Raw genomic sequence first — 144,179 nt, forward strand, 5'->3', positions numbered from 1 at the left:
CCACCGTTAGCTAGATAGCTGCGCCAATGCAAGGGCTAGCCCGCTAGTTAGCTAGTTAGCCGTGTGCTAATGGGTTAGCAAGCTCACCTTGGGACCAGGGCTGGTGATGGAACAGGGCGGCTGAGCTCTAGGCGGGGCGGGAGATGGATGGCTGCTCTCCGGGGTGCGTGTCTCTCTCTCTCTCTGTACTCTGGCTCCGGTGTGACCGTGTGAATGTCTCTCTCAGTCTCTCTGGGGAAGCTCTCGGGGGTAGTCAGCTAGCTACAGGTACCGAGGCAGTCTGCTGCTAACACTACCACTGCTAGCCACCGTATCTACTGTCTAGCCCAGGATACGCTAGGTTTCCCTGCTCTATCCCACGCTAAGGTGACAGTCTACGATATGGTTACTAAACAGTTCTGGCGCTTTGTCTCTCCCACGGTGTCTAATATAGTTGCGTCTGTGACAGCGCGACCTACCTGTGATTGGTCCTCTAGCTGCACGAGCCCAGTGCAACATTCCAAGTACATCCCCAGGCATTTCCCACTACAGATCGTTTAGATCGTTTTGTACAACGTAAATGCCTAGTCCACAGATACACTGGTATTTTTGAAAACAGGGGTTTTCCTCCTTCGTTCTTAAGAAGAATCTTGTCCAAACAAGCGCTTATTTGTTTGTTTGTTTATTTTACTTATTAAAAAAAAACTCCGTCCAAATGAAAACGCAAAAACACATGCGCACAATGAATGCGCATGCCAAACCAACAGGTGGCGGTATAACCCTAACCTTTAAGCCATGTCGGCCAATCAGAAGCCTGAACAAAAGCAAACAGGAAGCCAAAAACTCTTGTTTTTCCTGTCCAGACGTCAACACTTGAAACCGGAGCTTCTGAAAATCTTCACCCTGGAAGGAGTGTCCCAAAAGGTCCGTTTTCGGCAACCTAAGGCGCAGTTTGCGTGTGGACGAAAGGCCAAAACGCAAAGAAAAAGCTACGTTTACAGAAACACCCGTGTACGTGTGGACTAGGCAAAATTGAGAAATTTTTCAAACAAAAGAAGAAAAAAAGGAACCCTCGAGCAAAAACGATCAAGGACAATTTTTGGGATTTTGAGATCTAAGGTAAGGTGTTTGTTTCCCTTCCAGCTCCTTTGAGTCATAGATAATAACAATAATTTTTACTGGGCACATTTGCTTTACAGAAACACTATCAGTTGAAAATCAAACTGGCAAATTATTGTTGAGACCCAGGAAGGTTCATGCAGAGATTACCAGAGCATTAGATGCATTACAGCGCCGTCAGGCTTTTACAGTTGGAGATGTTGTCCATGTGTTCCACAAATACCTCACAAGTGCTCTTATCTATCAAAGAATAATCTTTCTTTTTTTTCTGGGAGAGAAACAGCTTGCACCTATCTCTTAGTTTTTGAGTACTGAGTATTATAATTTCCCTATCTTTTTTTCTTCCCTTGGTTCCTATTCTTAGTTATGTTCTTGGGTATGACTGTATTACTACTCTACCCAAAGATGTTTAAACCATGCCAACCCAGAACTGAGCAGTGTTATATAGGAGAGGATGGATGTCAGTACTGGCTTACTCATAATAGCATGATGCTCTCTCGGCAGTATACGGTACGATGTGAAGTAGGGAATCCTTCCTCCCTTCCAGCGCATCCTGGTCACTGTCAACATGTCAGTTCTAATGGGATTGATTCAAGAACAAGTCCAAAGAACAGAAGATGTGTCTGTCTCTCTCTTTCTTAACCCTGTCTTTCCCTCATTTTCCCTCTTTTTTTCTCCATTCTTCATCCATTTCCTTTGCAGAATCTCTCTCTCTACACACACACACAGTACACTTGTAATGGTTGCTCCTCTCTGAGTGACTCAACGTCTCTCGCTTGTTGGCGTCACCCAATCTGGTCAGCTCTGACCTGCGATGGTAGATGTGCTCCTGCAGCACTAGATCAATAGCCATGTATCATTAACCCACATCCACAGTGTGTAAGGCGACAGGCTGAAGACCAGCCTAACACACACACATGCGCGCACACACACACACAAAACCTTCCTTTTCACCATCCCTCCCTTCTTTCTTTCATGTCTGGCCGCCTCCCCCTTTCTCCCCCCTATTAGGGTTGGGTTCATGTCCCCTACCTTTCTGCGCCATACACAGAGAAAGGGGCCGGGGATGAGGGGGGGGGGTGAGAAAATAGAGAAAGAGACAGAGGAGGGGGGGGGAGAGAAGGGATGGAGAGCGAAAACACGCTTTGAATACAAATAAGCTTTCTTTCTGACACACATAACGCGCACCCTCCCTCCCTTCCTCTTTCCCACACTCTCTCTCTCTCTCCCCCCTTCGATCGCTGTCTTTCTCACTCACATGCTGGATACACTCTCATTCTCTTACACACATGTTCTCACATGCTCTCCCATCCTCCCTGTATCCTCCGCAGCGCGCGTGTTGGAAAATAGGCAGGCTGCGGCTGGACGCACCTCCAGCCGCTTAATTCATAAGCCGTCGCCGGTCATCAGGAACGGGCAAATTAAAAAGGAGCAGCGAGTGCGTTTGTGCGTCCAAGTGTGCATGTGTCGGAAGGGTCAGCGACAAGAGACGCTCCTGCTGCCGTCGCTTCATCTGCGTGTCTGAGGAGCCACGCTTTCCCTCTTCACCGTGGACGAGGAGGGGGGGGCGGGGTGTGTGTGAGGAGCAGAGGAGAAGGGAGAAAAGAGAAGAGGGTCGGATAGGAGAGAGAGGACGTAGACCAGACAGCTGGGTGGAGATTTTCACACTACGTTCGCCTCATCTGATCTGACATGGCAACCGCATAGGAATCTGGTGCCACAGCAACTGGCGGCTCGGTGAAGAGGTATCTGAGGTAAAGGAAGACCGAATGGATGGATAATGGGTTTTATCCTCCTCTTCTCCTTTCATCTTGTCTCTCTCCCGCTCTCTGTCTTTCTGAGTCTTCTTCTCCTCTCTTCTCCTCTCTCGTTTCCTCCCCTTGTCTCTGCATGCTGGGGCTTACTGAGCAGGCTGCATGCCTGGGGTGCAGTTTTAACAGAGCAAATAGCATGTGTTAGTTCAGGGGCACCGTTTTGCATGCCTGCGTTCTAAGTGGGGTAACTGTAATGCCCTGATGTGCAAGGAGGATCGGGAACGGTGTGCTTTCCGTGTGTTTGAGCGTTATTTGAGTGTGTGTGTGTGTTTGTGTGTGTGTGTGTGTGTGTGTGTGTGTATTGTGGTGAGGGGGAGTGTCTCCGCCGTGTGCTGTGTGTTTCACGGTGGTATTCCCCAAACGGAAGCCCTAATTATCCAGTGTCGGGTAAATCCTATTATGGTTTTACCCTCCTTCTTTACTTTGCCCTATTAATAGTTAGCGGGATATCCCTATTCACACTAGATTGAGTGGGTTGTATTGTGTCTTGTTTGTACTGTGTGTGACTGGACTGGTGTGTTTGGGTGCTGGTGGCACCGGTGTTGTTGCATGTTGGGAGATGCTGAGAAGTCCTTGAGCTCTCGAAGCTCACCAGCATCAGCACCGATTCACTGCCTGGGTGAATGATACTGAGGATGAATCCCCGTGTGTGTGTGTGTGTGTGTGTTTTGCATGTACAGTGTATGTGTGAGTGAGATAATGGGATTAACATTTACCCAAAATGCTGGCTCTAACCTTGAATCAGCATGGGGTCTGGTTTGAAAGACATTTTTGTGACTTTGGCAAGGCAAAGACAGCTACACTACACACACACACACACACACACACACACACACACACACACACACACACACACACACACAGACGAATACACCAACACATGTGCATGCAAGCACATTGTCACAAAACATCCACGGCAACATGACAGGAATTTAAAGCCACCGTAATGTTTTATTGACATTGACAGGAAGGGTAGAAGCACTGGAGAAGTGGCCGGAAGGCCATTCACGGGTTGCTAGGACCAGCAGTATTTCCACCACAGCCCATTGTTCAAACCAGCTGGCTCAATCACTCCTTAGTAAGAAATACACTGCATTCTTTACTATGTGGGTTAGGGCTAAGTTATCTCAGTCTGTGTAACACAGAGAAATCGGGAGGGAGGGAGGCTAGCTGGATGATTTAGACGCTGCATTGCTCGTGCATCCTCTCTGATCTACTGCAAATGAGCGAGGATGTGGATCTGCACAGACTCAAGTTTGCCAAACCTCCTCATATATCATCTGCAGAAATTTGCTTTGCACGGCAGGCAGAAATAACCGTACATGAATAGCAAGTCTGATCCAGATTGCTGTGTCCAATTAGCCCTTTATTTGTGTGTGTGTGTGTGTGTGTGTGTGTGTGAGTGTGTTATCAAACTTTCTTCTCTGCCGTTTGAGTCCCTCTGCCTGTCCTCCATTTTGTATTATGTTCCCTCATGTTTGTATTCTGGCTGCTGAATTTTGCGTGTTCCTGTATATTAATGTTCTCTTTCGCTGTCTGTCTCCCTCATTTTAGTCTCCTCCATCCACCTGTCAAGCTATGCCCGTCAGTCTAGTGTCCATTCTCAAAAGCCAACCCATCCATACTTTTCTCATTGTACTTTATTTCCCCATCTATCTATCTATCTATCTATCTATCTATCTATCTATCTATCTATCTATCTATCTATCTATCTATCTATCTATCTATCTATCTATCTGTCTATCTGTCTGTCTGTCTGTCTGTCTGTCTGTCTGTCTGTCTGTCTGTCTGTCTGTCTGTCTGTCTGTCTGTCTGTCTGTCTGTCTGTCTGTCTGTCTGTCTGTCTATCTTGTTGGTCTGTTTGTCTGTCTTTCTGCCTGCCTGCCTGCCTGCTTGTCTGTCTGTCTGTCTTTTGATCGATCTATCTGTCTAGGTATTTTTTCCTCATTTCTCTTTCTCATTCTGTCTGTCTCCCTTTGTCTCTTGATCTGTTTCCCTCAACCTCCCTTTCTTACACCTGCTCTCTCTCTCTCTCTCTCTCTCTCTCTCTCTCTCTCTCTCTCTCTCTCTCTCTCTCTCTCTCTCTCTCTCTGCAGTGTGTCACTGTTGACAGGTAGACTTGGTTGACTGATGGATGGAAGGACTATTGGATTAGGCCCATTTTCACTTGAATCCCGCTAATCTTATTTGATCAAAACCAGCTGGACTTGACACCCAACACACACACACACACACACACACACACACACACACACACACACCCCTCACAAGTTCTCCCTGACAGCATCACTGACCCCGTGCCACTTTTTGTAACATCTGCTCCAACCCCTCAGTACAGCTGGGTTTCAAATGTCTGTGTACTGTGTACTTAAACTGTGTGTAACCAAGTTTCGGTCGGCCTAATCGAGTTGTGAAGCTGCTCCTCAAATCGGCACGCTGAAAGAGCTTCTTTTAACGAGAGATTTTTTTTTACCATAGCCACATCAACCAGATGTGTGCGGGACAGCCGAGAAAGCCGAATACATCCCCGTGGAGTGAAGTGAGTTATATTATTCTCCTTTTTCATCTTTTTCCTCCGCCTCCCTCTGATACTCCACTATCTCAGGGTAAATCATCCCTGACTGGGTGTCCCACTTAATAACTGTTACTCATCAGCGGGCTGCCTCCGCCTCATCACTGGCCACCCAAACGGGAGAAAGCTAGCTTTTTGCCAGCCGCATCGCTGAACAGAAGGATTTTGTCTCCAGGAGACCTGTAATAATAACCTGCACCACCTGCATGTAGCGTTCAACCACGGGCCCAGCCTGCCTCCTCACTTGGTGAGCTTAACACGATGTGTATCACTGTCCCTCGTCCTGTTGTGCAGAAGAAGAAAGAGGAAACAAACCCCCCCCCCCCCCCACACACACACATAGTTCTGCAAACTCTCTAAAAGCAGTGTTGGTCGGCACATAGCATTGTTTTGAGGGCCACTAAGAGCCTGCCTTCATGTCTTATTCATCCCTCAGGCCTATCCTCTCCATCGGTGTAGAAAGAATTAAGACGGAGGAGGCTCTCCAGCACAAAACACACACCACCAGAATAGAGGTCAATCACGGGATACTTGGGAAACAGAAACCCTCTTCTCTTATCTTCTCACACAAACAATATGTTAAATATATCTGTATTTTTAAATACAAAATGCGCAGCACTTCATGAATCTGGCCTCTGACTCACAAACCGTCATTTAGGCTGCGTCCGAAATCACATACTAGCATACCATTTAGTACACCAAAATAGTATGCGAGCTTTTTTAGTGCGTCTGAAACCATAATATGCATTGAATATATGCCAAAAATCCCAGGATGTCATACTACATCCAGAGAAATTTCGGAGTATGCCAACACTTGGACACTACGCTAGCGTGAGTATCCCACAGTGCATTGCGATACTTCACAACAATGAGCAACACTGACGAAGGGCGATACAAAACCCAACTGGCACAACGGTTTAAATTCGAGTATTAGTTTTTGCTACTGTACTAAGCAGAAAGAGGTTAAAAACATCGTTTAATTTTATGTCACCGCACCGGGAGAGGTTTGTGCACAGCGTATCATCATTAACCCGCAGAGAGCTGAAGGGAAGTGGCCTGGCTGCATTATAAAGTAATATGTTCAAACAGCTGTTGTACCTTTCGCTCACAAACTAATAGTATTCTGGAAGATGGTACACATATGCAGTATGTGATTTTGAATATTTTTCTCATGTAATGTAATACATACATTCTGGCCTGACATCCACAAATGGATAAAACAAAAATTTTCATCATTTCCGGCTTCTATCCCTAGAGACAATACATGATATATGGTATGATATTGCAAAACAAAAATGATGAGCTCGTTGTAATGTAATCCACAAGAATACAATCTTGAAATCATCCCCCAAATTTGTCTTCTTCCTTATACTTGAAAATTTTAACATTTCTGCAAGAAATAAAAGCGCAAAAATTATATGATAAGAAATTCCCCTGCCGAATTAGATAACTAACATAAAACTGCCTGCCGCCCGATGACTGCTGGGATAGGCTCCCGCATCCCCGCGACCCTGAGAACAGGATAAGCAGTTAAGACAATGGATGATAATTTATATATTTTATTATCCTATTTTGTCTTTGTTTTTTGTTATTTTGAAGTTATGTTGTTCAGAACTGATCATTTAAAGCACCTTTTCTGTTTACGTTTATGAATTTGGTTATGACTGTTTGCTAAGCTGTCGTTCCCTTTGGCAATCGCTTTGTAGTTTTCAAATACCTGTTAAACATCATTGTTGCCATATTTGTTCTTGTCAATAATAAAAAAAAGTATGTGACTTTGGATGCGAGACGTGTCTCACGTTTAGCCATACCATCCGTGTAGATTTGGAGAGGTGGGGTCAGTGCTGCAGCCCCTCCAGAACTATTTGTGAGTCTTTTTAAAAAATATGTTGTAAGATGTTAAGAGGTTTTTTTTCTGATTAACAATTAAGAATTCTCACTGGTAAGAAAATTGGCAAAAATTTTTGTTCTGTCTTTGCCTCTCCCTTGTATTCTACTTGGTATCACCCATGTTGTTTCATTTGCGGTAGGATTTCACAGACACCCCATTGAGGGGCAGGCAGGACGATCTCTCTCATCTTTAACGTGTTAAAAAAAAATCAACAGGTAAAAGTTTTGAAGTTTTTCTGATGTGTCGGCTGCTTATCTGGGTTGTCATAGCTCTGTTGTTGAATGCGTGCAGCTGTTTTTGCAACGTCAGTGTCAAGCATCCAATAATTTATAACGTTAGCAACTTAATATAAAATGTACAGTCAGGGGCGTCCGGGTAGCGTGCAGTCTATGCCGTTGCCTACCAACACAGGGATCCCGGTTCGAATCCTCGTGTTACCTCTGGCTTGGTCGGGCGTCCGTACAGACACAATTGGCTGTGTCTGCTGGTGGGAAGCCGGATGTGGGTATGTGTCCTGGTCACTGCACTAGCACCTCCTCTGGTTGGTCGCGGCACCTGTTTGGGGGGGGGGGACTCCTCACTGTCAGGTGAAACTCCTCACTCTCAGGTGAAAAGAAACGGCTGGTGACTCCACATGTATTGCAGGAGGCATGTGGTAGTCTGCAGCCCTCCCCGGATCAGCAGAGGGGGTGGAGCAGCGACCGGGAAGGCTCAGAAGAGTGGGGTAATTGGCTACAATTGGGGAGAAAAGGGGGGGGGTGCAGTCAGTGCTAAAACTAGGCCTACTTCGAGCTGCAAACTCAAGAGAATGACCCTGCAACTTCTGTTCACAACAGGTCACAAAACAGTTGCGTTTCGCATCACAACACTATTATTGTATTCTTAAAAAAAAGCCAAAATTATTGAGCACAACTTGAGAAATGGTCCTTTGGTGATCCAGGTGAGGTCCGTTGAGCTCCACAGCCCATGCTGAGCATCGGAGAGGACATTTATTGCAAAGATCAGTGGTCTCATTGGTGGTTATTCATGGCACGAGTTGCCAAATGCAGCAGCTGGGACCAGGCTATTTATACAGTTGGCAGTTAATATGAGAAATCTTGACATCCGCGTGCCCTTTCTTTGTTTAACGTTTGAAATTATAACGCTTAATATTCTGGAAGTACGGTGAGACGTGGATGCAAAGTAATAAAACAACCCAGAGTGTATGTGTCACAGCAAATGGGTTGCATTGCAGTCTAGCATCATACAGCAATGATGAAATATTTATTGCGGATTGATTTACTGTAATGCTTTACATGAGTTGAATTATGCACCAGCAGGCGGGGTTACAGCATATCTGTGTTAAATTGTACACGGCTCAGCAATGTATGCAGCCCCCAATACAACGGTAACCATCAAGAAAACAAAACCACATGGTATGTGGTTGTAGGTTGTGACACACTTTAACAGCCTTTTCTTAGATATCGTTGCTGTTTTGTGTAGGCTAATTGCTGGATGATGCATAGATTGACCAGATAACTAAAGTCCTCTCAATGACCGCTTCATGTGGCATGTGCTGCAGACATAGCCGACAGCTTTAAGCTGTATGGGTGCATGTACTGAAGGCCCGTGCATGAGTGTAGCATTTGAATATATGAATAGAAATGGTAATAAACCTCCCTACAGACACAATTGGCCGTGTCTGCAGGTGGGAAGCCGGATGTGGGTGTGTGGCCTGGTCGCTGCACTAGCGCCTCCTCTGGTCAGTTGGGCTGCCTGTTTGGAGGGAGGGGGAACTGGGGGGAATAGCGTGATCCTCCCATGCGCTACGTCCCCCTGGCGAAAGTCCTCACCGTCAGGTGAAAAGAAGCGGCTGGCGACTCCAAATGTGTCGGAGGAGGCATGTGGTAGTCTGCAGCCCTCCCCGGCTCGGCAGAGGGGTGGAGCAGCGACCGGGACTGCTCGGAAGAGTGGGGTAATTGGCCAGATACAATTGGGGAGAAAAGGGGGGGGGATCCAAAAAAAAAGAAAGAAATGGTAATAGAGTGATATTGACATCGAATAGCTTAAAAGGGACTGTGGTCATGCAGGAAGACCCGATGTCCAGGAGATTCTAAGGTCTCTGTTTCACTTCTTTGTCCCAACTGGGTTCCACTGGACCTCAGACTGTGGACTGGACCCCACGTTGAGTGGCAGAGCAGGACTAAAATTAAACTCTTTCCTTTGACAGGTATAAAGTGGACAGAGAACTGGACAGAGCGACGGAGAAAGAGAAGGGGAGAAGGATGGCAGCGGAGGAGAAGCCAGGCGTGAAGAGCAGCAGCTCCATCGTTCCCTGTTTCCTGTTTGTGGAGGTGAGTGGACCGATCCTTCGGCGCCAGTCAGGTGACAGATAAACTCTGCAACTCCAGTTTGATAAATACTGTGGTTGTAGAGCTTCACAGTCTTAAGTCTTCTTCAGCGCCATATTGTGATACCTCCATGCCCTACCCCCTACCAGAAAAAAGCTGTCACTTGTGTTGCTAACACCTGGGTAGCAAACAACACTGTGTGTATCTTAGTCACGGTGTTGTTTGAGCCATAGTGAGTCATTTCTAGTCGTCATCCATTTACACATATCTTTTACATGTAGGGCAATCAGAAAAGGGCTTAGCATTGTTTTTTGGAAGGGACCTCATAAATCCCCCTTGTGTTTGGGTCATATCTCTGTTGGCTATCTTCTGTTTCTCTAGCCAGTCGCGCTTACACCCATTTTATCTCTGCAAATCCTTGTACTGTCAGCAAAGAAAACCTCTGTGTGCCGCTGAGATTTATTTATCCCACCCACCTGTGTGTGTGTGTGTGTGTGTGTGTGTGTGTGTGTGTGTGTGTGTGTGTGTGTGTGTGCCCCCTCCATATAGTCACTTACTTAAAGGATAATTCCGTTTTTTAAAAACCTGAGTCTTATTTTCGTAGTTTTTGCCATCGCACACATTGGTTATGATGTCATTTTACTCACTGGCTTCTTTCTGGAGGTCTTGGACTTCAGACTAGATGGAAACCTATTTAACATCCGTAGGCTCCAAGCGGTCACAAAAATGACATCGGAGCACATCATTGAGTTACAGTACGCAGATGACTGTGCAGTTGTGGCCCACACACCCGAGGCACTACAAGCTACCCTTGCAGCTGCTACAAGGGCGTATGGTAGGCTGGGGCTCTCTATAAATGTGACAAAGACTGAAGTAGTATGCCAGTGGGCATCTACTCCTCCATCTCATTCACCAACCTTCAACATCTCCGACAAACCGCTTGCAACAGTGGAATCCTTCAAATACCTGGGCAGCTTTCTCTCTGATGACTGCAGCATCGACAGGGAGATGCAAAACCGGATTAAACAAGCGTCATCCTCTTTTGGCAGACTTAGGAGAAGGGTCTTTCAAAACAAAGACCTCAACCTCCACACCAAAATATCTGTCTACTTGGCAGTTGTCATCACGACTCTCCTCTACAGCTGTGAGGCGTGGACCCTGTACAGCCACCACCTCAGGATGCTTGAGGCCTTCCACATCAGATGCCTACAATGCATCCTGAGGATAACCTGGCGTGACCGAGTGCCCCATACTGAAATACTCCGCAAGACCAACTGCATCAGCATGGAGGCTACCGTCACCCAGCACCAACTTCGATGGCTCGGTCACGTCATCAGGATGCCAAAGGAGCGCTTACCGCGTAAAGTGCTGTATGGCCAGCTACATCTTGGCCGCCGCTTGGCAGGGGGCCAGAAAAAACGGTACAAAGACCAGCTGAAGACCATCATAAAGAAGTGCGGCCTGAACCCGAGCCAGCTGGAAGACACCGCCGCCCAACGCTCCATCTGGCGGCAGCTCTGTCAACAAGGGGTGCAAAACCTCGAGAAGGACCGCGGTGATCGACGGACCAGAAGACGTCTGAAGAGACATGAAGCCAGTACCACACCTACACCCCCAGTCAGTGATTTCACCTGTTCTGTCTGTGGCAGACATTGTGGATCGTGGATTGGGCTTTACAGCCATAAGAAGACTCACAAGTGACAGAGGCAGGATTGTCATCATCGGACACGACGGACAACCTAAAGCAAGCAAAGTGTGTGTGTGTGTGTGCCCCCTCCATATAGTCACTTACTTAAAGGATAATTCCGTTTTTTAAAAACCTGAGTCTTATTTTCGTAGTTTTTGCCATCGCACACATTGGTTATGATGTCATTTTACTCACTGGCTTCTTTCTGGAGGTCTTGGATACAGGACCACTTGCTGGATGGACATGGAATGTGAAGATCGGACATGTTGCAACAAGTCACTTTTAATGCGATTATCTATCCACATTTTTGGAAGTGAAAACGAAAGTAAAAGTTAAAACTTGTTACACGAAATGTCCAATATTATCTGTGGTGGATGGCACTGCTGAGCTACTTCCTGGTTTAACATGCAGGAAGGACCTTCCTATATTTGCTGTAGGTAGTAGTACTCATTGACTAACCTCCTGGCCAGAGCAATTGAAAAGTCATATAGGTAATAAGAACTCATGTACACAGTCTAGAGGTTATTTTGTTGCTGTAAAGATGTGCCCAGTGGTGGTCCCTTGTCCAGGATCTCCACAATGAAGCAGGGGAGTAAAATGATATTCTAACTGATATGCACAATGGCAAAAACTATTAACAAGACCCATGGGCGTCCGGGTAGCATGGCGGTCTATTCCGTTGCCCACCAACAAAGGGAGCTCCGGTTTGAATCCCCGTGTTACCTCCAGCTTAGTTGGGCGTCCTTACAGGCCGTGTCGACAGGTGGGAATCCGGATGTGGGTATGTGTCCTGGTCGCTGCACTAGCGCCTCCTCTGGTCGGTCCAGGTGCCTGTTCTGGGGGGGGGGCAGGGAATAGCGTGATGCTCCCACGCTCTACGTCCCCCTGTTGAACCGCCTCACTGTCAGGGGAAAAGAAGCAGCTGGCGACTCCACATGTATCGGAGGAGGCATGTGGTAGTCTGCAGCCCTCCGATCGGCAGAGGGGGTGGAGCAGTGACCGGGATGACTCGGAAGAGTGGGGCAATTGGCCAGATACAATTGGGGAGAAAAAGGGGGTGGGGGGAGGGTGGAATTTCCCCCAACCCCCCACCCCCAAAAAACAAGACCCAGGTTGTAAAAAAAAAAACAAAAAAAAAAACAGAACAATCCTTTGGCCCTCCTCTGGCTGCACGTCCTTATTCTCACATCGTTGGCATCCATCCTGCACTGGTAAATATTTCATGATGAGCGGTACAGTTTGGGAGAGCTCAGCAAACGTGCCCTGTCTTGCTGATATTCCTACTCTGCGTCACCGCCCCTGCTGTGTTTTAGCACTTGAGGCAGTTGAGCCCCTTTAGCCCTTTCTGGATTTGTGTACTACATGAGTCACTGAGGAGGCTGCGGGTGTCACGCAATTGTCCTGAAAAAGAAGTACTTGGGTAACATGCATGTATGCAGAATTGCATCCATAGACACATATGCGCTAATATACACATGCGCAGTGTAGCCGCCCCCTACGCACAGAACCAAGGGAGATCCTGCTGTTGGCGGCGTCCTCTGCTTTGTTCGTTGGAGCAGTGCATAACACAGAGCAGGCTGGAAGTCCCTCAGCCTTTACTAGGTTATGACTGAGGTGGGGAGAGGCAGGAATATTGAGTTAATTAGACCGCCTGTAATGTGAACAAAACAAGACAAACCGTCCCGTTGAGACTAAAAGCTCATTTGCTTAAAGTTAACAGACCCACGGCCTATCAACTCTAATGCCACCATCAAGGTTAATACATTCAGCGCATTCTCCTCTAGCAGACGTCATGAATGTGTTGGCGCCGCATCATTGCATTGCAGGTGTACTGCGATGGGATGCAGAAGTTGCATGTGTTGAATATAACCAGGCTTGGATTTACATTTGCATCGGCTGTGCATAGTATGCAAGATAAATTACGTGGTGTTTCAACCTGTTTTTTTTTTTGTTTTTTTTTTTCTTAGCTTACTTTTCCTAATGACACATATAGTATCAGTGAATTAAGGTTGCATTGAAAATGTATGTGAAGGTGTCCGTGCAGTGTGGCGGTCTATTCCGTTGCCTAGCAACACGGAGCTCTCCGGTTCGAATCCCCATGTTACCTCCAGCTTGGTCGGGTGTCCCTACAGACACAATTGGCTGTGTCTATGGGTGGGAAGCCGGATGTGGGTGTGTGGCCTGGTCGCTGCACTAGCGCCTCCTCTGGTCGATTGGGACACCTGATTTGGGGGAGGGGAGGGAGAACTGAGGGGAATAGCATGATCCTCCCATGTGCTACGTCCCCCTGGCGAAACTCCTCACTGTCAGGTGAAAAGAAGCGGCAGGTGACGCCACATGTATCGGAGGAGGCATGTGGTAGTCTGCAGCCCTCCCTGGATCGGCAGAGGGGGTGGAGCAGCGACCGGGAAGGCTCGGAAGAAAAAATAAATAAATAAAGTTTGTGAAATTGCTAATATGTGCACAGTTTCACCAAAAAGTAATGTTGTGACGTATGTGTTGGTTTCACCACTTGAGTCATATTTGTTGTTGTTTCATTGCCGAATTATAACTAACACCATAGAAGTTGGTTGACTCCTCACATCCTTGAGCCACTTGATTGAAACATATTACAAACTAAATGTATTGCAGATAGAGAATATTATTGATGCACGGTGTCAGTGGGAGGGTCTGATGCTAGCTAGCTAGCTAGCTAGCCTGCTGACCACCTTGGAAAAGCCTGCGCTCTCAACCCTCTAGTTTTTCTGTGTGGATAACAGCAGAGATACAAGTCTCAAAATGACCTGCCTCGCCCATATGAGCCGGTCTCTGAAGGCTTGGTCCCATCGGTCACAGTAATACGCTATAAAAGCTCTCCATTAGCTCAGTCTTCCATATGCCTCCCACACATCTGCCCCGAGCTCTCAGTTAATTCCCGCTGTGACCAAACAGTTGTGTGTGTGTGTGTGAGTGTGTGTGTGAGAAGGAGTGTGTACTCTGTGAGAGTGTGTGAACTGTGTGTTTGCGTGTATGTACTTGTTAGAGAGAGAGAGAGAGAGAGAGAGTGAGAGAGAGAGAAAGTGAGAAAGAGCGAGAGTTAATGTGTATTGGGTTGGAAGACCACAGCAAGCATTCAAGGCCAGGGAAAAGAGGCCAACAGCTGTTACCTGTGATCGATGGCAGTGGGTATGGCTTTCAAAATGTCGAGATGGCACTCCGAGTGTATCCACAGTGGACTTAACGAGAGAGAAACTGTTACAAATGTGGCTCTTGCACACTTCCGTGCCGTGGCACACATACTTCAAATACAGATCACCCAAAAAAACAACAACAAGAAAACGGGTTAGCCACTGAACTTATCTGTACAAAGTTAATCATTAAAACGAGATGTCTTTAAACAACAGCGTTTGGGAAATTGCAGCAGTTTAAATGTTAGTTGCATATATTGTGGAAAATTTGTCATATTTGAAAAAATTAATGGAGAACCAATTAGTTGCTGTATGGACAGTCTCTTCGAGGCCGATCTGGTCTCTGATCCCTTTATGAAGCTGTCAGCAGCAGCATTGCTGTCTTACGTTGTTGCCCTTTTTAATAGAGTCTGGTTTCCTATTAGGCAACAATGTTTTACGATGACAATGTTATCATCTTTTTTTTTTTTTAATCTGTAATACTTTTTTTAACTCTTTTCTCTTTTATTATCCTGGCATTTACCTTCTATCAAGCACTTGGACACGTTTTTGAACGAGCGTCAACTATCTCTCGGCTGCTGTAAAGCACACATCCCGTCCAAGAAAGCCATGAGTGCTGTGGTGATGATGATACAAAAGGTTGTGATGTAACTCAGTGCAGCTTTTCATCTTCTGCGTTGCCGTTTAAATCATTAAAGGTTTTCGGCGTACACGGCTGGGCTTTCCTCTAACGAGCGAGAACGGGTGTAATGTGGTCACGTCAGGTTCAGGAAGTCACAGCTCAGGCAGCGATGCGTTACCAGGAGTTGCAATAATTCATCGCGGTACATGGTGTCAAACAGTGAAGAGGCAACATTTTCAGTGCTTTGCAAATGGGTTGAGAGGTCGCTGGGGAGTAAAGCCAGCCAACGAAGAGGCGTAGCTATTGTTTTACACGGTTTAAGGCATGTTTTTAAAGGAATAGTAAATCCTTTTCTTTCTTCTTTTTACATTTTTTGCGCTGAAAGCAAATTGGTATCAGCCTAGCATGGTAGAACTTTCATGATAAATTAAAAAAAAAACAAGACACGTCAGCATGGTCGCTTTGCAGGGGAAAATCCATGCTTTTTCTTACTTGTGGTGGAAAATGCATCCTATGATCAACCTGCTGAATTGCCTACTTACTATGGGGGCATTAAAGATGGTGAGACCAATATAACGTCGACGACACAAGCAGGGCTGTGAGAAGCTGGGGAGGCGTTTTACTACAACACTGCCACTTTTACTCTAACCCACACCACCATCACTGTCCTCCACGTCTATGCCCCTTTTTTTACTCCTATCAAAATTTGAGTCAATGAAGACGGGCTAAATATGAGACGGCTAAAAATGAGTACTTAACTGTCACTAAACCGACACTATAAAAATTACTAAATTAACATAAATTAACTGTTCAGTACTTCTTTTTTGGGGGGATTTCCCCCTCCCCCACACTTTTTCTCCCCAATTGTAACCGGCCAATTACCCCACTTATCCGAGCCGTTCCAATTGCTGCTCCACCCCCTCTGCTGGAGCCGGGGAGGGCTGCAGACTACCACATGCCTCCTCTGATACATGTGGAGTCGCCAGCCGCTTCTTTTCACCTGACAGTGAGGAGTTTCTCCAGGGGGGTGTAGCGCATGGGAGGATCACGCTTTACCCCCCAGTTCCCCCTCCCCCCGAACAGGCGCCCCGACCGACCAGAGGAGGCGCTAGTGCAGCGACCGGGACACATATCCTCATCCGGCTTCCGACCCGCAGACACGGCCAATTGTGTCTGTAGAGACACCCGACCAAGCCGGAGGTAACAGGGGGATTCGAACCGATGATCCACGTGTTGGTAGGCAACGGAATAGACTGCTACGCTACCCGAATGCCTCAGTCCTCCACATTATAAGACTTACTAGATTAACGTAAATGAACTGTTCAGTACTTCTTTTGTAAATGCTCGATCTACTGCAGCCAAGTTCATTCACACAGAGAGCCATTTGTAGTAGTTTACGTTTAGCCTGCAAAAATCAGTAAAATGTGACGAAATCCTGAAAAGACCCAACTTGCCACCTTATAAATGACCTGAACAGAGACCCGTCAGTAGAATAGCACCTCTGCTGGTGTTTTTCCCACGGCGTGTGAGCAACTGCCGCCATGAGCTTATGCATGGCGAATTGTGGTCACTCACTCACTCATGGAGGACCTGAAAGGGACCTTTAGTAGGGATGTTTAGTAGGCCGCACATGCAACTGCTAGGACGCATGCACAACGGCAACTGCCGCTGTGGGCTATGCGTGGCAAATTTTTGATCGCTCATTCACTCATGGACGACCTGAAAGGGACGTCTATTGTTGCCCCCTTTCTCACTGAACACTGGCTTGCTGCACCTGCACATGCAGTACAGGTGCACTGTAGGTCTGGATGGTTTCGTGCTGGTTTTCTCTCTCTCAGGTTTTTGGCAGCAGGTTCATGCAATGTGTACAGGGTTCAGGCTTGTTGAGGCTCACCTGGTGAAGATTAATTCTTTAGAAAATCAAGCTAAAAAAAAAAAATCAAGCTCAGAAAATTACACATCCAGAAAAATAAAGGAAGAGGTGTTTTTTTTGGGCCGGGGGTTCCCCCGCTCGTCCCCCTTTGAACTTACCAATAAAGACTGGGAAATATTTGAACTCCTTTGGTTCTCCTTGCCCGCTATGTCATGTTGTGAATTCTGCCTTGGTGTTTGTATGTTTTGTTTTTGTGTGAGAGTTTTATTATACTGGCTGCAAACTAATTTCCCTGTAAGGGACAATAAAGATACTTTGACTTTGGGGGCCAACTGGACTAGAGGTTAGAGGGCTATGCACATACTCAGTAGAACTGGCGTTACATCCAGGTTAACTACTGTTCCTACATTGTATGTGTTCTGCCTTCTAACAGGCTTCGCTGTCAGTTTACACCTAAGGCAAAGGCCGTTGGGGGTGAATGTACTCCCAGGTGGGCCCAACTGACACTAATCAGGCACCAACCAAGACAACACCTCATACAGCAGCAGGTGTGTGTGGGTGTGTGTGTGTGCTTCCCCCTTTTTCTCCACAATTGTATCGGCCAATTACCCCACTCTTCCGAGTCATCCCAGTTGTTGCTCCACCCCCTCTGCCGATCCGGGGAGGGCTGCAGACTACCACATGCCTCCTTCGATACATGTGGCGTCGCCAGCCGCTTCTTTTCACCTGACAGTGAGGAGTTTTGCTAGGGGGACGTAGTGCGTGGGAGGATCACGCCATTCCCCCCAGTTCCCCCTCTCCCCCGAGCAGGCGCCCCGACCGATCAGAGGAGGCGCTAGTGCAGCGACCAGGACACATACCCACATCCGGCTTCCCACCCGCAGCAACAGCCAATTGTGTCTGTAGGGACACCCGACCAAGCCGTAGGTAACACGGGGATTCGATCCGGAGATCCCCGTGTTGGTAGGCAATGAAATGAACTGCTCTGCTACCCGGACACCCGAAGGAGGAGGTGTTGGATCTAAAAACATAAAAAGTAAAACACAACAGATAGTTGCATGCAAGAAAACTCCTGTTAGAAGGAAATAATGCATTAGTGACGTTTTTAGCTAGTAGCTATTTGTTAGCTTGACCGGCCAGCGGGACCAGCCCTACAACCACGAACGTCTGTCGCTCATCATGTTTCGAGTGATTGAGTGATCATGTTTGGAGTGACTGAGAGGACAAGTTACCCAACTGGGTGCTGGATCAGGTGACAATGACATCACTGAAGTTACACGATATAGATCCCTGCTCGTGGATACTACGCTAAGAACGGGATATGTTGCTCCTCCTTCCACACCTGGTTACACACTAACAGTCCAGCGTAGAGCAGAGCAGGAGAGAAAACAGCTCTCCATGTGCTGAGAGGCATGAGGGAGAGTGCACAGTTAAAGCACCCCAAATAACAACCACTCTGACAAAACACTCAGTACAGAGTGAGTCTTAGAAAACGAGCGCTGTCTGCAGAGAGAAACAGATAAAAGAGGAGGGGGAGTTGCACATAATTTAAATAACTTATAATTACAGTGAAATTGGGCAATGCGGTGACCCAGTGGTTAGCACTGTTGCCTGGGTTCGAACCCCAGGCCGTCCCAGGTCCTTTCTGTGTGGAGTTTGCATGTTCTCCCCGTGTCTGCGTGGGTTTCCTCCCACCATCAAACAGACGTGCATGTTAGGGTTAATACCCCTGACCAAGGCAATGGAAAGAAGAACTGGAGTCGGTCTCTGGGTGCCTCGCGGCGGCTGCCCGCAGCTCCTAGCTACACAGCTGGGATGGGTTAAATGCAGAGAGTGAATTTCATTGCATGTCTGTACAAATGACAAACTGTTTTCTATTCTAGTCTATAAATTAAGTTCTCTTTCAAATCAAACAGCCCAAGATATGAGTGGAAAGTATTGTTCTTGCAAATGCATTTATAGCCTTTTTTTATTATTATTTTTTTACTCGAACGTAGCTTAGCCGTGTCATGTGATATGCTACTTCAGTACATTTTACCAGCAAATATTACTACGAGCGACCACTACAGAAAATTGCAGATGAACATTTAATATCCAGGAATTCATGTTATAGACACCACCACTGACTATCCAGTAACAAATTGGCCACAGTTTCAAATACTGACCCTATACGGTCCAGCTATATATGAGGTTTTGACCTTGTCTTGTAGCTATGTGCTCAGACATGTTCAGCCAAGCAACTGTATGTTTTGGCGAGCAGCTTCTTGATGCTTAGACTCGATTGAGACATGTTGTTTCCTAGACAAGAAGTCAAAACTGCTTACACGCGAGTGTTTCTGATGCAGATTTTGCTAGATCGAATAGTATTGAATAGATACGTACAGCTTGATGAAAACGGCAAATATTGAATTAAAATGAATGTGATGAATTACAACAGAATCGTGTTTACCAAATTAAAAAAAATGCAACACAATTTAATCACATGATCAGCTTTTTCTTAATCTTAGCTGGTCCGTCATTCTCGTGGGTGTGAAAGTATGACCATTAAAGACTGGACATGCAGGCCTGTATTCAGGGTTTTATTAATTTATTAATTCGCATGATTAATTTGCGTCATTCAGTTATTTCCTTGGAATCACTCTGAAAGCTGGATGGAAAGGTAACTGGACGCAGTGCCAATTTAACAATCGAAGGAAGTAACCACGTTCCTGCATGCGGCAGCAAAATTCTTGGCAGCTCGTTTTCAGACAGTTTAACAGAGGCTGGGTTGAGGCAGCAGCTTGTCTTCATGGGAAGAAGGTGAGAATGGCTGTACTCATACGTGACTGGCAGCCGTTTGTGTTGCACCCATTTACACATTGCTGTTGGAACAAGCTTGAGAGTCAGATATGGGAGCAACGAAATCTCACCATGTGTTGTGTGTGTGATCAATAAAAATGACTGTGACTGGTGTCTGGGCAATGTAGCGGTCTATTCCGTTGTCTACCAACACAGGGATCAGCGGTTCGAATCCCTTTGTTACCTCTGGCTTGGTCGGGCGTCCCTACAGACACAATTGGCCGTGTCTGCGGGCGGGAAGCCAGATGTGGGTATGTGTCCTGGTCGCTGCACTAGCGCCTCCTCTGGTCAATCTGGGCGCCTGTTCGGGGGGAAAGGGGAACTGGGGGGAATAGCGTGATCCTCCCATGCACTACGCCCCCCTGGTGAGACTCATCACTATCAGGTGAACAGAAGCAGCTGGCGACTCCACATGTATCGGAGGAGTCGTGTGGTAGTCTGCAGCCCTCCCCGGCTCGGCAGAGGGGGTGGAGCAGCAACCAGGATGGCTCGGAAGAGTGGGGTAATTGGCCAAGTACAATTGGGGGGGGGGGCTGACTATGACTGGTCTACATGTGACAGATGTGGTGTAATCGGAGTCTCGGTGGTTGGAATCGGTGGAGAATGCACTCCTACAGGCAAAGCTCCTGAACCAAGTTGACTAGAGCATGATAATAGAGTAATACTTTATTGGTCCCTGCAGGTAGATTCTCCTTTTACTTGCCAGCCTCTATAAGGAGGTTGTAGCGTAGGGTAAGATACAAGGCAGTACTCCAGGAGGTGGTAGGGAGTCAGTGTCTTTGCTGAAGACAACTTCAATAGGGTGGATGCTTGCTGTCACTGGGGACTGAATCTAGGCCATCCATATTAAGGACTGTCTCTCCACTCACTAGGCCCCCCTGCTGCCCAAAAACTGAATAGTCAGTGCTGTGTTATTATTGCATGAATTGTGGTATCAGCGAGAGAGGTCCATTGAAACGGGGTTCGAAGATACACATCGTAGATGCATAGGGTGGTGGCTGCAGCCCAAAGATTAGAGAGGTGGGCGTGTAACCAACCAGATACGGGCTCTGGACCATCTGGAAGCATTTTGGTTGCAGAAGCAAATGAGTAATGATCACCTTAGCCTAAAATCACCCTGCTCAGTGACCAGCGGTAGAAGACTGGTTTTACATGGCTGTGGTGTATAAATGCATGTAACTGTATGAAAACAAGCAGAATGTGGTGAAAAAGAATGTGTGTGTGTTTGTGTGTGTGTGTGTGTGTGTGTGTGTGTGTGTGCACGTGTGACAGTGATTTATAACAAGCCCGAAGGACGCGGTCTTTTATTTAGACCCACATCTCATCAGCAGTTACCATGGAAACCAATCAGCCGTATTCAGTCTCCGTCTCCTCCTCTCATTCCTCTGACTCCCCTCATCCCGTGCACCTTCACCACCAGTCACAGCCTCCCGATGAGCACTCCTCACCCACAATCGTCACCTTTTTTATGTTTCTGATAACCACTGCATTTTCCTTCTCTCGTTTTCCGACCTCTCTCTGTTCCTGCTGCTGTTTTTTCCCCCCCTCACCACGTTCCCATTTTAAAGCGTTTCATTACCTTCCACAGGCACAAAGACATCCATTTCATCCCCAAGTGAGCTCTTGTTATCCTGTTGACAAAGAAGATCTCAGTATGTCCACGCAAAATCTTATATTCTATTTTCTGTACACCCTTTGCAGATATTGCTGTCCTCTCAGCCTGCAAACCGCAGTATACCGGGTAAACCAGATTTTGCCCAAGCCCATTTCATTGTGTATTTGGAGGGCTATACAGATCAGTTTACATCAGGATCACACGAAATCTGTAATGCATTTATCTTGCAGGGAATAGGGTAAAATATCAGACTGTAACAGAATAATGATGTGGTAACGACTGAGTAATAGATGAGTAAAATAGGGGTTTCCTATATCTCTAGTTTGCTTCCTTGTCATTATAACCTGCTGTTAAATATGAGCTACGTCAAACCCTCTGTGGGATAAATTCAGGCCAAACAGAAATATTTTGAGTCATTTTTGTCACAAGGATAAATAGTAATTAACCGATCGACTTGAATATAAAGTGAATTTTGGATGTGGTGCTATCTTTGCGAGGGTTTTGTTACTCAGCAGTTAAATGTAGCGAATTTTGGGGGGCAGCCCGGGAACCGCCACAGCCGGGATGCGAACCCGAGTCTCCCACTCCACGGGTAACAATGTTAACCAGTCGACCAAAGGGTCCGACCCGTTAGCCAAGGGCTAGCGGGTCTATTTGTCCCCACGCTTCAGCATATCAGCTCCCTCACGCTTCTGGGCGCACGCGCCTCCAATGGCCTCACGGTCTCCCCATCCCACTTCTGATTTCAATGTAGTGAATTCGGTGGGGGGAGGGGGGGGAGCCGGGAACTGCCACAGCCAGGATGCGAACCCGGATCTCCCACACCATGGGCGACAACATTAACCAGTCAACTAATGTTCACCTTATAATCAGCTAATTACTGTTTATTCCTTTGACACAACGGATTCATAATACTATTTATATATTAATATTTATATATTTATATTTAACAGCATATTATAATGACATCACATTGTTTTGACATGGCTTTAAAAAGTCTCACCCTACAATAGTATTTTTCTGTCAAATATTTTTTTTCCGTCAAACATTATATTTCAAATATAACAATTTAGCAAAATTATTTGCTTGCGCCATTAATTTATGATAATTTTCACTTACTAGCATCTTATTTTCTGCAGAAACTGAATGTGTTTTTTCGTTTTGAACTGGTACCCAAAAAGACAAATGAAGCTGCTGTCACAGTATCAGTTCTCAGAGATGACATTTATGAATGAATGTAGTATTTTTCCTAGGTCTCCATGTTGTATATTTCACATTGGTTATTCGTTCTGTTTTCCTTTACAGTCAAATGTTTGCGAATTCCTGGCATTAGAAATGTTATTTGAAGTTTTTACATCGCTTCGATGCTGGGATGTGGTATTTTTTTTTTTTTTTTCTATGAGATTACGTCTTAGTTTTGCTAGCCTGTCTGGCAGTTGCCTTCTCTGACATCGCTGCAAAGTCCCTTCTGCTAAACTCAGTGGATCAGAGAAAAGAGGATATTGAATTTTCTTGCCCTTGTCTGTGGAAGAAAAATATCGGCTTGCCTCTGATCCAGAAAGAAATATTGATATTCACTTGTAAATTTCAGATCTCCCGTATAAAGCAACGTTTACCGCAGCTTATCGACTGAGGCTTTACAGTGTCAGTCTTATTTCGGCTTGATACACTGACAAAACATTTCAGCAGACTTTACAAAGATCCAGGCAATGATGGAAAAATATCTGTACAATGCATCAGTGCATCTGAATGCGTCAGTGCACTCAATGCTGCATTGCAATTTAAGCCCATCTTCAGAAGAATGATGTAGCGGTAATGCTCTCGCTCGAAACGAATCAACAGAATGTACCTCAGACATCCATCTTCTTTACACCTACCCACTGAATCCTATTCACAGTAGCTGGGGGCTGGAGTCTGTCCCAACATGAATTGGGTGAAAGACAGGGAGACGTACTGGACAGGTCACCAATCCATCTTACACCAGGCCCGGATCTAGACTGCTCAGATTGGGGGGGGTTTAGAAATTTGGGGTGGGCACCTTTTCACACAGTGGGCTATACTACAGTGTTGAGCTGTTTTCCTAGTTTTAATGTACGACTGATGTGTCTGTTCTTAAACATTACCACTCTGCATACAGTTGCACTCAAAATTATTCAAAATCATCTGCATATGAGGGACCAGGTAAGATGTTAATAGAAAAGTATCAGAGGTGTGAGCACTAGCACTTAATTAGAATAATAATAATTACATTTATATAGCGCCGCTTTTTCTAGACACCCAAAGTGCTTCACATTGAAGGGGGAAACTCACTTCAGCCACTACTAATGTGAAGCACCCACCTGGGTGATGTATGGCAGCCATTTTGCACCAGAACACTCACCACACATCAGCTTGAGGTGGAGAGGGAGGAATCATTGAGCCAATTACATGGGGGGATGATTAGGTGGCCAGATGGTGAGAGCCAGGTTGGGAATTTTGCCAGGACACCGGGGAACCCCTTACTCTTTGCAATAAATGCCATGGGATGTTTAATGACCACAGTGAGTCAGGACCTCGGCTTAATGTCTCATCCAAAGGACGACATTTCCTACAGCAGTGTCCCCGTCACTGCACTGGGGTATTAGGATTTGATATTTGTTGGTTTTATTTGGGCTAGAGAGAGGACTGCTCCCTACTGGCCCACCAACACCACGTCCGGCAGCAACTCAGTTTTCCGGGGAGGTCTCTCATCCAAGTGCTAGCCAAGCCCATACCTGCTTAGCTTCTGTCACGTGACAGAGCCAGGGTACATGTTGGTATGGCTGCCAGCATAATTGAGCCTCAAAGTACTGACTTCTGGGCAGTGTTGAGGGTAGTAACGCATTACTAAAGTAATGTCTGTGAATGTTCTCATTCATCCAGGTCATGGTTATCCAAAGGAGTTGAATCAAGTGCAACTGGACTTGGTATATATCCGTGAAGACGTTTCACCTCTCATCCAAGAGGCTTCCTCAGTTCGTGCCTTTCTGACTAGACCAAGCTAGTCTGACTAGCTGGCCGATGTTTGGCCACGCATATCAATAGCTCCAATAACGACCGGCGCAGCCAAACATCGGTACACAAAAGAGCCACTCGTATCTATGGCTCTGTTAGCGACGGGCGTTGGTAAACATCAGAACGCAAAGAGCCATGGACATTGCTCTGACAACGACTCCAAAGAGGATTAATTCTGAGTCTCATCACCCGCCAGTCAGACTAGCTTGGTCTAGTCAGAAAGGCACGAACTGAGGAAGCCTCTTGGATGAGAGGCGAAACGTCTTCACAGATATATACCAAGTCCAGTTGCACTTGATTCAACTCCTTTGGATACTAAAGTAATGTTTTACAGTAATATATAACTTTAGTAGAGGAGAAGCAATATTACACATTTTTAGTAGGATTTCAGTAATATTATTGGTGTTATTCGTCCGTCGCAGTGATGAGGACTATCTAGTCATCATGTGATGGATGACTGATGAGTTGCCCAATGATTAAAGTGAGGAAGAGTTGCGCATCATCAACCCCACTCTCATCTGAGCCCACCTGCTACCAGTGGCAAGACTAGCGAGACGACTGTCCATGGAGATGGATGCAGATTTTTCCTCAGGGTTCCCGAAGCCTTTCCCATAGACGAGTATACCCGCAAGGCAGCGGAGGTTTTGAATCAGAGTTTTCCTTCTCCTAGATGAACTGCCTGCCAAGGCTAACGAGCTTCATCTACCCGGGTTTGAAATCAGAGTTGTCCTTCTCCTAGATTGGCTGCCAACCAAGGCTAACGAGTCCAGTCGACCCACCCGTTCATACTGCTGGGAACCAGGTCACCCCCCGCAGCAGACTCTGTAAAAAAACAGGAGGTACCACGAGAAGGTGCTGATGTGGACACATTTGCGTCAGAACGGCCACATGCTAAGGTCCTGATGGACCCGTGGTGATCACTACACCAGGAAGCGAGAGGCCACCACACCGCTTCGCATTCCTTTTAGCAAGTAGGACATCTGGCCCAATACTCGCCACCTCCCAGTAATATTATTATAGTTACTATGTCAAGTAACGCGTTACCACCCAAAATAGCCACACACTGATAGGGGGAAAATTATTAGCATCTTATACAGTTGGTGGTAACTGAAGTGCATTTATAAGGGGCATCACCCCCAGACTTTCCAGTGATCATGGCAGCATGAGCACAGTAGCCAGGTAATTATTGCATATAAAGATAAGTTGCTGCTATTTAACTGTAAGCAGGGTTTGAAAACTGCTGTCCAGTACAGCTACTATTCACAGAACTGATGTCGAAACAGCCACTTTTAAAATGTAGTCGCAGTCCAGCCATATACTAGGTTTTAGCCTAGTCCTGTTTACCTGCTACGCCAACTGCATCTGTGTTGTATGTGGTTGTGTGCCCGCCATGTTTTCTGAGGAGTTTTCTGAGGATATTTCAAGTAGAATATGTTTAGAAAATGGTTAACTTATATGACAAATGCTTTAACTGGTATTGAATTGTTTAACTAGATCATTTCATGGATAGACATTGAGTTTATTTATTTATTTATTTCCCCCTTTTTGCTCCCCAGTTGTATCTGGCCAATTACTGCACTCTTCCGAGCCGTCCGGGTCGCTGCTCCACCCCTCTGCCATACGGGGAGGGCTGCAGACTACCACATGCCTCCTCCGATACATGTGGAGTCACCAGCTGCTTCTTTCCACCTGACAGTGAGGAGTTTCGCCAGGGGGACGTAGCGCGTGGGAGTACCATGCTATTCCCCCCAGTTCGCCCTCCCCCCCGGACAGGCGCCCTGACTGACCAGCGGAGATGCTAGTACAGCGAACAAGACACATACCCATATCCGACTTCCCACCCGCAGACACGGCCAATTATGTCTGTAGGGACGCCTGACCAAGCCAGAGGTAACACGGGGATTCGAACTGGTGATCCCTGTATTGGTAGCCAACGGAATAGACTGCTACAGTACAATGGAGCTCAGCAGCTTCAGTTTATTATAATGAACGCGTTCTGCTGCAGTAGACGTGTCATGCAGCTTCCATGCCTGGTGTATTTAGGCTGTAAATTTTTTTTTTTTTTTTAAGAATTAATCCACACCACGCTGCTTCCACCAGTGCACCATCAGGAAAAAAAATATCCCCCTAAAGATTTCCTGTTGCCAAAAATCGATGGCCGAGATGGCTGCAGAGTCGGACTATATTTTGGAAATGGGTATACTCCCATTACTTTCAGTTCCTCAAAGAAAAGGACGAGAGCATAATTTATCAGACATTCTGGTGGCGTCCGGACACCTGTTGGCGTCCTTCTCATCATATTCTTCATATATTTTATAATTCCATTATAATGCTGTTATCCTCTTTCAGTGTTGTATTCTGTAAGTTGTGTAAACACAACATCAATTGCGCGTTGTCCGTCTTGGGAGAGAGATCCCTCCTCTGTTGCTGTCCCTGAGGTTTCTCCCTATTTTGTCTCCCTGTTAAAGGTTTTTTTTTTTAAGGGAGTTGTCCCTTATCCGATGCGAGGGTCTAAGGACAGACAGGCTGTTGTGTTGCTGTAAAACCCCCTGGGGCAGATTTGTCATTTGTGATATTGGGCTATACAAATAAAATGGACTTGACTTGACTTTGAGCCTTTGTCTGCCTGCCTGCCCATCCCAGTGTCCAAGGCCATTCGTTTGTTTAAATGGTCTTGGCTATTTAGTTGTTCTATATGAGTGGTTTTCAAAGTGTGAGGCCCGCTTCCCCTCGGGGGCGCCAAAGAGTTTCAGGGGAGGTAAGGAAAAAAAGCAGGGCAATACAAGAAAATGTCTGAACCCAGCAGAAATTTAAGTATGAAGATGTATATTTTAAAGTTGGGCTTTTCTTGGACCAGGCCTGCCGATGCTCCAGGCAATCCATGGTAGGGTTAGAAAGAGTGAACAATGTGTGTTTTTCCCAGAGCGTGTTGTAAACTTTACTTGACAGGTCAGGTTAAGCCCTTAAGCCTGGTGTCGGGAAGCAGCATTGCACACCAATGGGTTGTGTACATTTTCATGCTCTCCATTCTGTTTTGTTAAAAGGTGACAGATATGTGTTCGATGTTTTTTCTTTCTTTTTTTTACTTCAGAAACATGCCCAAATAGGTATTGACGTATATACTCATTCTTAACCACTTTTATTGATTTTTTATGTGGGAGATTGTATTAGGACTAAATGTTCAAAATAAAAATTTTCGCGGCATCTGGGTGGTGTGGCGGTCTATTCCGTTGGTTACCAGTGTGGGGATTGTGGGTTCATGTCCCTGTGTTGCCTCCATTTTGGTCGGGCGTCCCTGCAGACACGATTTGCCTTGTCTGTGGGTGGGAAGCCAGATGTGGGTATGTGTCCTGGTTGCTGCACTAGTGCCTCCTCTGGTCAGTCGGGGCGTCTGTTCGGGGGGGGGGGATAGCGTGATCCTCCCACACACTACGTCCCCCTGGTGAAACTCCTCACGGCCAGGTGAAAAGAAGCGGCTGGCAAGGAGACGTGGTAGTCTGCAGCCCTCCCCAGATCGGCAGAGGGGGCGGAGCAGCGACGGGGACGGCTCAGAAGAGTGGGGTAATTGGCTGGGTACAGCTGGGGAGAAAAAGGGGGAAAAATTCCACACAAAAAACCCCACACATTTTCAAGCCATTTATGGTTGCAACCCTTTATTCTAATACAGACTGGATTATTATTATTATGCCTTTTATTAAAATGGGGGAGGCTCTGGTGACTTGATGGTCTCAGAAGAGAGGCTCACGGTCTTACAATTTCAAAACCCCTGTTCTGTATCATCACACTATTGTTAATATAAACAGTTAGTATAAGCTGTTTCAGGTCTACAGCTTCATTAGGCTATACAATATTGCCCACAACTGGATTTGTAATGAACTGCAATAACTTGAGCTTCTGTGCTTTGATTACCCGCTACGAAACATTACCCTCTACCATTTTATAATGACTAGTCCTACTTCTGCTGTTATTTCGGTTAAGTAATGCAAAGGTATTGTAATATACCCACAACAGGTGGCCCACCCGCAGATACGGCCAATTGTGTCTGTACTCTGTAGGGATGCCCGACCAAGCCGGAGATAACGCGGGGATTCGACCCGGCGATCCCTGTGTACGCTACCCGGACACACAGCACACAGTTTAAAGGTTCACATTGTCAGAGGAGAATTTCTTGACTACAATGGCTTTTGCCAGGGGAATTTCATGTTGCAGACTATTGGTTGAGGCATCAGTATCAGTGAGAAGCCGGAGGGGGCCAGATCTAGAAAGGAATTCGACTGGGAAAGAAGACAATTTACAGCTGTCATCAGGCTAAGGTTTCGCTTTGAAAATCTGTTTTCCATTTCGCCGATAACTCTGTCCATAATGTTGGGAAGGGATCTCTTCGAGGATTGGCGGGGAGTGCTTAAAGAATCTTGAGTCAGTCTGACCAAAAATGGAGAGAACAATGCTGTTTGTAAGCTGTGTGGTCATGGTTCTCTTTCTCTTTGCAGCAGGGGGTTTATCTGTTGATATTTCGAAATGACCCCATGAACCATCTCTTTGGATATCTTTCAGTGCTTCTGTCGAAGCACTGACCCCCCCTCCTCCCCCCAGCATAACACATATCTTTAGACTGAACTTGCAACATAGAATTTACAGGCTCCAGGAAACTAAAAAATGTTTCAAGGAATTTTCCAACCTTAAAAAACTAATGCTTCCTCGTCTGTACTAGAAGCCCTGCTGCCTCTGTGCAAATAGCCATCATAGCCACACACTATCTTCAGAAACTTCAGACAAAATGTTCAGAATGGGCTCCTGATTCTCAACTAGGTATTGTGTTACATCATAGTGACTTGTCCACTGAATTTCACGTAACATTTTAAGTAAGGGGGTTATTATAATTCTGGGCTACATAATTATGGTGGAAGAAATAATGACATGACCGAGAAAGGTCAAAGAAGTTTTTTTGCACATGGCTCCTCGTGAACTGCATGCACCACTGCTAAATGCAGCTGATGGTGATAGCAGTGCACGTATGGAATGTGCCTACCAAGCTTCTCTTGCAACAATGCCTGCATCCACCCTTGATCCCACTCGTGACTGATGTCCCATCATAACATTGGTGGCTGATTATATTATCAGGAATGTAACCCTCAGTGGACAGGTATCTGATTATTTCTGTAGTTATATATTTCGCATGCAGTCTGGCCACAAGTCTTGGAATGGGGGTATTTGTCTCATCTGGTAGGCCATCCAGGGGAGAGGTGAACTCTGGACTTCGTCGGCCGCAGGTTTTGGTGGCCAACAATGCAGAGAGACGTTTCCTCCTTTGTGGCAGCCTGCATCACCTGTGCCCAGCAGAAGTCCGCCCGGCCTGCTTTGCCCGTTGCCTATCCTACGTCAGCCCTGGTCCCGAGTGTTGGTGGACTTCGTCACCGGCCTCCCTCGATCCGATGAGTCAATCATCCTAGTTGTCGTGGATCAGTTTTCCAAGGCGGCACAGTTCGTTGCTCTGGCCAAGCTCTCGTCTGCTCGGGAGACCGCAGCAGACCAGGAGGCTGAAGTGGGAGTTCCAGCAGCAGCCGACTATGTGAGGCGGTGTGCGCAGACCTGGAGGAGAGCTCGGGCTGCGCTGTTGCGTACCAGGTTCAAGTACTCTCAGCAGGCTAACCGACGGCGCCGGCCAGCGGTTCCCTTCCAGCCGGGGGATAAGGTGTTGTTGACGTCCAGGGACCACCCACTGCGGGTGGAGAATCGGAAGCTGTCTTCGTGGGTCCATTCGCCGTGGTGGCACAGGTTGATCCAGTTTCCTACCGGTTGCTATTGCCTGCTTCCATGTGTGTCCATCCAGTGTTCCATGTTTCTCTCCTGAAGCCTGTCTCCTCCCGTCCCACCCCACCTCCTCCTCACCTGATCGGTGGGCTGCCTGCCTATACAATTAGGAGGATTCTGGACTCCTGCTGGGTGCATCACTTAGTCCAGTATTTGATGGACTGGGAGGGCTATGGGCCGGGAGAACGGTGTTGGGTCCTGACGTGGGACATCTTGGGCCGGGCCATTGGTACGTCAGGTGCCGTCCCCGGGAGGGGGGTACGGACACGATTGCTGGCCAGAGGACCAGCAGCCAACAGGGGACATTCCCCTATCTGCCTGAAATCAGCCAGTATGAGTTGCACCTGTGCATTGGTTGGCCTGTGATGATGTGCCCCTGTGCTGGGGACTATTTAACTGTTTTTTTCAGACATTCTCTGTCGAGTCTTGGAGAGGCTTCACGTCGGTCTGTGGAAGCTCTTGGATTCTGAACCCTCAGCTGCCTCCTCTGTGTGAGAGTGTTTTGCTTAGTTTCGTATTTTATGTTTATTGAAGTTTGTATTATTGCTCGCCCTGTTTGGCAGTAGTCTTTTGTTGTTTTGTGTTTTGATGAGGTCCAGTAAAGAGACTTTGTACTTTTCCAACTGCCTCTTCTCTGGAATTGGGTCCAAATACACTGCGTTACATAATAAACCCGGGCCATTTTAATGGACGACCCCCCCCTTCTAAAGGGGACTAAATAAATGTTTCATTGCTGCCTCTTTTTTTTTTTGCCTCTTTTTCTGTCCACCCAAATCATTAGTGGTGGGACTTAATCGACGTCTTCCATCGAGGTTCTACAGCAGGAGAAGCGTAACAGTCGGTAGATGATTCCCTTCTTGGGCTCACTGACCCCTGAAAAAAAGCGAGCCAATGTATTGATTCATTATGATGGAATTAGCCATTATTGTAGTGTGAAAAGACTTGACAACTGACAAAAAATTATGAATTAATCCTACCATCTGTGGTGTTGGAAGACTTTGCATTGAGCATGCTGGTTGGAGAAGCATCCTGAGCTGGAGCTATCGGGCCAATGGCAGTGTCGAGCGCTGTTAAATCCTGGACCATTGTGGATGTCTTGTCCATTTCACTAGTGGTGCTGAGGGAGCCATCAACTCTATTTTAATCATGGGTGTTGGTATGGTCTCTATTCAGTTCAAACTAAGGAAGGAGATGAACCATGAATCAAATGTTACAAATGTACATTTTGGAGTATCCAGTATTGGTCCTCCATCCTTTCACGATTTTTGATTGTTTCTTACCTCTTTGGTGTTGACATCCAGAATGTCCTCGGCAGGAGATGCATCTGCTTTGAGGGCCTCAAACATTAAACGGACTTCAATCGCCATAATGTTGACAATTGCCGTCAGGAGCTTAGGACCTGCGAGGCTTAATTCCACAGTCAGATCCTGCGGTTTCGAACATTACCACGACCTTCCCCACTATCTCTAGGACCTTCTCATCCCGGTCCTTTTTGGGGAAACTGACCTTGTGGTCCTGGAGGTCAGGGAGCATATCCAGCACAGCCTTTGCGACCCCAATAGCCACATTGCTCAGCTTGTGTGAGGGCATGATGATTTCATCATTGTGCGGATGATCCCAGAGCTCCTGGAGCACTCTGGGAATAAGCTCTACTACAACATCCTTGTAACTAAGGAGCCTGGAGCTGGGCTGTTCTTGTTTCCTCTTCACTAGGAGCTCGATAACCTCCTCAATCAATCTGGAGAATGTAAGGATTACAGGTCAGTTCATCAGATCATCGTCAAGACCAGCTATTTCACCTCATTGTCTTAACTTTGTCTTTTTCTTGACATACTTACTGAGAAGTGCGGCTGTTGCTTTCAGGTGAAGCGAGCAACATGCGAGCCTCAAAATTGATGTCACCCAGTTTCAAGGCAGTGTTCAAGTCCCAGGTCTGAAAAAGAAACAGGAATAACATCAATATTAATATATTTTCACTGTATGGATTTAGTTTGATTGCATTAAGTCTTGAACTCTGTTTCATTGATACTAACTGATAATCTACTTACCATCATAAGTAAAGACAGCAGGTTGCTATCTTCCATGTCCAGCGCATACCTTACTTCCTCCGTTGGCTTCAAGTAAAAAGAACAGAAATCGTGTATTTCTGTTATTCTCACCTCAAATATAGCGACTTGACACAAACAATAGTTACTGACAGATGGTCCAGTAGACTGTATCTGTGTAGACTTCACTTACCTCACTTTGAAAGTGTTGTTTCCATACTCCACCAACCATTCTGCCATTACCTCGGTGAACCGGCACTTTCCTTTGGATGTGGAGGAGCAGAAATTTGGCCATTATCTTCCTCTGTGTGGATAGAGAAGAGATGAGAGGTGGTTTGAAAACATGGAAACAATTTACCAAAATTAATTTGATCTTTAAGTTTGTGCTGGGCCTGAAACAAGTATTGAACTTACCAATATGAGATAGTTGGATAGTTGTACATTTAGAGACGTTATATTCTTGTAACTTTCAATGACATTCTTAGATTGGAATTGTTTTATAGTATTGTGAAAAGAAAACTTGGTAGATGAAAGGGCAAAGATTTTTTTTTAAAATCAGCTGTTAGAGTATATCATGAATTATAGAAGGAAGAAATGGCAGCCTGGCAATAGTTGTAAGCACATGTGTAGATGTTCTGCCTTACCAAGTAAAGCCTGCAGCTTTATTTCCATGAAGGGTATATCGTGGTTCTGCACTGGGATCAGACTTGTTCTTGGTCCTGCCTCCGGGCAGCTTTGACTTCAGGAGAAGCTCAACACTGAAGTGGCGCATCAGCAGCACTCCTGCCATCCCATATGCTTGGTTTTGTGCTTTCTCAGTCTCCCGACAATGATGTGACACAGTGATGGCACCATCATTCCCAAACTTCCCCTTATGACGGCCAAGAGCAACATCACCCTGTGTCATCTGTTCAGTTGTTGGCAAAACATTTCTCATATTTGGCCCCTTTACATCTGGCATTAGAATACAGTAAGCCTCATCCACATTGGGTCAGAACATATTTTGCCAGATTATTTTACGTGGGAGGATTAGTTCAGTTTTGGTTTCAAGTTAGTCTGAAGGTAGTCAGGTCATCAGCTGCAGCTACAACAGTGGCATAAGATTTTGCCAAACATCAGCCAAACAATGAGTTTCACATGGACATTTGGATATACAATGTTCCTATCATAATTAAGAAATATATTTAATGTCAACATGCAAGGTTGCATTTCAACCAAAAACGTTGTAAAAGAATATTGGCTATGAGGGAAATAAACATTTTTAAGCTATGATTTGAACTTAAGGGCACCACGGTGGTGCAGTGGTTAGTGCGGTCCCCTCACAGCAAGGAGGTCCTGGGTTCGAACACCGGGGTTGTGCAACCTTGGGGGTCATCCCAGGTGGTCCTCTGTGTGGAGTTTGCATGTTCTCCCGGTGTCTGTGTGGGTTTCCTCTCACAGTCCAAAGACATGTAGGTCAGGTGAATGGGCCATACTAAATTGTCCCTAGGTGTGAATGTGTCGTCCCTGTGATGGCCTGTCCAGGGTGTCTCCCCGCCTGCCGCCCAATGACTGCTGGGATAGGCTCCTGCATCCCGCCACCCTGATTAGGATAAGCGGCTTGGATAATGAATGAATGAATGGAATATTCCGCATGCATCTGAGTCACGTCCAGCTAACCAGTTAAATGTTCCTCAGGAACAGAGTTGCGGACAAGCCATATCCCTATTGACAGATTCTAGATGTTACATCTGTTTCGAGTCCCATCACTTTTGATACAGAATCCAGAACGAGCTGCATTTTTGTATTTCCTTTTCACTTCATGCAACACTAGACTGGCAAGAGTGTCAATGATCTCATTTTGTATGTTTTTTTAATGTATACTTTGCGATTTGTGGAATAGTTTTTGCTATTTCAGCTAGTTTGGAATCCTTGGACAATGTATACTCAAATAAATTAAGGAAAAAAACAGCAGAGACGTAATCATCATTACTTGTGCGAGACTGGGGGATTTCAGTGATCCCACGAAAAGCAAGCTGCACTACTTACCCCTATGCTTTTAATGTGGTATTGTTTTTTTCGACCTGTTTGTCATAATAAACATGATATGGTTTCACTAGTTTCTGTGTTTAATTTCCATCTATTTCTTGCCGCATTTAAATGGCAGTGACCAGCTGCATGCTTTTGGAATCCCCTTTCCTTTCCCAGTGTGGCTTTCCAATTAGTATGTCCTGTCTTGCTGAAGACCACAAGTCTCGTTATCAATTCCTCCAGCAAACCGACAACAGGGGAAGCAACGGGTGGCACCTGCAGAAAATATTTAGTGGGGGGTCAGATGAGGCCAGTGAAAATCTTGGGGTGGAACACTAAAAAGGCTATATAGCATAGAGAAATTTCAGGGTATGCAAGTTAATACATTGGCAAAGACACTATTATAGTGTGTAATAAATTGCATAACATTTGCATACCATCTGTGAATATCAGATTGTGATATTCACAGGAGATAAGCCACGGAATCATTAATTAGCCTATCAAATTCCAATTTGAATGCATCATCACCAGTAAATCAAGGGTGTGGGTTGCTTTAACATAATTGTTAATATATTTTGTACTATTCACAAGTAGCTTCCATTCTTTGAATCATGGCCTCAAACAGAAATTGTATTTCAAAAAGATTCCAGGTGGCCAAAAATGGTACAAGTTGCTGTAATTCTAGATATATTTGTATTCTATAGAATAAAATAATGAATTATGGATGCAAGAATGTCTGACCTAAAGTTCTGATGCAATTACAAAACAACACACATCAGATTTCATACTCAATTTCTTTATTCACAGAGTTGAATCAGTTCATCTGGACCCAATGTTTTTTTGAGAGAGAAACATTTCTCTGGATTATTGAGCATGCATAAAGTCAATTCCTTTGTTACTTTTATCTTTTCAATGATTTGTGTAATTTAATAATAACCAACATGGCATTCAATTTACTTTTTTTTTTCCTCTAAATAAAATAAAGAATAGAATAACTGGAGCTTGTCAGTTTGGGGGGCCAGGGGGCTGGCCAGTAATTTTAGCGTGGTGGCCACGGCTCCCCCTAGCCACTCCTTGGGGTTGCCATTGGGAAACAGAAGCATGCATCTAGTTTGGCCGACCAGCTCGGATTAAACGAATGAGACAACTGACTAAACATTAGTTTAGGAAATACTTTTAGTATTGGTTGGGATGGTGCACTATTGTTCAGATCACTTAGATGATTTTCAGCAGCAGGAACTACACCGTGGTGGTGCGAAGGTGTGACATTACTGCTTGAACTGCCCCCTTGAGCCGAAGGTGCTGGTCCCAAAGCCTGGGAGGTTGAGCTAACAGCAGCGTAAGTGAATTGCTGGTAGCAAGCTGTGATTTGGCAGCCAAAAATCATTGTATGGTGTTTATAGCTGTGTATGGCTACTAAAAGTTAACTCTAGCATGTAATCTATCTAACCAGGTAACTTTATTTACACTGAGGGCTGAGAGCAATGTTAGCAAGCTGTCAAATGTTAAATACTGTTCTAGTGTGCTTGCTAGCTAACAGTAATATTAGCTACCTAGCTACTGATCTGGTAAACTAAACCACTACCAGCCAGGATCCTGATTTTTTTTTTTTTTTTTTTTTTTGGTGGATTTTTCCCTCTTTTTCTTCTCAGTTGTACTTCGCCAATTGCCCCACTCTTCCGGGCCGTCCCGGTCACTGCTCCACCCCCTCTGCCGATCTGGGGAGGGCTGCGGACTCCTCTGATACATGTTGAGTCGCCTGCTGCTTCTTTTCACCTGACAGCGAGGAGTTTTGCCAGGGGGACATAGCACATGGGAGGGTCACGCTATTCCCCCCAGTTCCCCCCCCGAAGAGGCGCCCCGACCGACCAGAGGAGGCACTAGTGCAGCGACCAGGACACATACCCACATCTGGCTTCCCACCAGTAGACACGGCCAGTTGTGTCTGTAAAGACGCCCGACCAAGCCGGAGGTTACGCGGGGATTCGAACCACTTATCCCCGTGTTGGTAGGCAAAGGAATAGACCACCACACCACCCAGATGCCCCTCAGGGAACCTTATTCAACACAATACTACAACAAAGAACAACAAAATAATAATAAGATTGTGATAAATTTCAACAAGAATAAGCTTTAATAAGAATGAGCTAATATTCCTCCACTGTCACAGGTGACTGACTACAAATGCTCCGCAAATTGATATCAAAGTTAAGGCATCTCTATTTTTTATTCTGTCCAACGAGCAAATCAGAAATCGGGACATTCTGACGGGGTGGATGAAATAAACGCCATTGGCAGATTCAAATGGCGCAGAATAAAGTTAACGAATTGTGTGGGCAGAGCAGAAATTTGGATGGGCATTGCCCATCCCTGCTCACTTCTAGATCCGGCCTCGTCTCACACACACACACACACAAACACTCATACACCATTTATACCAATGGGCAATTTAGCGACTCCATTCACCTAACATGCATATCTTTGGACTGTAGGAGGGAACCAGAGCGCACACACACAGTGAGGATATGCAAACACCACACGGAAAGGCTGGAATCAAACCCAGGACCCTCTGTACAGTGAGGCAACAGCAATAACCACTAAACCTCCGTGCTACCGAGAATGTAACTCGTTGGACACGAGTGCGGTCAGTGAGTAAAAGCTATATTATGTAAAATGATCACAATGCGCCTAGAGGCATTCCTGTATAGGGAATGTACTATACACCTCAACCATAGCAGAAACTGTCGCTGTCCCTTACAGTCAACATTCAACCCCCCCCCCCACACACACACACACCTTTAAAACCAAGCTGCACACATATGTCTGTGTAGAGCCATATCAGTCATCCATAATGTTTCCCCTACCATTACCTTGGGGCCCCCGAAAGAAATGAACAATTTTGTTATTTACCTAATTTATGTGCACTTGTTTCATTTCAGCTCAATGTGAGAGTCTACTGAGGTTTTTTTGTTTTTTTTGTCATTTATGGTCACGCTAGTTTCTCTTGTGCTCTCTGTGTTTCGCTGAGGGCGGGGCATAGCTTCTCCACTCACGCACAGGAAGTAGAAATGAGGAGCAACCGGTGAGGTGAAGATAACGTTTCTCGAGTTGATGACAACTTAGTATGTCCCTGTAAGTGCAATGAAAGCTTCCCAACAAGAGTAATTTATTAATGTAATCCGTCTAAAATCAAAGATGGGCAGACGTCTGAATTTCAGGCCAAAATACGCACCCAACCTTAATCTGGCGACAGTGGCAACAAACATCCGCAACAGGCTGCAGGGGGACATCTTGCAGCCTGCATGCCGAGCTCAGTAAATGGGCCAGAGTTGTCTGACTTCCTGTACCAGGAGAAACTGGAAATGTCCTTTGTGAAACACTGCGGTAAAGTTAGTTTTCTTTTGGATATTCATTTGATATTCAACCAATCGGTCTATTAAATGCTCTAACCACTTGACTTTATGATGTCAAATAGTATATTATATACAGTGTTGGGAGGGTTACATTTAAAATGTATTCTGCTACAGATTACAGAATACATGTGATGAAATGTAATTTGTAACGTATTCCGTTAGATTACTCAATGTGAGTAACATATTCTAAATACTTTGATTACTTTAATATTTTCTTACATTTTGTGTAACAGTATATGTAGCATTCACACAATACTACTTGAGTAGACTATTGTGTTTCTTCTATTGTATCAACTGGCTGAAAGTATTTGAGTCACCTTAAATATATATTAACAAAGGTTGGAAGAGTATGTAAACACAAAAGATCTATGATTTTTTAATCTGGTATAAAAAAAAAAATTTCCATGTCCTTTTCTTTATTTCCATAGCTGTTAGAATGAAAAACCTTAGACAAAGATGAAAATATAGCATACTGTTTTACTGAATTTACATTTAGGTGTCACTTTCACTGCATTTTGTGTTGCAATCCTCTTAAAATAAGAATGGCACCAAAGAATTTGTTTTCTAAGTAATCCGTTAATTTTAAGAATGTAACTGTATTCTGAATACCGTAAATTTAAATTGTAACTGTATTTGAATACAGTTACTCTTATTTTGTATTCTAAATACATAACAGCGTTACATATATTCCGTTACTCCCCAACCCTGGTTATATAAGATGCTGATTTATAGTACTCTTCACGCACTACAAAGCTTGGTTTGGGGGATATATATTTCACCGATTTAATATGGATTTTCCAGGCTTGCAAATATGACATGACCACCTTCAATCCTGTCAAACGTGGTCTGGAAAACACAATAATTTTACATACAAAGAACAACACAAGGTCTCATATGGCATGAATATAGTATAGTGGAGTTGTGCTGGAGCGCAGTTGGAAGAACAGACAGTTAAAATATAAAAATATAACATCTAATAAAGGTCATCACATGTGTATCATCTAATAGAGGGGGCGGATAATAAGGACACTTGTTTACTTGTAATTGCAAAGCAGATATTTTTTTCTGTGTCGACAGCTGGTGGCCATTAGGCACAAATAATATCTGCTTTGCAATTACAAGTAAACCAGTGTCCTTATTATCCCCCCCCCCGCCATCAGATGATATACATGTGATGACCTTTACTAGATGTTATATTTTTATAACTGTCTGCTCTGCCAACTGTGCCCCAGCACCACTCCACTATATGATATACAGTGCACCCGGAAAGTATTCACACTCCTTCACTTTCCCCACATTTTGTTATGTTACAGCCTTATTCCAAAATGGATTAAATTCCTTTTTTTCTGCTCAATCTACACACAATACCCCATAATGACAAAGCGAAAAAGGTTTTGTAGAATTTTTTGCAAATTTATTAAAAATAAAAAACTTAAATATTGCATGTACATAAGTATTCACACCCTTTACTCAGTACTTGGTTGAGGTACCCTTGGCAGCGATTACAGCCTCAAGTCTTCTTGGGTATGAAGCTACAAGCTTGGCACACCTATATTTGGGGTATTTCTCCCATTCTTCTCTGCAGATCCTCTCGAGCTCTGTAAGGTTAGATGGGGAGCGTCGCTGCACAGCTATTTTCCGGTCTTTCCAGAGATGTTCAATGGGGTTCAAGTCTGGGCTCTGGCTGGGCCACTCAAGGACATTCACAGACTTGTCCCGAAGCCACTCCTTCGTTGTCTTGGCTGTGTGCTTAGGGTCGTTGTCATGTTGAAAGGTAAACCTTCGCCCCAGTCTGAGGTCCTGAGTGCTCTGGAGCAGGTTTTCATCAAGGATCTCTCTGTACTTTGCTCCATTCATCTTTCCCTCGATCCTGACTAGTCTCCCAGTTCCTGCCGCTGAAGAACATCCCCACAGCATGATGCTGCCACCACCATGCTTCACTATAGGGATGGTATTAGCAAGGTGATGAGAGGTGCCTGGTTTCCTCCAGACGTGGTGTTTGGCATTCAGACCAAAGGGTTCAATCTTGGTTTCATCAGACCAGAGAATCTTGTTTCTCATGGTCTGAGAGTCCTTTAGGTGCTTTCTGGCAAACTCCAAGCTGGCTGTCATGTGCCTGTTACTGAGCAGAGGCTCCCGTCTGGCCACTCTACCATAAAGGCCTGATTGGTGGAGTGCTGCAGAGATGGTTGTCCTTCTGGAAGGTTCTCCCATCTCCACAGAGGAACGCTGGAGCTCTGTCAGAGTGACCATCGGGTTCTTGGTCACCTCCCTGACCAAGGCCCTTCTCCCCCGATTGCTCAGTTTGGCTGGGCGGCCAGCTCTAGGAAGAGTCCTGGTGGATCCAAACTTCTTCCATTTACGAATGATGGAGACCACTGTGCTCTTCGGGACCTTCAAAGCTGTAGAAATTTTTTTGTACCCTTCCCCAGATCTGTGCCTCGATACAATCCTGTCTCGGAGGTCCAAAGAAAATTCCTTTGACTTCATGGCTTGGTTTCTGCTCTGACATGCACTGTCAACAGTGGGACCTTATATAGACAGGTGTGTGCCTTTCCAAATCATGTCCGATCAATTGAATTTACTACAGGTGGACTCCAATCAAGATGTAGAAACATCTCAAGGATGATCAGTGGAAACAGGATGAACCTGAGCTCAATTTTGAGTGTCATAGCAAAGGGTGTGAATACTTAGGTACATGCAATATTTCAGTTTTTTATTTTTAATAAATTTGCAAAAATTTCTACAAAACCTTTTTCACTTTGTCATTATGGGGTATTGTGTGTAGATTGATGAGAAAAAAAAGAAATTTAATCCATTTTGGAATAAGGCTGTAACATAACAAAATGTGGGGAAAGTGAAGGGGTGTGAATACTTTCCGGATGCAGAGTACGTAAAGTACCCCGTTGGATGTTATTTTGTTATATTTTAAATGTATGCTTTTTCAACAGTGCCCCGGCCCTTTAAGTCCTTGCTTTTTCAAAACAGGCCCCAATCCCTACCCCATTGGTTGTAATGTTTCTGGTGTTATTTTTCAAACGTTTTCTATCCTCCCATTGGTTGCTGTGCACCGTAACTAGGGGCATGATGTGGGGCAGCGTAGTATTTATTGGCTGTGTATTTTTTTTCCCTTGTTGTTTAACCACATTGGCAGCTGCAGAAGCTTATTCATTGATTGGAAATCTGTTTTCCTTCAGTGAATTGAAAACAATTGGTTCTGATGAGCTAAACAAAAAGTGTGAACATCTGGCTAATGTGCATCACGAAGATCTTGATTATGGTGACTTTTTAATGAATGGGAGCATCTCAAGCACCACATGGTTCTTGATGAAAATTGTGAGACTCTCCCTGCATTGTACAGAAAAATAATTCCGGACAACTTGAAATCTGTGTTTCCCAACATTGGAATTGCACTCAGTGTTGATGTGCATGATGGTGACCAACTGTGCAGGAGAACGTTCATTTTCAAGACTGGAGCTTGTAAAAAATCAGCTTAGCAGCTCAATGGGCAGCAGCGTTTGAACTGGCTTTCACTCGTGTATGGAAAATGACATCCTGAAGACCATTGATTTCATGTTTAAACACTGATTTTGTTGGAAGTACCAATAAATATATGTTTAATTTTATCGACCAGTTACATTTTTATTCCTGTGAGTGGTTGTGTAGGTAGGGGCCCCAGTACACTGCTTTGCCCGGGGGCCTATAATGCTGTTAAGACGGCCCTGATGGTGATGCGTGAGTAGGGCGGGTTCGGGTAAGATTACTATAAAATATCACGGGTTCGGCCGGGCGGGTCAAAAAGTCACAAAGCAGCGTTCTGTGTAAGTTGTCAATAACTTAGAAACCTGCAATAAGCTAAACTTTGCATTACTAGACCACCTTCTCTTCCCCTCTCTCTCTCAAACACACACACACACACACATACACACTTGCTTGCTGGTTGTCCATCGTGCCCGATGATGACCATCTTCTTCTATTTGTGGGTCCTTTGAGGACTCAGATAGCAGAAGATACCTGCGCAGAGATGGTTTTTAAAGTGGCATGGGGGGTGCGCTTCTCCCAACGCCACATGACTTGATTGTAGAGGAGATGGTTCCGATGGCAAGGGGGGTCCCTAGACGACCGGCACCTCCACACAACTGCAGGGGGCTGCCGGAAATCCAGTTTTTCAGAAACCGCCTCGAAGCGTGCCACCACAGCTTGCTTTTCTGTTGGGGTGAGCTCCCTCAGCCTTATGTCTTCCAGACTCGCCCACAAGGCAGCGGGGCAGTGGTTGATAGGTGCCAGGGCGTGTCCACCAGGGTGGGCCTGCACACCATATCTCTGGGGCCCACTGCTGCTCCGAGATCCCCTGCCAAGTTAGCCTGGGGCCGCAAGACCCCAGTTACCACGTGTGGCCACGGGGAGGCCTGGCAGGAGTCTTGGTGAAGGAGAGGCTATGTACTGGCAAGGGAAGGCTTACACGCTAGGATGCTTCCCTATTCGTCACAGAGGCTAGCCAGCGGCAGCAAGCTAAGGGCAGGAAGGACACAAGCGGGTTGGAAGAACACATGCACCTTCCCTCCAACTACACACTGCTGCACTAGACGCATCACAACACCCTGTGTGTATGTACACACACACACACACACACTCACACACACCTAGCTGCTGCATTCATGACCACACATACACACACACACACACACACACACACAAGCAGGTTTATCATCGATTTGCGATCGTGGTTTTGCTGCTATTCAACAATAAAGAACACCGTTTGGGACAATTCATCTGTTTATTTAGTAGTCTAGACCCAGACACCGTGAGGCTGAGCTACAATAGGCGATGCCTTGCAATCAGTGTATTATGCTGGGCAAATAGCCCAAACACCAAACAGTGCAACACTGCTCGCTTTGCTGTAGCCTAGGCTAAATATGGAGATTTGCGGGCCGGGTCGGGTTCGGGTGGTTAATTGACACACATTTTAGCAGGTCAGGTGGTGCGGATTGGCAATAATAATTGATAATAATAATAATAATAATAATAATGGGTTGGGTGGGTGCGGGTTTTAAAAAACCCGGACCTGCACATAATTACTGTACCTCCATATAAATGTGACTTGTACACCGAAGCGACATGTTTTTGTTTTTTTGTTTTTTTGTTTTTTTTGCTCACAACAAATTTTTTGCTGAGTGCGACTTACACTGCGGTGCGAATTGTTGTCCGGCAAATACTCTACTGCACATACCACAAGGCTTGTTTTAGGCGAAGTACCTTTCAGTGTTTTTATATTGACTTATTAATATCTTTACTTCTGTTAAACTAAGTTACATTCTGGCAAGAATTACTCAGAATAGGGGTGTCCGGGTAGCATAGCGGTCTATTCTGTTGCCTACCAACATGGGGATCGCAGGTTCGAATCCCCATGTTACCTCCGGCTTGGTCGGGCATCCCTACAGGCACAATTGGCCATGACTGCGGGTGGGAAGCCGGATGTGGGTATGTGTCCTGGTCGCTGCACTAGCGTCTCCTCTGGTCGGTTGGGGTGCCTGTTCGGTGGGGAGGGGGAACTGGGGGCAATAGCGTGATCCTCCCATGTGCTATGTCCCCCCCAGCGAAACTCCTCACTGTCAGGTGAAAAGAAGCGGCTGGTGACTCCACGTGTATCAGAGGAGGCATGTGGTAGTCTGCAGCCCTCCCTGGATCAGCAGAGGGGGTGAAGCAGCAACCGGGACGGCCCGGAGGATTGGGGTTATTGGCCAAGTACAATTGGGGAGTAAAACTGGGAATAAAAGAAAAAGAATTACTCAGAATAGAATTAAATGTCTAAATAAATAACGAAACAAACATCTCCAACTGGTAAAGGCAAACTGACCTCAGGATAAATGGATGTTTGTGTGAAGAAAATGGAATTATTCTGCTGCGCCATCTCAGTTTGACGACACCAGCGATGTGGGCCTGAGAAGAAATTTGATTGTAATTTTGAGTCAAATGATCACAGTTGAAGAAAGTTCATTGAGGCGTATTTTAGCAAGATGGGGACTTTCTTATTTGGAAGTGCCAGTCTAGCTATTGGGTTAAGCTAATTTTCTTTCATGAAAATCCTAGGAAATTTAGCTTCCCCATACCTGATGCCCTAGCAACACCTATGGGTAGCTACATAGGTATTTACACATTTGCAAGCCTGGAAAATACATATTAAATCAGTGAAATATATACCCCCCCCCAAACCAAGCTTTTTGGTGCGTGAAGAGTATAAATCAGCATCTATTATAACATATTTGACATCATAAAGCCAAATGGTTAGAGCGTTTAATAGACCGATTGGTTGAATAGCAAGCAAAATGCAAAAGGAAACTAACTTCACAGCTGCCGTAAACTGAAAAATCCATTGTAGCAACTATGAATGGGTCAATGAGGATGACTTGCAGTAGCGTAGCTGTTTTGTAGTATTCATGGTTTTCTATGGGTTTTGTCAACCTAGGGGAACCACTGATCCAGATTGCCAGTCCTCAGCGTATGTCTGCGACGGGGTGTCGTTTCCTTTTAAAAGGCCGCTGGTTGCACTGTCGTCCGGAGCGTCACAGTGGCCCCTGCACCTGTCTGGGTCGGGTTCGTGTGAGTGATATAAGAGCGTGACTCATGATAACTGCAGCGTCCTCTTCCACCACGATTGGAAAATTGTTACGATACCGGGGGCATGTTTTTTTTCATCAATACCACATTAAATGAAATGATTTTGAAGCTTGACTTCATAGGGAATTACTGATCTCTATGTCATTTTTTTCTTTCTTATCATGGAATTAAAAGAAATTTAGGGTACGGGCCAGAGAAGAGTCTTTTTAAAGTGTTCTAGTGGCGTGAAATGGCTGTCAGGCTACATTATCTTTGGCTGTTGAACACGACCGGTCTTGAGTGAGCTGAAGGCTGTGTGGAAATGTGGGCTCTGATTGTATTCTACACCCACTGTCTCTGTATTCTGCACTCACTGCTCCCCCCCCCCCCCACACCGCTCTCTCTCTCTCTCTCTCTCTCTCTCTCTCTCTCCCTCTCTCTCTCATAATCGTTCTCTCCATCATCTCATCTCATTTTAGTCATTAGTTCCGTATCTGAATGCCTCAGATCTCTGTGGCTGCAAGGGGTACTTTGACTTATATCCTAATCGTCGACACGAGCTGAATTGAGTTTGTGCGGCTGAACATATGCGCGCCGCCATCATCATAATTAGAGCCAAGCGTGCCACGCCAGCGTTGCGAACCCGCCTGCTCTCTGGAAACGTGCCGGATCCTTGAGTCATCGTCCGCTTCCAGTATGTAAATTACACCAGTTGTTAAAAGAAAAAGATGCTGCTTGTTTTCCAAGTCTCATTAGTTTACATCTCTTTATGTGCGGTCACAATTCTTAGGTCGTCCAGGGTGGTGGATGAGAGCCGCACATATTAAAGCGGTGGAAGTGGTGGCGCAGAACGCCCACTAGAGGGCACTGCCGGAGCGCAGCAGACGCTTCCTCCGCTCACGCAGCGCTGGGTTTCGGCTGCCTGATGAGCACAGTCATCTGTCTGACCCGCGTAGTGTTCAGCATGATATGTCACAGCGAGTGTTGACATCATCATCACGGAGTTTTTGGATCCTATTGTATCTCTCGCTTAACTCACTTTAACACTGTTGAAAAATACTTTTGAGTTTCTCTCGTGGGTGTATACGTGCATGCGGCCACGCACGTTACAAGCGAGTCTCACAAGCCTCATTAACGCTCGAGGGAGACGGAGAGATGAGAGCGAGCGAGAGAGAGAGAGAGAGAGAGAGAGAGAGAACACTTCTTCTTCGTGTCTTTGGCTGCCTCCGCCGCCTCTATAAATAGGATCGTGCATCTAACGGCGGGGTGACACTCGTTGCTCTACACCTGTCGAAGGGAGTCTTTCAAGTCAGACATGCGGAGCACAAAACACACCAGGACCCCCTACTTGTTTGTGTCAAATAGACACGTGTTTCCTTACGCGCACACTCGCACGCTTCCAGACACACACACACACACACACACACATTTCCATGCAATGAATCTTATAAGCTGCTGCTGCTTCATTATAGAGAATGGCACTTTTTCAGAGGAGGGATGAAAAACAGCGGTTGTGTCAGACTGTGAAACACAGACCTGAATATACAAAAAGTGTCTTGATTTGCAGCTCGTATGTGATTAATGATCGTTGGGTGTCTTCGTGGTGGGGTGAAATACTACAGGAATCGTTCGTTTCAATTTCACAATTTTTCATTGGAAATTGCAAATTGTGAACAGGGTCCTCCCCCCACCCCCCACCCCCCTACATTAGCATTCCCGTTCACTTGTGCAATCTAAATAATTATTGGAATAATTCATTAGTATGACAAATATAATTACCGTTTCTTTTCCGCAGCTATTTCTCCGGCATTACTTAATCATGAAGCATAAGTAATGCTAAGATTGCACTCTTTATAGCCTGGCTGAGTTTCCCTGTGGAGCGGCGCTTGGGGCTGATTCTCGTAAGAGGGGGGCAGAAGTGGGCCAGTAATGGCTGTTTTGCTGCAGCGTAATCTCCGTAATGTCGAAGCTCAGGGTTTCCCCCTGGTGCTTTGTGCACCGCAGGGGTGTGTATCCGACTGCACTAAACACACAGAGAGATGGAGCTCCGAAGACACGTGTGTGTGTGTGTGTGTGTGTGTGTGTGTGTGTGTGTGTGCGTGTGCGTGTGCGTGCACACACACCCACTTGTTCTTTGTCTTTCACCCTGTGTGTGTTGAAGGTCTAGTGTAAACAGTGAATCTGTCTGATGTACAGTGAAATGTAAATGAAATGTGCGAGCGTTTCATCAACACACCAACAGGATTTGGATTGGTAGGAAAAGTGAATCGGAGAGAGAGAGAGAGAGAGAGAGAGAGAGAGAGAGAGAGAGAGAGAGAGAGACTGTTTCAGCAGGGTAGGAGAAAGTCAGATGTGTGTTCTGGAGGATGATGGAAGCTCATTGATCTTTTTTCTTGGTGTCTTTGTTTTCTTTCCTTTCCATCTTTTCACATATGCTATATGCAATACAGGTGTTGCAGGTGCAATACCTTTATCTCCTCTTCCTCCCTCCCTCTCACCACGTCATTCTCGTGTAAGGCGGCAGAAGCACATGTGCACACTTATGGTATGAACACACGGGTACACACACGCACACGCACATGTACACATATGTGCTCACATCTCACAGGCACACTGGACTCATACTGAACTCTTTCCAAGCTTCCCTCTCCTCCACCAGCTCTCCTCCTCTCTCCTCCTCTTCACCCACTCAGCCTGTCTTTAAGTTTTTATCCTTTATCTATTCCTCTCTCTCTCTCTCTCTCTCTCTCTCTCTCTCTCTCTCTCTCTCTCTCTCTCTCTCTCGCTTTCTCTCTCTCTCGCTCTGTTTCTCTCTCTCTCTCTCTCACACACACACACCTCTGCCCCCACCTCCTCCTCTTGTCTCTTTAATACGCACCACACCTGGGACACCTCTTTTGATTCCTCTGAATGCACCATTAACCCTGTTAGATACCTATTCTATGAACCACTTTTAAAGCCGGACCGAAACTGAAGCGCTCCTACATTCTTTCTATTGGGAAATAAATACGTAGAAAAATAATTGAAAGATTATATAAATATGTATTTTCCCCCTCCATTTAAGAGTGCCCCTTTCTTCAGCTTCTATCAGCCAAACTTTATTTTCCCTGGTAATCACAATGACATCACACATTCATTTGCATACAACCTATCGGATGAAATCATTAAAATGTGAAACCCCGCCCACCCATGCTTGTACTTGTCACTCAAATGTTGGCTGATGAATATTCATGGTGAGCAGACCACTCCCCCACATGGACGATTGAGAACATGTATGGATAAAGGTCTAAAAAAACACACAATATAAGTAATTTACAGATAATAAATTTTGTAAATAACATCTCACACAAGTCTCTGTCTTATTCTCTTTGTCTTGGACACTTCTTTGTAAAACTTTTCAGGGTCATGGGCATGTGGGAGCCATTTGTTTAGCAGGGTAGGCCTATTCATCATCCGTTGCTCTTACTATTAGATTGCTTCTCGGCGCCAGGGTGGGTGGCAAATATTATCACTGTAATGTCGCTGTTTGTCATTGTTTGAGTCAGACGTGGATGAATCATAACAATACTGTAATAACTCAATTCTTATGGTCACAACCCCCCTGAGTTCCCCGAAGCTGTCATGTCCATCTACCTCAGGCATGTATGTAAGTAACCTGCTAACATCTATTTCAGCATCTCTGATATATTCTCTGCACCACTGCACTTTATCACCTCTTATTTCACCTGTATGAGTCAATCCTGGTGTGTAAATCTGAAGATTGTTGTGTTGCCGTGTTGTTATTCTACGTTAAGTACACCGAGAGAGCCACGAAACCAGAGTCAAATTCCATGTGTGTACAAACCTACATGGCCGATTAACCTGATTCTGATTCTGATCTACACAGATGGTACAGCAAAACATGAGACTAAGTGTCGGTTTGTGAGTGAGTTAGATGCCGGGTTCGTGATGAAAAACTTGTTAGAAAATTGTTAAAGTACACTTTTTAACGGTTTACTGGTGAAGTGATGTTGGCACAGGGATGGCTCCTTCTGTTAGCGCCACTCTTGGCCGCGTTGCAAGTTTTAATTCCACCCAAACACTCTAGCAGCTGATTTAACTAATTAGCAAAAGCTCCACAAAGACAGAGTACTAATTACAGTAATCAGTTGGTCTTAAAACCAGTGACAGAACATCTGTGAAAGGGTTGTTGGTGAGGATTTAAAGGGTGTTGGTAGTGATTTAGTCAGTGGTTTACAATGCGTCCTAGCGGAAGAAGCTGACTCAAAGCCGTTGTGAATCTGGGTCATTGACATCAGGGGTCTCAGTTACAAAACAGTTCATGAACTTCACAGGAAGTTGAGTCAGTTCATCTCATCTGGACGCAGCGTTTAGAAACGTTTCATCACTCATCCAAGTGACCTCTTCAGTCTCAGCTGACTGCAGGTAGAGAAGAAGAGAATAAGAAAGAAGAAAGCCACTTTATTTCATCATTGTACAGGTTACATTGAAATTTGTTCTCTGCATTCAACCCATCCTATTGTATAGGAGCAGTGGGCAGCTTTTCCTGGGTGCGACGTTAAACTGCAACCGTCAGGTTGTCAGCGGCTAAACCGGCACCCCCACTTCAACCCTTGGGTTGTTGTGAGGAGGGTGTGTGGACACCCAGAGGGACTAAAAACAAAACCTGTCAAAGGGCGGATGAGTTCCTCTGTGAACCAACAGCCATCCATACCTGGAGAGGAGATAGGGACCACCAGGTACTCCCCCTACTGAAACACAATGATGACTCGACCTGTTGAGGCATTAGCTGTGCTCCTACGACCTCCATAGGTTACGGAACTGATGATGATGATTATGATGATGATGATGATGATGATGATGATGATGAATGGGCAGCTGCAGTGCCCGGGGAGGGACCAACTCCAGCTCTTCTTTCCATTGCCTTGCTCAGGGGCACAGACAGGAATATTAACCCTAACATGCATGTTTTTTTGATGGTCGGAGGAAACCAGAGCACCTGGAGGAAACCCACGCAGATACGGGGAGGACATGCAAACTCCACACAGAAAGGACCTGGGATGGCCTGGGGTTCGAATCCAGGACCTTCTTGCTGTGAGGCAACAGTACTAACCAGCGGGCCACCGTGCCGCCCCGTGGAGGTATCCCTGCAGATGTCCTCTTAGGCCCCTTTCCGGGTTCAGGGATAGTCATTCCCACTTCGTTGCCATCTATGTGAAGAGGGAATGACCATCCCTGAACCGGGGGGGGGGGGGGCTAAGAGTACATCTATCACCATTTTACAATGCTGTGGTTGCAGATATTCCCCAATCCTCTGTGAATAGTAGATCATGGCCATTGTAACTCTAGTTAATGGTCATGGTAATTTGCATATGAAACTGATCGTTGTTTTCGGTCGTTATGCCACTGTATTGTTTATAAGGGTGGGGATACCTGCAGTCAGCTTAGACTGAAAGGGTCACTTATACCCCTTTTCCACTACATGGTACCGACTCAACTCGACTCGACTTTTTTCTTTTCCGTTACTGGAAAGTACCGGCATTTTGGTAACTGTTACCACTTTTCTGGTACCGCCTTAGTCGAGGTTCCAAAAGAACTGGAGCGGGTACCAAAATCAGTGCAGACCAGCTACACTGAGGGGGTGCTGCTACGGAAATGGAAAACGACACTCTGCGAGTCGGGTCGAGTCGAGTTGAGCCGGTACCATGTAGTGGAAAAGGGGCGTTAGCTGAGTGATGAAACGTTTCTCTCAATAAACGTTGTGCCCAGATGAACTGATTCAACTTCCTGTGATTTTCTTACCTGGATTATGGAGCATGCAGAGAGACAGTTCCTGAACTTCATTAGTTTTCATACGTGCAAACTTTGCTGTACTGTACATATTGTTTCTAAAATGTAAATCTTTGACAAATCGGTGTCTTAAGAAAGAGATTTGTCTGACACGCCCTTGATAAACCACAAATGAGCTGTGATTTGAAAGCGTGTGAACAAGCTCTTGAGTTGGTTTGGGTGTGTGATTGTGGCAGCGAACCAAGAGCATTTTGAATAAAGGCTTCAGGCAAGCAAAATCATGAATTCTTGAAATCTTAGAATGAAATCAGTGTCTTTTACTGGCTTCCGTAGAAGTAAATTGGTGGACTTATTTCAAAACCACTGAAATTATTGCCAGACCCCTTCACTCGGTTTTAATACCACATTCAGTTTACACAGTGTAGACAGTGCACTGTGAGGGTCCAGCTGCTGTCCACTACTTTCTCAAGACTACGATGCTTTAGGCTGGTACCTTGGTATCCATCCATCCGTCCATTATCTGAACCGCTTATCCTGCTCTCAGGGTCGTGGGGATGCGCCTATCCCAGCAGTAATTGGGCGGCAGGCGGGGAGACACCCTCAAAGAGCCCACACACACACCATTCATACCTAGGGACAATTTTTTTTTTTAGTATGGCCGATTCACCTGACCTACATGTCTTTGGACTGTGGGAGGAAACCGGAGCCCCCGGAGGAAACCCACACAGACACGGGGAGAACATGCAAACTCCACACAGAGGACGACCCGGGATGGCCCCCGAGGTTGGACTATCCCAGGGCTCGAACCCAGGACCTTCTTGCTGTGAGGCGACTGCATTAACCACTGCGCCACCATGCCGCCTATCAGCAGTAGCTAGCCTATATGCAAACACTGACAGCGATTCAACAATTCATAGTATTTGTGTAGTGTGGGACGGCACGGTGGCGCAGTGGTTAGCATGGTTGCGTCACAGCAAGAAGGTCCAGGGTTCGAGCCCCGGGGTAGTCCAACTTTGGGGGTCGTCCCGGGTCGTCCTCTGTGTGGAGTTTGTATGTTCTCCCTGTGTCTGCGTGGGTTTCCTCCGGGGGCTCCGGTTTTATTGTTGTGTTGTGTTGTGTCTGTTCGATGTAAAATGGGACATGTCAGGAGTGCGAGGTGCAGAGTCTGCAAGACACCTGATGGTGAAAATGATTATGATAATCTCCCTTGCCATTCATCACTCACCTTTCCCCTCCCCTTACCTTCCATATCCTGCTCTTGAGCCTCCACATCCCTTTCACCTACTAAGAAGTTCCCAGGGCAGGCGAGACCCCCCTCTGTGTGGCCTGACACACACACACACAGTTACACATAGGATTTCTTCTACAGGGGTATCTGGGTAGCGTGGCGGTCTATTCCGTTGCCTACCAACACGGGGATCGCTGGTTTGAATCCCCATGTTACCTCCTACAGATGCCTGGTCGATGCACTAGCGCCTCCTCTGCTCGGTCGGGGTGCCTGTTCAGGGGGGAGGGGGACTGAGGGGAATAGCGTGATCCTTCCACGCATTATGTCCCCGGCGAAACTCCTCACATGTCAGGTGAAAAGAAGTGGCTGACGACTCCACATGTATCATAGTCGGCAGCCCTCCCCGGATCGGCAGAGGGGGTGGAGCAGCGACCGGGATGGCTCGGAAGAGTGGGGTAGTTGGCCGGATATAATTGGGGAGAAAAAGGGGGAAAAAATCCAAAAAAAACAAAAAAGTTCCCAGGGCAGGCTACCCCTCTGTGCAGCCTGACACACACACACACACACGCACACACGCACACAGTCCTGGCTTTTATAGCCAGCCAGCATGATTGAAAAGACACACTGGCAGACAGACAGATGCAAAGACACACACACACACAGGCACACACAAATTACTCACCACAACAATCTTTCATTTGGCATCAGTTGGCCACTACTGTATTGAAACTGTCAAAGCTGCTCATAAAAATGTCAAAATAAAACTACATTAGTGTGGCACAGTTTTGCCAAGCGCGCACACACAAAAAAAGCAAACAAGCACAGAGTGACAGTTAACTTGACAGTTATGGTTTTATTCAAACCTGGACAAAAACAAACAGGAGGGACGATCATGCAAACTGAAACCAAAGTTGACTCAAACGTCCACTGCTGCAAAAAAAAAAAAAAAAGTTACAGAGCAAATACTTGTGCATGTACTCATAGTCCAGAACTCTAGATAGAAGGGGTGGTGGTGGTGGTGGTGGTGGTGGTGGGGGGGGGGTCGACATTACACAACTGCCATTTTAGAAGCCCTTTCACCGACCACTCTGCAGTCAGTCACAGAGAAACTGCTGAGAGTAGCCAAAGGGCTACTGACCCTTGCACACACACACAAACACAACTGTGCACAACACATACACATTCAGCCACATAGCCAGACTGACAAGGCTAATATAGCGAGGAAGACAGCTTCTCACACACACACACACACACACACACACACACACACCTAGACTGACAGACTAATATAGCAAGAATGACAGAGTAATATAGCCAGCAAGTGGGCGAGACTCACACACACACACACGAGCCACACACACACGACCATACCGACACACAGGCCAACAGGTTCAGCACAGTGAACTGCTGTGTTTACCGATGCCGATTACCGAGCTGAACAATACGGGACGGTTTATGAGGAGTGTGACACGTGAAAAGACGAGAGAGCTGACGTTAAATTCTTCTGAACCTTCACTTCAGGTTTTATGCCCCTGCTCCTCCATACCCTCTTTCACCCTCTACACCCTTTCCCTCCCGTCCTCCTTTCTCCTCTCTCTTCCCATCGCCTCCTCTCTCTCCCATCTTTCATCTTTTCCCCCTTTCCACCAGCCGCTTTCCTTCTCTTAACCCACCCCGTCCCTTGTCTCCATCATCCGTCCCTCTGTGATTCTACCTTCCCTCCTCCCATCACTTATTCCCTCCATCTCTCCCTGTGTACCTGCTTCTTCATTCTCAGTCTCTACCTCTAATCTACACTCCTGCGGGACCCCCCCCCCCCACACACACACACCTCTGTCTCTCCCCTGACATGCCGGCCAGGTGCAGTGTAGCGTGTGTGGTGGCGGTGAAGCGGAAGGCTGCCGAGTGCGCCTCTTAATGGACGGCATGTGTCTTGATGTTAGACCCCCTGTGCCTCGGCCTGTTCTGTTCTAAGCCCTCTGTCCGTAAAACACAAAACTGCTCTTTCAGGCAACATGGCTTTAACAGCATCCTGGGATGCAACCACATCTCCAGGGTAAATTGCATGTGATGAAGAGGGCGGGGGTGGTACTAGCTAACAGCATTCCTCTACCCCGCTTCAAAATCCCAAAGCTACCAGATTTGGAGTGACAAAGTTTTAAAGTGGGTTTGGGTAATATTTATTTATCTAGCATGTGACCATCAAACCTACGTTTTGTTAGCCACTGGTTTCTTATGCATCCAAAGTGTTGCTCTTTATTTCTTTAGCTGTGTCCCATTTGTTTATGGTATATAGTGTTAGCAGCACGCACATGTTGGTTAGCATGATGTTGGTAATGCAGATTTTGTATGTGAAAGGTCTGTAAATGGAAATATAAATATGGAGCTTCTGGTCAAAACTGTCCCACAACTCTTGGCCACTGACCAGGGGGAAAATTTTCAAAGCAATACGGCAAACAAAAACTTGGGAGAAGCAGTAGTTGGCCTCGACCAATTCAAAATTTTTTTTAACAATTTTATGATAAAATGTTATTTGCATGAAGAGCCAAAGCTAAATCAAAACAGACAAAGCAAGGGTGACAAAATTATTCTAATATGAAAGTATGGTGTTATGAATGGTGTGTAAGGCTATGGTCACACATGCGAAATTAACATTAGCGAGTATTCGCCTCCCATTCACTTCGATTCTATGCAAGCGAAGAGGCAAATAAAACATTCGCCTCCGGTCCATAAAACTATGATAATGTACAAGTGAGACAATTAAGTGAAAACATTTATTTATCTTTCTCTGGACTTCAGTGTACATTTGCCCATTGCAAAACCAACAGCTGCTCAAACGGACCACAAACCAGCAAACTGATTTCCATGTGCGTCACATCCTGCACTGCCCACATTCAGCACAACAAGAGATGAATTCCACCTCGGCAGGTGATGGTCATTTGCCTGCATTCGCGCATGTGTGACCATAGAACACACAGTATGTGGTGGATACTGCATTCTACATACTAAATAATTTCCCCCAATATTATGCAGTATACACTACATCTCATCTCATCTCATCTCATCTCATCTCATCTCATCATCAGCTGCTTCTCTGGGGTCGGGTCACAGTGGCAGCAAGCTAAGTAGGGCACTCCAGATGTTCCTCTCCTCAGCAATGCCCTCCAGCTGCTCCTGAGGGATCCCAAGGCGTTCCCAGGCCAGATTGGACATGTAGTCCCTCCAGCGAGTTCTGGGTCTACCCCGGGGTCTCCTCCCAGTTGGATGTGCCCGGAAAACCTCCAAAGGATGGTGCCCAGGAGGCATCCTAATCAGATGCCCGAACCACCTCAACAGCGGCTCTACTCCGAGCTCCCTCCAGATGTCCGAGCTCCTCACCCTATCTCTATGACTTAGCCCAGAGACCCTACGGAAGAAACTCATTTCATCTGCTTGTATCCCTGATCTCACCCTTTCAGTCACTACCTAAAGCTCATGACCATGAGGGCATCTGGGTAGCATAGTGGTCTATTCCATTGCCTACCAACACGGGGATCTTCGGTTTGAATCCCCTTGTTACCTCCAGCTTGGTTGGGCATCCCTACAGGCACAATTGGTTGTGTCTGCGGGTGGGAAGCTGGATGTGGGTATGTGTCCTGGTCGCTACACTAGCACGTCCTCTGGTTGGTTGGGGTGCCTGTTCGGGGGGGAGGGGGAACTGGAGGGAATAGTTTGATCCTCCCACATGCTACGTCCCCTTGGGGAAACTCCTCACTGTCACCCAAAGGAATTGAATCAAGTGCAACTGAACTTGGTATATATCCGTGAAGACGTATCGCCTCTCATCCAAGAGGCTTCATCAGTTCGTGCCTTTCTGACTAGACCAAGCTAGTCTGACTGGCTGGTGATGAAACTCAGATATTTATCCTCTTTGGAGTCGTTATCAGAGCTGATGATGTCCATGGCTCTTTGTGTTCCAATGTTTAGCAACGCCCGTCGTTATAAGAGGTATTGATGTGTGTGGCTCTTTGTGATCCGATGTTAAACAGCGACGGTCGTTGGGGGTGTTAGTTTCGACTTCGTTAGTGCTCCATCCAGTGGTCATGAGTCGTTGGAGCCGTTAGTGACCGACTGTTATTCTTGGAGGCTAAGCTTCTTGAGTCTCCTGGGTAGAGATGAAAGGACGGAGTTTCATCACCAGCCAGTCAGACTAGCTTGGTCTAGTCAGAAAGGCACGAACTGATGAAGCCTCTTGGATGAGAGGCGAAACGTCTTCACTGATATATACCAAGTCCAGTTGCACTCGATTCAATTCCTTTTGATAACCATGACCTGGATGAACGAGAACATTCACAGACATCCTCACTGTCACGTGAAAAGAAGCGGCTGGCGACTCCACATGTATTGGAGGAGGCATGTGGTAGTTTGCAGCCCTCCCCATACGGCAAAGGGGGTGGAGCAGAGATTGGGACAGCTCGGAAGAGTCGGGTAAAAAGCGGGGGGGGACTCATGACCATAGGTGAGGGTTGGAACGAAGATTGACTGGTAAATTGAGAGCTTTGCCTTCCAGTCAGCTCCCTCATCACCACAACGGTCCGGTACAACATCCGCATTACTGCTGATGCTGCACCAATCCACCTGTCAATCTCTCGCTCCATCCTACCCTCACTTGAACTCCTTCACTTGAAGCAACAACTCATCCCCAACCCAGAGGGAGCAATCCACCATTTTCTGGTAGAGAACCATGGCCTCAGACTTGGAGGTGCCGATTTTCATCCTGGCCATTTCACACTCAGTTGCAAACCACCCCAGTGCGCGCTGAAGGTCGCGTTCTGATGAAGCCAACAAAACCACATCATTTGCGAAGAAGCAGTTCTGAGGTTCCCAAAACAGACACACTCCCCACCTTGGCTGCGCCTTGAGATCCTGTCCATGAATATCACAAACAGAATCAAAGACCAGGGACAACCTTGTTGGAGTCCGACATCCACCGAAAACGTGTTTGACTTTGTGCCAAGAATGCAGACACAGCTCTCACTTTGGTTATACAAGGACTGTATGGCTTGTAGAAACTGCCCTAGTACCCCATACTCCCGCAGTAACCCCCACAGAGTGCCCTGGGGTACATGGTCGTAAGCCTTCTCCAAGTCCACAAAACATATGTAGACTGGCTGGTCAAACTCCCATGCCTCCCTTGGCACTTCTGCAAGGGTAACGAGTTGTCCATTGTTCCACGGCCAGGACGGAATCTGCATTGTTCCTCAGATCCTAACCTTAACCCTTAAGGTTAGGATCCGAGGTTCGACAGTCGGTTGGAGCCTGCTGTCCAGCACCCTAGAGTAGATTTTTCAAGGGAGGCTGAGCAGTGTGATGCCCCAATAATTGGAGTCCCCTTTTTTATACACTACATACTTTAAGTATATAGAATGAATGACCCAACAGTTCAGACATCGCTGTTGTCAACTCACCATCTTGATTTTTGCTGACTGATCAACAGAGGTTACTTCTGTCTTGTCTTTGGATGTTTCTCATAGGTATGTATGCAGGTAGGTTTTCCCGAAATAAAACCATCAAGAATACCTGACAGCATGAACTGTCACCCCTAAACTGCTGAGCCTTAATTGTCGGCATACACACTTGTATGAGTCACACTGGTAACAAGCAGCATTATACATTAGCATTCCTCTCTCAACATAACCTCATCTCCATATTAATAGTGCTGAAATTGAGCCTTCAGTAAGGCTAGCCTTGGGAAGCTCCCCTTATATTCCTGTCTGCAATAAGGGATTAGGATTAACATCTGTGCGGATTTTTTGCTTTTCTATTATGATTGCTGTTTATATTCGGGTTTAAAGGGAGGAGAAGTTCTGCGAGGATAATCGCATTTTGAGTGCTTCACAATATCTCTAAGCATACTGCGATAGTTTGATGGGGGGGTGGGGGTCCCGTGCCGTCAGCTGTTGCTGTTACATCACCTTATAGTTAGAGCAACTAAAGTTATATTTCGCAATATTGCCACAGTTAGTAGATCCGAGTTAATTTCATTCATTGTGACCACCGCAGCCCCTAGTTGTCTTATTAGCTCACTTAACATTAGCTATTTAAGCCATCTTAATTTAGCTAACGTTAATTGTTTCATCATGTTAGGCAGCTGCAAACTAGTCATTATGAGATGAGTAGAGATGGACTACTATTAACCAAAATCTACCATGACGTTGTTATCGGGAACAAATTCCTTTCTGTTAATTTTTTTTTCATCCACTTCTGTTGACTCTTGGCCCTCTGCACACCCAGAGAATCCATGTAAAGAGTATGGTCTCAGGCGGGGGCACTCTTCATGAAGTAAAGCCTTGTGTCTTGATGCATGCTCAATAATCCAGGTAAGAAAATAAATTAAGGTTGAATCAGTTCATCTGGATACAACGTTTATTGACAGATACTATGTTTCATCTCTCTTCTAAGTGACCTCTTCAGTCTAAACTGACTGCAGGTATCCCCACCCCTATAAACAATACAGGTACATAACAACCGGAACCAACGATCAGTTTCATATGCAAATATGGGTGTGAGCATTAACTAGAGTTACAATGGCCATGTGTACTGTTCACGGAGGATTTTGGAATGTTTGCAATCACAGCATTGAAAGATGGCGACAGATGTACTCTTAGCCCCCCCCCCTCGGTTCAGGGATGGTCGTTCCCTCTTCACATAGATGGCCTCTTTGACTCCCCATTCAAACCAGCGTTCCTCCCTATCAAGGATGTGCACATCCTCATCCCTGAAAGAGTGGCCACTGGCCTGTAGATGGCTGTAGACTGTAGAGTCCTAGCCTGACACGTTAACTCTCCTGTGTTGGGCCATCCTCTTTGTCAGCATCTGTTTAGTTTCCCCAATGTACAAGTCACGGCAATCCTCCTGGTACTTAACCGTGTACACTATATTGCTCTGTTTGTGCCGGGGCACCCAATCCTTGGGGTGGAGCAACTGGTGCCGCGTGAAGCATAAGGCCTTGTGTGTTTCGCATTGTTTTGGTTTTTTTCTCAAAGTTGAAGTTTGCCACTGCTGTTGGATTAGCTGAGAACTGCACAGGTTCTTCCTGAAGTCCTTGATGTCATTGTCAAAAGTAATGTTCCATAAAAAGTAAAGGTGAAAATAGAAACCTGTACACTTCTTATGACAGCTTGCATTCATACGCGTATATATTGTAGGGAGATGCTACCGCAATAGTGGTGACTTGTTTACTTCCGGTACTTCCCTGGATTCGTGTATGTATACCCAGTCCTGCTGCTGTTTTGTATCTCTCTTGACATCTTGTTTTCTATCGTGGGCTTGTCACGGTCGTGGTAAAACCCGGCCTGCTGCCTCTCAGCTCCTATTCTCAGCTCCTATTCTCAGCTCCTATAGTCACTTCAGCGAGGCCAAAAATCTGTCGGTGCAGCAGTTGATCTTGAAACACGGCAGTTCAGACATGAAATATTCAGCAAAGTTAAAAACTCCCTGTATAACCGTGGCGGCAGGACAGGGGGTGGAGGGGAGTTGGGGGGGCGGATGTAGCGGGCTCGGGTCACGAGAGAGGGAAGAAATGAGGGACGACAACTGGCCGATACCGGATAGCACTGGCTGCATTTTGGGAAGCAGCACTTACTGTCGACATGGAAGAAGAAAGAAAGAAGACAGGTTGACAGGATGTTGAGCAAGATGCGAAAGAGGCGAAGGGGGGGTGCAGGTGAGGCGAGGCAGTTGAGAGAGAGAAAGCCGAGACTTTGCGGTGACATTTATAACATTCCATAAAAAAAGAAAAACAGGAAGGAGCAGACTCATCCTGCAGTGCCATGTTTTCGAAGGATGAGATCTGTTTGAGTACTGTGACCTTTGAAGGGGAAACGTAAAACCCCATTTGAGGTTAATTGTGTCCCATTTTGGCAATGGAAAACTTGGCCATCATTTCGCTTGATGACTGAGTAGGTAAGGCACTGGATAGGGGACCAAATCTAACTAGTTTCCTGAACAAGATGTGACGTCGTCATCCATTTCTCATCCAACCAACTCCGAGTCTACCAACATACATGTTCAAAACCTTCATAACGGTTCAATAACATAGACCAGCTCACCTCAACTGGTCTCTCTCTCTCTCTCTCTCTCTCTCTCTCTCTCTCTCTCTCTCTCTCTCTCTCTCTCTCTCTCTCTCTCTCTGTGTGTGTGAGACGAGCACATCATTCCTCACTCAGATCGATGGAAAAGCAATTTCCTCTATGCTGTACTCCACCCACCCACAAACTGTGTGGAACGAAGAGAGGCTCATTCAGACCGTCCTCATATGTGAAATAATAGAGCCGCTTCAACATCGGTCTGAAATTAGGAGAGGTTTTTTTTTTTCGTAAAAGGTAGATAATGTGATAGCTAAAAGGTTGAGAGGTGAAAAAAGGTAAGATATGATGTCAAGTTCAGAGGGAGATGATGACATGCTCCTCAGTCTTAAGTCAATCCTCACACCTTGATGAGCCGGGGCTCCGTCTGTGTCAGCGAGCCAGCACCCAGTCTCCACGCCAAGATGGGTCTGAACCAAAGGGACGCTCGCTCTCGAGACCGTCTTTGTTCATTTTGTGACGCTTACGTCTTTCATTGCTGTGATTCATCATCGCCGGTCCAGTTGAATCACGGGTGAAGGACTGGACAGAACTCTCCAAGGTTTGGGTAGTGAATGCTCCGGTGGAGAAAGACGGGCCGACAGAGACATACATGCAAACACATAGGGCTGGGCAATAACTCAACATTATCATTTCTTATCTACCAATGGTATTATATTGGGAGGGAATTCTGATATTGTCATATCGTGGTATACAATTGTGTCGTCTAAATTAATGGTAACGAGATCTGTCACCCAAAATTTGGTCTGAAATATTTGAAGGGCGTTATTATTTGAAAACTGGTTTTGATTATTCCACTTAACATTACCAAACAGTTCAAGTTTGGCAATGTTGGCTTGAATCTTAAATATGGTATTTTTGTATATGCAAGCAGGTATCTTGATATACACTCACCGGCCACTTTATTAGGCACACCTGTCCAACTGCTCATTAACGCAAATTTCTAATCAGCCAATCACATGGCAGCGACTCAATGCATTTAGGCATGTAGACATGGTCAAGACGATCTGCTGCAGTTCAAACCGAGCATCAGAATGGGGAAGAAAGGTGATTTAAGTGACTTTGAACGTGGCATGGTTGTTGGTGCCAGACGGGCTGGTCTGAGTATTTCAGAAACTGCTGATCTACTGGGATTTTCACGCACAACCATCTCTAGGGTTTACAGAGAATGGTCCAAAAAAGAGAAAATATCCAGTGAGCGGCAGTTCTGCGGGCGAAAATGCCTTGTTGATGCCAGAGGTCAGAGGAGAATGGCCAGACTGGTTCGAGCTGACAGAAAGGCAACAGTAACTCAAATAACCACTCATTACAACCGAGGTATGCAGAAGAGCATCTCTGAACGCACAACGCGTCGAACCTTGAGGCAGATGGGCTACAGCAGCAGAAGACCACACCGGGTGCCACTCCTGTCAGCTAAGAACAGGAAACTGAGGCTACAATTCGCACAGGCTCACCAAAATTGGACAATAGAAGATTGGAAAAACGTTGCCTGGTCTGATGAGTCTCGATTTCTGCTGCGACATTCGGATGGTAGGGTCAGAATTTGGCGTCAACAACATGAAAGCATGGATCCATCCTGCCTTGTATCAACGGTTCAGGCTGGTGGTGGTGGTGTAATGGTGTGGGGGATATTTTCTTGGCACACTTTGGGCCCCTTAGTACCAATTGAGCATCGTGTCAACGCCACAGCCCACCTGAGTATTGTTGCTGACCATGTCCATCCCTTTATGACCCCAGTGTTCCCATCTTCTGATGGCTACTTCCAGCAGGATAACGTGCCATGTCATAAAGCTCGAATCATCTCAGACTGGTTTCTTGAACATGACAATGAGTTCACTGTACTCAAATGGCCTCCACAGTCACCAGATCTCAATCCAACAGAGCACCTTTGGGATGTGGTGGACCGGGAGATTCGCATCATGGATGTGCAGCCGACAAATCTGCAGCAACTGCGTGATGCTATCATGTCAATATGGACCAAACTCTCTGAGGAATGTTTCCAGTACCTTGTTGAATCTATGCCACGAAGGATTAAGGCAGTTCTGAAGGGAAAAGGGGGTCCAACCCGGTACTAGCAAGGTGTACCTAATAAAGTGGCCAGTGAGTGTATGTCAAAGTCCCCTGCAGTTACTGAGGTTATAATTTCTTAAGATTATTATTATTTTTGTTATTTTCTGCCTTTATTAGATAGTGATAGTCGAGAGAGACAGGAAAGGCAGGGGAGTGAGAGGGGATGCCATGCAACAAAAGGCGCGGGCCGGATTCGAACCCAGGCCGCTGCGGTAAGGACTCAGCCTTATGCAGTATGCGCTCTACCAGGTGAGCTACCGGGGTGACCGCTGTGGTTATAATTTGGGGGGGGGGGGCGGGGGGGTTCCTTTTTTCTTCCTAATTGTATCCAGCTAGTTACCCCACTCCTCCGAGCCGTCCGGGTCGCTGCTCCACCCCCTCTGCCGACTACCACATGCCTCCTCCGATACACGTGGAGTCGCCAGCCGCTTCTTTTCACTTGCCAGTGAGTAGTTTCGCCAGGGGGAGATAGTGCGTGGGAGGATCACGCTATTCCCCCCAGTTCCCCCTCCCACCCAGAACAGGCGCCCCCGACTGACCAGAGGAGGCGCTACTGCAGCGACCAGGACCCATGTCCACATCCGGCTTCCCACACGCAGACACTGCCAGTTGTATCTGTAGGGACGCCCGACCAAGCCGGAGGTAACATGGGGATTCGAACAGGTGATCCCCGTGTTGGTAGGAAACGGAATAGACCACTACGCTCCCCAACGCCCTCCTGTGGTTATAATTTCTGTATCGGCCAGCACTACAAACACGCAAGTACAGACAGGAAGAAATGAAGGAAAGAAGAAACATAAAGATGGAAGGAAAGAAAGACCAAAAGATAGAAAGAAAAATAGAGAGGAAGAAAAGAGAAATGGGAAGAAAGAAGGGAAAGAAGAAACAGAAAGGAAGAAAGCACAATGGAAGAAGAAAGAGGACGGAAGAAAGAAAGTAAAATCCAAACACGTTCAAAAAGGAAGTAGCAGAGGGACACGCGGGGGGGGGTGTTGCTGCAGTCACCAGGTGAGAGTGTGAAGGGGTGTCGGGTTGTGGGGGGGGGGGTTGCAGGAGAGGTGCCAGGCTGTGAATAAGTTGCCATAGGCCATACTGTAGATTCACTGAAACAGCAACGAGTCAAACTGGCACGAAGACAACTCGGCGACAACCAGCACACTCTGTCATGCACACGGCAGGGTTGAGGGGGAAATGTACAAGTTGGGCATTTGTGAACGTCCGCAACCATGCGTCTTGTTAGGACGAGCATGCATGGCTCACCACGTGCCTCTGTAGAGTTCTGCAGAAGAAAGCTCATAAAGCAGTATTCTTCCCACCTAAACACCCATCGTGATGCTCAGCTCTTTTGGCGAACTACTACATCAGTAGATCTGGTGTTGTTGCTTCAGCTGAGCCTTGTGCACTAAATCTTACCTTTATAATTGTGATTTCCAATTACTACATTTCATTGCGAGTGAGTCGTGGGCCGTGCTCTCTTGTAGCATTTATCAAGCAATTTGACATTGAAATTTCATCCAAATGAAAATTATTGACACTCGGGTGATGTATGTTTTGTATTTGTCCAGCCTTCCATCCATTATCTGAACCGCTTATCCTGCTCTCAGGGTCACGGGGATGCTGGAGCCTATCCCAGCAGTCAGGCGGGGAGACACCCTGGACAGGCCGCCAGGCCATCACAGGGCCCACACACACACACACACACACACGCACACACGCACGCACACACACACACACACACACACACACACACACACACACACACACACACACACACACACACACACACACACACACATTCATACCTAGGGACAATTTAGTATGGCTGATTAACCTGACCTACATGTCTTTGGACTGTGGGAGGAAACCGGAGCACCGGGAGGAAACCCACACAGACACGGGGAGAACATGCAAACTCCACACAGAGGATGACCCGGGGTGACCCACCGAAGTTGGACTACCCCGGGGGCTCGAACCCAGGACCTTCTCGCTGTGAGGCGACCGCGCTAACCACTGCGCCACAGTGCAACCCTGTTTTGTATTTGTTTGAACCATTATTTTTCTAGTTTTTACACACACAAACAAATGCGCTAACTCAACATACATCCACACATGGTGTAATGATTTACTTTTGCCTTTCTCCTCTATTTTGGATCAGCAGAAAGAGTACATCAACATTTTCCTTTCAATAAAATGACATTTCCCTACAATTAGAAAACTGGTGCGGCGCATCTAAAAATACAGAATATAATGAAGCCCGTCTCCAGCTATGTCGTCACCATGACAACCCCACCTAGCGAAACGTGGCTCCTCAAGGAAAGCAGAGGTGAACGACGTGTCAAATACAAATAAAGAAACAAGAAAACTACTTAAAAAAAAGACCCACGTTCCCGCCGGTTATAAATATTTAAACATCGCCAGTTGTGTTGCACACCTGGGCAGTGGCGCCTGGCCGCATTGCAGTGTGCGAGAGCGTTTATGCATGGATGCAGGCCTGTATGAGTGCCCTTGTGCTTGCGTGTATCGCACAATCCTGTGTGTATTGTCTGTCTCTGCATCTCCCTGTTTTCGTGTGTGTGTGTGTGTGTGTTTCTGATTTGGTGCCATAGGTGTGGGTAGAGCGATGGCTGTGGTCAGAGTGAGCTCAGGCAAACCAAAACGGACAGTGAAATGGACTTTTTTTTTTTTTACCTTGTTGGATTATTTCTCCAGTCATATTATGCACGTATTCAACAACTTGTGCCAACTTACATGTTTTTACTTATCTTACATCAAAATCTAATCACCATAACTCCCTGTGGAACGGCCACGTTTTTGTGATGGTGTCACCAAGTGCGAGCGGGCGGGTAAGCAAAACTTTCCAAACCAATAATATAGTGTTGTCTTGAACAAGGGCGGCACGGTGGCACAGTGGTTAGCGCAGTCACCTCACAGCAAGAAGGTCCTGGGTTCATGCCCCGGGTAGTCCAACCTTAGGGGGTCGTCCCGGGTCGTCCTCTGTGTGGAGTTTGCATGTTCTCCCCGTGTCTGTGTGGGTTTCCTCCCGGTGCTCCGGTTTCCTCCCATAGCCCAAAGACATGTAGCTCAGGTGAATCGGCCATACTAAATTGTCTCTAGGTGTGAATGTGTGTGTGTGTGTGGGCCCTGTGTGATGGCCTGGCGGCCTGTCCAGGGTGTCTCCCCACCTGCCGCCCAATGACTGCTGGGATAGGCTCCAGCATCCCCGCGACCCTGAGAGCAGGATAAGCAGTTCAGATAATGGATGGATGACTGAAAGGATGGATGTTTTGAACGATCCTGTCAAGTTGTGCAGGATCAAACGCACATCTCTCCCTATGTTTCGTCCTGCCCTGATATCCCGTTTTGGATTTTTTTCCCCCTTTTTTTCTCCCCAATTGTACCCGTCCAATTACCCCACTCTTCCAAGCCGTCCCAGTCACTGCTCCACCCTCTCTGCCGATCCAGGGAGGGCTGCAGACTACCACATGCCTCCTCCGATACACGTGGAGTTTCGCCAGGGGGACGTAGCGTATTCCCCCCACTCTCTCCCCCCACCCCCACCCCCGAACAGGCACCACGACCGACCAGAGGAGGTACGAGTGCAGCGACCAGGACACATACCCACATCCGGCTTCCCACCCGCAGACACGGCCAATTGTGTCTGTAGGGACGCCCGACCAAGCGATCCCCGTGTTGGTTAGCAACGGAATAGGCCGCTACGTTACCTGGACGCCCCCTGATATCCCGTTTTGCTTGGAAACAACGTCACATTACAGAAGCAAGATACGCTCTGAAGGCCATTTCTTCAGGTGAATTCAGCTCACCTCGGTCACATCCGGTTCACAGCCGTGGCGGTAGCCCCTGTTCAGTGCAGTGCAGCACAGTTCATCGTAACGCGGTGCAGCCTTGCTGGCTGAGTGTAGCCCGGTGCGGTGCAGTTCAGTTGGCTGCGATTCTGTTGTGTTCGAACGGTCATTGTGTTGTGAAGGAATTCTGCACCTGGGAGAGGGCGCGAAAACAACGCAACGAAGCAGCACTCAGCAAACAATATCACCAAAAGTCAGACAATGTGCCGGCTGATAGGGCCGCAGAGGGAGCCAACAGGTCAGCGGGGGGGGGGGGGGGTGTTGCGTTTCTGTGCTATTTACAAAGTGTATTAGACTGTAGTGCTCCACCACAACAAGAAGGAAGCCGTTTAATGGCTTGCGTAGGTTGAACAGGTATGCAGCATTTATTTGCAGCCAACTGTTAATATCCAAAACACATTTTCTTCCCCTTGTGGGCTTGAAGGCGTCGGCCAATCTGTGTTTTATGTATGCACAAGTGTGTGCCGGTGTTTAAGTACACATGTATAGGTGCCCTTATTTTCCTATGAATTTGTCCATTTATGCTTGACTGGGTACAGCCACAGAGTGCGTGAGGTGCAGTGGCTTATTGTGTGGCTTTTTTCAGAGCTCATGTGCAAACATTCACCAACCAAAATAAAAGTCCCTGCACTAAGCATCAGGGCACGGGGCACGAAGGGGAGCGTGGAGACGGGGGGTCTTCTCTCAGAAGCATGCTGGATGTGGACATCTTTTTGTGCCTAATTTCTGGTATTCGGTGCAGATAGGATGGGCATTACCTCTAGAGATAGGAGGCGCTGTGACTTTCCACCACCAGTGTTGATTGACAAGGAAAAAAATATGCTACCAATACTATTCGCACACTCCAGTGAACATGCTCCCACCATACATATTCATTAATACTCCCCCCCCCCCCTGTCTGTCTCTCTCTGTCACTCTTACACACATAGACGTACACAAATGCATAATAAATGTCCAAAAATACACCCACAGCTCAAATGTAGTACATTCACAAGTGCCAGTAGCATAAAGGCACCCCACTTCTCTCTCTCTCTCTCCCCCTCTCCCCCCCCTCTCTCTCTCTCTCTCCCTCTCATTCTCTCGCTCTCGCTCTCACTCTCGCTCTCTCTCTCACACACTCTCTCTCGCTCTGCTCTGCTGCTCTCTCATTCTCTTGCTCCCCATTTCACTCTTTGTTTTCCCTCCTCATGGTGCCACGAAACCTTCTCCTTCTCTTTTTATACCTGCTATGATCTCCTGATGAGAGAAGCCCTCCTCCTGTGGATTAGCTTCTCTCTCCCTCTCTCTCGCTCTCTGACTTCCCTATGCCTCTCTACATGGACGGGGAGAGGACCGAGACTTGACTCTCCTATGTGACTCTCTTCCTCCTCCTAATTCACCCCCCCACCCCCCTCCATATTCCCCTCTCTTTCTTTCTTCTTCTTCTCCTCTTTTTCGGCTGTCTGACGGCGGGATAACGCTGGGATAATGTTCTATTTCCAGCTGGTGATCATGGCTGGGACAGTTCTGCTGGCGTACTACTTCGAGTACACGGACACCTTCCCCGTTCACATCCAGGGCTTCTTCTGCTACGACAAGACCTTCTCTAAGCCCTACCCCGGGCCGGACAACACCAGCAAGATCCCCCCCGTCCTCATCTACTCGCTCGTCACCGCCATCCCCACCTTCACGGTGAGTGTTGCTGGATTGCATGCGTATGTGCATCGAGAGAGGCAATGATGAGAGAGAGAGAGATGTGTGAGAGGAGAGCAAAGTGTGTGTGTGATGTGTACCTGTATGCACCTTATAGAAGGGGCAGAGAGCGCGAGAGCCCCCCGTCAGAAGGTGAAAAGTTGCCCTCTAGGAGGTGTCTGGCTGCTGCGAGCCACAGAGAGGATGTGTATGAATGGTGTTGTTGTTTTGTGCGTGCAGTTTCTTTTGCCTATGCTGTTTGCTGTGTTGTGTGTGCCTACCTTGGTATCCCTGCGCATATGATGTTTTTACGGCAGATGTTTTCCGTTTTTTATAACAACCGACCTTTTTTCCGCTCTTGTGGCTATTGGATTGATGAGGCTGTCCGTCTTTGGTGCTTCTCTCTGCTCTTTCGTAGATGTAGTGAACAGATTGGTGAGCGGCATGGAGGTAGCCCCCTCCATCTTTTACAGACAGAAGTGTGTGTGTGTGTGTGTGTGTGTGTGTGTGTGTGTGTGTGTGTGTGTGTGTGTGTGTGTGTGTGTGTGTGTGTGTGTGTGTGGACAGAAGGAGGAGACTCGGGCCTGTGGTCAGCTGTGTGAGTGGACAGGAATAGCGGCAGAGACGGGGATCAGCAGAGGCCACGCGGAGATGAAATGGGAGTGGGCAGCTAGGTCGTGAGAGACACAGACAGGCATGAATAGTGGAGCAGCTCAAGGCGTACATGACTGTCAGGGTACCGGGTCCTCCTGTGTGAGGAGAAGAGCGTAGGACGACTGTTGAAAGTAACGATAAACGCACAAGAAAGTAATTCGAGCGGGAGATGGTGTGTTTATGTGTGTCCGTGAATTTGATAACAGGGGCATTGTGCATAAATGTGTGTGTGTGTGTGTGTTTGTGTGTGTGTGTGTGTGTGTGTGTGTGTGTGTGTGTGTGTGTGTGTGTGTGTGTGTGTGTGTGTGTTACCAGGTTTTTCTGTTCCCCCATTAGGATAGAAAAAGTTGAAACCACCTACCTTCTGGGGACATTTTATGCGTCCCCATGAGGAAAAGGGTTTGTATGCCCTTTAGGGTGAGGACTTCAATTTAGGGTTAAGGTTAGGGTTAGGGTAAGGGTTAATGTTAGGATTAGGTTAAGGTAAGGGTTAAGGTTAGCATTAGGATTAGGTTAGGGTAAGGGTTAAGGTTAGGATTAGGGTAAGGGTTAAGGTTAGCATAGGATTAGGTTAGGGTTAAGGTTAGGATTAGGGTAAGGGTTAATTTTAGCATTAGGATTAGGTTAAGGTAATGGTTAATGTTAGGATTAGGTTAAGGTTAGGGTTAAGGTTGAAATTAGGATTAGGGTAAGGTTAGGGTAAGGTTTAAGATTGACATTGGAATTAGGTTAAGGTTAGGGCAAGGGTTAAAGTTAGGATTAGGTTAGGGTAAGGGTTAAGGTTAGGCATGTAGTTATGATGGGTAAGGTTAGGATTAGGTTAAAGTTAGGGTAAGGGTTAAGATTAGGATTAGGGTTGGGTTAGGGTAAGGGTTAAGGTTAGGATTAGGTTAAGGTTAGGTAAGGGTTAAGGTTGGAATTAGGATTAGGTTAGGGTAAGGATTAAAGTTAAGTTAAGGTTAGGGTAAGGGTTAAGGTTATGATTAGGATTAGGGTAAGGGTTAAGGTTAGGATTAGGTTAAGGTTAGGCTAAGGGTTAAGGTTAGGATTAGGTTAAGGTTAGGGTAAGGGTTAAGGTTAGGATTAGGGTTGGGTTAGGGTAAGGGTAAAGTTAGGATTAGGTTAAGGTTAGGCTAAGGGTTAAGGTTAGGATTAGGTTAAGGTTAGGCTAAGGGTTAAGGTTAGGATTAGGTTAAGGTTAGGGTAAGGGTAAAGTTAGGATTAGGATTAGGGTAAGGGTTAAGGTTAGGATTAGGTTAAGGTTAGGGTAAGGGTTAAGGTTAGGATTAGGTTAAGGTTAGGGTAAGGGTAAAGTTAGGATTAGGTTAGGGTAAGGGTTAAGGTTAGGATTAGGTTAAGGTTAGGTAAGGGTTAAGGTTAGGCATGTAGTTATGCTGGTTAAGGTTAGGGTTAAGGGCTAGGGAATTAATGTAGTCAATGAGGGGACCCACAAGTATAGGGTGACATTGTGTGTACATGCATGCATGCATGCGTGTGTGTGTGTGTGTGTGTGTGTGTGTGTGTGTGTGTGTGTGTATGTGTGTAGATGTTGATCTCCCAGTGAGGTTGAGGGCAGCAACTATGAAATGTGAGGCACAAACACACTTCAGACGAAGAAAAATAAAAAAAGAGTGGGCTATCAGAATACACCAAATGTAACACATAAGTACAACCGCAACACAAAACAGACAACTGATAGGTCCATTTCACATGTAAAACACATCACAGTCGCAGAACAGCCCAGGCCACACTAGCTGGCTGTTGCTGCAGTGTTGCACAGTTGCAGAATACGCCGGCCCACACTCAGCTCAGAGCCCCCATACGCCCTGGACTAGACCTGTCCGAAATTATATTAGGAGATGTTAAACAGGTTCAAATAGTCTGCTTGATGGCGACAATAGGAGATTGTGCACCCATTTGCACACGTTGCAAAGTGATAATTTTGGTTTTTGCAACTGTGATTGCTTCACACACACACACACACAGACACACACACACACACACACACACACACACACACACACACACACAAACCAAAAGCACTTTGGTTGTATCACAGTTGTAACTACTGATCTGCTATATCAGGGATCAGCAACAATTTATGTCATCTCATTCATGTACTTACGTACACAAAAGACACGAAATTCCGTTTCTCCCAGCCCACAGCAGTGCAACACAAAAAGACAAAAACACATATCCAAGACCTCCCAAAAACAGTACCATCAAAACATACAAAGCCAGAAAGAGAAAAAAAAACTAAACACAAACAGTCAACAACAAAGTCCATTCAGTAAATTTGCCACACAATTAAAAAAAAAAATCACTGTCCACTAGAATGCACGCCAGCCAGGATGACTGCTGGAACCGCCGGTCTGCATGGGCTAGCAGTTAGCTTAGCCTACCCCGCTTCCACGTCCTGTCAGACCGCCCTCGGTGTTTCCTCTTCGGGCACAGGTCTGGTTAGGGCCATGGTCTTTGGGCCCACAGGACGCAGCAGACCAGGCTCCCTCAGCCGATCCAGCGCCAGCCCTCCCAGCCAGACACCTTCAACACACCTTCCCGCACTCCACTCCACACAACGACACAAACGTAGACGCAGACGAAAACACTGCACAGCCGATGCTAGGCGAGGCCGCCGCCAGACCGCCCTCGATGTTCTCTTGGTGTTATAGGAACTGCCGTTCTGCATGGGCTAGCAGTTAGCTTAGCCTGCCCCGCTCTCCCGGCCGATCCAACACTAGCTCTCCCAGCCATCAAACGAAATTGACGATCACAGACATAAACCCTGGTAAAAGTTCTTCACACCAGAGCGTCCACGGGGTAAGGCATTCATTAGGCCACCCTTACCCGAGGGATAGTGGGTGTAGATTGGTGTAGTTGTTCGGGGACTCGTCGTGCTCCAGCGACCCCTCTGGCCCATCCGGGCGCCTGCAGCCAAGCAACCGAAAGCGTTCTCCCTACGTCTCCTCCGCGGCCTGAAGGTAATGCTATCCATGCGAGGCTTCAGCGTGTAAAATAGCGAGAGTAGCCGACACGAGTTTTAAATAAGTTGGTGTTACGACTATCTCCTTCCTGTGGATACGTGAGCCAGGGGAGTTATTCGACAAGAGTTCCGGCCATATGCCATTGGGTTAATCGGGTGGGATAAGGGGGAAAAACTAGAAATAAATTTCAGGGGAAAAAAAATAGTTCTTCACACAATGACACAAACTCAGATGTAGACGTGGACAAAGACACTGCATCGTCGGCGCTGGCTCTCTAACGCGAGCTCGCGCCGCCATCTTAGATGTTATGTGGGAAGTTCCCACATAGCATCACTATGTTAGTAAATGGAGGATGTATACTAAAAGTGCAATAGTGTGGATTGCTTGACACCACAGTAGCTTTGCTGATCCTAAACTGAGTAGGCTGGTGAAGCTGCCCTAGCCAAGGGTAAATTACAGTGGAAGAAGATGACCTAGGTCACAGCACATTACTTGCCACAGCTAGTCTGGCCTGACCTAAGTTGACGGAGGCCTCGGTGTGTGTAACGAGCCGGCAGGTATATCACCACACTTACACCCCCCCTCCCACACAGACACACACACCACCCTGTCTGTGGCGGTGCCAGTCTGATGCGGATGGGCCTCGCCATTTGCTGTTGGCTGTAGAGGCACTTGATCTCTTTTTGCAAAGAGCAGCAGCGAACCAGCTCTTAGCTTCTGGTGAGACGGTGGCTGTAGAGCACTAAAGCAGAGGCATTTAATGAAAAAAGCGTTTGGTTCTCGCCTCGTGGATGTCAAGTAAGGGGGTTTCGGAGACACTAGAGCTTTTTTGTTGCCAGGCAACGGGATTTCATTTAGGCACGTATCGGGAACATATTGGCTGTCCTCGGATTTCACTGTTTTGACTCCGACTTGAAGCTGGAATAGGTGATACCTTCCGATCTTTCCCTACCTCTGACAGGGAGAAATACAAACAAGGTGGGGCAGCCGTTATCGCTCGTGTGCCATTAGCTCTGCAGTAAACATTTACCACCCTTGTAAAAATGGCGTCCTGCAGAAAGAGCACTGGACCAAAAGCTAACACAGAAAATCTAATGAAATACAAAGTTTATGGGGTCAAGCTATATGGGAACACTGCTCTACTGTGATATTTAATGTAGAATTGGCCGGGTAGCGTAGCGGTCTATTCCGTTGCCAACCAACACAGGGATCGCCGGTTCGAATCCCCGTGTTGCCTCCAGCTTGGTCGGGCGTCGCTACAACCACAGTTGGCCGTGTCTGCGGGTGGGGAGCCAGATGTGGGTATGTGTCCTGGTCGCTGCACTAGCGCCTCCTCTGGTCGGTCGGGGGCGCCTGTTCATGGGGAGGGGGACCTGGGGGGAAAAACGTGATCCTCCCATGTGCTACGTCCCCCCTGGTGAAACTCCTCACTGTCAGGTGAAAAAGAAGCGGCTGGTGACTCCACATGTATCGGAGGAGGCATGTGGTAGTCTGGAGTGAGGTAATTGGCCAAGTACAATTGGGGTGAAAAGGGGGACCCTCCCCCCCAAAAAAAATGTAGAATTGGTAGATTACCCGTCCAACAGTCGCATCGCCACATCGTCATCACGTTTCAGTCCTTTTTCCTCCTTGAGTAGGAACGTGTTAGCCATTGCAGCAAGTTTCCTCCTACCTGGTCAAAAATTTCCCCAGCAGTACATGGAGCGTGTCCCCAGCCATGGTGGACACCTAGCCCAGATATTAGATGGAATAACTTTTTGTTAATGTAGCAAAATCCTGTATTTCAGCTTTAATGTTGTCAAATATATATAGTTATAATAGTATAATTTATAATTATATTATAGTTAAGTTAATTAAAAGTTATAATAATGTTATTAATAACTAATAATATAAATATATGTAAAATATACATATACACACACACACATATATAGTATTTTTTTCCCCGGAAAATTAATAATTAATTACTATTAATGTTGTGAAATATTAAACAGAGAGTGACTTAAGGGTGATCTCAGCTACTCTTGATCAGCTGTCAATCCACCACACAATCCAGGAGACGTGAATTAGTAGAACTGATAACATTATTAGGTAGACCCCACGTAGCTGAGTCACCTAAATGATCACCAAGAAGTGTCTCACAGGAGTTTTCCCAAAACCAGCAGAGGGCACTGTACGTCTCCTGGCTTCTAATTAAAGTCATCAGTTACTCTCTGAACTCTTGGCTCAGCGCAAGCAGCTCTATGCCCCGTTGGGAGAGTGAAAGAGACGGGATGAGGAAGGACATCTTCCCACCCAGGACTGTCGGTCACAGTTACATTGTGTGTGTGTGTGTGTGTGTGTGTGTGTGTGTGTGTGTGTGTGTGTGTGTGTGTGTGTGTGTGTGTGTGTGTGTGTGTGTGTGTGTGTGTGTGTGTGTGTGTGTGTGTGTGTGTGTGTGTGTGTGTGTGCATATTCATGGTCCCTAAAAATAAAAGAAAGTGAGGAGCTCTGTGCTCAGTCAGGACATTTTGCTTTTCCCCACAACTACAAGGGTCTATTTTAGGGTTAGGGTCTGGGATGAAGGTGGAAGTAGGGTTTAGGCCACTTTGAGATTAAGGTTTAAGGCTAAACATGTAGCTCTGGTGGTTAGCGTTAGAGGCTACTAAATAGTCAGTGCGGGGTCCTCGCAAATAGGATTACAAAGCTGTGTGTTTGGATTGTGTGTGTATGTGTGTGTGTGTGTGTGTGTGTGGGGCGTGCACATATTGCATTAGCAGTCTTATGACCTCTACATTCTCCGTAAGCATTCTTACATCAGACCAAAATTTTGATTCATTCTTAATTTCATTTGGGGGAAGTAACTCTCTCTCTCTCTCTCTCTCTCTCTCTCTCTCTCTCTCTCTCTCTCTCTCTCTCTCTCTCTCTCTCTCTCTCTCTCTCTCTCTCTCTGTCTGTCTCTCTCGCTCTCTCTGTCTCTCTCTCTCTCTCTGTCTCTCTCTCTCTATCTCTCTCTCTCGCTCTCTCTCTCTTTCTTGCTCTCTCTATCTATATCTCTCATTTTTGATTCATTCTTAATTTCATTTGGGGGAAGTTAATCTCTCTCTCTCCCTCTCTTTGAATCGATCTTGGTTCAATGATGGAAGTAGGACTCTTTTTGTGCATGTTAATTTAAGGTAGTGACTATGTCTGATGATGTCATTATTCATTGTTAAAGTTTGTTTTCTTGTTAAATAAAGAGCTGTTGTAAATTCAAATTCTCTCTCTCTCTCTCTCTCTCTCTCTCTCTCTCTCTCTCTCTCTCTCTCTCTCTCTCTCTCTCTCTCTCTCTCATTCTCCTCTTCCCCTGTATCCCTGTTTTCCTCCAAGTAAAGTCTAGCATGAATTAATTTATGTAGAACCGATGCAACCTGACTCTGTGTGTGTGTGTGTGTGTGTGTGTGTGTGTGTGTGTGTGTGTGTGTGTGTGTGTGTGTGTGTGTGTGTGTGTGTGTGTGTGCGTGCGCACTAGTGTGAGCGTACATGCCTATGAGTAGTGCATTTGCTCATCTGTCCATTCTTTCTTCCGTCCGCTCTGTCTCTTGGCCTCCCTGCCAGTCTGTCCACAAGTCATGAACCTCCATGTCTGCCAGTCTGTGGTGTTTTTGCACAAAACAAGTGTGTATTCACCAGTGTGTTGAAACTTGGAAGTTGAGTTGAACACCCAGGAGTGCCGCATTTAATTTGATTTTGGGTCCCTGTGAGGGTGAAGGCCCCCGAACCTCAGAATACACGTTGGTGTCGTTTAGAGCCTTAACGGACATTTCTGCCTCTTACAGCAACACTTCTTTATCGGTCTCTCTCTCTCTCTCTCTCTCTCTCTCTCTCTCTCTCTCTCTCTCTCTCTCTCTCTCTCTCTCTCTCTCTCTCGCTCTCTCACTCTCTCACTCTCTCTCTCTCTCTCTCGCGCGCACGCTCTCTCTCTTTCACTGTCTCTGTTTCTCTATCTTTGTCTGTCTCTGTGTAATTCTCTGCACTAACCCATTGAAAGCTTGTAGCACAGTTTTCTCCCATCCACCCTTTTATTAAAAACGTTTTTAGAACACATCTCTGCAACTCTACCCAAGATAATTTTATCTCTTTATTTCCCTGAAATCTTTCATTTTTTCCCCCCGTGGCTAACTTCCCAAAAATCTGTTCCCGCCTGTAAATAGGTTCCTATTATATCGCTTTTCTGTGGCGTACATTTTTGTTTCCCCGGGGACGTCGTTTGACGTTGCTCCGCTAGGCTAACGCTTTCAGTGGGAATGTACGCTTGGAGCGGGTGAGTCACAGCCGGAGAACCAGACGAACCTGTGAGCTCATGTTTTACATTTGCTGTGGCAGGTACGTCCGGCCAACCTCCAGTTCAGACAGATTTCAGCCGACTTTGCCCGGGTCAGGCCAACCACAACCCACCCGCATTCCAGGAAGTCTGCCTCTGATTGGCTAGTACTCGTTGCCTCTGTTGGTTAGATTGGTTAAGGTTAGGGTTAGAGATAGAGTTAACCAATCAGAGGCAGGGTAGGGACGGGTCATCCCAGAATGCTGGTGGGGAAAAAATAACGCTGACGTATAGAGGAGCGCCGGTGGCTGCTGCTGATGTGGAATGGTCTGTTGAATCCGCTGTCATGACAGTATTAAACTAACTGGACAGCATATTTTCTCGAAAAGAATAACAAACACCTGGGCACGGTGGTCCAATGGTCAGCGCTGTTGCCTCACAGCAAGAAGGTCCTGGGGTTCGAAGCCCTGGCCGTCCCAGGACCTTTCTGTGTGGAGTTTGCATGTTCTCCCCATGTCTGCGTGGGGGAGATCAAAAAGACGTGCATGGTAGGGTTAATTCCCCTGTCTGTGCCCCTGAGCAAGGCAATGGAAAGAATAACTGGAGTTGGTCCCCGGATGTTGCATCTGCACACTGCTGCTATACTGTAGTATGGGTTAAATGCAAAAGAAAAATGTCATTGTAACCTGTACAATGACAAAATAAAGTGGCTTTCTTTCTTCCTTTCTCTCTTCTTAAAGGTTTTCTTGATGAGAAAGATGTGTTTGCCGTACTTGCAACAGGATTTGGTAAAAGTAGAAGCGCTACTTCACACGTTTCGTTGCTCTGATTGGTTGGTAGGTCTATCCAATTGCGTCCAGGAGCATTTTGGTCTGTGCCCGTTCATAATGCCCCTCGAAAATCGAAAATGAAGCGAGAAGAGCCGGACTAATTAGCATTTGTGAATTCGTTCGGTTCCCAGGCTAGGCGAGTCATGTTTTAGAATGCACACCCCCTCATCTCTGCCATTTGTTTTGTTTTATGAATAAACGTCATGTGCGGATACACACTGAGATGCAGTGTGCCAGTGAAACCTTCAGTGTCACCTCTATTGTATAAACAAATTGCTAATTTTGATTTTGGATCAAATAACTTCCTGCTAAATAGCGGTGAACTAGCTGTGCTGGGCTTGTTGGCGTGAGCGCTAGTATTAACATGCTAGATATTGCAATGGTTTGCTAGCTATATGTTAACCCTCGCGGTTACACTAGCCTCATGGTCTGATTGTGTGCCTTGGGTGTTGATCACGTGACACTTGTATGTAGTGTGATGTTTTATACCCTGCATTTCATCTACGTTTGCGTTTCTTTGATAGAATGTGGCGAGGGGCCAGTGTAAAGCGTTGATGCGGTGTGTCTTTTTCTTCTCCATCCCAAAAGAATAAAACCCCACAGATCTCCAAAACTGGTATGTGTCTCACTCAATAACAACACAACGCAAGAGCTGAGTAGATTTGAGTCTGCCGCACAACTACGTCAGCAGCAGGAGATGAAATGCTTCTAAATACCAGCCTCTACGTGAACCCCAGCCTCTGGTTGGAGATCAAGGTTGTTTAGCCCAGTTAGGTCCCTCAGCGTCGGTCTTAAAACTTTAGCCTGAGCTCTGCTTTTCTAAATACTCAGATGCATGTACATCTCATACCACCGTGGCTTCTTTCAGCGTGAGCTCTGTTGGTTTTGTTCTTCACCAATCAGATTTGTATACTTTACCTCGAAGTGTTCTCAATCCTCAAGTGGTTTCTCTCCTCTGATTCTCTTTTTTTCCCGAACCTCTCACCGCATGCCCTCAATTCTGCTCTGGTCTCATTCTCTAAAATACTTCAATTTTCCCCTCTTGCTGTGCCACTCGTCACCAGTCTTCTCCTGTTCATACAGTTCCAGCCTGGTCGGCCTTACGCCCGGCTCTTTCAAACTCTTTTCCATCAACGGTAATAGCCTGCTGAGCGAAAAATGGACAAACAAAGGGCTGTCTTTGGAAATACGGCATGTGACGTGCTAATTTTGCAGGTACCCAAGCAACTCTGACACATTTATACTGAGGTTGGGGGTTACCAGCAGGCCTTCACCCGATGTCAGATTCAGATATTATACAATCCCCTCTCAGTTACACATTTCCTCTGAGGTGTGTGAAGTAGTGATTGTGAATAAAGTGTCCTAATCAACACTTCGAGACTAGCTCCTGCTTTGAGGAGAGGTAAAGAATGGTCATTTACATCACATCAGTCAAATTTCCAGTCAAGAGACTGCAACAAGTGTTTAGGTGGTGTAGGGGTCTATTCCGTTGCCCACCAACACGGGGATCGCCGGTTTGAATCCCCGTGTTACCTCCAGCTTGGTTGGGCGTCCCTACAGACACAATTGGCCGTGTCTGCGGGTGGGAAGCTGGGTGTGGGTATGTGTCCTGGTCGCTGCGCTAGTGCCTCCTCTGGTCGATCGAGGTACCTGTTCAGGGGGGAGGGGGGAATAGCATGATCCTCCCACGTGCTACGCCCCCCTGGCGAAACCCCTCGCTGTCAGGTGAAAAGAAGCGGCTGGCGATTCCACATGTATCAGAGGAGGCATGTGGTAGTCTGCAGCCCTCCCCGGATCGGCGGGGGGGTGGAGCAGCGACCAGGACAGCTCGGAAGAGTGGGGTAATTGGCCAAGTACAATTGGAGAGGAAAAAGGGGGGGGTGTTGAATGGGGTGGCCAAAGAGGGGCCAGTTTATTCGGGGGAGGTGGCATTCAACTTGTTATTAATATGTACAGTATGTTCTTTACAGTACAGTTGGAGCTTACATAGTTGTACAATCAAGAGGATAAGGAGACATAGTTTGGTGAATCAATGAAAATGACTAATTGGAATGATGGGAGAAAAATCCCCCCCTCCAAAAAAAAAGAGACTGTAACAAGAACTGTTTCTATCAATATTTGGCGTATTGCATTGGTAAAGTGTGTAGTGTTCATTGTTCAGCAGCAGTGCATGTCTGCAGTGCCACTGACTTCCTCTGTTCTCTCTGTAATTTAAAGAGGCTGGATTGATAGGTTGGGTTTTAATGGGGAGCTAGCCTACTGAGAAGAATCCTTGTGTTTTTTTGCCGTTATTCCATTTGATGCAACTATATATATCTAACACAAAATACGCCTTCTTATTGTTAATGATCTCTTTTGTTTATTTAGTCTTGTTTTATTGCCGTCATTACTTGCCGATGAAAGCTTCACAATGCAAGTCTGGCACAGCAGTGGTGCTTGTTTGTTGTGAGCGCTACTCCCTGCAGTGACATAGTGTAATGAAGGCTTTGTCTACCGCCATGTGTTCACCCATTCAAAACTTCTACCTTAGTGCATGAGAGCCTCGTTTGTTACCGACAATATTGTGAGACCGGACATGTTTGTGATATGTGAGGAGACTGCAAAAAAAGCTGGCCAAACAAATCAGAGACTCTCGCAGTGAAGCTGCATGGTGTATTTGAATCGCCAGTGGGTGCAGAAAATTTAGGGGGGGAAATCGCCTATTCTAGCTTTAACAACCAAAACTCTAATATGCAACACCTGATAAATCCAGTATAGCTGCAGGTGAGGTCAGTGTTCATTTCAAAGGCGGCACAAATGTGTGCAGATGTAGTCATTACAGGGTTCATAGTGCACCCCATGACACTGTACTGTGTAGACCACTCCTGTACGTTGTTATTAGGGAGGTAAGTGTTATGTAGTTTGTCCAGTGAAGTTGGTGAAAATGTTTATTTTTGTTTCTGCAGCAGGATTTTGAGTCCTTACGCAGGCTTCACTTGAGTCTGTTAACTGTCTGCACTTCAGAGGCGCTCAAAGGGCCGACAGAGGCATTCTGTCATCGCTCTCAGATCCGCAGTCAGTGGGGCTGACATTAAACTGCACCATGTCTCACCCAGGGGAACGACTGAATTCGCCTTTTACTCCTTTTCCATGGTAACAATGACTTCAGTGACTTCACTTCCCCTCGAAAAACCACGTACATGCACATAGCTTTGCACAATTGCACAGACATGAAGAGATGCTTAATCTCTCTCTCTCTCTCTCTGTCTCTCTTCTCTGTCTCTCGCTCTGTCTCTCTATCGTTCCGGTTTCTCTCTCTTCTCTATCTTTTTACCAGAGGTGGCTCTAGAGGGCACCCAGAGGTGGCTGAGGGCCCCCCTCATTAAATACCTTGCCACCCCGGTTGCCTTCCAAAACAGACAAATAAATAAATAGGTGCAGATTTTGTCAAGCGGTCAGGTCAAATGACAACAAGCACTTCGTGATAACCTTACTGGTCTCAGAGCAGCATTCCCACAATTCTTACAGCAGACCATAAAATTACAGGCTCAGGTTGGACGGTTTGGAGACAAAGCTAGAGAGACAAGATTGAGATGGCTTGGACATATGTGGAGGGGAGATGCTGGGTATATTGGGAGAAGGATGCTGAATATGGAGCTGCCAGGGAAGAGAAAAAGAGGGGGACCAAAGAGGAGGTTTATGGATGTGGTGAGGGAGGACATGCAGGTGGCTGGTGTGACAGAAGAAGATGCAGAGGACAGGTAGAGATGGAAACGGATGATCCGCTGTGGCGACCCCTAACAGGAGCAGCCAAAAGTACTACTAGTAGTAGGATCTACTATAGGTATTTTTATAGGCATGTATCTGGATATTTCAATACTCCGCCATAGAGCTCTCTGCAAATACCATAACTGCCATGTAGTAAGGAGGGAGACTGAAAAGCTGACTTGAGCGCAATATTTTCTAGTCTCTATGACTTCAGATAGGTTTCTTATTCTATCTTGATGCATGCACAATAATCCCAAGTAAGGAAATCACAGAAAGTTGAATCAGTTCATCTGGACACAACATTTATTGGGAGAAGCGTTTCCTCACTCAGCTAAGTGACCTCTCCAGACTCAACTGACTGCAGGTATCCCCACCCTTATAAACACTACAGTGCCAAAATGACCGAGAACAATGATCGGATTGATGTGCAAATTACCGTGACCATTAACAAGAGTTTCAATGGCCATCCATGTGTCCTATTCACAGACTGCAGTCAGTTGAGACTGAAGAGGTCACTTGGATGAGTGATGAAACGTTTCTCCCAATAAACGTTGTGTCCAGATGAACTGATTCACCTTTCTGGGATTTCTTATTCCGCCACTTTCCAAATGGTCGTTTGCCTTGTTTCACCAAATGACGTCTCCTTATCCTCTTGATTGTACAACTATGTAAGCTCCAACTGTACTGTAAAGAACATACTGTACATATTAATAACAACTTGAATGCCACCTCCCCCCCAAATAAACTCACCCCATTCAACATTTTCTCCCCCCCCCTTTTTCTCCCCAATTGTACTTGGCCAATTACCCCACTTTTCCGAGCCATCCCAGGCACTGCTCCACCCCCTCTGCTGATCCCGGGGGGGGGGGGGCTGCAGACTACCACATGCCTCCTCTGATACATGTGGAGTCGTCAGCCGCTTCTTTTCACCTGACAGTGAGGAGTTTTGCCAGGGGGACGTAGCACATGGGAGGATCACACTATTCCTTCCAGTTACCTCCCCAAACAGGCGCCCCGACTGACCAGAGGAGGCGCTAGTGTAGCGACCAGGAGACATACCCACATCTGGCTTCCCACTCGCGGACACGGCCAATTGTGTCTGTAGGGACGCCCGACCAAGCTGGGGGTAACATGGGGATTCGAACAGGGATCCCCGTGTTGGTAGACAACGGAATAGACCGCCACGCCACCCGGATGCCCCCCCCCCCATTCATAATTTTCTGCAGGCGCCACTGCTTATCCCATCCCTCTCTCCCCCACTTCTCTCTCAACTACACATGTGTATACACTCACCCTCTCTCTCTCTCTCTCTCTCTCTCTCTCTCTCTCTCTCTCTCTCTCGGCTAATATGCTGCTAACCTGGGTTAAGTAGACAGATGGCAGGGTGGGCTCCGTGGTGGGAAAAAGAGGAGGGGGGTTGTTTGCTGCTGCAACATTGCCTGCCATTGGAGCTTACGTGTCTGGGAGAGTACTTAATAACTTCTGTCCCTGGACGTCTGTTCCACCTCTGGGACGGAGAGCAAAGTGAGTGAGAGCGAGAGAGGGAGAGAGACGGATAACGGCTGGAAAGGGGGAAGACGAGGTGGACTACGTAGGGAAAACTCCCGAATTGAGGAGTGAAAACGGGGTCTCTGATGCAGATGTTGAATCTAAACCATAGGGAAAGGGAAATAAAATTAAATCCAGCTTCTAAATGAAAACAGGGCTGCATACAATTCGAGAGAAAATAAAAATTCAAAGATGTAAAGATGAAATCGTTACCATGGCCGAGAAAGAAAGCCCAGGGAGATGCGGCTAGAAAACCTATTCATGGAAGGAGATTGTCAGTTTTTTTGGGGTTTCTTTTTTTCACAGCACATTAAAGTGGCTCCCATGATGCTCTATCTGCTGTTTGTATCGGTGCCGGCGACATCCACAGAGGAGGATAAAAGATAATTTACCACAGCCTTCACAGTTCACGCTGTGCCTGGAACACGGCTCTGATCTCGCCGATTGCTTCGATAACAACTTTGCCCGGCCCCCGTTGCATGGAGGCCGTATCGAGGAACGAGTCGGGATGTTTACATTTTCAAACAGCCCACTCCTCTGCATCCCCCCCTCCCTTTACTCCTCTCTCTGTGTCTCCCCGAAGTCTCTTTTCTCTTCTGCTAGTCTTAATGTTCGCTCTCTCTGAACAACTTGTCCCCCTTCATTCATTCATTCCTTCCTGGTTCGTCTCTCCTCTGATATTTTCTCCTCTCCCGTCTCCAAGTCCCCCTCTCCTTTCATATTGGTCTGTCTCTCTTGTCTTTTTTTTATCTCTGTGTCAGTCCCCCCCCCCCTTTCTGCTCTTTCTCTCTCCCCAAAGACTTTCAGGTTTACAGCTGGGCTGCCTTTGGGAGCTTCACATACCATTTGCCTGGCACAGCATGCTGTTGCATCAACCTTATTGGATATGCAGCTTATGGAGAGTGTTTGTGCACGTGTGTGTGTGTGTCTGCCTGCATCTATCTGCTACACAACAGAAGACACACACACACACTCCTGTGAACTGAGATTAGACGGAGCAGCGCACGTCATTCCAGCCTCCTCACTTTGATCCTCTCCCAGTCAGACGGGGAGAGGAGATACCTGAGGGGGTAGCGCTGGGCAATATGGAGAATTTCATATCGATGTTTACAACAATACCCGCTCACATGTGAAATAATACCGCGAACCCAGCCGGGGTTCATGACGTTGAACTGATGGGCAAAGTACGATTTCATCCCGAAACGAGTTTTCAAATAATACCCCCTCAAATATTTCAGATCACATTTTGTGAGAATGAGGAGATTTAAGGTCTGGGAGAGGGATTGGATTTTGAAATACAGAATGTATCTGAGCTGCTGAAATAGGGCCCTGTGATGGACTGGCGGTCTGTCCAGGGTGTCTCCCCGCCTGCCGCCCAGTGACTGCTGGGATAGGCTCCAGCATCCCCGCCACCCTGATTGGGATAAGCGGCTTGGATAATGGATGGATGTATGGATTTTCTCCCCCCTTTTTCTCCCCAATTGTACTTGGCCAATTACCCCATGCTTCCGAGTCATCCCCGGTCGCTGCTCCACCCCCTCTGCCAATCCGGGGAGGGCTGCAGACTACCACATGCCTCCTCCGATACATGTGGGTTCGCCAGCCACTTCTTTTCACCTGACAGTGAGGAGTTTCACCACGGGGGATGTAGCGCATGGGAGGATCGCACTATTCCCCCCAGTTCCCCCTCCCCCCTGGACAGGTGCCTCGACCGACCAGAGGAGGCGCTAGTGCAGCGACCAGGACACATACCCACATCTGGCTTCCCACTTGCAGACACGGCCGATTGTGTTTGTAGGGACGCCCGACCAAGCCGGAGGTAACACGGGGATTCGAACCAGCGTTCCCCATCTTGGTAGGCAACAGAATAGACCGCCACGCTACTCGGACGCGATGATGTCGATGTTTACAACATATCCGCTCACATGTGAAATGATACCATGAATCCAGCTGAGGTTCATGACATTGAACTAATAGGTAAAGTATGATTTCGTCCCAAAACGACTTTTCAAATAATACTCCCTCAAATATTTCAGATCACAGTTTGTGAGAAATTTTATGTAATAGCGTCTTGCCATTAATTCAAAAAGCAAAATTCTGCATCACGATATGACAATATCTGAATTTCATCCCAATACAATACCAGTGAAGGATGATGAACGATAATATTGGGTTATTGCCCAGCCCTACCTCATAGGTCCTGCATGGCAGGCGTAACGTGTTCTCCTCAGCACCGAAGCGATTTCTGGCAAATGACAATCTCCAAACTGTATTCACCAGTTCTGAATCCCAACTCTCCACCCGGTCTTTTCGGCAGGCTGCTGTCACTAAATTGAAGCTCTGTGTCCGCTTGGCTGTGGTGGGTCTTTTCCTGCTAGCCTTGCTTGTTGTTGGTTTGATTATCGTACCCTCCTGTTCTCCTTTAAGGTCGGTCTTATTTTCCCTCTTTCTGTTGTTTACCCCTTTAATAGCTTCTCCTCACTCCATATTTTCGTCCTCTCGTCATAATTAATGCACTGGCAGTTTGAATGAGCCGCGAAAATTAATTTGGCTCGAGTGTCATTGACCCTTTTTTGTTTCTCCTGCCTCTTATCTTCGGATATATTCCATCCATGTGTCTGGAATCGCAGTCGTTTTCTGTTAAAACTCATCTGACATGGGAAGTGGGGGGAAATGAGTCAGGAGAAAATGGGGGAAATTGGTTTGGGTAAATGAAGGTTCAAGGTTTACGTGTGAGGATGCTCCTGAGGGAGGCTCCGCCGATGACACGGAGGATTCAAAGCCCCTCCCCCCCAACAATCAAATATTCATTGATTGAATTAAGAAGGAAAGCAACCAACATGCACTCGGGTTTACAGGTGGTAAAATCAACAGCAAATAAACGGATAAAAGGATCATCCAAAAAAAAATTTGAATAAAGGGAACATGAAACAGAGATAAAGAAACTGAGAAAGCAAGTTAATGGTTGCAAACATTATAAAGGTGCACATAACAGACAGCATGCGTGATAAATATAATCCAAAATAACTACAAGACCAACAGTTATACTTCCTGCTAACAAAAAAAACAGCCACATAATGTTCCTAATCTCGGGGCCCAACTGGTGCCACTAATGAGACCACCAACAAACCCTAGTACATACATATTATATATATATATATATATATATATATATATATATATTCAGCACACCCACGCCATGTATACTGTCAAATATTATTATGTGGTTATGTGGTTCTCCTGATTTCTGCAAGCGAGAGACGTTCTCAGATCAACATTTGGCACAGCGTCCCCGGGCCGTCGTATCATTCAGCTCTTCAGATTCATTTAGGTATCACATCATGGTTAGGGTTACACTAAGGTCAACATATCACATTTTTATATGATAAAATTTCTCGCTTGCAGGAATAAGGGCATCCATTACTATGTGGCATCATGTTGAATAGAAAAAATAGTAGTAGTATAAAAAAGTATGAGTAAAAAGTATATTTGTTGTAGTATAAAAGATCTAGTGAGTTATGCTGCTAATAATTTGTAGTAGTATAATTAATAACTAGTCCTTTTTTCATTCTACATGATGCTACATAATAATGCGTATTCTAATTTCTGCAAGTGAGATATTTTCTCTGATCAACAAAATTATGGACATATGTTAAGAAATATATGCACATGTATACATATATTTGTCACAAAACATTGTACACAGAACATATAAAATCAGGTAGAGAGAAAGACAAAGAGAATGACATGCAGACAGATACATGGATGCAAGCAGACCGACATACCTTGGCATCTGGTTTCTATTCATCTTCTGCAGCACATCTGAAGGGATTTAACAGAGCAGATTTGACAAAAGGAAGCATGAAATGGGTGGAAGGGATGGACAGAAAGTGGGAGAATATATCCTACTTTTTCTCTTCTGATGTAAAACTGCTCAAAGGTGACAGAAATAAAAAGGGGGATGAAAGGATTGGGAACAGTGATGCAACACAACAGTAAAGAATTTTGTATTGTTGCAGTAAAAGCTGCAGGAAAACCTCTTGGATTATAACCTAGACTAGAGGTCATAATCAGTATGACAGCCAACGTTTTTGTGTTTGGAAAGAATAGTTTCGTCAAACTAACAGTATTCGAAAGGTGCAAGCTCACATTGTATTCACTTTCTATTTAATTCCGATATCTGCAATTCTATTCTTGATGAAATTGTACCATTTAAAACCAGGAAAGCTAAATACATGTCTCAGCCCTGGATAAATGAAAACATTCCTGTTGTAAAACATAAATGTTGTAAAGTGGCACATCAGTGGAAGGCCTCTAAGCTCCCTGGCCACCATGAGTACCTTAAAGCTCTGATGAAGCTCTTCAATACAGAGGTTAAAAACTCTTGACACCTACTTTTCCCATCTCATTGAATCTAATATTTCTTATCCCAAGGTGCTTTTTAACACTGTAAGCTGTTCCACTGATGTACCCCCTGCCCCTTCTGTAGATGCCTCTCCTGAAACCGGCAATGAGTTTTTCAACTTTTTTACTCAAAAGACCTCCCTCATTCATCAGAGTATTACCTCACCCATAGATCCCCTGTCAATTTGTCTATTCGTGAGGCCTAATACTTGTTTCGATCTCTTCAACCTTGTCTCTCAGCCTACAGTTAGATGTTGTCAACAAAATGAACCCCTCCTCCTGCCCTCTGGACATTCTCCCCCCTCGATTAAAAAAAAAACGTTTTTAAACATATTTTGTCCTTTTATACCGAACATTTTTAATAGCTCTTTTTTCTGACACTGTACCCCGCTCTTGCTCTTGTTCAACCCCTTTTAAATAAACCTGGACTCAATTCAAATAATTTCAAACATTTTAGGCCTATCTAAACTTCATTTTTTAGTCAATGGGGAGAGGACTTTCTGTGTTGGTATTGCTGAGTCTAGGTCTTCCACTTCTACAGTTCATTACGGGGTTCCTCAGGGTTCAGTGATTGGCCCGATTGTGTTCACCATTTACATGCTGCCAGTGGGACATCTGATAAGATCACACAACATCAGTTTCTAGTTTTACGCAGGTGACACCCAGGTTTACCTCAGCAGTGACCCTAATAACGTAAATGAAAATGTTTTGCTTATAAACTATCTCAAGGACATTCATAAATGGAGGGCTTAAAATTTCCTTCAGCTCAAAAAAGACCAAGATTTTGATTTCTATTTGACGCTGACTCCTACAACACTTAAATTACAAACTTGCAAAGTTCATACTCTCATCTTATTACTCCTCAGTGTAGAAACCTTGGCGTTTTAATTGACAGCAACCTCACTTTGAACAGCCACATCAAATTCGTCATACAGTCATGCTTTTTTCAACTTAGGAAAATTTCTAAAATTAAGCCATTTCTATCTACCAAAAACCTTGAAACAGTCATTCATGCTTTTATTTCATCGCAGCTCGATTATTGCCATTCCCTTTTCTCTGTTTACAACAAAAAGTCAAATTAATCCAAAATGCAGCGCCAGGATTTTAACAGGTACCAGAAAACGAGAGCACATTACACCTATCCTTTTATCTTTGCACTGGCTGCCTGTTAGTTTTAGAGTTGATTTTTTAAATTTTACTTATCATTTTTAAAGCCTGGAACGATTTGGCCCCAAGCTATATTTCTGACCTTTTCACTCCTCATGTGCCGTCACGAGGCCCTGAGGCCCTCAAATGCTGCTCTCCTAGTTCCTAAATCCAGGCTAAAAAACAAAGGTGACAGAGCTTTTGCCATCAGGGCCCCCTAGCTTTGGAACAGCCTTCCAGAGGAGATTAGGGTGGATAAGTCTCCGCTTAAAACACACTTTTATAGTCGAGCCTTCCTGTGAGCCTTTTATCTTATCTTCCCACACCATTTGTTTTATTGTTTAATTTCTACATTTTTATTGTTAATTTTTATTACTGTGTTTTATGTTTTATTGTTTTATTTTACTTACTGTTTTATTGGTGGTGCTATTGTTTTTATGATTACACTTTCATGATTCCTGTTGTTTTTATCCTGTAAAGCACCTTTTAAACCTTATTTTGGAAAGATGCTATATAAATAAAGTTCATTATCATTATTATTATTATTATTATTATTTTGGCATAAGTGCATTTTCATGTTTCTTGGTCTGTATGCATGTACAGTGCTGCAAACGATTATGTGTGTTTATTTTCAAACGCGTGTATTTGTGTTACTGGCCGTTTGCAAGTATGTGTGCATTTGTGTATGCAATGTCTTATAGATTGTTCATCACACCATGACAAGAAGGCCTTGGTCGTAAAGTTTTGACATCCCAGCGTTCGTGGTAAGGGATTGATCAGGCTGTCTGTGTATTTTCTGTTCTTTTCGTCCGTGATGTGCTTTGTCAGCATGTGGTCCATCAAGTCAATCCCCTGGTGTAACATAAACGGGAATATAACTGGTGATGGCGACCCAAATGCGCCGCAGCATGTGCAGTGTCTCTCACGTCATCCATTAGCCAGGGTCTCAAATCACTGCCCCACCGAGATTGAGGTCACTGTAGATGATGACAGATAATGGGATGCTAGTGACAGCTCGGTTCCTCGTGGTTCTTTACGCACGGATAACCTTTCCAATCTTGTCAGAAACGGTCGGTCCGCGGCTCTTGAGGCGTGTTACTCCGACCGTGGTTTCGGAAACCAGTTAAGATTATTGGTTAATCTGTTTTGTGTCCACACATTGTAAGAGGACTAGTTTGCTTCCAGTGTACTAATTGCCTCGGAAAGACTTCAACAGCCGTTTATGGGTTTTTCATAGATTTCTGTGGCTAGAAAGATTGATGAGTCTCAGTTGTAAGTGTACCGCGCAATGTAAACGGTCATCCGTCTTGATCATCACCAGTCTATATACATATTCCTTTCTTGGGAGACTCGGTGAGGTGCAGCGCAAGGTGAAATTGAAGCACCCAGCACAGATGAGATGAATGTTGACCTCTTATTTTAGGGAAATTTTCAGTATTATCAACCTTAGTTCCCTCCCATCTTCCTCATTAAATGTGGCCAGTTCAACTACTGTGAGGTGGTAGCAGGCTCAAAGGCTAAGGGTCGGGTGGTGCATCGAAACACCTGTCTACCAAAACCATCTGGACATGAGTGCCGCCTTATTGACCAAATAGGACCTTGGTCAATCTGAGAAAAATATCACCCTGTAAGCAAGCCAGATCTACTGTAAGAGACATTAGAATTTGTTGTTCAGTTTCAATGCAATATTTGAGGCTACAGATATGTCAATCAAGCCTGAGTGCTCTATGGACACCTCGTACTTTAAACAAATATCATAAATTGCATACATTGCAAAATTATCATTTATCCGTACATGATTTTGTAGTACATTGTTTTGATCCCACTACCATAGAGCAGTCTGTAAATGAATGATGCTGATTAGCGGGAGACAACAATAAAATCTGAGGAAGGTTTCACGGTATTACGTAAGGATGGAAATTTATATGATGAAGCAGTCATAATCGTGATATGACAGAGTATGTCTGTTTTTGTTTGTTTTTTCTGGGTGGAGACGTCGTCACGTGTCTGTAGCGTTGTGTGCTCATGGCGGTCTCGCTGCTGTGATCCAGTGCTGTCGTGCCGGCTGGTGCCAGACTTCTGGCTTGGTCCCCCTCAACTTGATTGAACTGATTAATTATCAGATGATGAGAACATCCTGGGCTGTGTTCGTCTGGCGTTTTCTCTTTTCATGGCTTGTCCTTTGACTTAACGTTCACGTATACGTCAGGGCCTTTGAGAGACTTGTGCTGAAATGTGGAAAGAGACAAATGGACGTCTGTATTTTCCAGCAGCGTCATCTTTTGTCTATCTGTATTCTTCTGTTGTGTGTCTCTTCTGCTCTTCTCTTGCCCACGTTTTCCTTCTTCTTTCTTTGTTGCTAATCCCTCTCTCTCTTCCTACCGCTCTCTCTCCCTCCTTCCCTCTCTCTCTCCTTTCCTCTTTCTCTCTCTCTCTAGCTCTCTCTCCTTCCCTCTCTCTCTCTTTCCCTCTCTCTCTCCTTCCCGCTCTCTCTCTCTCCTTCCCTCTCTCTCTCCTTCCCGCTCTCTTGCTCCTTCCCTCTCTCTCTCTCTCTCTCTCTCTCACTCTCCTCCTCCTCCATTTCCCTGTTTTCCTTTCATTTCAGCACTCTATTTGGATCATCCTCAGTCTTTGTTTTCTAATGCTTATGTATTCATAGACGCTGAAGGTCTGCATTCACTCTCACATTATTTCAATATCCAGACGCAAATCAAGTTACTGAAGAGAATCTTCCAACTGCTCCACGCCGACAGAAATGTCTTCTGTGCTCATGGAGGCGTGATTAAATGCCAACAGACAGACAAATACATGTGTGCTCACTCTCTCTCTCCCCTCTCTCTCGCTCCCTCTCCCCTCTCCCGCTCCTCTCTCTCTCTCTCTCTTGCCACACACATTCACACACACTTGTACTAAGAAAGTTCAAAGCCCAATTTATACTTCTTGTCAGTTTTAATATGTGATTCAGCTGAGGATTAGGGTGAAGGTCAGGCTATCTTCTCCTCTTCCTCTTTGTGTATCCCTACACAAGTCTTCCATTAGGCGGCCCAGTGCAACACACACTAGCACTGCGTCTCCATGTCTACCTGTTATTTGCCAGACGGAACGAAAGACTTTTCCCGACTTCACTTTTTAATTTTCGGTGCGTGTGTGTGTGTGTGTGCACATGTATGACTTTATGCATATGTGTGTATCTTCCCTTATTCCACCCGACACTCGCAGTAGTGTAACGCAGCAGCGTCAGTTCTGCACCCTATGACCTTCTCCCTACCAAACCCCCCAGCCCAAGTCCTCCCAGGACCCGAGCGCCATGGTCTTGGGTGCATCATAATATTGGTGCATTGTCAGTTTGTAATTGGGTTTAAGAAGTTACAGCCCCATCTTCTCTGAACTACAATGACAGCCTTATCACTTTCAAAGACGAATCCTTGTGAGAGTGTTAATGACAAAGACAATGAGTAGCAAATGTTCTACGGCAATGAGAGGCGATCATTTAAAAGTGATAAGGGTCAAACTAAGTCGTTGCATGAGTCACACGGATCGCTTTCAGCCACAGCTGTGAATTATTCATTTCTACAGTTTTACTCCTTATCCCATGACTTTCAAGTTCCTCCGCCACCGTCCCGGACTGATCTGGTCGTCGTTTCTTTGGTCAACACTCGCTCGCTCACCCACTGCAACTTTCCCTGATTTGCAAATGTCAGGGTGGCTCTTTCTCTCCCTCTCCGGACATCTATGCTTTTCTCTTCATCGCTCCCCATCTCTTTTTGTCTGTTCCCTCCTAATCATTTTCCATCTCCCTCTCTCCCTCTGTCTCTTTCCATCTTTTTTTTGGGGGGGGGGGATTTTTTTCCCTTTTTTCTCCCTAATTGTATCCAGCCAATTACCCCATTCTTCCGAGCCGTCCCGGTCACTGCTCCACCCCCCCTGCCGATCCGGGGAGGGCTGCAGACTACCACATGCCTCCTCCGATGCATGTGGAGTCGCCAGCCGCTTCTTTTCACCTGACAGTGAGGAGTTTCACCAGGGGGACGTAGCGCGTGAGAGGATCACACTATTCCCCCCAGTCCGCCCCCGAACAGGCGCCCTGACCGACCAGAGGAGGCGCTAGTGCAGCGACCAGGACACATACCCACATCTGGCTTCCCACCCACAGACATGGTCAATTGTGTCTGTAGGGACGCCCGACCAAGCCGAAAGTAACACGGGGATTCGAACCGGCGATCCCCGTGTTGGTAGGCAACGGAATAGACCGCTACGCTACCCAGATGCCCCTCCTAATTGTTTTCTATCTCCCTCTCCCTGTCTCTCCCCCCATCTCCTTCTTTTTCTGTCTCTTTTCCATCTTGTCCTTGTTCCTTGACTCCCTTCACAACTGATTGTCTCAGAAGGGGAGTTCTCCATTCAGAGATGATCTTACCACTGTGGGGAACAGGTGGGAGTAATTCAGGACTGGTATAACAGCATCACCATAATACAATACCGCAGCTTAATACGCTACCAAACAGCTTGATAGACTGCGTGTTTGAGAGCACCCGTTCACAAGTTATAGAATATAGTCCTTGTTTTCACACATTTCATTTTATACCCGAGGATCCCTCCGTGCATGCTGCAGACTGGCAGTACCCATGGAAACAGTCTTGTCAGTCACCATGTCTTTTAATGGCCTCTTTAATGTGGTTGTCTCAAGTGTGACAGTGCCCCTAGCATCTCCTATTTGAGATGCTATTCGCTGCTGATTAAACTCCCTCAGCTTTGATTTAACGGCTTATATCTGTGTTTAGAGGGTTGCCATGGAGCCATTAGAGCGATCCCCGGTGGGTTTTTGTTTCCCTAATGGAAGAAAGGACACCGTCGGGCGTGCACTTCGGTGCACCACTGCAGCGGCTGTGACTCCGCATGCTATTTGCTCGTTTGGCTTGCCAGGACCCACTCATCAACACACACACCCTCGCCCCCGCCACACACACACACACACACACACACACACATGAAATGTGAGACATGAAACCCAGCCGAACCCTCATCATCCTTCCCTGTCTGTGTCCGTCCGTCTGTCTCTCCCTTTATCTCATTCCCTCTGCGTCTCCCCTCTAATCCTGCCTGACGTTTTCATATAAATGGCCATAAGGTATAGGAAGGGAAGGAGCCGGGCCGACAGGTTAGTGGAGCACAGTCGGTATCAGAAGAGGGACTCACGGTATTTTTTGTTTAGCAGTTGTCGGAATGGTGTAAGATTAAGGACACCGTACTCGGTACTTATTCATAGTCTGAGTTTGTTCCAAAATAATCACCATAATGTTTTCCTGCATCCTTAAGTGCACTCCACCCGCATACAGATGAGTTTCCCAATTCGAGCCTCTCAATAAAACAGTCATCAATCTGGAGAGGCGCCGCTGTGCAGACTAACAGGGAGCAAATGAAAGACAATTAGCTGTCTGATACCTCTCTCGCCAGCCTGATGCTCCTTAAGAAAGGACGAATGAAACAATATGTTCCCTATGACAATGATTGGTGTTTTTAATCACCTAAATGGATCTCTGGACAGAAGCGAGTTTACATCTTTATCTGACCACCACCAGGGAGTCTGTTGTTAATAAAATAGATTATGATTAAGGTAACTAATTAGGTTCTTTTCGAATTTGAGCACCGAGATCGTTTGTCATGCTAAAACCCTCGGAGCGGAGTCAGCAGTGCCAGATTTTCATAGATGAGTTCATAGATGAGTGTCTGTGTGGGCTAATGGTTCTCCTGCGTTGATCTGGTTGAGCGGCTGATATCAGGAACCTGTTGGAGATAAATGAGGCCTAGCGTCATTGCCTTTCACCTTAATGTGAGCTGCCCTGCGGAGCGTTCCCGATGTGCTCCCTAATTAATTATGCATATTTCATGCTTAGCCTCTTTGATGCCGGTGGTTGACATGTCTGCCTGTATCTCAGCTCTGTCACTGGTGATTTATTTCAGTCGAACAGCTCAAAGACAAAATTACTGAAGTTATTTATCTCTCTTCACCGCCGCTTATAAAAGTATAGACCGTCACCGAACGTTGCACGCCGCGCAGCAGTTGTTGCAACAGAAAACTCCCGGGTCAGGTTCGCGTAGCTCTACATCACAGCTATACGGCCCCAGAGAGCTTCACATTCACACAGCGGAAAAACCGGCAGATGCCGTTAACAGCTGATCGACAGCACTCTCTATCCTTACCCTCAGTTGTAAGGAGGAAAACCTCCACAGAAAACAACAGAATTTTCAGGAGAAATAACTTGAGGAAATAACCCATTGAAAGGAGTTTGCTGTATTCATTAGTAGTCCTGAGGAAATGTACTCCAGGTGCGTTGGTTGCGCAAGGGATGTGAAAGAGATGATGAAAGAAACCTTCACGCTGACTAAAAAAATTGAAATTATCCAAAGCACAAGCTTACTGATGCAAAAGTAGAAAATATATTTATTTCCATGAGGTGGTCCAGTGCAGAAAAATGTGATGAAGTGACAAAAATTATTTATTTATTTATTTTTGCTAAAGGATTCAGCCCTAGAGGAGGTTAAGCTACGTATGGGGAGAATGGTGCCAAGTGGTAAATAAAATATATTCCCCACAGGATAATCTACAAAGCAAGGGTTGTCCATAACTACCAGTTACAATTTTTGTCCACTAGATGGCACGGTCTGGAAAAAGGTAAGGTGCGTCGCAGTCTTTCTTTTTTCTGTTCTAACTGAGCCTGGTAATGCACACATGGAGTGAATGTGATCGGGCATTGTGGAAAATAATCTGTAAATCTACTAGTACTACTTTCGGTTGCTCCCGTTAGGGGTCGCCACAGTGGATCATCCGTCTCCATCTCTTCCTGTCCTCTACATCTTCCTCAGTAACACCAGCCACCTGCATGTCCTCCCTCACCACCTCCATAAACCTCCTCTTTGGCCTTCCTCTTTTCCTCTTCCCTGGCAGCTCCATATTCAGTATCCTTCTCCCAATATACCCCGCATCGCTCCTCCACACATGTCCAAACCATCTCAATCTTGCCATTTGTTCTTTGGCTCTGCCTTCACTCGCTACCTCTTCTTGGTCTCCAAAGTCATCCTACAGACAACCATCCGATACCGCCTAGCTACGTTCTCCCCGTCACCACCTTGCAGTGTCCAATCCCTTTCAGATCGCGCCCTCTACATAAGATATAGTCCACCTGTGTGCACGTTCCTCCACTTTTTTATGTCACTTGGTGTTCCTCCCTCTTCTTGAAATATGTATTCACCACAGCCATTTCCATCCTTTTCGCAAAATCCACCACCATCTGTCCTTCCACATTTTTCTCCTTGACACCATACCTACCTATCACCTGCCCATCACCTCTGTTCCCTTCACTCCAATCACCACTCTCTCCTCCTTGGGTACCCTCTCCACCACTTCATCCAACTCACTCCAGAATTCTTCTTTCTCTTCCATCTCACACCCAACTTGCGGGACATATGCGCTGATAACATTCATCAATACACCTTCATTTTCCAGCTTCATACTCATCACTCTGTCCAACACTCTCTTCACCTCCAGCTCTTGACATATTCTTCCTTCAGAATTACCCCTTCCCCATTTCTCCTCCCATTCGCACCATGGTAGAAGAGTTTGAACCCACCTCCGATGCTCCTGGCCTTACTCCCCTTCCACCTGGTCTCTTGCACACACAGTATGTCTACCTTTCTTTTTTCCATCATGTCAGCCAGCTCTCTCCCTTTCCCAGTCATAGTGCCAACATTCAAAGTGCCGACTCTCACCTCCACACTCCTACCCTTCCTCCTCTCTCGCTGCCTCTGGACATGCCTTCCCCCCTCTCCTTCTTCTTCGCCCAACAGTAGCATAGTTTCCACTGGCACCCTGCTGGCTAACAGTACCAGTCGCGGTCGTTGGTAACCCGGGCCTCGACTGACCCGGTATGGAAATCTTATTCATGATCCGCATATTTGATTTGGCAAAGATTTTACTCCGGATGCCCTTCCCGACACAACCCTCCCCATTGATCCGAGCTTGGGACCAGCAGTAAGAATGCACTGGCTTGTGCATCCTCAGTGGCTGGGTGGAAAATAATTGGGAAATACACCATAGATTATTAACACCTGACTAAAATAAGTTTTTGTAAATAAAAATGTCAATGTATGGAGCTATATTTTAAGCCGATGGTTTGTCAATAAGTAGACTTTCTATGGAAGCACTAGATTTTGCAGGCTGTAATACAAGAGGTGGTTTGCTAGGCTTGCTAGCTAGTTAGCTGCATCTGTTACATTTCCCGTGCTTACTGTAACTTGGGTAGGTCTAAAGTAGAGAAACGTCTATGTTTTCTTTCCCCTAGACCTCACTGTGAGACTTAATTGTATTCTCCTGAAACTGGAGCCCAAAACGAGGGTTCAGAAAAGACTGACTTGACAATGACTCTGTAAGAAGTAGTTAAAATCATTACACAGCAGGGTAACGCTATTGGCTAACTAACCTGGAAGGAGGACCTTCTGGGGGGGGGGGGGCATCAGACAGAGGGAGTGGGGGGGGGGTCCCTCTTCCAGTACGGCTAGGCATGCAATAGGTGCCGCATGGTCAAGGTAGACAATGCGGTAACAGGCGCTTAATGACAACACTTCGTAACAGTGAAAACGAGGCAAAGAAGAATAGGCAACGCTGGGACAGCACTGTGTGCAGAATCACATGAAGCATCCTCCCTAAACGTCGCCACAGAGCGGCACCATCACTGACTGAAAAGCAGGGTCCTGGAAAGAAAACATACACACAACTCTCAAACAGACAGCGAGCAAACCCAGACACAACACTCGCACAAACGGAGGAAGAGTGCAGAGAGAGAGTGATATGTATCCGGCGGTATCACAAATGGTGAAGAAGCGGTCGTGAACAAAAGACAAGACAAAAAGCAGATAAGAGGGTCCCCAGAGGGGTCAGGGCTCGAGTCAGTGGTAACAGAGGATGCAATGCAGACAGAAGCCTCGTCTCCCCGTCACCACACTTCATTTGAGCAGCACACGCTGTAGTCCTGAAAGAGACTTTCTCGTAGAGAGTGTTAGTTGATACCCTGATACCGAAGGCATCCGTGCTGCAACCTGTTTTTTTTTTTTTCTAAACAGAACAGAGAGACACCTTGGAGTTTATGGTTCAGATGACTGCCATTGACTCCGCCCCCGCATTGCAATTACCACCTGTCTGTGTGACATCTTACTGAGGCTGCACAGTGCTCCTTTTTCTCACTTTCTAACCCAAGTTTGCACTGAGCATGTTCCTCCCCCTGCAGCTGAAGTAGAAATGCATGTGGAAAAACGTGTCTGTGCTTGTTTATTTGTGTCCAGATTCTGGTCGGGGAGCTGTGTGGATTCTTCACCAAGGCGGAGGGGACGCAGGAAAAGACCATTGTCACTGCAGACTGCTGTTACTTCAACCCCCTGCTGAGGCGCATCATACGCTTCCTGGGTGAATGCTCTGTCTTACAATACCACAGCCTGCTGGAAACACTTGTGTGTCTACGTCTTTGTGCATGTGTGTATGTGTGTCCCTGTGTTTGCGTACCCGCCCGCATGTTTAAGATTGAGATCACGTGTAAAAGGAGTCAGAGTTTATAAATAGCGGTATCTATATGTAGATGGTAGCTGGATAATGAATTAGAGCATGCACTTTGAGCTAAGACACTTGAGGTGATGGCAGATAACACCTCTCTGAATATCAAGTGTGCTACAGATTTGCATATCCAGCTGAATCCGTCAACGTGAAGGCCTCTGTTGCAATTTCACACCTCAGCTGACAACAATGTAGTGGGGAGAGGAGAGGATTCATTACTGTCTGTGTTTTCCCATATGAAAAGGGAATACAAAAAACATTTTTATATGGTCTGTTAAGAAATATGTGCTATCACTCCTCTTGTATCTCTCCTCCTCTCCTTACTTCACCCAACTGCCCCCGTCCCAACCTCCCCGTCCCCATCACCTGCTTTCTGTCCCCTCCACAGGTGTCTACGCCTTTGGCCTCTTCACCACCACCATCTTCGCCAACGCAGGCCAGGTAGTGACGGGAAACCAGACGCCTCACTTCTTGTCTGCCTGCAGGCCCAACTATACAGCGCTAGGCTGCCAGTCGAATATGCAGTACATCACAGAGCGCCGGGCCTGCACAGGAAACCCCCTGGTCATCATATCCGCACGCAAATCCTTCCCCTCCAAGGACGCCGCCCTCAGCGTCTACTCAGCAGTGTACACGGTGGTACGTAGGATTTACCACATTGAAGGTCATTGTTTTTTGTTCGCTTAGATGAGATCTAGTTTCTGTCATCATACATATCAATTATGATACTGATTTAGTCACTGGCTTCATTGTGGAGATTTTGGACTCAGGACTTACCACAGCTGGTCTCAGCTTTACAAAGCTGTCTCATGGAGCAACCAAACACATCAGACATTTGTCAGCAATTCCAATAAAACCCAATTATCTAAACTGCATTTGGAAGTGATATCCAAAATGTCTAATATTATCAATGATGAATCTCACTGATGAAGTACTTCCTGATTCAACTTGTAGGAATGACCATCCTACACATACCTAGTAACCATGAATAAACTACTCGACCAGTACAAAAAACTCATAGACTATGGGAAATCATGTCCAGAGTCTAACTAGGTTTATTTTGTTGTTGCTGAATGGCAGCACGGTGGTGCAGTGGTTAGCACGGTCGCCTCACAGCAAGAAGGTCCTGGGTTCAAGCCCCGAGGTAGTCCAACCTTGTGGGTCGTCCTCTTTGTGGAGTTTTGCATGTTCTCCCCATGTCTGTGTGGGTTCCCTCCGAGTGCTCCAGTTTCCTCCCACAGTCCAAAGACATGTAGGTCAGGTGAATCGGCTGTACTAAATTGTCCCTAAGTGTGAATGTGTGTGTTTGTGTAAGCCTTGTGATGGACTGGCGGCCGGTCCAGGGTATCTCCCCACCCGCTGCCCAATGACTGCTGGGATAGGCCCCAGTATCCCCCACAACCCCACGAGTAAGGATAAGCGGTTTGGATAATGAATGAACAAGTTTAAGGCTCGTGTTGCCCTGTAAGATGCCGTTGTAAAGCTGCGTCCAGCGGTCGTCTCATATCCAAAACCGCCACAATGAAGCCATAGAGTAAAATGGCATTAAAACCAATATGGATGATGGCAAAAACTGTGCTGCAGAAAAACAGGATTATCATTTTACTCCCTGGCAGGAGAGAGAGAGACTGGATTTTATGGGGGAGGGTTTTTTCTCTAAGATTTTTGATGCACACAAACGTTGTTAGCGATTATGGTTAGGTGACTGACCCTGGCCACCAGTTAAATACCGATATGCGTTGGCTGTTGTTTGTAAGTCTGCCTAGGTCAGCAGCCATCAGTTGGAGGCCCCATATGTCCTGGTTTGCTCATCAGACCATCAAAGTAAATGTTGGGGGTGCTCCCGTCGGACCACAAGTTTGATTTCCAGTCTTCAAAACACATACGAGAGACACAGTCTTCTCATCTAAGCTGCCTGTATGTTTGCGTGTATGTGTGTGCATGCCGATGCTGCATGTGCTCTGCACGAGCACATGCGTGTGTGTCTGCATGCCTTCCCTACAGATGTACGTGACACTGGTGTTCAAGACCAAGGGTACGCGGCTGACCAAGCCCACGGTCAGCCTGACCCTGCTGTGTCTGGCCATGCTCGTGGGCGTGGTCAGGGTGGCCGAGTACCGCAACCACTGGTCGGACGTCCTGGCGGGCTTCTTCACGGGGGGAGCCATCGCTGTGTTTCTGGTGAGGAAGGGAGGGTGCGGGGTCTTTGTGAGTGTTTTTTGTTTGTGCACGTACTGTGTGTGTGTGTTTGCATGGGGGGTGGATCATTAGGAGAGAAAGAGCCTTACCAGGCTTCTTCATTGGGGGGAACTGTGGGTTAAGAGTAGGGATGGCTATGGAGTACTGATACCAGCACCGATGTGGGAGGTATTAGCTAGATTGATAAGGGCTGTACTAACGGCGCTTCTTATCAGTGCCGCAGGTTGCATCAGCATAAGTCATTTTTTCACAGCGGGTGATGCAATCAGCCAAGGAGAGGTTACACACTCTACCAGAAAGAGCTGATAGGCTGATTGTTTTTACAGAAAATAAAATCAAAAACCTGTGTCGACCAATAATTGGAATTCTTCAGTGCGGTTAGTTTCTGTTAGGTACTGCATATGTACCAGTACATTATTCAGTATGCTGCTGCCGTGCATGTTATGCTGACTTCTGGTAACAACATCCATGTGTCAAATATGATGGCGTTGTCGATATTTGTCAATCCCCAGCAATAATAAATATTTTTTTCTTGGTGGCAAAAAAAGAAGAAGGTATCATTAAAGCTGAACTGTGGAGTTTTCCATGTAAGTTAAAACAGGGTATATCATTTCAGTTGTGCTTTATGTTTTTAGAGCCCCGCTGATCATGTAAGCCTTCAAAGATGCTTGGAGAATCTTGAATTGAATTTTAGAAGGCCAGAGGTTTACTTTACAAGGCTCCAGCGTTTACATCCAGATTTCAGGGCAGCGCTTTAGAAGAAGAGAAGAAGAAAATGAGAGACTTTACACTAGAACACACATGCAGGCAGGGAGTGGTGGGTGAAAAAAATGTTCCTTCTGCACTTTTCCCATCCTGCTGCCCTTCCTCCAGGGGCAGCCAGGAGCAGTGGGCAGCCCTTTCCTTCGGCGCCTGGGGACCAATTCCGGGCGGTCAGCTATGTTGTGGTCAGGGACAGGACAGGAGAGTAGAGGCTCCCACCCCTTCATTTGGTTGAAGGCTTAAGTTCCAAGTATAGCTGATGTACTTCTGCTTCTTCTCGGTTGGACAAAGATCGGTTCTCACTGTTGCCCACAACGTTAAAAACCCAACTTTCTGCCGCCTTCGATTCTGTCTGTGGTCACTTATTTTGTTTCATCATATCGTATTGCACGATACAAGTGTTGTCACTGACCTATCTTTATGTTACTGTTGTCGGACGACTGCACAACTATAAACTGTCAGTAGAGTGCAGAGCCCCGCCACTGCGGTATAAAACAGGTTTTTCAAAGGTTTTGAATCACGTCAACTACGAGAGGTCCTTGATCATACAGTCATAGCTGTGCACAAAATTATTAAGCTGACAGGCCCAGTGGTATGCGAGATTAACAGCGGACAGTTGCACACACACACACGGACAGAAAAAACAGTGTTTTTCCTGTCATTATAAAACTTTTGCACAGCGCCCAGGTCGATTGAACGGGAAATATGGAAACAAAAAAGCTTTTAATATTTTAACATGCAGTACTCAAGCTGAAAAATGTACCTAATAAAAACGTTTTACCTGTCAGTCTGTGGATGTGCAGCCTCCTAGGAACTTGCACTTTCCAAAAAGAAAAAGTTTGCCATGCGATCATTTTAGTCGGTTCATCAAGTGTTCCCCCAGTTCTCCTGTACTGAGATCAGCAGTGACCGATTTTCTGACCTGCGAAATACGATCAACTTCTCTTTTAATTTTAAGACTCATACCCAAATACCTAATGTTTTGACACTGTCACTGCCTGATCTAAATCAACCGTAGATGTGAGTCACGCGTTCACATGGTTGACTTTGATCAGGCAGCGACAGAGAGCAGCATTGGTCGAGCGGGCCAGAGAGTGAATGAAGAGAGGGAGCAGCGGTAGCGAGAACAAACGCTTTTCAAAGGTTTTGAGTCACCGCAACCATGAGAGGTTCTTGATCATACAGTCATAATTGTGCAGAAATGTCAGGCTGATAAGCCCAGTAGTAGGGAGCATGTCTGTGTTTCCTCAACCCTGTTTCATTGAATTTACCTAAACTTAACCTAACCTACCTTAACCTGACTTAACCTCTACCTAACCCTAACCTTAACAGCACGGTGGCCCAGTGGTTAGCACTGTTGCCTCACAGCAAGAAGGTCCTGGGTTCGAACCCCAGGTTGTCCCAGCCCCTTTCTATGTGGAGTTTGCATGTTCTCCCTGTGTCTGTGTGGGTTTCCTCCTGGGGGCCCCGGTTTCCTCCCACCATCAAAAAGACATGCATGTTAGGGTTGATACTCCTGTCTGTGCCCCTGAGCAAGGCAGTGGAAAGAAGAACTGGAGTTGGTCCCCGGGTGCTGCAGCTGCCCACTGCTGCTATACAATAGGATGGGTTACATGCAGAGAAGACATTTCATTGCAACTGTACAATGACAAAATAACGTGGTGTTCTTTCTTTCCTTACTTCTTTCTTTAACCTAACAAACAATAGGTAACGTATTTGATAGCTTACTCACAGGTCAGGGGGAACTTAGGGCTGACCCCCAGCAGTATGCGAGAATAGCCGCAGACAGATACACAGACACACATGACTAAATGCAATATCGCCTCCCAGGCTACCGCCTAGCAGGGATAATAAAAAGTGATTTGATCGAGTGTCAGAAGATGCTAAATTACTGTTAGCCTTGGTAAGCCAGTTACTCTTGCTAGCCAGTTAGCAGCTCCCTCTTTACAGCTCTGTGCTCGTGGTGTGTATGTTCTTATGCACTTGCTTGAAAATCAGCTGACGTTCATGTTCTTGTTATGTCGCTGAGACACACTTCCCTCAGTAGCGCCACAAGTGGCCAAAAACGCCACAGTTTAACTTTTTGTGGTATCATCAAGCACTGGTATTGATAAGAGGTGCCGATGCCGGTACTGATATGAGTAAATTTCCAACGATACCTAACCTAAGGTAATTGTCTGCACCGGTCTCCCTCTTCCAGGTGACCTGCGTGATCAACAACTTCCAGCAGATGCAGCCTCCCTCTCCTCCGCCGCAGCCACAGCGCCCTGAGTCTGTGCTGGGCATGCCCATGGTGACATTGCCCTGCGTGGAGAGTCCACTTGAAAAGTTAAGTGGCCCTCAGGTAAGGGGCGGGGATGGGTGCGAGGCAGGGCCGCACATATCAAAGGGCCAAGGGACATGCGCCCCTTGTCCCATATCTGAACCTGTCGCTCTCCATTCCCCTCTGACCTGAAGCACCAATGTAATATTCCCCGAATCGCCACGCCTAGCCACTAGTCCCATCTACACACCCGAAACCCCGCCCCCCCCTGCAAAAACACGCAACTCAATCCCCTAAACTGCTGCACGCCCAAACCCCCTGTTCATAGACCGATAACAGCACTAATGGGATTTGTCCTGTAGGTGTGAAATGAGCAGTGATTATATTCCAGCCGGAGGATAGAACAAATCCCAGTGTGAACGCTCGCCTGGGGAACAGACACTTCCTCGCTCCTTAAATCATCAGCGTTACACATTTTCCCCTTATCTGGGGTTTAGGGAGCCACTTATCACTTTGAAGTGAGTCAGCAGTTTGGCCGACCCACCTGAGGTGTAATTTACCATTCTGAGAAAAGGCTGGGATTCAATGGAGAGAGGGCTGATGCCAGGAAAACCTTGACCTGAATCTAACAAAGGCCTTTTAGGGGCGGTAAAGGAAATATATGGTCGTCACGCGGTCACCACCTTAGAGGACCCCGCCAATTTACCTCTATTCTTCCTCGATGTGGCAGAATTGCTGAAACAAATCCTCTTGAGAAGGGGTGATTAGCGTGTGGGCGGTCCATCCAGCAGTTAAGAAGTGGGACGATATTACAATGGCTACCTCTGTCTGAGTTGGTTTGTGTCCTCTGTGGTCTGTCATCCTCAGTAACCCTTACCTGATGCCTCTTTTCCCCTGTCTCCTACCTTGCCTCTTCTCCTTTCAATCTATTTCCCTTTCCCTCACTCTCTCCAGCATCCCGCCCTATCCTCCTCCTCCCCACCCTACAACTCCTATGTTCAACCATTCTAACAAACTTAAGATATTTTTGGCTATCTCTCTCACTTCTCACAATTTCTCTCTTTCCTTGAACTTTTTTTTTTCTGTTACCCTCGTTTGTCCACTTCTCCGGTGTCATCCTTTCGCCCCCCCCCCCCCCCCGCCCCGGAACATCTCTCTTGATTATTCTTCGTTCGCTTTTCTCTCTCCTCCCCCCCCCCTCTCTCTTTCTCTCCCTCTCTTTGTCTCACTCCTCTCTCTCCCCTGCAGACTCCGCGGGGGTCTCCGTTCACCGAGATCACATGACCATCAGCCCTATCGGTTCCCCGCCACCCCCGATGTCCTCATACCGTCTCGCTCCATTTCCAGCGAAGTCTAGACCAGCCCGAGCAGCACTCGCCCTACTGCGCCGCTCATCTGGCGGGGCGATATGCAACACTACACCGATCTTATTCGACGCAGGTCTAGACCTCCCTTTACAAACATAGTATAGTGTTATAGCACACTCAGGCACATGCACACACTTATATATACACACACACACACACACACACACACACACACACACACACACACACACACACACACACACGCACAAACATCATCTCCCTAACTTTCCCAAACCCCAACCCTCGGGGAACTGATAGGTGAAATCTACAGACTTTCTCTTTGCTGGACCACCAGTAAAGTCAAAAGACTTCTCAGCTACCTAGCTGAATATTCAGTACAGTGTCAGGTACATCCTTTTATTGTTTGTTTGTTGCTGTTTTTTTGTTGTTGGTATGGTTTTTTTTTTTTTTCTTTCATTTTTAGAGACTTTTCGTTGCAATGCTATCTATTTTGTATAAAGTCAGACGTGTAAAGCTCACCGATACCACATTAATTCATCCGTAATGGTGTGTTGTGCAGGGAAAGCCTCATCAACATGCAGCCGGCACGATCTTTTTCTCCTCTGCTCGACTCTATTAATGAGTTTACAGCTGTGTGTGGGGGAGATACTCATCTGTCCTTGTGAACTCTCGGCGCTTAGACTCCCAGATCACAGCTTTGGTGTCTGGGCAACAGGTTGTCATCTTGGACCAAATAACTTCTCTAGAGGATAGAAGTGCAGCCGATATTTATATGTAAAGACCAGCCATTTAGAACGTATCACAAGCACACACACATACACACACAGCATACTATGACATATACTGACTCTTCCTCTTACCTTTCTTGTTCTTTTTCTCTTTTCTCTCTCTCCGTCTCGCTCCCTCACGCACACATGTGCACGTATGCATGCACAGACATGCACACACACACATGCACAAACATGCACATGCACATATACATGCACACACATGCATGCATCAACAGAGGCATGCACACACACATGTGCACAAACATACACATGCACATATACATGCACACACATGCATGCGTCAACAGAGACATGCGCACACACATGCACACACACATGCACATGCAGGCATGCACAGAGACAAGTCGGAGTAGCGGGGCCTTAGTCGGCGCTGCATGAGGTTTCGCGAGATCAAAGAGTTTAGTTGATACAGCTTAGCGGAGGCACCCGACAAAAGCAAACAGATGAAAGTACACACACCTGCTCTTGGCTTTCTTCTTTATTGTCTTTCAGACGGTTTGGTCGCAGCTTTGCCAAACTGACGTGAAACTCAAATAGATTTCCTCCGACAAAATTAGCAACAAGTGTGCCAGCTGCAGGTGGCACAACGGTAACCCAAGAAGAAGAAGAAAAAAAGCACGTCACATGCCGGGACAAGCATTTTTCACATGTTGTATTCAGCGTCTTTTGGGGGAAGGGAGCCTCGGTTAGCAATGCTTTGTCATTTAGGTGATGCCAACTGACATTTTCATTTCAACATTTCCCAACTCACTTACGTCTGGCCTGGAACGATATCTATCACACTGAAGGGGAACGGAGCTAAAAGCTGGAAAAAGATTCAGACAAAGGCTTCATTTCTCCCTCCCTTATGAGAAAGTTGCTTTAAGGACTGGTTGTCTCGTGTAATTACTGTGATTTATTTCCGAGGACGTTTTTTCTGATCAGTTCATTTATCGATGTGTATATATGTGGTGTGATGACCATATGCGCTGCTGTGGTACGGCACATGTGGCGTGATCAGTTTTGCTGATTTTGATTTGCACACTCTCTCCACTCCGCGTTTCAATTCACCCCCCCCCCCCCCGGTGTACTGCATCTTTTTTTGCAGCCTCTGTTTGGTTCTTTGCTGTGTGTTGTCGATATCTTGACTAAAATACCTTTACTGTGCTATGTAATGTTACCCTCTGCTGGACAAGGAAAACACACACACACACACACACACACACACATATACTTCACATATACATGCACATGCACGCAACACACAAAGAAAACGATTACCGTATACAAAGGTTATTTTTCAAGCAGACACACTTCAGGTAAAATCATGCAACAGTGTAGAAATACACAACCACACACACACACACACACACACACACTCCTGCACTCATTATATACTTTACAAGCACATGACACAAAAGCACATAGAAAGTGCACACACACACACACACACACACACGTATATATATATATATATATATATATATATATATATATATATATATATATTCCCAAGCCTATCTCCTGTTTCCTCCCCGCCCCCCGTTCCACTTTCTTACACAAAACCCTGTTTGTATGGTTCTGTACATAGTTCTTTTGTATTGAGAACATGATTTTTACATAAACATCACTGACACTCCCAACAGTGCAGAACACCACAGACGGGACTTATAATGTATTTGTTACGACGACGACAGTAATGTGAAGTGCATTAAGGTGCTGAACCGCTCTCTGCCAACACCGGATGGATTGGAGCATGCCCAGCTAACAAGCGGTTTCCGTCGACCCAGCTGCCCTTTGGACCAACGGTGGAGTTCGCAAGAATTTCATAACAGTGTGAAGCCATAAACATTTTCAGTGACGTCACTTCCAGTACGCACAAACCTTGGAGGCAGTTATGTTTTTCTATACCTGTGCCATTGACCTGCGGAGTCCCATACCTGTAGTCCGTGGTTACTTTACGGGGTGCCCGCTAAAATGCCGGCGATGGTGTCATGTCCTTTCTGTGCGTGCTAGTCTTTTTGAGTCGGTTTCGATTATCTTTGAGTCTGACAACAGATTACTCCAAGACACCAGAAGTCAACACACTCATGGTTAACACAGTGATAACAATGCTTATTATTATCATTATTATTATTCAGCTCCACCTGTCTGTAGTATGTAGTCCTCTTGGTACCACATGGAAGGAGAAGAGGATAGATATCAATTGAGCGTCTTGTACATGTGAGCGGTCCGTGCACTGTTTAAACAAGATAAGTCCAGTCTGGAAACCAGGGGGGTTCAGATCAGCGGGCTGGGTTGTGATCGGTTTGCGGTGTTTTGAGGTGGAGGTAGACTCGTGAGCATCGCTGCTTTGTTCTGACATTACCTTGGTAATCCTGCTGTTGCTCTCCATTTTGTTCTGTCCGAAGGAACTAAAACCCTCGAGATTTCACGACTGCAGAGGCTCCTAATTGTCGGGGGGGGGCCCCAAAATGACGATTATGATTACGTTAATACAACAGCTTCTCAGTTGCACAATATCTGGAGAATGCAGTCTCAATCACTGTTGTTTGCTGAGCATCACTTTATCACATCCGTCTCCAGAGATGAAATGTAGCATGTGCCAAGACAACCATGGGCAACAAAAAAAAAGCGGCCTCCGAGGAGCAGCCTGATTTTAGACGGGTGAGAGTTGGTACTTTTCTGGTTCAGCGAGAATATGGGCAAAGATTGGAAGAATATTTGAACAAATGCTCGACATATATTTACCCTCCGTCAACTCGGCAGTATTAACCGTCCAAAAGGATACCCGCCGAGGAACAAATGCAACGCCATGTGAATAGAAAAAGCACCCATTTTCCTTTCCAGCATTCTGACGTTTGGAAAAAACTTTTCTTTCGGTTCTCTAACAGCATTCCCTCTGTTTTGTAAAGATCTGTCTGAAGAGATCAATAAATGGATATTGCAATAAGAACATGGCGTTTTTGTATATATATATATATATGTGCATTTGTACTAAATGATTGCCTGTGTGCAAATCATTTGTTTTTATCATCGGGATTCATAATTTGTGTGCATGTGTTTGTTGCTGTTGTAAATATGTGTTTGCATGCCAAGGGATCAAGGATCCTGCAAGGGGGGCGAGGTACCGAAATGAAACGCACTCTTCCCATTGGCCACCAGTTATCACTCCTCATGCTGTAGCATCTGAATGAGCTTGTTTTATATGCCAGTTTCTGGTGCTGAAATTAACTTGTCGTAGCCTGATTTGGTCCACCAGGCTGTTTACGGTCTCCATTGCTCAGAAAAGGGGTGAATTTTTTTAAAACGACTTGATTGGTGGCACACTAACGTACCCCTCTCCCTCGTCCCCTGGTTTATGCGCTCGCACGTCCGCTTGATTTTGTGTGCGCGCACGCACGCGCGTGTGCGCTTATTTACGAGGACACGAACCGCTGATCTACCTTTCCAACCAATCCAATTCGTTTTCCAATCACAGCGTTGGTGGTTTCATCTGGTCTTCACCAGACCCTGGGGTGCCTTACCCACGGCAGCACGCAAAGATGGCGTCCGATTGTTTTCCTGCCTTATTTTTTTCACATTTCAGAGACCAAATGAAAAATTAAGCAGTCAACATGGTTCCCTCTTAAATCGTTTCCCTTAGTCATCTTTGAATTGGGACTCCATCGTATGGCAAGCATAGAAAATGGGCTTTGTAAAGGAGACTCGCTTGTTCCAAAGAAATTACTGTAACCCACTTAAATTAGACATGCATCTGATTGGTTTGGTTTTTTTTTTTAAGGAAAAGACTTAAAAGTTGAATAACCAATACCTACAAGCGCAATGAGCGGTGATGGCTCTGCACTGCCATCATGTGGTCTAACGTGTTGTCATTTGCTGCAGCGTTAAATGGGCAATTGGATGGATCTGTTCAAATTTTGATACGTCTGCAACACGTTAAGTAGAGGAGCAAAACTGAGCTCTGTGTGCCTGATTCATGCCAATGAAAATGCTAATGATGATACTGATTCAAAATCTGCCCTTTTTCATGGACAAGCCACAATTTAAATTGGATATATTTTGAAAATGACGTCACAGCATGTGGCGGGAACGAGGGCGGTACAGAATGAAAGCACATTACACGACCTTTGAATATCTACGTGCAGAAAAAGTCGTGCACCTTTCCACGTATTTCTCTGCGTTTAGGAGTAGGCCTACGTATCAGACCAAGCCACCCGCACGCGAAGAAAATGTGTTTACAATATAAATCCACAAGATGGCAATATATATCGTAAATACGTAATTCCATACGTTTGGCACTACACAGAGGAGCCGAGAAGATGTTATAGTACATCATCTTTTGGATGTCTTGTGTTCCTTGCACATGAATAGATTGTTAGAGATGTGCTATGAAATGAAAGGGACAATTGCGCAGGGTAATGAGAGGATCTGCAGCTGTGCACGCTGAGGAAATTTAATGAGATCCATTTTCTCAATGTCACACACAATGAATAGAATTACCTATACATCAATAACTATGGAGCGTTCACTTCAAATGCACTACGGTGATTTCTTTAATAAGCGTCTCTTTCACTGATTTTGGAAAATCACATCCATAAAAAAAACCGCATGCGCGCGCGCGCACACACACACACGGTATACCGTAAATGAACTAAATTGAAAAGCTGATCAAAGAAAGCTCACAGTACCACTGACACTAATTGCAGCCAGCTCAATACTTTACGGAGATGCACCTGCAACCCCCCCCCCCCAAAAAACCTCAGCTTGACTGAATTTAAACGACCACCAAACATCCCACTCAGAGAGGTTCAAAGGATGACGCCGTTTCCTCGGTGAAACGCCACCTGCTGTGTCTTTCTGCCTCCAGTCTCTCTCACCCATGCAGGCCTCATTAGTGTGGGCAACAAACTCCCTCTGTTAGTTTGTTGGGAATTTCGTGTCTTCAGTGTTCTTCCTTTCGGTCGCGGTGCCGCCGTTTCCTGGAGATTCTGTGTAATTTCGCGTTGAAACGGGACTCTGTCTGGGGTTTTTAAGTGGACGCAATTTGTCTGTCCCGGCAGCTTTTGACACCAGGCCTCATTCATGCTTCAACGTTATGCGTCGCAGAGCCGTCTGTCTGTACGCTGCGAAACGGAAGCAGTACCACCGGAAGTCGTGGGGGCAGTGTCGCCAATAGCTGGTTCAAACCGGGCCAGCGAGACACGACGAAGACGTTCCAAAAAAAATGGCGGAACTTTTTTTTGAGGTGAGATTTTGAGAATTTTTAACCGTATCTACGAAGTTAGCTCAACCGGGCACAGGGTCAGACAACCATATACATATACGTATACATAGACGCCGGATTGGCCGCTAGGTTTTCGTCAACGTCGTCGACACATTGGACCGGGCAAGACTGGCCTGTGAGCGTCTAGCAGCGGTTATAGCGTAACAAGATTAAATGAGTAAATTAAGAGTAAATGGAGACTGAACTTTTTTTGCACTCCACGTACATCGTAAACCATTCAATATATTGAAATCGCTTGAGAAATGTGAACGTCATAGTGCTTTTTTTGGCCTAGAAAAACCGCAGCTCCCCCATTTACTTTGCCTACAAGAGACGACCTCTTCCGCCGTCGCCATGTTTGTTGCCAGAAACTTTCGACTCTGAACTGCCCTCTAGTGGACGTATTGCTTAACGTCGATGCCAACGTGAAGGAAGCGTGGAAGTATGGACAGTGATGGTTACGTCGTTTGAAATGGACGTATTTATTTTCGTACGTAAAGGGAACATAAATCAGCCTGACTCTCGATGAAAGCGCAGAAAGAGGAGAATGAAACAAGGCACCACAGAGGAAGATGTTTGTTGATGGGTAATGCAGTATTCTAATTTGATTCTATTCAAATCTAAAATTTGCGCCCCTGTTTGATGTTTTCATTGTTATTTTATTGTAATTTCAAGCACACCCATCTATGTAATGGACAGCACAGCATGTGAGAAGAAGACCAAAATGAAGCGCTGCCATGGATTGGGTGGGTGATACAGAGATGCCAGCTAGTAAGTGAATCAGCTCTTTTTTTTATTTAGCACTGTTAAGAAAATGAATAAAGATAAAATAGGCCCATTTTATTTTTTCAAATTGTTATTTCTGTCACTTTATACAACAGTCTCCCAAGTGCACTTCACACAAATCCAATTCCCTCAGCTGATGGTTATGAAGGGCGACACGGAACGTGTCGCAAAACATACCCTCGACTGTTTAAAATCCTTGAGTAGTTTTGGTCATTCTGCTTCTCATTTATAATTCCATTATTTTACACCAAGTGCTTATACACCGACACAAAATGAGAGGTGGAGAATGGAAATGGGAATGCGGAGTTGGGAGAGGGAAGGGGGGGTATAGAGACAAGTCACCATAGAAGAACAATGAGCCATTGCCATTCAAGTCTTAAATACTACCCTGACATCTCGTTTCTTATGTTTGTTTGATACAATGACTAAAAGCAGGTGCGGTGGGATGAAAGCATTTTTACATCACAGATAGAAAGTGATGAGCAGTCAACTGGGGCGTTCCATTGAGGAAGTCACACATGTCATCATCATGGTGAAGTGGAGGAGAGGAGGAGGGACAGGTCGGATGACTCATGATGGGACAGACAAAATGGAGGGGGAGGGCAACGAAATTGCGTGTGTGTGTGGGGGGGGGTGAATGTGTGTGCACATACATGTGTACAGCACATGAAAAGGTGTGCACCGACATGAATAATGTGTGCGTCCATGTATGTTTTCTGGAGAGGAAAGGATGGAGGAAAAGAGACGTGGCATTAAATCACATATAAGAGCAAGCAGAGAAAGAATAGGCGCAGGTATAGAACAAGTTATAAAACCGCTGTTCTCTATCGCTCTCGCCTCTCCTCGTTCACTTCTCTTCTTCCTAGTTATGTGACAAATAATACACATTCGTGCACAGCAACATGCACACACACAGGCGGGTGTGCAACACAGACACACACATACGCCAGATGTCAACTCAATATTAATTCAGTTAAATTATAATTGTTCAGGCAGAACTACAGGCTGACACAATGAAATTACACATAACTGTGAGTTATTGATTTTGTGTTATGTGCAGAGGGTGTGAAATAAATTGAAAGTATTACTACAGCAAAGAGCAAAGTGTGAAATGCAGACAAGAACATAATGTATACACCTAAATCGCCCCTCTTACATGACTAGCAATTACAGAAACCCATAGAAAAGAAGGAAAATTCAATCAGGCGGAGTTGAGACGCATATCCAGTTGTGGAGCAAGGTTAATTAGTGTACTTGGCTTAAACCAGCCATGCAGGATGTTGAAGGATAATGTTTGTTTAGATACACGCCACAGTGTCCGCAGATAATGTCTTCATTAACTATTGATACAGTCACACACACCCGCCTCCTGATAGTTCCTGCACCATGCACACTCGTATCTCCCCAAACCTACACTGCATTCTCCACATCTTTCACACCAAGCCGCCCCCCTCCCCCCCTTCCTCTCATTCTGCCTCTTTTCCCTTTCCGAGGCATCTGAGACAATCCATAGATCTCTTCCTTTTTCCTGCTCGTGCTCCTCCATCTCTCTCTCTCTCTTCTCCCCATCCATACGTAGAGTACCATTTTATTTTCCTTTCCCTCTTTCACTTGAACATAAGCACAAGGTACATATTGCCCCCTGCCCCCCCCCAACCCACACACACACTCCACGCACACACACACACACACACACACACACACATACTCCTGAATTATCTTTCCCGGAAATTGCATTTTCAGCACAGCCAGGGCCCCATTATGAAGAGGGAGCGACATGCTGTAACCTTTTTAAAAAGCCATTAGCGATGCACATGCCCCTCCCCGTTCCCTCCCTTCACGGCAACACCCCATCACCGCCACCCCCACAAGCACCACCCCATCCCCCTTTCCTCTCCTCTTCTCTATCCTCTCACCCCTCCACACACCCCTGTTGCCCCCACCACCACACCCTCTACCCCCTCCCTGACCCCTCCCCACCCTTACAGCAGTTGTAATGCTATTAGGCCCTTCCTACAGCTATTACGCGGCTCTCCCCCGGCCAGACTCCCTGCTCCCCGGCTGAACACGAAGCAGATGTGGAGGGAGCAGCACAGGGCGAGGGGGTGCAGTGATAAGTGTACTGAGGGTCAGGTGTGTGTATGTAGGTTTTTTGGGGGGGGTGGGAGGTGGAAGAAAGAGATGAATGCAGGAGAAACGATAGGTGTGTGCGAGAAAGAAAGAGAGAGGTGGAGGGGTGATGAGTGGGTGGAGTACGAAAGAGAAAAAGAGGGTGGGGGGTAGAAAGAGAGCGAGAGAGAAGAATGAGCGAGAGAACACGACTCCCTGGCAATCGATAAAGGTAAACAATGAACTGTCTATCTCTCCATCCATCCCCCAGCACTACTCCCTCTCTCTCTCTCTCCCTTTCTCGGTCTTTCTCTCAAGCTCTCCCTCCGCTGTTATCTAAACACAAACAGCGACTGTAACACCAGAGCCCCGTATCAGACACAACGCGAAGGCTCCTGAATGCATCAACACATGCACAGATGTGAACACACTCGTACACATGCACACAAACACACACTCGCATTCACGCACTCAGGCACACACCTGCTGCAGCTCAATACACAGTAGCGAGCCCATGTAGGGAGCACTATTGTTGTTGCACCACCATGGACTGTTGTAGCAGAGGACCACACTGGCTGCATTATTATCCAATTTGAATGCAGAGAGAATCCAGGGAGGGCAGTGAGGAGAAGACTGGAGAGTGAAGAGAGGGATATGTTTAGAGAGAAAGAGTGTGAGAGAGGGTAAGGGGGGGGGGCGGCGGAGAGCATTGAAACAAGCCAGGCATACAGACAGACAGATACGAAATCCAATTGTATGGGCTAGTTCCTGGAAGCGGAAGGCAAAAGATGGAGAGAACGTGAAAGAGAAAATGGGATAAGGTGTGGGAGAGAGAGAGCATAAGGGAGAATGAGAGAGAGAAAGGGTGGAGAAGAGTTGAAACTGAGAACCAAGAAAGAGGAGATGATGAGGAAAAGATTTTTTTTCCCTCCCCTGTAGAGTCAACGGCTGAGCCTGCGAGCTCTAATGCAGTGGCTGTAGCTTAATTGTACCCTACAAGCCTTCCATCCTGCACAGGACACAATATGGCTCAGCCCGGCTCAACCTACTGACTGACTGTCAATGTGATGGAGGTGCTGCTCTGTACCGAGGCAGCAGCGGGAAACCCAGAGGACACAAATCCATAAAAAAACAACCCGCTGTATACTTTATGATTCTACCACCTTCATAAAATCACAGTATTACACAGAGGGACGTTCATTAAAGTAATTATTAGTGGGATGACGGTGCACTGCTGTACACGGGCCGTCCTATTAGATGACTGCAGCGAATGCATAATTAACCAAATTGATAATATCCGTAAGTCTATATTCATGCAGTTGATGCTGTCCTAATGGTTGGGAACGTATTGATCAAAACAACATGAAATGTTGAAATCGGTTATAATGAAGGCTATGGCTGGCAGTAATGTGCGTTGTCCTCCCCCATATAACTCCCCTGTGTCTGGTGGATGGTAACAGGGCTTAATTCACTCCACGGTATGTCAGCAACACCCCCCCCCCTCTCAGTGGTATCTCTGTCTTCATCTATCTGTCTGTCTGTCTATCTATCTGTCTGTCTATTCACCTCCTTCTCTCTCCTTCATCTCTCTCTCCTCATTTTCTCCATCGCTCAAGCTTCCACCCCGCCCCACCAAATCTGCACTCCTCTTTCTCTCACACTCATCTCTCTCTCTCTCGCTTTCTCTCTCTCTCTCTCTCCACCCGCCGTCCTTTCTTTTTCTTTATCCCCCATCCGTTTTTCCTCTCACTCCCCTCCGAGCCCACTCTCCATCTCTCATTCTTGATCCACCCTTCCTCTCTCACTCTCGCTCCCCTCCCTCAGTCCCTCTCTCCTTCTCTCTTGGCACTGACACCAAACCCCACACCAGACGCCCTGCTGATCAATACCATGACATCATCAGGGCTGGACATCATCAGTGGTTGTGGGCGAGGCGCTGACCTGAGGAACACACACACGCACACACATATACATACACACACTCGCACACGCACGCGCACACACACATAGTATGACCTGAGGGATTGAGCCATGCTGAGCTGCCCCCTCCCACCCAACCACCCACACACAAACACACATACGCACACACATAGGCTCCATCTCATTCCACCTCGGCCTCTCTGCCACTGCCGCTATTGCTACTGCCGCTAATGTTGTAGTAAATCTGACTGATGACAGGTCCGGGACCTTTGACAGACTCACACACACGCACATGCACACACATAAACATATGCACACGTGCACACACATACACATAAAATGGGGGGTAATGGACAATGAGGACAGGTCCCTCGAGTGAGCTGATGGGAGAAGGCGGTTTGGCATATGTTGGTTTGTAAAGCGCATCAAGACAGCGTATTTTGGTTTGTAAATCAGCACTACGGTTGTCGTTGCATGCAACACACAATATTTACATTTTACGTATCGTTTTTGCTTTGTTTCATTGGATATTTTTTTTACCACTTATGAGAAATGACAACTGACTGCATCATAATCCCAACTCTCTATGTACTCCGTGTGTTGTCTGAGTTTTTTTTTTTTTTAATGGCGATGACGACGGCCGGGGGACAGACAATTTGTCACAAAGACCGTCCTCATCCCGTCTGTCTGGCATCAAAGCCTGACTCATCCTTACGCACGGCCATTAACCGCCTGACAGACGGATGGAATGGCTGACTGACTGACCGGGTTGTGTTTTGAAAGGGAGCTGACATTATGCAGTATTGCATTTCCTATTGCTCAAACCGCCGGCCGCTTTCAAGCCAACAGGGAAGCTCCCGTCTAAAGCCGGACAGCCAGGATCAGTGGGGGGGTGTCAACATCCATAAAGCTGAAAACACCCACCAGTCTGCTCAAGACAGCCCCAAATAGAAGAATCAGTCAATGTTTATGGTTGCAGTCTCGGCAGTGTATTTTAGCCTTCAGACATACAGACGTACACAGATTAAAAAAAAAATAGATGGAGGGCAGAGATGGGGGGAAAGCGGAACCGATTTCTTTTCTTTTTTTTTTCTTTTCTTTTTTTTTTGTGTGCAAATATTATTGAGAAACTACCTTCTGTGTATGTGCTGGATGTGTTGCTTGTGATTTGCTTGCCATTTTCCCGATGAAAGAGACTTCCAAGTAAGGGCAATTCCTCACAACTATTCGACACTGAATGTTGCAATGAAAGAAAATCATTGGAAAAAAATTTTTTATTCCCCTTCCTGGAGTAAAACTTTTATTTCCATTTCTTTAGATGGTTCCAAGATGTGATCGATTAAAGCCGAACCGAGGCACACGCAGGGCTGACGTTGGACTGAGGGTTTTCCATTATTTAAAACAGCAACCTCACAACGACGTGGAAAACACGGAGAACACTTGTTCTGCTAATTGTATTCAAATATGTTTTCTTCCTTTGTCGACGGCGCACTAATCCGGTTTGTGTTACAAGTTAGTTTGTGACGCAAACCAATTATCCAAAAATGGGTTTATTGTCCTCGCTGGAATGCTTGTTTTGAATCAAAGCAGTTCAAGGGTTTGTAGGTTTCGTTTGGTGCCGGCTCGCCCCCTCAATACGACCGGACGCCAACTTTCACTGTTTGCGTTCATAATATTTAGCGAGCACAGGGTTGGTAAAACTCGAGCGTTGACCGAAAAACAGTAAGACAAAACAACAGACCGTCCCTTCCCTGCTATACATCAACTTAAGTAGTGTCCAGCTTGACGGGGGGGGGGGCATCACAATATCGACAAGTTGAATTTGACTGAATTTGGAAAACAGATTGCAAGTAATTTGCGAGGAGCAGCAGCAGCGCCACCGTCCTCAATCATTAATCATCTGGATATATTACTCTCTTGCCAAACATTTTTCAGAAGATCAATTTTAAAAGCTAAACTGCCACTGACACGTAGCTACACTGCAAAAAAAAATTACAAGCTTAATGAGAAATTTTTATCTTGGGTAACACTTTACATTAAGTGCATGTAATAAGTGTTGGTTATTAGGTAATAAGGCCCTTATAAGCCCTTATCAAATGTGTATTGGAGATACTTGATTGATCCCCATGGGGAAATTCTTTCTCTGCATTTAACCCATCCTAGCTGTGTAGCTAGGAGCAGTGGGCAGCTGCCGTGCAGCGCCCGGGGACCAACTCCAGTTTGTCTTGCCATGCCTTGCTCAGGGGCACAGACAGAGGAGTATAGAGGAGTATTAACCCTAATATGCATGTCTCTCTTTCTTTCTTTTTTTTTTGATGGTGGGGGAAACCGGAGCACCCAGAGAAACCCCACCGCAGACACGGGGAGAACATGCAAACTCACGCAGAGGACGACCTGGGATGACCCCCAAGGTGGGACAACCCCGGGGTTTGAACCCAGGGCCTTCTTGCTGTGAGGCGACAGCACTAACCACTGCGCCACCGTGCCGCCATTAACATTATTATGTGTTAATAAGACTACAGTAAGCATTAGTTAATAAGTAATAAGGCTCTTATAAGTCATAATTTTTGCATTTTGTGGACTATCAAAATTCTTTAATAACTTTTCATCATGAGGGTCATGCAAAGTTCTATGCAGGTTGGACTTACAACCTAAGACAAGTGTGAAAAAGTAAGTTTTGCATAATTTGTGAGCGCCACCTACTGGCCGAAGACCCGTTTATGATGCTGTTATTAACAATTATATAGTCAACAATTATACAATAACAATTATGTAATTATAACAATTATATAACTATTAACACATAACATTAATAAGCATTTGATAAGGACTTATAAGGGCCTTATTACCTATAAACTAACACTTTTTACATACACTTAATGTAAAGCATTACCTTAAGTCACATGCTTTTTTCAAGCTACCCCACTGGCTGATATTATTGCTTGTTTCAAGATAGTGCACTTGTTTCACAGTAATAGGACTCGTTTCAAGCAATTTACTCTGGAAAAAAAGAAGATTATCTTAAATCAGGTTTCATGTTTTAACATGCAGTTTCTATTTAGTGATAAGTCCTTATAACAAGTCTTAAAATCGGGACACAAGTAGCTACACTTTCTTGAAATAAGAATTATTATCCCTCTGTGTATTTACTGAGCGTGCACTGAAACTCGCCGAGCTATATATATATATATGTGAAGGATGTCGGAGCCTCTGGTCAAAGCTACTGTATTTCTTTATTGCTTTATGTAGCGTGGTGCCATTTCAGCCTGTCACCCACAACCTGCTGCTGGACCAGATGAGACCCGGCAGCGGGGGAGGGAGGAGGAGGGGGTAGCAGTAGGGGGTATCACACCTCTCCCCCGGCTGAACAGCACAGACGCTCCCTGTGTCCTTTACATGTACAGTTGTGTGTAAATGTACGTGCCTCTCCCTTTAATCTCCCTTGTCACTTCTGCCCCGAGGTGGACTTTGAGGAAAGGCGGATTTCTATTCCTTGTTCGTGTCTCCTGCACAGCCCAGTGTCACGGATAAAACATTTTTGGAACAACTTGTTTGGCAGAAATTTTCCCAAAGTAGCTACGATGAGCATAGTTGAGGACATCCACAGAGATCAACTTTTAACCCTGGTTTATACTCAGCGTTGGGTTACATAGCTTAACCCTTTCAAACCTTGGATCTAAATTGAACCATCTCTAATCTAATGAAAAGAGTGCACTCAGTAGAGTGCAGTTCCCCGCCAGGCGTATCTCCCCTTCTCCGATGCTCAGACTTGGGCAAAAAACCAGCTGAGGAGTTCAGTTCAGTTCAATTCAGTACTTTATTGTCCCACTGGGGGAAATTCGGCTTGCAGCAGAGCACAGGTAAACAATGACAATACACCCATAACAGTACAGCAATAAAATCTATTAAAAGATAGGTTTTGTATAGGATAGTACACACATAACAGTACAAACAATCAAATCTGTAAAAATATGGATTTTGTGTAGAATCAGATAAGATGAAGGGCTATGGTGCTAAGTGAGTAAAAAGTGCATAGATGCAAAGTAACAGTGACCTTTTGTGCAAGTTAAACGTGTGTGGTGCACTAGGGACAAAGGAAAATTGAAATCTATTGCGCTTTGCCCCGGGAGCCCTGTGATCTTGTTTTTGTCCATCAATTTTGATGAAAACCACTTTATTCATCCAGGGTTTTTTGGGGGGATGGGACTACCTAGGAGTACGCAGATGACTGATGAGGCCGATCTGAGCATGGAAGGTACACGGGCACTTAGGACAAGGGATGAGGGGGACTGTTTGAGGGTTGCTGGCTCTTGCTTTCCTGGCTTGCCTCCTTTGCTCTACTGCAAGAGTCCTGTTTGTCTCACAAACATTGGTGCCTTTATGAACAAAGGAGCACCATCTAGCTCAATCCATGGCAGTCTGCTCCCAGGAGTCAGAGTTGATGTCAAACGCTTTCAGCAATGCCTTCAGGGTGTCTTTAAAGCGTTTTTTTCTTTCCTCCCTGGGATCTCTTGCCATGCTGTAGCTTGCCGTAGAAGAGTCTTGTTGGCAGCCGATGGTCTGGCGTGCGAGCTACATGTTCTGCCCAGGGCAGCTGTGCCCACATCAAGATGGTGTGGATGCTGGGAAGGTCTGCTCGAGCGAGCACCTCGATGTCTGAGCTCTGTACCTCTGACCTGAAGGGAAAAGATCAAATGCCGGAAAAAGAAGGGTGGTCTGGGCTCCCTAAAATTGACCCTGCCTTCCTTAAGACCTGGCAATAAAAGGTGTCTTGATAGGGAGGATTGCTGCTTGCCAATGATCTTGCAAGGCCACCGTGTTACCTAGTCTTTTTTTTTTCTTGTTTTGTACATTCAGGTTGCCATACCAAGATCCCAGTGAAAAGGTTAAAACTGACTCAATAAAAGAGCTATAAAATAGCACCATTAATTTACAGTCAACGTCAAAGACATTAAACCTCCATAGGAAATACAGTCTTTGCTGGCCTTTCTTACAGATTGCCGCAGTGTTCAGATCAAGTTTAGTTTCCTGTCTATGATTGTGCCAAGAGACTTGTAACTCTCAACTATATCTACTCCCTAGCCTTTGACAACGGTCTGGGAAGGCTAGTGAGCACTCAATTGGGGTATAAAACAGGTTTTTCAAAGGTTTTGAATCACTGCAGCCATTAGAGGCCCTTGATCATACAGTCGTACCTGTGCACAAAAGTTATTGGGCTGACAGGCCCAGTAGTATGCGAGACTAGCAGCAGTTAGGTACATGCACACAAACAGAAAAAATGTGTTTTTCCTGCCATTATAAGACTTTTGCGCAGCGCCCAAGTCGATTGAACGGGAAATATGAGGGGGGAATTTTTTTAATATGAAGCGCTCAAGCCAAAAAACCTACCTTATAAAAATGTTTTGCCTGTCAGCCTGTGGATGCACAGCCTCCTAGACGGACCCTCGTACAAATGTGATCAAGTCTAATGTGAACTTGCACTTTCCAAAAAGAAAAGGTTTGCGATGCGACAGTTTTGGTCTGACCCTAACAGCGTCTTTATTTTCATAATATGTTAAAGTTGGGTAAACCGTTTACACTCGTGCATGCGTGACTCACATCTACGGTTGACTCAGATCGGGCAGCGACAGAGGGCAGCGTCGGTCGAGTGAGCTGGAGAGTGAATGAAGAGAGGGAGCGAGAACAAACATTTTTCAGAGGTTTTGAATCACTGCAGCTACGTGAGGCTCTTGATCATGCGGTTATAGCTGCACAAAAAATATTAGGCTGTCAGGCCAAGTACTATGTGAGATTACTGTGGACAGACACACACACAAGCAGATGATCTGAGCAGATGTCCTCAACATGTCCTCATTCATCAATACGTTGAAACACAATGCATGCATTGGACGGAACGTGATTTGATACGTTTACATAGTCTCGCAAGTTCAAACATATATGTACTAAGTATATATACTTATGTACGTTTTTACCATATTGTGAATGTAGCAGCATGTTTGCATGTTCACTCTGTGCCATTATCGATTCATAATTCATAATACTACTAAAGAATGTCGTCGCTGGCATAAAGTTTGTCTCGTCATCATTAACTAGGTGATGGAGCAGACATCCAACAGCAAGTGAACATGGGGCTGCATGGCTCAGGAGGCAGAGCGGGTCATCTAGTAATCGGAAGGTCGCTGGCTTGATCCCCGGCTCCTCCGGAGAGCGTGTCAAAGTGTCCTTGAGCAAGACACCGATCCCCCTAACTGCTCCTGATGAGCAGGTTGGCGCCTTTCATGGCATCCTCCGCCATCGGTGTATGAATGTGTGTGAATGGGTGAATGTGAGGCGTCTACTTTGGTCGGTAGGCTAGAAGACCGCTCTATAAACGCAGTCCGTTTTAACACAGCTATGGTGACCTAACTACATGTGTATTCTCGTGAACTGCAAACGAGTTTTGTCCGTCAGACTGGGTTGCTCCTGTACAAGCTTGCTTTTTTTTTTCCCCCTGCACGCTTCCTCTCCCACCTGCTGTCCCTTGTTCTTGTTGTCAGGAGGGAAACGGTGCAGGGCCTGTTCACCCTGTTCTTCGCTCTGGATCCCAACGTTCAACATTCAGTGTGTGTGGCGCAACAGTGAGTGAAGTAAGCCCATTGAGTGCTGGGGTTGCTCCTCCCTGCATGAATGTGTGTGTTTGGGAGTAAAGTGAGCCTGACTTTGGGCACCCCTACCCCTATCCTAGCCCGCCCGCCTCCCCCCCATGGCAGGTGGCTCCGCTGGCAGCAAGGCAGAGAGAGAGTGAGAGAGAGAGTAGGGGCTTTGATTCCTAAGGCAGCGGGCTCAGTGCATATTCAAACTAAGGCCTTTTGTTTGTGTTGCTGCGCGGCCCGAGTCAGACGGACATGCAGAGAATACAAATCAGACCTTTGACAGGAGCAGTTAACCTACAGCTAAATATAGCCACCCTGGGTCTGAGAGAACGAGAGAGAGAGGTGGTGGGTGCACAGGGGAGTGAGAAAGAGGGATGGATGGGGCACGGGAGAGAGCAAGAGATGGGAGCACAGTCCAGCGGAGTGGGGGGTGGAGGGGGGTGTCACATAAGGAGTGAGTCAAGGTAGAGCCCGATAAATTAAACACCTAGAGAAGAAGAGAGGTGGAACAAGAAACCTCTTCTATTGCGACTCTATTGTCTCTGTCTCTCTCTCTCTCTCTCTTTGCAGGACACTGTGTACTTTCTGTTTCCCCCCCCCCCATTCTTTGATTTTATGATTCTGTTTCTCTGAACTAGAACATGGCGGGAATAAAGGGAGCAGAAAAGTGTACAGAGAAATGACTGATGTGCAAGGCATTGATGTATGCAAGCCCCGTGTGTGTGTGTGCACGCGTGTGTGTATCTTTATAAATGTGCGTGTCGGGAGGAGGGAGTAGGTCAAAAGAGAGAATACAGAAAAAACAGAATGTATGGCGGCGGTGGTGGGGGGGTGGAGAGAGGAGCAAATGAAAGATAGGGAGAGTCTGTTTAATAAAGCAGCAATCTGGTGGGAGCGAGGGAGAGAAGGAGAAGGAATGAGAAATGTATTCATACCACCGGGATCTGAGGAGACTGCAAAAGAGGAGAGGGAGAGACAGAGAGATGGAGGGAGAGAGAGAAAGAAGGAAAAGAAAAAGAAAAAGCAAAGAGAGCCAGGCAATAGGAACAGGACCGGCGCATGACTTACAACTCAGCTGTGCCGTCCACAAATAGCAGATAGGCCTTATATTCAGTCTTGATCTGGGCTGCGGTTCCCAAAGCCACCTCGCCGCCAGGATCATCTCGACTCACAGCGACATAAAAATGACCTCGGCGGCGGTGTGCTTCGGGGAAAGGAGCGTATGAGGGCAAAAAAAAAAAATTAACATCATTTTCCAATTTGAGAGACGCTCCCTGAAATTACTTCTTGAAAATTATACCATTTTTTTTTTTTTTTTGGAGAGGGACTCTAAGCGCCTTGGTATGTAGATTTTGCTAAATCTGTGCAAAAACACACATTTTTCCTCCATGACGTTAACTCTGCAAATGTCAACGGTCGCATTAAAGTAGACTGCATGAAATCAAACCAATCTGAGAGAGAGACTGACGAGTGGCATGCAGCAGCAGCAGCAGCAGCATTATGTAACACTACAAGCTGCAGTTGTTTGGAGCGAGTGTGCCCTCGTCTTTCGGAGATAAAGAAGAAGTCCTCCTTCTTGTGTCAGCCCGGCAAAAGCCTGTATCCTCATATTGTTTGACAAATAACAAAACAATGATGAATGGCTGTGCCGTGTCACAGTGTACCCTGCAACAATGGAGCAACACCACTACCCCCGCCACCACTATCTACTTCCACTGCCCGGGGAGCTGAGCTGTGTTATCCCTGTTGGATGAGGCAAGGTTTTTTGGGAGATTTGGGGACCAGAGATCCCCGCTGAAGCTTCCACCGCACTGAGGAATTGCAACGCCTGGAAATCCCTCGGGATTGGATTAGAGGGGCTAAAGAGCCAGTCACTGAGAAGTTGCTGTCAGGGAGCTGCATTGCCCACATTAGGCCATAGACACACACACACACACACACACACACACACACACACAGATTGTGTTCTTGAATAGGCTAGGCGGCAAGACTTCCTTACTGCTGCATCAAACAGTAATGCACTCTCCATCTGGCCACGAGCCCTATTATCGGGCGCTGATGAAAAAGTCTGCTCTGAGATTTTTTTTTTTTTTAAACGAAATAATTTAATGCACAGCGATGAATTATAAGCAAGGGAGGTGGGGGCGCTGAATTAATAACAAAAAAATGTCGATCATTCTGCACAGAATTCAAATGCAGGACCATCTGTAATTTTGAAAAGTTAATTAACGCACACCACGGTCATGTTCGGGGCAAACGGCTCAAAAGTGGAGGTCTCCATAGGCAACCTGCCACCCGCCTAATTAGTGTCCCCCCGGTGTGCGGGTTTATAATTTGAACACTTTGGTGAAGGTTACATTTGAATAATTTCCGAGCCTTATTTAGAGACCATTGTTTAATGTGCTTATTATTACCCTAATGGAATTAAGTCAGTGAGACAAAAAAAAAAGGAGAGAGAGAGAGAGAGAAAGGAAGAAAGCCGAGACAACTCAAAAGACGCCGAGACAAAAGACCGAAGCGTAAACACGAGCCACGTTACTATATTCTACATTTACATTTTGACGACGTCTCTGCATCCGAGAGCTGCTCCACGGAGGCGCGTGCTGACAGCAGAGCAGGGCTGTATAGTCAGCCTACAAAAAGAGGGGGGGGGGGTCTCTCCCTCCCCCCCCCCCCACACACACACAAAAAACTCGACCCTTTTATCCCCAGCAGCACAGCATACCTTTATTATGCAAGCCAGCTTTTGACCCACACTCCAGCCAGGAGTGTACCTTAATCTACAGTACACACGGGTTTGTAATTCGGTGGACAGATCGCCACTTAATGAATATTTAGAAGGTTTAAAAATATGGTAGTGACGTACGAGCTGATTTTGTTCCTAAGGTAACTGTTGCTTGGTTTCGCTGAACACACTTTAGTTGGACTTTCTGGAGCAATTAGAAGAAGTCAGGAGAACAGAAAGCCAGTACACCGTGTAAACGTGATGATAAGTAAAAGTGGTTGTTATGATATCCTCATTATTATTATTATTATCATTATTATTATTATTACTAACACATCATGAACCTGGTTTCTACCTCATTCACTCAAATTGGCAATTATTTTCACTTTTAGCTGTACCTTTAGCTGCATAGATTTTTTTGGGAAGGGGCAATTGTCAGCCCCCCCCCAAAAAAAATTTGTGAGTGAGTGCATGCAAAACCATGCTGTTGCAAGTGCCTGACGATTTAGCATCTCTTTAAACTGGGATCCTCGATGGTGGTAAAAAAAAAAGGCAAAAATTCATATTTCCCCCCCCCTTCCTGCACCCCCACCGCTATTCTCTCTCAGCCTCTCCCTCGTATTATATCACTTGGTATCGCCCGTGTGGTTTCATTCAAGTTAGGATTTCACAGAAATGCCATTGACAGAGACGCCAGTGGAGACATGCTCTGTCGCTTTTTAATGTGCTCAACAGCAACAACAACAAAAAAAACCTCAAATCTTTTGATAAAGGTGTTTGTGATGTGTCAAGCTCGCTCTTCTCGGTTGTCGGTTTCCCTGAAAACACCATTCTTTACCTCTGTTGAACCGGTGAAAAGGCATCTATGTCACAGTCAGGACAGGGCGGGCCTGCTGTGTAAATAATATTTAACGTTGGCTACTCAATTAAAAACGTGCCCGCCATACAAAGGCCTACTTCCTGTTAGACAATGGTGCTGTACCATTATGTTCAGAACAAAGTCACACAGCAGTTGAGCTTCTCATCACTGACAGTGTCGCTGCCATCATCATCATCATCATCATCATCATTATTATTATCATTATTCTTATTGTTATTATTATTATTATTATTACACAGACTGTGACTGCGTTGATCAGTATGCATCCCCATCACGCTGGTGTGTGTGAGGCTGAATCTCTTCCTCTCTGGATCCTGAAGCGTTGAGTTGCCTCCGCCGCGCCCCTTTGACCACGCTTGATTCGCAACAATGGGAGGACAGAAGCGGAAAGGAATCAACGTGAGAGAGCGAGAGAGAGAGAGAGAGAGAGAGAGAGGAGAGAGAGAGAGAGAGAGAGGAGGGAGGGAGGGAGAGAGAGGGAGATGAAGGCAGTAGCAGCAGCTCCGAGATTCCAGGATCCAGGGGAGGATAAAGGGGTGTATAGAGTGTCTGCTGCCTCTCGGATCTTTTCCTTACCTTCATTTGTCTCAAAGGGAGAGAGAACGAGAAAGAAAGAGGGGGGGGGAGAGAGAGAGAGAGAGAGAAAGAAAGAAAGAGGGAGTTTAGAGGGGGCGTTTCCCCACTGATTTTTTTTTTCACATATTGCCAAATAACGCTGTCGTCGACTTGAGTGTTTTAGGAGCAGCTGACAGACTTCCAACAATGGGGTGAGTATACATGCATGTATGTATGCATGCGTGTATGCATGCATGCATGTATTATGTATGTTTAAATGTAATGTATGTGTAGCCCTCACACATTCTCTAGAGACGTGTCGCTATACCCTTCTTGACACCGCGTTTTACTGGTCGAAATTGTTCACACAGAATTAACTAACTGTTATTTTGAAATTGGCTGACAATATGGCAATGAAGTAAAAAAAAAACCGGTAATGCAAATATTGACACCCCGTGAAGAAGAGCTCCCCCCCCCCCCCGCTAAAGCCGGGAGAAACGCGCTCCCTGCTGAAGTCGCGTCACAAAAGCCAACAGTGGGTGGTGTGTGCGATGGCACAACCCTGCGAGACCCTGCCTTTCTTCTTCTTCCTCTTCTTCTTCGTCTTCCTCTTTCTCCGTCTCCGTTCCTCTTATTTCTACCTCGCCTGTTCTGCGCTTGTTTCAGAGCCCCCATGGCGGACATGATGAGTACCTGTGAGGATGACGAGGGAGTTTGTTGGACGTGACTTCAGCCGCTTGTTGCTTTTGCCTCCGCGTCACGAGGGGACTCGCGTTCCCAGGCCCCCGAGACGCCGCGTGAATGAACGCCTGTGCCACTTTTATTGGTTGGTGGTGTTGTTTGGCTTTAGTTAAAGTCGGCTGATGAAATCGCGCCACTCTTAAAAAGAAAAGAAAAACGGGGGAGGGGTGTGGGGGGGGGTCTATAGTGTCACGAACCTCGTGTGGATGAGAAGAAGGATTTCAGGCGGACAGAAATAATTGATCGACCGGCGTCGATTTCGGCGGATTCATGAGTTACGCTGCGCGTGCCGTCGCCCCGGATGTGGAAGTGTTGACGTTTCATCGCGTCTGAAATCCGTTCGGTCATTTTCACTTTTTTCACGCCAATTCATCCCAAGTTCTGTGACGTGGCTTATCTGAAATTGGGCTTTGTTTGACGCCGACGTGTGTTTTAAGACTAATATACGGACAAAGCGTTCGATCGATTGATGATATATTGATGATATATTGATGATTGATGATATATTCCTGGATGTAAGCCTACCTCAATAGCTATACCTGTTTTATTGGGGAGGGAGGGGGGGGGTCACATTACAGTCTTTTATGTTTTACTGCAGTCTTGTTTAAGTTGTATTTCAGTACTACTGTGGGCTAAACAATGTCCATCATCGCTTTCATTTTATTTCACTGCCCAAAGTGTTGACCACTCTGCCATTTTTTTTCTCTCCATGTAACGTCCTCATCAACTGGTCGGTTTCAGCCCTCTTCAGTGGAGATTTTTTCTGATGCGTTAGCCTCCCATTGAGATGCGTAATCCAATCAGGGGAATATTACTTGAGTGTCTCTCACACGGACACAGACAAAATGTAAGCTACAGGCTACGTTTGGTTGAATTTGTAGCCCTTGGGATTCATCAGCTTTATGCAATATGTGTGTGTGTGTGTGTGTGTCTGTTCGTGTTTGCACACACAAATGTGTGGTTGTGTTCATTCATATGTACATGTGTGTGAATGCACACACACACACACACACATATGTGTCAAACAAGGCAAGCACGTTCATTTTGGGCGTGCACACGTGCGTCAGTGTGTGTCTGTGCACTTGTGCGCGTGCGTGCGCCTCCCCGCCGATGCAGCTCAGCCCGTAGGCACGTTGGCGAGCATGAACTCCCTGAACTCAATCCTTGTCCATTAAATTCCTATTGATCAAGCAGCAGAGAGAGACATAAAGTTCCATCTCCTCGATTTCATGTGGGCTCGGCTCAGAGCTAGCTGTGTCTTTTAGATTTTACCCCCCCCCCCACACACACACACACACACACACACACTACAGAGGAGAGAGGAGGAACACAGAAAAGAGGAGGGAGAGACGAGGAGGAGGAAATACGGGAAAGATTGGCCGAAGCCTTGAGAAGCCATTAGGAGAGATGGATGGAGAAGAGGGGGGATAGGGACGAGCTAACAGTTGATTACTAAATTGTAGTTAGTGCTTGAACAAGGGTTATTACCCTGTGTTGGTGCGCGCGAGTGTGTGAGTAGATTGCTTCCTTTTGTGTGTTAATATGGTTTCATAAGTGAGTGTGTATGTGTGTGTGTGCGTGAGCTTTGTGTGCATACACATGGATGAATGTGTGACCGTGTGTGCGCGTGTGTGTGCACATGTTTGTGTTCCTGAGCAGAACGGGGGAGACTTCCATTTAGTAACGCAGCAAACCGGCACATATCTCTCCACTGGGAGCTGTCCTTGGTTCTGATCCGTGGCCCTCTCTCCTCCTCCTCCCTTTTCCTCACCTCCTCTCCCTCCTCCCCTCCCTCATCATCCCCCTCTTGCCCCCCCCCACCCTCCTCCATCCCGCTGATTGACAACCTTTTGGCACGCTGAGGGCTGCGTTTGAATAGCACGTGTGGTTATGTGTGTCTGTGTGTGTGCGTGCATGCATGGTGGTGGGTATTTCATTTTGTGTGTGCCTGTTTGATTGGGGGGGTAGGGTGTTGCGGGTAGGGTAGGGTGGGGTGGGGTGGTCGGGCCCGTCCTCAGAGGGCCTTGAGCAGAGAGGATGCTGGGTAAAGCGCTGAGGAGCGAGAGCAGGAAAAACAAAACATCTGTGTGGTAATTGGGCTCCCCTTAGTATTGTAACGCATACATTGACATCTGTTTGATAATTGGCTACCCGGGCTCCTCGGTGTGTGTCATACTAAATGCATAGTAAGTGTTTGGTGAAAAGCAAGAGAGGAAGAAATGAGGAGGGGGAGGAGGGAGCGTGTGTGTGTGTGTGTGTACGGGTGGGGGGGGGTCCCTGTATGTGCCTGTGTGTAATTGTGTGAACATGTGTGTCTATATAATGCCGGTGGGGGGAAGGGACGCTCAGATTTGTTGTGCACCGTGCGAGCTCCACAGGTCTATTGTGCGCACATTTGCCCGCCATTGTCTCCTTTTATAAAGGAAGGCCTACCTATCCGCGGCTCGGAGCGGAGGTGTGCGGCGAGTTGGCCGTCTGTATTTAGCTTGACGGATCCTTTTTTTTTTTTTTTTTGAAGTGCTTAGTGTCAAGTGATTGTTTACAGCCTCTTCGGCTCGGCCTCTGGGGTTTCTTTTTTCCCCCCCGCTAGTGTTGTGTGATTTGAGCCACATACCCAGAAGCGATATTAGCCGCTTCCGCAATTTGTTGGGAGCTTCGGAGGGGAGAGGCCGTCAAATTGCATAGATAAATATGTTGAATAATTGATGCGACTCGTGGCGGGGAGCTTGTTTGGGAGCACACCAGAGATTCCCGCCGATGCCTGCACTGCCTCGCGGAGCGGTCTGTCTGCGTTAAGGGGGGGGGGGGGGCTCCGGCGCGTGTTCTCTATCCTCGCAGGATCCAAACATTACAACGCTTACTCTCGTCCCGATGCGGCCGCCCCAGACGGGCGCTCGGATCCGAACGATCGATCCTCGCCGCGCGCGGATCCCGGCTATGGATCTGGAAAGGGGGCGCGCGCTCGCTGGAGTTTCAGATGGTCTCTTAGGGCTTCTCCCCGCTTTTGTGTAAATGAGCTGAATCTTACATGTGCTGTTGGTTTGAGGCACCACCCCCCCCCCCCACACACACACACACACACACACACCTCCACTACCACCACCTCGACTGGGGGGCGCTGCTTCATCAGAGGTGAACGTTTGAACCGCCGCTTAACAAACAAGTAATTCCTCATAATTCTTTATAACACCCGCCTATCCGGTAATCCTTCAGATCTACACAGGGGTAGCAGGGCTGATAGTGGAGGGCAGAGGAATTAATTACAGGATTTGGGGGGGTCTCTCTCTCTTTCTCTCTCTCTCTCTCTGTAGATAGTCTACTGATTCAAAAGAGGTAGGGCAGTTGTTTGGACGTTGACTCCCCACACGAGTCGGTCCGGAGCGGTGGTGTTGGGTGGTGGCCTCGCTCTCCCTCGGTTCATTTCCCACTCTCAGCTCCGTTTAACGTGTAGTCTTATGGTGGCTGGGGGGGGGGGGAGGGGGAGTTGTAAAAACCGGGGGTTTGAGAGGGCCGTGGAACCACGAGGGAACTATCAGACTATATAACCTCCGATGAAGAATCCCCAACAATTTCCACAAAAAGAAAAATCCCTCTCACGGCTTTTCCTGTCTTTCATTTCCCCCCCTCCCCACCAACACCCCCCCCGCCCCCACCCCCGTTTGAAAAAGTGTGGTATTTCACATGCAGAGGTGTTTAGAATAATAGCAGGAATCACTCCTTTCATGTAGTCTCTTTTCAGTGCAGAGGAGCGCAAGGCGATGTTTCTGCGGGTTTGATTCCAGAGCCTTGAAGATGCGAGGGCAGAGGGATGTGAAGACTGCTTATCTCCCCCTGACACAGCCAATCATGTCGTAGAATGACAGTCCGAACCCAGCTGATACTCCTCTCTCTCTCTCTCTCTCTCTCTCTCTCTCTCTCTCTCTCTCTCTCTCTCTCTCTCTCTCACACACACACACACACGCACCACACATGCACACACTCCCCCCCTCTATCTCTCCCTTTCTCTCTCTCGCTCCCCCCCCTCTTTGTATCGGTCTCTCACACAGACTCTCCTGCCCTTCCTCTCTCTCATCATATTCTCTCTCTTTATGTGATGGGTGTGCTCTCTCTTTCTCTCCCCCTCTCTCCTCTGTATCCCATTCTCTGTCATTTCCATTCATTCTCTCTCCCGTTTCTCTTCTCATCTCTCTCTTGGATGTTGTGATGTCACGCTGCTCTCTGTCTCTCCCTGTCTCCCTCTGTTTCTCTCTTGGTCTCTGTCTGTCTGTCTGTCTGTCTGCCTGCCTGCCTGCCTGCCTGCCTGCCTGTCTCTCTCTTTCACACACAAACACACGAGCGCACGTTCGTCGCCTGTACGTCTGGCGGTGTTTTGCTCTCTTTCCACTTTCTGCTTAAGCCTCTCTATCTCCCCCCCCCCCCCCTCTGTTTTTCCTCTTTCTCTTCCCTTGATTTCTCTCATGTTTGCAGCGCGGGGGCTCAGGCTGGCGGCACTGCGGGGGCAGCCCTCGCTCCCTTAGATGTGTGTGTGTGTGTGTGTGTGTGTGTGGCGGTCGCTGATAAACACGGTACAGAGATGGCAAAGCTCACATCTCCCACTGCCTCACTTACACTCAGTCAGGGTTCCAACGATTAAAAAGAGAAGGGGGGGGGGGCTTTATTGCACCCTGGCGAGCGGTGACAAAATGACTGCTCATGTGAGCCCGGCGGGTCCGTCACGTTCAGCAGTAGCTATATTTTCACTCTCTCCCTCTCCCCCCCCCCCTCCCCCTCTCGTGCTCTCCATGGTGCTGACTGCAGATGTAGTTGGTGTGGCAGAATGCAGAGGACACCGTGAGGGGTGAGAACCGAGAAGAATTTATTGTATGGCGGAGGGGCGGTTTGCGTTTGAGTCTCCTGCGCGGGGCCGCCGCGGCGTCCGCCCAGGCAGCATGCGGCGGTTTCCGCGGATGCTGCCGGAGATTACTGTACGACGAAGGGGCGTCCAGGCGCCGTACAGTAGATGTGGGCCGTTCACCCGGAGTGATGGCACGGGAAAGAGGCAGGCTGGAATAAGCCCGCCGTAGAGTTTCACACCACCGCCACGTGCATTTAGTCTGACATTTCACTTGTTTTCATAAATTCTCCTCTTTTTTTTTTTCCTCTTAATCTTTTGATGACATTTTCCTAGCATTTGAATCGGTTCTTCTTTGTTGCAGGAAATGTCATTTTGATGTGGTGTGCGAAAGGCGGGGGAATACGTGTTGGGTAACAATCCTCCACCTGTGAATTGTTAACGTGGTTTTAAGGTGATTTATTCAGCCAGCCCTAAAAGTTGTTTCCTCTCTCGTCTGTGTGTGTGTGTGTGTTTGTGTGTGTGTGTGTTTTTTCCAGGACCTGGACAGTTTCGGCAGCTTATGAAATCCCCACCCTCCCCTCCAGCTCCCTCCCGCTGTATAGCGCTGAACAGAGAAGGGAGGGGGATGGGAGAGGAGAGCGCCAAAGAGGAGAGCCCGGTGGAGGGGAGTGAGGTGGCTCGCCTGTTTGCTCCCGTCTCGACCACGGGTATTCTTGGGTTGATAATACAGATGTCGATGTTATTGCTTGAGAATACGCGTAGCTGAGCGGAAGCCATCATCATGCACGGCAGCGACGGCAAAACACTTCTCCTGAGGGCGGGGTGGGGAGGGGTAGAAGAGAGGGGTGGGGAGAGAAACGGCGGTTTCACAACCCCCTCTGGAAAACTTGCGATGATGGGAAGTGTCCTCGGCTTACTGTTGTCGCCATTGCAAAGTCCTGTTTGTAATCGTCAACCCTCAAACCCCACCCCCCACCCCGACCTGACCCAGAGCCCCCTCCCCCATCCCCCCCGTCCCCCGTCTTGCAACCTCTGGGCCTCCGTGGGTAGCGAGCTCCTCCCAAGCGTGCATCACACACCTTTTTAGCTCTGATTGTTCATCCGCTTGACAGATGCCCTTATCAGAGCGTGTGGTGAAGGGGGGAATCCAATAAGCCCATGTAGGGGGGGATTGGCGGGGGGTCGAGCGGTTGGGGGGGAAGGAGGGTGGGGTGGAGGGGGTGAGCAGGTCCTGGACGGCAGGAAGACACGACTCTGCACGGCAGGACGGAGGGTCCAGCAGCGGCACCGGCTCCCGTGGCTCGCTTGCGTATAAGGTCACAGTCAAAAGAGCAAATCCAATATCCAGACAGGCTGGCGGGCAGACGGGCGGGCACACAGGCTGGCGGGCAGCTAGGGGCACGGGCAGAATGCATTTAGAAAGTCAGGAGATAAATCTCAGTCCTCCTCTCAGCTGTTTCTCCAGCTGCCCCGGAGGAGGGAGGGACGGAACACGAGAGACGGCGGCGCAGACAGCGGCGGACGGGAAGAGAAACGGACAAGGACAGACCCGAGACGGGGAGGGAGGGAGGGAGGGAGGGAGGGACCCAGACGAGCACGGCGTCCGCAGGTCGACCGTTCGCACAAGTGGACGCCGAGATCAGATCGCAGATCAAATGAATTTTTGAGCAGGGGAGTTGGCTCCAAACGTGCCCGACATGAGCGAGTCCGCCGGCGTTCTCCGGCGTTCCGTTTGTATCGTCCCGAGGTTCTGATAGCGACTTCCGGCGCTCTTTCAAACCCACATCTTAAACGACCCGGCCTTTACGTGTCTCCGCGGCGTTTGAACCTCCGCACACCAGGGCCTCGCTCGACTCGACACGCAGATCAGCGGTATCGTGAGGGGTGGTCAGATTGATAATTCCCCCACCCCCACCCCCACCCACCGTGGTGGTTTGGAGGGTATTGGATCATATTAGTGTTATTGTAATGGGGTGTAATGAGATTATTCAAATCCTTCTATTTCACAGTGGGCGAACGGGATGCCGGGGCTTATCCATGTAAAAAGGGCCCTTTGACAGAAACTGTGTCTGTGTGCTAAACCCTGGAAATACCCAGCCAAGAGGATTCTCCACACCACTCCCTGGAGACTGCACATCAGCGCCGGTCCTCGCTGTCACTGTGCATGTGGGGCGTGTGTGTGTCTGTGTGTGTGTATGTGTGTGCGTGCATGTGTAAAAATGTGTCTCCGTGCTCTCGAGTGTGCATACGTAACCTTTTTATTCCTGTCTCTTCCTCCACACAACGATTCAAAATTCAAATTGGTCTGCAATGATTACCTGCTTCACTAATTTGGCTTTTCTTTTCTTTTTTTTCTCTTTTTTTTTTTTGCATAACTGATTAACATAATTCCTTTAAAGAGTAAATTGCCTCATTATCTACACCCGGAATCTTGTATGTGTTATTGACGGCACCTGCCTGTTAACACTGGATGTCTTGTGTGGCTATAGAGATCGTGGCAGGATTTTAACAATTCATCAAAATAAGCATCTCTAAGGCACAGGGGGAGGGGGGGGGGTTTGGTATCCGCAATAGTATTTCCAATATCGTTTTCCCAGAGAATATTATGCTCTTCAGATGATAATATTTATCTGCCTGCAGTGGACCACAATACATTATCCTCCAGAAGGTTGTACAATCAGTATTCATATTGCCTACATCCCCTACACAACAGTTCTACAGTGTGGCTTATTACTTCCCATAGGACTGATAATGAATGCAATCAATCCATTGTCCACGGCTCTGCGGTGGAAAACCGCCTCTCAACAGGAACACAGAGAGACGTGGCGGACCAGCAGTCGGCCAGCCGCGTCTCATCTGTGACTGAGGCCCAATCAAAGCAGCCCTGACACATTCAACCTGGTCAGCCGAAGTCCCTCCCCTGCTCTCTCGTCTCCTCTCCGGGAGCGATACCTGTCCCCCCCCCCCCTCTCTCCCTGACCCCCCCTCCTCCTCTCGCCATCTCCTCTCTCTCTCTCTCTCTCTCTCTCTCTCTCTCTCTCCCCGAGCCGTCGCCCTCTCCTCTCCACCCTCTCCACTCTCGGTCCATAATAATTGCTGCACTAAAGCAAACAGAGACAATAGACTGAATGAATAAGTATGTCTTGAATTTGGCTCCGCGGTGATAGCGGTAATTTCCCCTCGATGGGGTGACTCCATTACAGTTACCCTGTAATATTTATCCAGACAAACAAAAGACCCGTGTGGTGTCGGAGTGGTCGGGTGAGCTGGAGGGATGGGGAGGGGGGGTGGAGGGATGGATGGGTGGATGAATGGATGCTGAGAGAGAGAGAGAGAGAGCGAGAAGGGAGGAGGGGATGGAAGGACAGAGGGAGGAAATCACAGTGCAATAAGAGCTCGCTCATTAGGGTCTGTCTTTATCACCGCGCAGCTCTTATGAGACGTGGCAGATGAGAGGAGAGAACAGAAGGCCAGGAGGAGAGCAGAGCTCAGATTAGGATCCTTATTGCTATGATAATCACTGTTTGTCATCCAACACGCACGTTTCACACCTGTGGTAAATGCAGATGGGTTAGTTAGTCAGTGTGATGTTGTGCAGGGTGTGTGTGTGTGTATGTGCGTGCACATGCGCACAGACGCACTTTGCATATGTTTGCATGCGTTTGTGTGTGTGTATCTCTGTATGTCAGCGTGTGTGTGTTTGTAGTAGAAGGAGAGATAACTGTCTTTGTGAAAGTGTGAGCGCTAGCAAAGGGAAACGATAACGCATGTGTGTGTGTGTGTGTGTGTGTCTGTATATGAGTGTGTGCGCGCGCGTGTGCGCCTAGCATGCATGTGTAGCGTGGAGTGGGTGCACGTGAACGCAAGCGTGGACACATTTAGAATGAACAAATAGATAAAGATAGAATTAAATAAATAAGTAACAATCACATGCATTGCTCTCGGTGCCTGGCAACCGAATTTCTCCGTTGCCTTGGAAACAGTTGCTACAGAATGTGAGGTGATTGGCAACCGTGACAACGAGGAGGGAATAACATTTGACCCCTCTTGCTGACGATGGGAGGTGGGGGGCAGAGGGGAGAAAGGGAGAGAGAGAGGGAGGAAGAGCAAGGAGGGGAGAGGATGATAGAAGATGGTATCAGATGCAGCGTATTTAGAAATTCGCTCCCTAAAGCGCCTCCTTTCTCGCTCCCTCCCTAAACGGGCACAAACTCACCACTTACCTCGCTGCCTCTCACGCGCGCACCTACTCCCACTGACACTGAAACACCCCGCATGCGGACGTGCACGGGCAGACGTACACGCGTTCACACGTGCATACACGCACACACACACACACAACACACACACACACACACACTCCCTCAGACACATTCGCTCACTGTTTATGCTTCAGCATGCAAGCACTCAATGCCAATCCTAACCCACTCGCTGCCACCCACCATCAGCAAACACACGCACACACACGCACGCACGCACACACGCACACGCTTACGAGACTGAATATTACTCAATAAATTTACATTCCCTCTCTCAAAAAGGGTCATTTTTGTTCCTTTTGGATGTTTGTGTTTGCTTAAAGGTGCGTCTGCGAAGAGCCGTGAGTGAGTGAGTGTGTGTCCGTTATTTAACAACGCACTTACACATAATGAGTGTGCCAACACATGCTTTCACATAAACAGACGCACTGACGAATACGGACACGCAGTACGCGCAAAAAGACAAACGCGTGCACGCACGCACGCACGCACACACAATTACACACACACACACACACACAGGTACACAAAAAAACCCACACACTCACAAGGACAGCGTCTGCAGACATGTATTAATCAGGGAGGCATTGTTTTGCTCCTAAAGCTATGTGAAACAGAAGGCAGTGTGAAATCACAGTTGGCTCCGGCGCCAAGAGGAGAACCTCTCTCTCTCTCTCTCTCTCTCCCTCCCTACCCCATCCATCCATCCCCTCCTCCCTCCCTCCCTCCCTCCCTCATCTGATTGCACTTTCTGTCTCTCCATCTCCCCCTCTCTCCATCTCTCTCTTCACTCTTGCTGCCTGGCTAAACTAATAAGGGCGTGATTAATGGTCTGCTAATTGCTGTAATCTTGGTTAATTAGGGTGGAGATTCTTCAGTGGCGGAGTGCTCGGGGAGAGGCGCGAGTTGCGCTGATCTTGGAGGTGCCGTACCGGCAGAACTACACGGACCAGACCAGACAAAGGGACGCGCCGAAGCCGAGCCGGGTTTCGCGGCAGTGCGGTCTCTCTTCCAGTCCTCCTCATCCTCCGCCGCCACGCGGAAGCGCTCTCGTGCAGCCCGAGCTCGCGATCGCCGCTTTTAAGGCGTGGGGGGGGCGTGGGGGGGGGGCAGGTGGATCCGCGTCTCGGCCTGCTCAAATACTAACACGCTATACAGAGCCGGGGACAGGAAGTGGGTTATGCAGTAAAGTGCGCTGTGCCGCTCCAGCACCCCTGCGGGAGGAAGCTTCCAAAATAAAAGCGCTCTCCGAGCGGTTCTTCTGGGGAGGTCTTTTGCCACATCATCCGCATCCGGTCCAGAGACTTGTGGGTCAGTACTACTGAAATATCCCGTGGGCCCGTTCGGTGCTCCTTCTTCTTTTTCCTCCATTGGGTTCGGTCAAACTTTTCCACACATCCTGAACCTCCTTTCCCTTTGCTGGCAGTCCAAATGGACTGTTTCAATAGATACCCGGGGGGGGGGGGCTGTTTCAATAGATACCCGGGGGGGGGGCGGTTTTATTCCGAAATGAAATCTCAGACCCTCGAAAGACGTCATCTGGGGGCTGACAGCCGGATGTGCTCCTCCATCATGCACGTTGGGCTTGTTGGGTATCCGAGGACGTGTGTTTAAGACGTGAGCTGCAATACTGTGTTGTATTTTGCAAGTTATTCACTTGTCGTCGTCAGGTTATACATCTTTTTTATCAATATTATAAATATATAGAATTTACTTATTTTATCCTTGACCCATATACAGTTAGCAGGCCTCGGTGTCTGTTTTGTCTCGCTGGGTGTATTTCACATCGAGAGGTGTGAAAACTGGAGCCCCAGCCCTGGGGATGTACATGTACCCGGTGTCACAAACACACACACACACACACACACAGATACACACTCACTGACACACACACACACACACACACACAGATACACACTCACTGACACACACAGGCACGGACAGTTTGACTAACACACCCACACTTACACCGACAAGCAGTGTGTGTGTGTGTGTGTGTGTGTGTGTGTGTGTGTGTGTGTCGTGATGCACACTGTGTGGATGCACATGTAGGCAGCGTCTCACCCCTCCACCCCACCGCAGTGAGGTGGGCCCCCAGGTAACCCGAAGTGACAGCTAGGTGTCTGCAGGACGCTGTCCAGACGTGTGAGGACCGGGACATCTGGACTGCCTCCCCAGATGTGGCAGAATGCATCATGCGCCCGAGCACACAAACAAACAAACAAACACACACACACACACACCAGAGGCGGCAGTGGAAGTCACAACACAGCAGGCTGCAGCTGTTCGGGTGTAGAGGAGGAGGAGGAGGAGGAGGAGGAGGACTGGCTCTCCTCGTCGGATGGCCACCCTCAAACTCTCCGCGTCAACTTGCTGATGTGGAGGACAAGTGGGGTTAAATCATACTGACAGAGGTGCCAGCCTGAGCACGGAGTGTCAGGTGCATATGCATTTCCTTGAGTCGGTGCGTGCGTGTGTCTGTACATGTGTGTGTGTGTGTGTGTGTGTGCGCGCACACGTGTCCGTGTCACTGCACGTCTCACGCAGTCTGGTTTCCTTGTGTATTTGTGACTACGTGTCGAGCACACTTCGGTACATTCGCTGCTGCAGCCGCGTTGTTGTTACCGTGGATAGTTTACTTGTGCCGAGTGTGGGCGTTGCACGGAATAGCTTGTGCACGGCGCTGCACAAATTTATGGCACCCCTTCTCCCGGCCCTCCCTTCCTGACGCCTCCACACACACCCCCGCACGCGCACACTGGGACCTGGCATTGGCTGCTCCGCTACCCATCTGAGTCCAACTGCTTCACATTAGTACCACCAGCGTTATGTAACGTGGCATAAAACTAAATACCCAAAAATTTCGGTTCGGAGGGGCGCGAGGACGGTCCTCCGGGACGCGGCGGTCTTGGTATCTCCCCCCCACCCCCCCTCCTCGCACCCTCTCCCCAAGTTTTCATATATTCAACACTCCTGTGCACAGGGTTGCACTGATGTTACCAACCATTGATGGAAACAGAAAGCCGTCCCTTGGATAGGCCCTCCGCGTCCTTACTGAGAGACGACGTCAAGGACGCCACCCTGTGTCCATATCCGGAACGACGTCAACTCTTAAATCAGCGGATTGATGAAGAAACGTCACGGCCGTTAAATAAACGGTTGCTTTCAGGTTATCGTGGAAAACCCGTCAGTTCGGGAAATGTGGTGGGTTTCTTAGGTTTAAAGGGATATGACCGATCCCCGGATGTAAAGACAAAGGAAATGCAAAGTCTGCAGTCTGCAGACTCCTCTGGTTTAGACGCCACGTGTATCAACCGTTACTATGGGCAGATTTGGTCTCACGCACCCATGGGATTATTTAGCCCCGAAGTTTGTCTTAGAGGACCCGGGTAACCCCTGAACTTAGACGCCGGTTGGCGAACCCCGGTGTCTTGGCAGGCCTGGGGGGGGGGGTTGCTCGACGCAAGAGGTAGAAAATTTGGAGCAAGGAATTACAAATAACTATCATGGTTCGGTGCTACCTGTCAGACAATCTTCAGGGCTAAAAGATTCCATGGGCAGTGTTGGGGAGTAACGGAATACGTGTAACGGCGTTACTTATTTAGTATACAAAATATGAGTAACCGTTACAATCTAAATGTATGGTATTCAGGATACAGTTACATTCTTGAAATTAATGGATTACTTTTAAAAAAATTCTTTGGTGCCATTCTTATTTTAAGAGGATTGCAGCACAAAATGCAGTGAAAGTGACACCTAAATGTTACTCCAACAGTATAATTCAGTAAAACAGTATGCTATATTTTCCTCTTTGTCTAAGGTTTTTCATTCTAACAGCTATGGAAATAAAGAAAAGGACATGGAAAGGTTCTCTTCTTTCTTTTCTTTTTTTTACCAGATAAAAAATCATAGCTCTTTTGTGTTTACATACTCTTCTAGCCTTTGTTAATATACTATATTTAAGGTGACTCAAATACATTCAGCCAGCTGATACAATACAAGAAACAGAACAGTCTACTAAAGTACGTAGTATTGGGGAATACATGTAACGGCGTTACGTAAGATTGCGCTATATAAGATTGATTTATTATTGTTATTATTATTGTTATTGTGTGAATTCTGCATATACTGTTATACAAAATGTAAGAAACTATTAAAGTAATCCAAAGTATTTAGAATACGTTACTCACATTGAGCAATCTAATGGAATACGTTACAAATTACATTTCATGACATGTATCCTGTAATCTGTAGCAGAATACATTTCAAAAGTAGCCCTCCCAACATTGTCCATGGGTGTGTAAGAACAAATTTGCCCATACTAACTGCCTGATATGCATGAGGCCCCTGCTCCCTCCTCCACTAACTGCTGAAATTGATAAATAAATAGGCTGAATTGGCTAGCTAGCTGTTTTGTATTGTTTTATTCTTTCTCCACCTGTAATAAACTGCTGTTCACGTGATACTCAGAGGCGCCGAGACAGGCTAACGAGTTGTATAAATAACTTGAAATTACAGTGATCGTTTGCTTGTTTATTTATTTATTTTCTCGAGGTTGGAACTAGTTCCATGGTTCCTTTAGTGCACCACTTCCGATTTCTCTCTCGGATGTGAGGATCCTCGACTGACTACCTGAAATTGCTCTATTTAAACACAGGCCCGGACGAAGTAAGTTGTGCACTCGTTTGCACATTGTGTGTGTGCATGTGTGCGTGCCTGCAGTACATCTAGCAACTGTACTGTATGTGTGCAATCATGTCTACGCACGAGTGAGCGCGTTTGTTTGTACGTGCAAGTATGCATGTACTTCTTGTATTCCAGTCACATTTACATACCGTAGATGGCTGCACACCCCGGGGGGCAGTAGCTGACATACACAGCACTAATGCCGACTTTCGACTCCGCAACCATTTGGTAAGTCCAAATCTCGCAAGGCACAATCGCTCTAACAGTGGTTTCCCCCACGGGATGTTTCCTTGATCACTCACATTCTCGGGGTGGGTATTAGTGTCGTCACGCCGTGTCACTCCAGGAGAATTTCTGCTGTCCTGCAATGCAACTGTGTAAATAGGATTTGCTGTGTCATACAGCTTTGCGATCGGTGCTTAAAACAATGATTGTATTGTGGATTTTCTCCCCCCCCCCTTATTTTTATCCAGAACTGTTGCAACAGTGCGACACCGCAAGTTATCCTTGAAAATGGCCAGCGGGGGCCCCTGACCTCAACGTTTCCTGTACGTCTGGACTTCAGACCCAGCCTCGCTTGTGTTCCGCGGGAGGGGAAGAGGAAGCAGCCTCAGCTGTGCTGGGTCTATATTTCTTTGCCTTAACAAAATAAGACGTCTGATTGTTCCTGTATAACTGGGTTAATCACGGCCGCTCCATCAATATCAATGTCACATCATCCCTCAGAGGGGGAAAAAAAGGAGATGTTCTGTGAGATTGGTGCAGAGAAATAACAATTTGTAGAGCTTAAAAAGTACTAACTGACAGGGGCGTCTGGGTAGCCTACCAACATGGGGATCGCCGGTTCAAATCCCCATGTTAACCCCCACCCCCGCCCCCCGGCTTGGTCAGGCATCCCTACAGACACAATTGGCCCTGTCTGCGGATGGGAAGCCGGATGTGGGTATGTGTCCTAGTCGCTGCACTAGCGCCTCCTCAAGGCACCTGTTTTGGGGAGGGGGGGCCTTGGGGGGGAATAGCATGATCCTGCCACGCGCTATCCCCCCCCCCCCGGTGAAACTCCTCACTGTCAGGTGAAAAGAAGCGGCTGGCGACTCCACGTGTATGGGAGGAGGCGGGTGGTAGTCTGCAGCCCTCCCCGGATCGGCAGGGGGGGTGGAGCAGCGACCAGGACGGCCCGGAAGAGTGGGGTAATTGGGTGGGTACAACTGAGGAGAAAAGGGGGGGGGGAGAAAAATGCTGACGTACTGTACAAGGACAACAGGGCCATGTGGATGCACACACACACACACACACACACACACACACACACACACACAGGAAGGGAAAATAAATTGTGCAAGCATTTAAACAGTCACATGAGTTCCTTCTTTCGCTTCCTTGTGTCAACACTGGGATTTACCCGAGATTTCTGAGCCTTGATACAGGTTTTAATAGGCCACAGTATGGGGTCGTGCATGTAAACGGGTTGGAAACCCCAGCGGTCTTGTCATGTACCAGTTCTTTTCTTCCCCAGCCCGTGGATACACAGGCCTCTGCAGAACGTCTGTTTTCCTTATTGCTGCCGTACATCATCCCCTCCTCCTCCTCCCCCTCCCTCCCTCCCTCCCTCCCTCCTCCCCGTTTAAACAAGTGTTTCAGCAGCTCGGCTCGCAGCAATCAGAGATCATAACCATAACTGATCTGCTCCAAACTGTTGCAGTCTTGCGTTTATATACTGCTCTTCTCAGTATATGGGCACCCAGTGCAGTGCTACCGTGAACCCATTACATTCCTGTCCTGGGCCAGAAGCCAGCCACCTCTTTCCTTCCAACAAATGACCTCAGGGATGAGAATAATAATAATAAAAAAAAGAAACACCTTGCAGACTTTATGCTTCCTCTAAGTGAAACCAACGGGGATGGCACTGACCCAAAGCCTCGGCCAGCCTGCAGACTTCTCCACTGTCCTGCCGCTCGCTGCCCGTCCTTCATCCTATCCTCCACCTTGACGGGAACGGCGGCGAGATGAAGCGGCCTGCTGTATTAAATTGCATTCCTAATACACTTAACGTTGTTGTTGTTGTACTCGGCATTAAAATTAGTCAGCCGAATTATCATGGCCACGAGATTTCCATGTTAAGAAAAGAAATAATGCATTTAAGTAGCGAGATTGATTAAATCAAACCAGAAAGGCCTTTGCAGTAGCGTTGCAAAGGGCAATGCAAAAGAGCATTACGGGGACTTCACGGGACAGCTCGGGCCCTCTGAGTCACCGGGTCGTTTGACTTTTAGCTGATTATGTAGCGGAGACTTTAACAAAATGTAAATCTGACACGCAAAGCCGGCAAATAACTGCCGATAGCAATCTATGTTTTACTTTAACGGGTAATATTTGTGGCATTGTGACCTATTTTACATCATAAGTGACGAGCCCGAGTTCGCTTTGACGCACCATACCCCCAAACAGTGAGCAGAACGGTTATGCACACCATGAATGCTATCATTACATTGTAAGCATGCGTTGCAAAGCTTAAGGAATCATCATGAACAACACATGATAGGCTGGCAGTTCTCAGGGCCCTACACATCAGGGAAACCTTCACTGTATAATAATAAACGAGGGCGCATCAACCACTGTTGTCATGCTTGTCAAGTCCTTAAACTGCTGGTTTGTGACCCCGTCCTTCTAATTGCCTCAGATCAACATTATTTGATTGCATTTTTTCTCACCACGTTGCTCTGTTTCACCATGTCGCTCCGGTGATTGGCGTTTTATCTGCTCTAATTAGCAGCTGATGCTTAGTTAATCTCCAAGGCTCTCCATTGCCGGGGATAGGATTGGTACCCCTGGTGTTATCATGCTGTCTTTACACACTCTTTCAACTGACACATAGACTTCCCGTTCATCTCCCTCTGTCCCTTTACTCGGTCACTTTCTATCACTCATTCAGTCAATCAAGCAGTCACTTGCTCCTCACTTAATTCCCTCTTTTCTTTTCTGTCAGACAAGAACAAAACCATTCACACGACAACAATGTATGTACCGTATATAAGGCCATATTCTTGAACTATATAAATACTGAAATGTGATTTTTAACTGTATGGTGTTCAAGAGCCTGTCTCCTCTGCTTTCTTTATTTCTTAGGCTCACCTTGGTAACAGATTGAATTCGTGCTTTTGGCTTCATGCGCGTCTCTGACACTTTTGCAGCCGACATGCAATCCTTCTTCCTAAATTTGTCTCTCTTGTCTTTGTCTCTGACTCAGTCACTAATTTGCTCTCTCAATACAGTGCTGTGATCTCTCATGCTCCCCTCTCTACTGCCCCCCCTATCTATTGCTGCTAGAATATGAAAATTCTATAACGGCACAATTCATTAATATTGATAACTTGATAGCGATCCTATTTCTAATGCACGGCATGCAAGAATGCACCGCGGTTCAAGCATTTCTCTGCTGAATAGAAAATGGCTTTTCAAGCTACTTGTTGTAAGCCCATCAGAGAAGGCATAGAGTGAAAAGCCTTGAGATTTCTATACAGGCCATTCTGAGGGAGAGGAAAATATTCTGAGTGGAGGAACCAGACAGACAACCTTGACTCAGCCTGTAACTTGGGGGAAATGATTTCTTAGCTTGCAGAACAAAGAATTACACACCTAAGTTGCCATAATGAACAAGAGCAAATCCTCTCCCCACTCGAGATTTGCCGTGGCCTCGGTGCAAATTAAGAACAATTCCTATCGGAGAGAAACGACCGCAGTTCCTGTGTAGCCGCAACGCAAACTTTCTAATCCTGTCAACTTTGTGTCAGCGGCCAAATTATGAAAGACAGGATCCCTTTCGCCCGACTGATAAAACCCTCATTCCTGTTAATGCGTGACAAAATGCCAAGAAGTGGAGCCCCTTCACAATTTGATAAGAGGGCAATTTGTGCTCAGACCTCCATTAATGGTTGCAATACTGCAAATGTGGCCTTTGTTCCCGATGGGCGTGGCCAAGACGAGGGGCGTGTGCCGGAGGGGGCGGAGTCTCCCCGACGTCACAGGTCAACCCTAACTTCACTGTCAATGCTACAATAAAACGAGTAAAACTTTATCCTCAAACTTGTGGGGTTTTTTTTTCATAAAGAGGTCACAGTGGGCGAGGGCGGCACCAAGATAAGGAGACGAGTCGCTTGAGAGGGCTATGCGTGCCCGGCGTTGTTTGCGTGGCGGAGCCCTTTTTTTCTTCCCCTCCCGTCGCGAGCCGAGAGCGAGTGTGCTGCGCGAGAGCCGTGAGGTTAGCCGTCCTGCTAGCTTAGTGGAAGTTACAAGAAAGTGAAGAAGACGGCGGCCGAGCGGCAGCTGCCGTTGCGTCTCCCCGGACAGACAGACCTATGTGGCGGACGTAAGGTAACCAGGCTTCTCGCCTCGTAAACCCCGTGTTGCTTTCACAGTGAACGGATTTCTTCTTCTTCTTCTTATTTTTTTGGCTAAATAGCAAAGAGACCTCCCTCCGACCAGCACACCGGCTATAGGCTGTGTGCAGCATAGCTTCGCTCGCCACCGGTCAACAACTTTGCCTCGGCGGTTGGCGGTCGGCGGTGTGTTGCTGTCGGTGTTGCCGTTTCCCCTCCGCTGGCTTTTCCCTGCTCGCTGCGACTCGGCCGAAGTGTTTACCTGTGATAATAACGTGCCCCATATTTGAGGGGGGGGGTGGCGGGTGGTTATTTGTTATTGTTATTTTTGTTTTGACATGTTGCTCGCCATTCGCAGCCGCGGCATGTATACAAATGGCCCGACGCGCCGTGGGAGGCTGCAGGGCTCCCACGGCAAGTTGAGCGCGATTGTTGCGTTAGCCTCCATGACAAAAGCCTTTCCTTCTTCCCTCTCTGACGGGGGGAGATTTCCACTTAGCGTTCGTTCTGCTCGCGGAAAAATACACGTTTTAACTGTGCAGCGCATTGGGTGGGGTGGGGTGGCTTCTTTATCTTGTTCTTTGAACTATATGATATCACTGTTGTGGTACAGGCGAGCTGTATGACCCCCCTCGCGGAATACGTTAGTCAGCCCAGGCTGCGTATTGTCTGAATAAAGGTGCTTCAGATTTGTTCGTGGTTGGCAGCAAGTCCGACACCTGTCTGCC

The 144,179-nt window shown here is 46.7% G+C and overlaps 2 protein-coding genes across 2 annotated transcripts in view; both read left to right on the forward strand.

The window, feature by feature from the left end:
• The first annotated feature begins 9,639 nt into the window (after positions 1-9,639).
• On the forward strand, positions 9,640-102,941 carry plppr2a (phospholipid phosphatase related 2a). The gene is made up of 7 exons (XM_056288341.1): positions 9,640-9,708; positions 66,976-67,164; positions 96,096-96,216; positions 96,749-96,999; positions 98,365-98,541; positions 101,522-101,649; positions 102,833-102,941. The coding sequence occupies exons 1-7, from the start codon at positions 9,640-9,642 to the stop codon at positions 102,939-102,941; spliced, it is 1,044 nt and encodes a 347-aa protein (XP_056144316.1).
• Positions 102,942-143,392: 40,451 nt separating this feature from the next.
• The window catches only part of tlcd4b (TLC domain containing 4b), a 22,595-nt gene continuing 21,808 nt past the window's right edge, over positions 143,393-144,179 (forward strand). Inside the window, exon 1 of the mRNA XM_056288605.1 lies at positions 143,393-143,446. The gene's annotated coding sequence lies outside the window, so the exon portion shown is untranslated. The remainder of the gene's footprint in view (positions 143,447-144,179) is intronic.

This window comes from Lampris incognitus, chromosome 10, assembly GCF_029633865.1.
Source record: "Lampris incognitus isolate fLamInc1 chromosome 10, fLamInc1.hap2, whole genome shotgun sequence".
Lineage (NCBI taxonomy): Eukaryota > Metazoa > Chordata > Actinopteri > Lampriformes > Lampridae > Lampris > Lampris incognitus.

Coding starts and splice junctions, on each gene's coding strand:
- plppr2a (XM_056288341.1), top strand. CDS start 9,640: ATGGCAGCGGAGGAGAAGCCAGGCGTGAAGAGCAGCAGCTCCATCGTT. Junction 9,709..66,975: donor CCTGTTTCCTGTTTGTGGAG/GTGAGTGGACCG, acceptor TTCTATTTCCAG/CTGGTGATCATGGCTGGGAC. Junction 98,542..101,521: donor GAGCCATCGCTGTGTTTCTG/GTGAGGAAGGGA, acceptor TCCCTCTTCCAG/GTGACCTGCGTGATCAACAA.